At 44.4% G+C, this 130,000-nt stretch overlaps 7 protein-coding genes across 10 annotated transcripts in view; 2 read left to right on the top strand and 5 right to left on the bottom strand.

The window, feature by feature from the left end:
* Positions 1-1,348, bottom strand: part of LOC139424242 (trypsin-3-like) — a 3,736-nt gene extending 2,388 nt beyond the window's left edge. Inside the window, exons 1-3 of the mRNA XM_071175922.1 lie at positions 1,303-1,348; positions 912-1,099; positions 147-369 (exon numbers count right to left, since the gene is read on the bottom strand). Coding sequence (XP_071032023.1) covers positions 147-369; positions 912-1,099; positions 1,303-1,348 — 457 coding nt within the window. The remainder of the gene's footprint in view (positions 1-146; positions 370-911; positions 1,100-1,302) is intronic.
* A 24,498-nt stretch (positions 1,349-25,846) lies between these two features.
* Positions 25,847-26,730, bottom strand: LOC139423754 (kallikrein-8-like). Its single transcript, XM_071175382.1, has one exon. The coding sequence runs from the start codon at positions 26,728-26,730 to the stop codon at positions 25,861-25,863; it is 870 nt and encodes a 289-aa protein (XP_071031483.1). The 3' UTR covers positions 25,847-25,860.
* Positions 26,731-45,379: 18,649 nt separating this feature from the next.
* LOC139424241 (somatostatin receptor type 5-like) lies at positions 45,380-63,429 on the top strand. The gene is made up of 4 exons (XM_071175921.1): positions 45,380-45,479; positions 58,629-59,009; positions 60,530-60,939; positions 62,680-63,429. Exons 1-4 carry the CDS (start codon positions 45,380-45,382, stop codon positions 63,427-63,429), a joined length of 1,641 nt encoding a protein of 546 aa, XP_071032022.1.
* Positions 63,430-68,107: 4,678 nt separating this feature from the next.
* LOC139423753 (protein CutA homolog) lies at positions 68,108-72,380 on the bottom strand. Of its 3 annotated transcripts, XR_011635875.1 has the most exons (8): positions 72,308-72,380; positions 71,839-71,919; positions 71,520-71,668; positions 70,948-71,007; positions 70,663-70,708; positions 70,247-70,296; positions 69,148-70,027; positions 68,108-68,889 (listed from the first exon to the last, which is right to left on the bottom strand). XR_011635875.1 is itself a non-coding variant. In XM_071175381.1 (7 exons), the coding sequence occupies exons 2-7, from the start codon at positions 71,902-71,904 to the stop codon at positions 69,928-69,930; spliced, it is 471 nt and encodes a 156-aa protein (XP_071031482.1). In that variant the 5' UTR covers positions 71,905-71,919; positions 72,308-72,380; the 3' UTR covers positions 68,108-69,927. The 3 variants fall into 3 exon arrangements, 1 of the variants encoding a protein (XP_071031482.1); XR_011635876.1 differs by lacking the exon at positions 70,948-71,007; XM_071175381.1 differs by having other exon boundaries at positions 68,108-70,027.
* A 322-nt stretch (positions 72,381-72,702) lies between these two features.
* LOC139423752 (synaptogyrin-1-like) lies at positions 72,703-90,659 on the bottom strand. 2 transcript variants are annotated; one of them, XM_071175378.1, is made up of 5 exons: positions 90,439-90,659; positions 79,051-79,139; positions 78,710-78,858; positions 77,648-77,793; positions 72,703-73,972 (listed from the first exon to the last, which is right to left on the bottom strand). In XM_071175378.1, exons 1-5 carry the CDS (start codon positions 90,535-90,537, stop codon positions 73,751-73,753), a joined length of 705 nt encoding a protein of 234 aa, XP_071031479.1. In that variant the 5' UTR covers positions 90,538-90,659; the 3' UTR covers positions 72,703-73,750. The 2 variants fall into 2 exon arrangements, with proteins under 2 accessions (XP_071031479.1, XP_071031481.1); XM_071175380.1 differs by lacking the exon at positions 72,703-73,972 and adding an exon at positions 76,228-76,589.
* A 9,870-nt stretch (positions 90,660-100,529) lies between these two features.
* Positions 100,530-114,395, top strand: LOC139423751 (intraflagellar transport 27 homolog (Chlamydomonas)). Its single transcript, XM_071175377.1, has 7 exons — positions 100,530-100,676; positions 101,202-101,281; positions 111,994-112,053; positions 112,210-112,269; positions 112,529-112,646; positions 112,851-112,960; positions 113,120-114,395. Exons 1-7 carry the CDS (start codon positions 100,643-100,645, stop codon positions 113,216-113,218), a joined length of 561 nt encoding a protein of 186 aa, XP_071031478.1. The 5' UTR covers positions 100,530-100,642; the 3' UTR covers positions 113,219-114,395.
* A 9,712-nt stretch (positions 114,396-124,107) lies between these two features.
* LOC139424406 (voltage-dependent calcium channel gamma-2 subunit-like) overlaps positions 124,108-130,000 on the bottom strand; it is a 101,027-nt gene continuing 95,134 nt past the window's right edge. The window contains exon 4 of the mRNA XM_071176182.1: positions 124,108-124,653. Within this exon, the coding sequence (XP_071032283.1) occupies positions 124,109-124,653 (545 nt within the window). The 3' untranslated portion in view covers position 124,108. The remainder of the gene's footprint in view (positions 124,654-130,000) is intronic.

The raw sequence follows: 130,000 nt of genomic DNA, 5'->3' as shown, positions 1-130,000 counted from the left end.
ACATTTTCTAAGTATTTTCTTCTCATCAGTTCACTGTTCATCTGCCACCATATTGAACTTGCTTGGCATCCGGGTCATATTAAATAGCACACACCATAGCAGAAATAGTTTTGCAACAAAAACAAGTAGAGTTATTCCCTACCCACTGTCCTCTGTTTTTCTCTGTTTGGCTTGTGAAGGCCCAGGTGTAGTTAAACAGTCAGGAGGTTTGACCGGATCAATCGTTGTCTTGGCAGATCCAGGTAACTTCAGTAGCATGATGTCATGCTGGTCTGGATGAGCATGTGTATCAGTAACTTTAATTTTTACTGGAGCCTTGACTGGACCTGAGGCTGGATGTTCACCCAGTACTACAGACACAAGAGGATCCTGACAGAGAGCAGTAGTCAATAACAGTTGTATAGCACAGTTAATTTAAAGTAGTTGATAGTTAATAGCAGTAAAACATTTTTAAAATCTCAATGCTCTCTCTCTCTTTCTCTCTCTCACACACCAGGGTTGGGGTCAATTCCTGCCAATTCTGGAAGTACTCTGAAATTCCTGGTCCCATTGTCTTCAATGATTTTCAATAAGGAACATGTGGAATTGGAAGTTGGTTTATTTTTTTTATTTTTATATTTAATTGACTGGAAATGAATTGGAATTGACCCCAACCCTGTCACACACACATTTTTACATTTGAGTCATTTGACGCTCGTATCCAGAGTGATTGCAGTAGTGAGTGAATACATTTTCACACACACACACACACACACACACACACACACACACACACACACACACACACACACACACACACACACACACACACACACACACACATCCAATCTGATGGTGACAGTAAACGCTATTATGAACAGTTATGCTCACAATCCTTCATCCTTTATCTGTTGTGCACCATGTACACTCACCACTCCTTTAACTCCTCCATGCCTGCAGTGAGCAGCAGTTAGAACCCACTGGTCACTGATCAGAGAACCACCACAGTGATAATGGTATTTTCCTTCCTGCCATACTATGCGCACATGGTACAGCCTTTCAGTGTCCTTACAATCCTTCCCCCCGATGATCCTCTTCTGAATGTCGCCCAACGTGGCATCTGAATGAGAGAGAAGAGATGACCAGAGAGTGAGAAATTAAAATAGGCACAATGTATTATATTAGAAAGACAAATAATGGAATAAAGGAAAGAAAACAACTTTTGTAGCAAAATAAACAGGAAAGTAAAGAAAAGTGGAAGGTTCCATGAGGAATAAAGAATGGAGAACAGAGACATACAGAGTAGAGGGTTAGTACACATACCTGCCAACATCAGGGAGAGCAGAAGAACACCACTCAGTGTCTTCATGGTTTTCATGGTCGCTGTACTTTCCAGAGGACACCTCTGTTTTTAAACATATTCTGGTCCCGTATCTCAAAATGTATCCACCAACCAGCATCCAACATGCTAATAACCTCAATTCCATTGGTTGTCTCTTGGCTGTAGCAAGTTTACATAGTATTATAGATGGGTAGATTAAAACAGAGGGCAGTAGGTAAACTAGAGGTTAAAGAGGTATGCCTTCTTTCTCTTCCTCATTCCAAATCAAGCCAATTGCTTCATATTTGCGTAATATCTCCTAGTTGTTACATGAGGAACTGTCATGTGATGGACATTGTATTCATGCCACCAGGTTTGGATAGACTACTTTCTAAATGTAATCCGTTACAGTTACTAGTTACCTGTCCAAAAGGTTACGACAGAGCCTGGGTGCGAACCCAGAGTCTCTGGTGGCACAGCTGGCGCTGCAGTACAGCGCCCTTAACCACTGAGCCACCCGGGAGGCCCTTATGTCTGGAATGTCGACAGACATAATAGGTACTTTTCCCCCGCACTTCAGTTGCAAAGATTCGGAGAGTACTGCAAATATAAATATACGCAGATATAGAGCCAGACAGAGCAGTGTTGCTGAAGGAGGATGAGGATACAGATATAGAGCCAGACGTAGCAGTGTTGCTGAAGGAGGATGAGGATACAGATATAGAGCCAGACATAGCAGTGTTACTGAAGGAGGATGAGGATACAGATATAGAGCCAGACATAGCAGTGTTGCTGAAGGAGGGTGAGGATACAGATATAGAGCCAGACAGAGCAGTGTTGCTGAAGGAGGATGAGGATACAGATATAGAGCCAGACATAGCAGTGTTGCTGAAGGAGGGTGAGGATACAGATATAGAGCCAGACATAGCAGTGTTGCTGAAGGAGGATGAGGATACAGATATAGAGCCAGACAGAGCAGTGTTGCTGAAGGAGAGTGAGGATACAGATATAGAGCCAGACATAGCAGTGTTGCTGAAGGAGGGTGAGGATACAGATATAGAGCCAGACAGAGCAGTGTTGCTGAAGGAGGATGAGGATACAGATATAGAGCCAGACATAGCAGTGTTGCTGAAGGAGGATGAGGATGCAGATATAGAGCCAGACATAGCAGTGTTGCTGAAGGAGGATGAGGATACAGATATAGAGCCAGACATAGCAGTGTTGCTGAAGGAGGATGAGGATACAGATATAGATCCAGACAGAGCAGTGTTGCTGAAGGAGGGTGAGGATACAGATATAGAGCCAGACATAGCAGTGTTGCTGAAGGAGGATGAGGATGCAGATATAGAGCCAGACATAGCAGTGTTGCTGAAGGAGGATGAGGATACAGATATAGAGCCAGACATAGCAGTGTTGCTGAAGGAGGGTGAGGATACAGATATAGAGCCAGACATAGCAGTGTTGCTGAAGGAGGATGAGGATACAGATATAGAGCCAGACATAGCAGTGTTGCTGAAGGAGGATGAGGATACAGATATAGAGCCAGACAGAGCAGTGTTGCTGAAGGAGAGTGAGGATACAGATATAGAGCCAGACATAGCAGTGTTGCTGAAGGAGGGTGAGGATACAGATATAGAGCCAGACAGAGCAGTGTTGCTGAAGGAGGATGAGGATACAGATATAGAGCCAGACATAGCAGTGTTGCTGAAGGAGGATGAGGATGCAGATATAGAGCCAGACATAGCAGTGTTGCTGAAGGAGGATGAGGATACAGATATAGAGCCAGACATAGCAGTGTTGCTGAAGGAGGATGAGGATACAGATATAGAGCCAGACAGAGCAGTGTTGCTGAAGGAGGGTGAGGATACAGATATAGAGCCAGACATAGCAGTGTTGCTGAAGGAGGATGAGGATACAGATATAGAGCCAGACATAGCAGTGTTGCTGAAGGAGGATGAGGATACAGATATAGAGCCAGACATAGCAGTGTTGCTGAAGGAGGATGAGGATACAGATATAGAGCCAGACAGAGCAGTGTTGCTGAAGGAGGGTGAGGATACAGATATAGAGCCAGACATAGCAGTGTTGCTGAAGGAGGATGAGGATGCAGATATAGAGCCAGACATAGCAGTGTTGCTGAAGGAGGATGAGGATACAGATATAGAGCCAGACATAGCAGTGTTGCTGAAGGAGGGTGAGGATACAGATATAGAGCCAGACATAGCAGTGTTGCTGAAGGAGGATGAGGATACAGATATAGAGCCAGACATAGCAGTGTTGCTGAAGGAGGATGAGGATACAGATATAGAGCCAGACAGAGCAGTGTTGCTGAAGGAGGATGCGGATACCGATATAGAGCCAGACACAGCAGTGTTGCTGAAGGATGGTGAGGATACAGATTGAGAGCCAGACAGAGCAGTGTTGCTGAAGGAGGGTGAGGATACAGATATAGAGCCAGACATAGCAGTGTTGCTGAAGGAGGATGAGGATACAGATATAGAGCCAGACAGAGCAGTGTTGCTGAAGGAGGATGAGGATACAGATATAGAGCCAGACATAGCAGTGTTGCTGAAGGAGGATGAGGATACAGATATAGAGCCAGACATAGCAGTGTTGCTGAAGGAGGATGAGGATACAGATATAGAGCCAGACAGAGCAGTGTTGCTGAAGGAGGATGAGGATGCAGATATAGAGCCAGACATAGCAGTGTTGCTGAAGGAGGATGAGGATGCAGATATAGAGCCAGACATAGCAGTGTTGCTGAAGGAGGATGAGGATACAGATATAGAGCCAGACATAGCAGTGTTGCTGAAGGAGGGTGGGATACAGATATAGAGCCAGACATAGCAGTGTTGCTGAAGGAGGATGAGGATACAGATATAGAGCCAGACATAGCAGTGTTGCTGAAGGAGGATGAGGATACAGATATAGAGCCAGACAGAGCAGTGTTGCTGAAGGAGGATGAGGATACCGATATAGAGCCAGACACAGCAGTGTTGCTGAAGGATGGTGAGGATACAGATTGAGAGCCAGACATAGCAGTGTTGCTGAAGGAGGATGAGGATACAGATATAGAGCCAGACATAGCAGTGTTGCTGAAGGAGGATGAGGATACAGATATAGAGCCAGACATAGCAGTGTTGCTGAAGGAGGATGAGGATACAGATATAGAGCCAGACAGAGCAGTGTTGCTGAAGGAGGATGAGGATGCAGATATAGAGCCAGACATAGCAGAGTTGCTGAAGGAGGATGAGGATACAGATATAGAGCCAGACAGAGCAGTGTTGCTGAAGGAGGATGAGGATGCAGATATAGAGCCAGACATAGCAGTGTTGCTGAAGGAGGGTGAGGATACAGATATAGAGCCAGACAGAGCAGTGTTGCTGAAGGAGGGTGAGGATACAGATATAGAGCCAGACAGAGCAGTGTTGCTGAAGGAGGGTGAGGATACAGATATAGAGCCAGACGTAGCAGTGTTGCTGAAGGAGGATGAGGATACAGATATAGAGACAGATGTAGCAGTGTTGCTGAAGGAGGGTGAGGATACAGATATAGAGCCAGACATAGCAGTGTTGCTGAAAGAGGATGAGGATACAGATATAGAGCCAGACATAGCAGTGTTGCTGAAGGAGGATGAGGATACAGATATAGAGCCAGACATAGCAGTGTTGCTGAAGGAGGATGAGGATGCAGATATAGAGCCAGACAGAGCAGTGTTGCTGAAGGAGGATGAGGATGCAGATATAGAGCCAGACATAGCAGTGTTGCTGAAGGAGGATGAGGATACAGATATAGAGCCAGACAGAGCAGTGTTGCTGACGGAGGATGAGGATACAGATATAGAGCCAGACAGAGCAGTGTTGCTGAAGGAGGATGAGGATGCAGATATAGAGCCAGACATAGCAGTGTTGCTGAAGGAGGGTGAGGATACAGATATAGAGCCAGACAGAGCAGTGTTGCTGAAGGAGGGTGAGGATACAGATATAGAGCCAGACAGAGCAGTGTTGCTGAAGGAGGGTGAGGATACAGATATAGAGCCAGACAGAGCAGTGTTGCTGAAGGAGGATGAGGATACAGATATAGAGCCAGATGTAGCAGTGTTGCTGAAGGAGGGTGAGGATACAGATATAGAGCCAGACATAGCAGTGTTGCTGAAGGAGGATGATGATACAGATATAGAGCCAGACATAGCAGTGTTGCTGAAGAAGGATGAGGATACAGATATAGAGCCAGACAGAGCAGTGTTGCTGAAGGAGGATGAGGATACAGATATAGAGCCAGACAGAGCAGTGTTGCTGAAGGAGGATGAGGATGCAGATATAGAGCCAGACATAGCAGTGTTGCTGAAGGAGGATGAGGATACAGATATAGAGCCAGACAGAGAAGTGTTGCTGAAGGAGGATGAGGATGCAGATATAGAGCCAGACATAGCAGTGTTGCTGAAGGAGGATGAGGATACAGATATAGAGCCAATCAGAGCAGTGTTGCTGAAGGAGGATGAGGATACAGATATAGAGCCAGACATAGCAGTGTTGCTGAAGGAGGATGAGGATACAGATATAGAGCCAGACATAGCAGTGTTGCTGAAGGAGGGTGAGGATACAGATATAGAGCCAGACATAGCAGTGTTGCTGAAGGAGGATGAGGATACAGATATAGAGCCAGACATAGCAGTGTTGCTGAAGGAGGATGAGGATACAGATATAGAGCCAGACATAGCAGTGTTGCTGAAGGAGGATGAGGATACAGATATAGAGCCAGACAGAGCAGTGTTGCTGAAGGAGGGTGAGGATACAGATATAGAGCCAGACATAGCAGTGTTGCTGAAAGAGGATGAGGATACAGATATAGAGCCAGACATAGCAGTGTTGCTGAAGGAGGATGAGGATACAGATATAGAGCCAGACATAGCAGTGTTGCTGAAGGAGGATGAGGATGCAGATATAGAGCCAGACAGAGCAGTGTTTCTGAAGGAGGATGAGGATGCAGATATAGAGCCAGACATAGCAGTGTTGCTGAAGGAGGATGAGGATACAGATATAGAGCCAGACAGAGCAGTGTTGCTGAAGGAGGATGAGGATACAGATATAGAGCCAGACAGAGCAGTGTTGCTGAAGGAGGATGAGGATGCAGATATAGAGCCAGACATAGCAGTGTTGCTGAAGGAGGGTGAGGATACAGATAGAGAGCCAGACAGAGCAGTGTTGCTGAAGGAGGGTGAGGATACAGATATAGAGCCAGACAGAGCAGTGTTGCTGAAGGAGGGTGAGGATACAGATATAGAGCCAGACAGAGCAGTGTTGCTGAAGGAGGATGAGGAAACAGATATAGAGCCAGATGTAGCAGTGTTGCTGAAGGAGGGTGAGGATACAGATATAGAGCCAGACATAGCAGTGTTGCTGAAGGAGGATGATGATACAGATATAGAGCCAGACATAGCAGTGTTGCTGAAGGAGGATGAGGATACAGATATAGAGCCAGACATAGCAGTGTTGCTGAAGGAGGATGAGGATACAGATATAGAGCCAGACAGAGCAGTGTTGCTGAAGGAGGATGAGGATGCAGATATAGAGCCAGACATAGCAGTGTTGCTGAAGGAGGATGAGGATACAGATATAGAGCCAGACAGAGCAGTGTTGCTGAAGGAGGATGAGGATGCAGATATAGAGCCAGACATAGCAGTGTTGCTGAAGGAGGATGAGGATACAGATATAGAGCCAATCAGAGCAGTGTTGCTGAAGGAGGATGAGGATACAGATATAGAGCCAGACATAGCAGTGTTGCTGAAGGAGGATGAGGATACAGATATAGAGCCAGACATAGCAGTGTTGCTGAAGGAGGGTGAGGATACAGATATAGAGCCAGACATAGCAGTGTTGCTGAAGGAGGATGAGGATACAGATATAGAGCCAGACATAGCAGTGTTGCTGAAGGAGGATGAGGATACAGATATAGAGCCAGACATAGCAGTGTTGCTGAAGGAGGATGAGGATACAGATATAGAGCCAGACAGAGCAGTGTTGCTGAAGGAGGGTGAAGATACAGATATAGAGCCAGACATAGCAGTGTTGCTGAAAGAGGATGAGGATACAGATATAGAGCCAGACATAGCAGTGTTGCTGAAGGAGGATGAGGATACAGATATAGAGCCAGACATAGCAGTGTTGCTGAAGGAGGATGAGGATGCAGATATAGAGCCAGACATAGCAGTGTTTCTGAAGGAGGATGAGGATGCAGATATAGAGCCAGACATAGCAGTGTTGCTGAAGGAGGATGAGGATACAGATATAGAGCCAGACAGAGCAGTGTTGCTGAAGGAGGATGAGGATACAGATATAGAGCCAGACAGAGCAGTGTTGCTGAAGGAGGATGAGGATGCAGATATAGAGCCAGACATAGCAGTGTTGCTGAAGGAGGGTGAGGATACAGATATAGAGCCAGACAGAGCAGTGTTGCTGAAGGAGGGTGAGGATACAGATATAGAGCCAGACAGAGCAGTGTTGCTGAAGGAGGGTGAGGATACAGATATAGAGCCAGACAGAGCAGTGTTGCTGAAGGAGGATGAGGAAACAGATATAGAGCCAGATGTAGCAGTGTTGCTGAAGGAGGGTGAGGATACAGATATAGAGCCAGACATAGCAGTGTTGCTGAAGGAGGATGATGATACAGATATAGAGCCAGACATAGCAGTGTTGCTGAAGGAGGATGAGGATACAGATATAGAGCCAGACATAGCAGTGTTGCTGAAGGAGGATGAGGATACAGATATAGAGCCAGACAGAGCAGTGTTGCTGAAGGAGGATGAGGATGCAGATATAGAGCCAGACATAGCAGTGTTGCTGAAGGAGGATGAGGATACAGATATAGAGCCAGACAGAGCAGTGTTGCTGAAGGAGGATGAGGATGCAGATATAGAGCCAGACATAGCAGTGTTGCTGAAGGAGGATGAGGATACAGATATAGAGCCAATCAGAGCAGTGTTGCTGAAGGAGGATGAGGATACAGATATAGAGCCAGACATAGCAGTGTTGCTGAAGGAGGATGATGATACAGATATAGAGACAGACATAGCAGTGTTGCTGAAGGAGGGTGAGGATACAGATATAGAGCCAGACATAGCAGTGTTGCTGAAGGAGGATGAGGATACAGATATAGAGCCAGACATAGCAGTGTTGCTGAAGGAGGATGAGGATACAGATATAGAGCCAGACATAGCAGTGTTGCTGAAGGAGGATGAGGATACAGATATAGAGCCAGACATAGCAGTGTTGCTGAAGGAGGATGAGGATACAGATATAGAGCCAGACATAGCAGTGTTGCTGAAGGAGGATGAGGATACAGATATAGAGCCAGACATAGCAGTGTTGCTGAAGGAGGATGAGGATACAGATATAGAGCCAGACAGAGCAGTGTTGCTGAAGGAGGGTGAGGATACAGATATAGAGCCAGACAGAGCAGTGTTGCTGAAGGAGGGTGAGGATACAGATATAGAGCCAGACAGAGCAGTGTTGCTGAAGGAGGATGAGGATACAGATATAGAGCCAGACATAGCAGTGTTGCTGAAGGAGGATGAGGGATACAGATATAGAGCCAGACATAGCAGTGTTGCTGAAGGAGGATGAGGATACAGATATAGAGCCAGACATAGCAGTGTTGCTGAAGGAGGATGAGGATACAGATATAGAGCCAGACAGAGCAGTGTTGCTGAAGGAGGATGAGGATACAGATATAGAGCCAGACATAGCAGTGTTGCTGAAGGAGGATGAGGATACAGATATAGAGCCAGACAGAGCAGTGTTGCTGAAGGAGGATGAGGATACAGATATAGAGCCAGACATAGCAGTGTTAATGAAGGAGGGTGAGGATACAGATATAGAGCCAGACATAGCAGTGTTGCTGAAGGAGGGTGAGGATACAGATAACGAGCCAGACATAACAGTGTTGCTGAAGGAGGATGAGGATGCCATCATAGACATTCATATATCCTTCGATGACACTTGGCATAAGAGAGGATTCACTTCCAACTACGGGATAGGTGTGTTCATTGGTGCTGGTACCAGCAAGTCATAGAAAATGTTGAAGATTCACCCTGTCACAAAACCCTTGGAGGCCATATATGTTTTAGTAGAGGTTGCACAGAAAATGGTACCTGTATATCATGATGTCAAATGTTAACGTCCTCAAAAGAATGTAGCACGGAGGAACCCAGAATGCAAAGGAATGTCTGAACTCTGTAAATATGGTCACGATGCCCCAAAACTGTCTTTGTGGGCAAAAGCCGCATTGACGGAGCAGCCAGTATGGCAGTAGCCACCAATGAGGGAGCCACTGCTCGAACAAATGTGATGAACAAATTGTGGCTTGACGGCACTTTGGTGACACTGGAGCAATCAGAGGGGAGCTGATGCTGCTTCAATGTAGTGTGCCAAGCGTAGGCACAGGTCCCATGACATAGTCAAGAAAGTAAAGCGTCACCAGCAACAAGGGCCTTACGTAGTGGGCAGGCTTAGCTGATTAATGTCCTGCACATTTCAACAGCCATACAACATCCTTGTATGTGACAAATTGAGCAAAGTGATATGAGAATTTGCCCAAAACTGCATATTTGACAACAGACCAGTATTCAAAGCATATGCTCTACTGCTTGAAACAAATGTATTAAACGTGGTAATGTATTTGTAAAAGGTATATTTGATGTCCATGTGTCAGTTTAGAAGTGATATATGAATAAGAGTTAAATTAATGTGACATACATGGTCATATTTATGGTAAGTACATTTGAATTGCATTAGCCTATATCGGCCAATTTCTCAAAATGACATGTTCCCGGTGCATCAATTCATTGTTCTCAGTCTTCATAGAACGCACATTCTCATTATTCCACACACAGGTTCTTAGGTCTTATAGTCAGACTTTTACAGAGGCTTTTTTATATATATTGAGTCGTTTTGATTTGAAGTGTCATTTTATGTGTAAATATATGCAAAATATGCATCTGTCAAAAATGTGAACAGTGTTTTTTAAATTATTCCATGAAATGACAATATTTTGATAAACTGATCTGTAAAATCTGACCATTGAGTGTCTTATCACAATAAAACAAAAACATTCTGCCTTGAAGCAATGTGTTGAAAAACAGATTATCATAACATGCATATTAGCGCATATTTACGGACTGTTTGCCTCATTTGCATATTTTAATTTAAAAATAAATAAAACTTGTAATACAATAGTATCTTGTATTTTAGTATACTTTCAACTGGTAAAGTTTCAGTCTAATGACAGTAAAGAAAAACAAACTATTAGCCTGTGGTGCCTGGCCTTAAGACATTAGAAGAAGACAAAAATGTATGTTGCCAATTGAACAACATCTATTGCCGGATAAATCCATGTTAAAGTTTACGTAGCTGGCCGTACATGTGTCACGGCAGATTTCCTCCTCTTCCTCTGAAGAGGTGAAACAAGGATCGGACCAATACGCAGCGTGGTAGGTGTCCATGGTTTTTAATAAGAAAACCTAAACATGAACACAGACACAAAATAATAAAGTGAACTGGCAACGAAACAGTCCCGTGTGACACAAACACTGACACAGGAAACAATCACCCACAAAATACCCAAAGAATATGGCTGCCTAAATATGGTACCCAATCAGAGACAACGATAAACACCTGCCTCTGATTGAGAACCAATCCAGGCAACCATAGACTTACATAAACACCTAGAATGAACACAACCCCATAAATCTACAAAAAACCCTAGACAAGCCAAACACATAAATCCCCCATGTCACACCCTGACCTAAGGCCAGGGTGTGATAACATGAATGTTAAATGTTACTTTATGGGTTGGTTATGTAGGCTTCTTTTAACCCATCACCTTCTACTACATATAATAGTACGGTGAAATTATATCTCTACATTAATATATATAATTTATTTAAAAAAAAATGGATGTAGCAACTACATACTGCCCCTTTAAGTCAGAAGTGTGCTCTGTCTTTTTGACTACTAAACATAGAAACTCGCTATTTTCACATATGTTGATGCTGGGCTGGTGCTGGAGATTATGCATATGAAGTTCAACAATTCAGTTCAACAAAAAAGCTAAAGTGTGTAATGAGGGAAATACGTGTATCTAATATGGTCATACATTTGGCAGGAAGTTAGGAAGTGCAGCTCAGTTTCCACCTCATTTTGTGGGCAGTGTGCACATAGCCTGTCTTCTCTTGAGAGCCAGGTCTGCCTACGGCGGCCTTTCTCAATAGCAGGGCAATGCTACCTGAAACTGTACATAGTCAAGATTTCCTTATTTTTGGGTCAGTCACATTGGTCAGGTATTCTGCCACTGTGTACTCTCTGTTTAGGGCCAAATAGCATTCTAGTTTACTCTGTTTATTAAAAAATCTTTCCAATGTGTCAAGTAATTATTTTTTTGTTTTCTCATGATTTGGTTGGGTCTAATTGTGTTGCTGCCCTGGGGCTCTGTGGGGTGTGTTTGTGTTTGTGAACAGAGCCCCAGGACTAGCTTGTTTAGGGGACTCTTCTCCAGGTTCATCTCTCTGTGTGGGCGGCAGGGTAGCCTAGTGATTAGAGCGTTGGACTAGTAACCTGAAGGTTGCAAGTTCAAACCCCCGAGCTGACAAGGTACACATCTGTCGTTCTGCCCCTGAACAGGCAGTTAACCCACTGTTCCCAGGCCGTCATTGAAAATAAGAATTTGTCCTTAACTGACTTGCCAAGTTAAATAAAGGTAAAAAAAAGGTGATGGCTTTGTCATGGAAGGTTTGGGAATCACTTCCTTAGGCCAATACCCTCCAATGATCAAAACCCAGAAAAGAGCTGTTCAATTCTACAACCACCTAAAAGGAAGTGATTCCCAAACCTTCCATAACAAAGCCACCTACAGAGAGATGAACCTGGAGAAGAGTCCAGCTGGTCCTGAGGCTCTGTTCACAAATACAAACAGACCCCACAGAGCCCCAGGACAGCAACACAATTAGACCCAACCAAATCATGAGAAAACAAAAAGTTAATTACTTGACACATTGGATTTATTTTTATTTTTTAAATAGCAAACTAGAATGCTATTTGGCCCTAAAGAGAGATTACACAGTGGCAGAACACCAGACCAGAATTCCTGTATACTGTGACTCACCCAAACTTAAATCTTTGACTATGTACAGACTCAGAGAGCATTGCTATTGAGAAAGGCCGCCAAAGGCAGACATGGCTCTCAAGAGAAGACAGGCTATGTGCTCACTGCCCACAAAATGAGGTGGAAACTGACCTGAACTTCATATCCTCCTGCCAAATGTATGACCATACTAGAGAAATTTGTTTTTTTCAGATTACACAAAGAATAACAAAACATACCACATTTTGATAAACTCCCATATCTACTGGGTGAAATGCCAAAGTGTGCCATCATAGCAGCAAGATTTGTGACCTGTTGCCACAAGAAAATGGCAACCAGTGAAGAACAAACACCATTGTAAATACAACCAATATGTGTATATTTATTTTCCCTTTTGTACTTTAACTATTTGCACATAATATAATTCTTGAAATGTGTTTATTCTTTTATAACTTTTGTGATTGTAATGTTTACTATTCATTTTGATTGGTTATTTCACTTTTGTTTATCATCTACGTTACTTGCTTTGATAATGTTAACATATGTTTCCCATGCCAATAAAGCCCTTGAATGGAAATGTAATTGAATAGAGAGAGAGAGAGGAGAGAGAGAGACAGAGAGAGAGAGAGAGAGGAGAGAGAGAGAGAGAGAGAGAGAGAGAGAGAGAAGCTTTGACTTTTCATTTTGTTTACAATTCTTAAGGAAAGCTTTGACTATGTACAGACTTAGTGAGCATAGCCTTGCTATTGAGAAAGGCCGCCGTAAGCAGACCTGGCTCTCAAGAGAAGACTGGCTATGTGCACACTGCCCACAAAATGAGGTGGAAACTGAGCTGCACTTCCTAACCTCCTGCCAAATGTATGACCATATTTCACTCAGATTACACAGATGCACAAAGAATTCGAAAACAAACCCAATTTTTATAAACTCCCATATCTATTGGGTGAAATACCACAGTGTGCCATCACAGCAGCAACATTTGTGACCTGTTGCCGCAAGAAAAGGGCAACCAGTGAAGAACAAACACAAATATAAATACAACCCATATTTATGTTTATTTATTTTTCCCTTTTGTATGTTAACTATTTGCACATAATATGACATTTGTAATGTCTTCATACTTTTGGAACTGAGTGTAGTGTTTACTTTTTATTGCTTATTTCACTTGTTTATTATCTAGTTCACTTGTTTCCCATGCAAATAAAGCCCTTAAATTGAAATTGTGAAAAAGAGAGACAGAGAGAAATACAATTGCTGTTTTAAATGTAAACAACTTTCATTACATGTGATACACTTTCAAATGTTGTCTTGTGTAGTTTCATGGTATCACATGTTGCTTTTACATGTTGTCACTTGTTATCACATTAACTAAACATAAGATCACATGTGAAATTCATGAACAGAACAGGTATCCACTCCAGCACGATGAGCCGAGATTTTGACGGAAATTCTGGCCATAAAGCTGGTTCTTGCTATATTTCACAACATCAAGCTCTGCACACTGCAGGGTTGGGGAATCCTCGACAACTGGAAAGACAATAAGAGGAAGTCAGATGGGAACTAGAATAGCTGAACTATCTTCTACTATAATTTGGTTTACTTTCTGAATTGACTGGAATTGAAATGGTTGGGAGCCCAACACAAGTGTATAGTAAGAAAGACAACCATCAAGTGTGGTAATTAACATCAACTCCTCAGTGTTATACTGTATGGGTGGGATAGTTTCAGGCTTTCCTGTCCTTGGAGAATTGGTTCTAAGTTGTCAAACACATCTTCTCGACTGTTTGCTCTTCCTCTGCCAGCAAAACAACGGAAATGCAACAAAAACCAACAACCTCATCATTAACTTACCCACCAGCATCACAGTCAGGAAGATGGATTGGCTGAATCACAGTCTCAGGTTGTGAGAACTTCAGTAGTATGATGTCATGCTGGTCTGGATAGGCTTGTTTATCAGTCTCTACAATATGCAAGATATGCACTGGATGAGCTCTCACTTGGCCTGCATCTAGAACAGGATGTTCCCGGGCCGACAGGTAGCCTAATGGTTTGAGTGTTTGGCCAGTAACTGAAAGGTTGCTGGATCAAATCCCTGAGCTGGTAATGTAGAAATCTGTCATTCTGCCCTTGAACAAGGCAGTTAACCCGCTGACATTGTAAATAAGAATTTGTTCTTAACTGACTTGCCTGGTTTAATAATAATGGTTATCTAGTTGTATTAACACGAGACCTGACAGAGCGCAGGAGATTTGATAGCACATAAAGAAGATGATAGTTAGTAACATGAACAAATACGATCTCTTTCAAACACACAACATTCATCTAGATGGCAGTAAGTTATATTATGAACAGTTCTGCTCTCACCATACATTATTTTGTGTAAAATGGATCCATGGAAGGTAAGAATAAAGCTGGACACAAAATTGGTAAGAGGTGTCTTTGTTCTGAAAGACAAAGAGCTAAGTTTGCATTCAACTAGCATGACCATGTAACCTACCTATAGTTCATAGCATGACTGACAGTCTGTCTTGCGTGCCACAGTCTTTATATATCTGAAGTATTCTTAGTTTCTACCTCCTTATCTTCCCTCTAACTTCACTTCTTCTTCTACAGTATCGTACTCTGGTATGCATTAGTCAGTGAACCAAGCAGCCCATGGAAATATTCAATGTGGTATCTCTGTAAGAGCAACCTTGTGGGACTGCTTCATTTGAATCACCCTTCGTGGTTTGTTGGAAGAGCACTATGCCACCATGGGCCGGGATCATTACAAGCACTCACTGTCACAAACAGATATTGGGGACGCACACAATTATATTTTTTAGCCGCTGTATTATAGGGATGTTATGGGAGGAGTAAAGAGGGGGCTGATCTGAAGGGGGGTGATGCGAAACTATGTTGATGAAGATGATGATGAGATGCTTCTTGCATTTGGTATCAGATTAACAGACATAAACTCCATGTAAGTATCATGTTTAAAGGTAAGAATCAGGTGCAGACAGTTTCAAAGTAACAAAAGTTTCTTAAATCGAACACTGGCAAGCAAAGGTATAGAATGGCAGGCAGGCTCAGGGTCAGGGCAGGCAGAGGTTGGTAATCCAGAGTAGTGGGGCAAAGGTACAGGACGGCAGACAGGCTCAGGGTCAGAGCAGGCAGAGGTCAGTAATCCAAAGTAGTGGGGCAAAGGTGCAGGAAGGCAGGCAGGCTCAGGTTCAGGGCAGGCAGAAAGGTCAATACCGGGAAAACTAGCAAACAAGACTATAGACAAGACAGGAGCAAGGGGATAAACGCTGGTAGGTTTTATCATCAAAACGAACTGGCAACAGACAAACAGAGAACACAGGTATAAATACACAGGGGATAATGGGGAAGATGGGCGACACATGGAGGGGGGTGGAGACAATCACAAAGACAGGTGAAACAGATCAGGGTGTGACAGAACAACCCCCCCCCCCCCCCCCCCCCGGTGGCGCCACATGGCGTCCTACCTGGGCGCATACCTGGTTGACTGGGGTGCCGGCATTGTGGCCAAATACTCATAGTAGCCGCTGGCCGTGTTGAAGTCGGTCTTCCACTCATCCCCCTCCCGTATCCGCACCAGGTGGTAGGCGTTCTGTACATGGAAAACATGGTAGCCCCCTGGAGCGGCTCGAAGACCGAGGAGATTCATAACATCATGGTTCTTCACCCTTATGTCATTGAGTCCCCAGTAGTCAATGCACAGGCGCAGGGACTTGTCTTTCTTCTCTACAAAGAAGAACACTGTGCTGGCGGGAGAGGAAGAAGGACGGATGAATCTTGCCGCTAGGGAGTCTCCAATGTAGGTCTCCATAGCCTTGGTCTCCAGTCCCGACAGAGAGTACAGACGTTCCCGGGGCAGAGTAGTGCTTGGGAGAAGGTCTATCCCGCAGTCATATGGTCGGTGCGGCAGAAGCGAAGTAGCCGGGCCTTGTTGAACACCTCCTGAAGGTCCTGGTACTCCATGGGAAAGGTAGAGAGGTCCGGGCAACTTCTGTGCCCCCAGGAAGATGTCCCGGGGCAGGTTGTGCTGACCCCAGGAAGATGTCCCGGGGCAGGTTGTGCTGACCCCAGGAAGATGTCCCGGGGCAGGCTGTGCTGACCCCAGGAAGTGGGCATTGCAGAACGGGCTCCAGCCCATGATGTTCACCTGACTTAGAATTCCTCACAATCAAATGCCGACCGCATTATCTACCGAGAGAATTCTCTTCAATCATAATCACAGTCGTGTATATTCCCCCCAAGCAGACTTATCGACGGCCCTGAAATAACTTAATTTGACTCTATGTAAACTGGAAACCACATATCCTGAGGCTGCATTTATTGTAGCTGAAGATTTTAACAAGGCTAATCTGAAAACAAGGCTCCCTAAATTCTATCAGCATATCGATTGAGCAACCCGGGCTGGCAAAACCCTATATCATTGTTATTCTAACTTCCGCGACGCATATAAAGCCCTCCCCTGCCTTCCTTTCGGAAAAGCTGACCACAACTCCATTTTGTTGCTCCCAGCCTATAGACAGAAACTAAAACAGGAAGCACCCGCGCTCCGGTCTGTTCAACGCTGTTCTGACCAATCAGATTCCACTCTATCTATAATCTACAATGTGTTCATCTCACCTCTTTTTGTTCTCAGAATCAGCTTGGGTGGCACCATAACCTGCGATCTGAACTGAAACACCCAGTTTTAGATTAGATGTCTTCCTAGAGCAGATGAATAAAATGACTCAATCAGGCTTTCAGAACATTGAGTTATATTTGCAGAAAAAAAATATGAATTGCAGAACTGGGATGGGTTGAAAAATCTAAGTTCATTGAAATGTAGAGCAATTTTTGTAGGTGAGTAGCCTGATGTTCCCCTGTATTGCTCTGCAACACTACCCATCCCTTCCTCTCTTCATCTAATAGAGCAACACATTTTCTAAGTATTTTCTTCTCATCAGTTCACTGTTCATCTGCCACCATAAAACTTAAACTTGCTTGGCATCCGGGTCATATTAAATAGCGCACACCATAGCAGAAATAGTTTTGCAACAGCAATCGTTTTGCAAAGAAAAGAGTTGTTATTCCCTACCCACTGTCCTCTGTTTTTCTCTGTTTGGCTTGTGAAGGCCCAGGTGACCCAGGTGTAGTTAAACAGTCAGGAGGATTCACAGGCGTAATTGTCTCCTTGGCAGATTCAGGTAACTTCAGTAGCACGATGTCATGCTGGTCTGGATGAGCATGTGTATCAGTAACTTTAATTTTTATTGCAGGCTTGACTTGACCTGAGGCTGGATGTTCACCTAGTACTACATACACATGAGGATCCTGACAGTTACTTTTAGATGACTTTCCCCTTAAGGCCAGGCACCACAGGCAAAAATTGTGATTTTGCTGCCATCTGTCAATTTTCAGATTTTGGGATATTTTGAAACTATAACTTCCATACTTTCATAAAATGCACAACTAAATCGGCAATAATTTATATAAATACTTTATTTGTATTATTTAATCCCAACTCCGTCAACTACATAGACCATAAATGTTGTTATTGATAGCATGTTTCATGTAGAACTTCAACCGCTGTTATTTTTTACTTTCCATGTTGAATCGTTTATCGTTCAGAAGTTTGTTTTCCGGAGCATATCGTTAGATAGTCCATACATGGCTATATCCGTTGTACACGTGATGCTTCGTGCGGAAAGATGAGTAATTTCCTGACATCCGATTGGTTACTGGCATTTAAAGGCCCTTTCCGGCAACCTAATTGGTTAAAATGCCTCACATGCCGCACAGCGCTTTCTTGTTTGAAAATATCTCCCGCGAAGAAGAGAGACAAATGTAAAGAGAGACCAAATGAGAAAATCTCGAAGAATATGCCTACAGTATGTGAATAAAAATAGACGATCTCAGTTAGCCAATAGGAGAAAAGCAGTGAATGAAAGAAAGGATATGCCTGATCCGCCGATCCGAGGCAGTGGCAGTACAGGGTAGAGGAGGAAAAACCGGTAGCCCGCAGCAGCGCGTTGAGACGCAAATTAGTTGAGATGAAGATGACAACTAGCAGCGATCAACCAGACAGCAGCCAGCCAACAGTGGTTTTTATTCTACATCTCAAATAAACCAACGTGTACATGATTTGATTTGCCCTAATTGTCTAAACACTGGACTGAAAATCACCAAGTCCTACGGATTTCTTCCTTGGTTCTCAGCTCATATCAGAGACATGACAGGAGAATGACAGTTAAATAAAAAGGGAGAGTAGCACATTATTGTCAGGTGACTTCCTGTGTGTAAATAATCTGTATTTTCTTCCTCCAGCAAATGAATTCAAAGTTAACAAAACACAGTGATAGTAAAACATAACTTTACAAAGAGACTGTCACACAGGCCTACAGTGTCATTGCTTTACATAAAGTAAATACACGATGATATGCTAATATTTACATAGTGTAACATGCTGATATGCTAATATTTACATAGTGTAACATGCTGATATGCTGATATTTACATAGTGTAACATGCTGATATGCTAATATTTACATAGTGTAACATGCTGATATGCTAATATTTACATAGTGTAACACGCTGATATGCTAATATTTACATAGTGTAACACGCTGAAATGCTAATATTTACATAGTGTAACACGCTGAAATGCTAATATTTACATAGTGTAACATGCTGATATGCTAATATTTACATAGTGTAACATGCTGATATGCTAATATTTACATAGTGTAACACGCTGATATGCTAATATTTACATAGTGTAACACGCTGATATGCTAATATTTACATAGTGTAACATGCTGATATGCTAATATTTACATAGTGTAACATGCTGATATGCTAATATTTACATAGTGTAACATGCTGATATGCTAATATTGACATAGTGTAACACGCTGATATTTAGTCCTGCAGTTATGTCTGGAATGTCGACAGACATAATACGTACTTTCCAAACGCACTTCAGTTGCAAAGATTCGGAGAGTACTGCAAATATAAATATACGCAGATATAGAGCCAGACAGAGCAGTGTTGCTGAAGGAGGATGAGGATACAGATATAGAGCCAGACATAGCAGTGTTACTGAAGGAGGATGAGGATACAGATATAGAGCCAGACAGAGCAGTGTTGCTGAAGGAGGATGAGGATACAGATATAGAGCCAGACAGAGCAGTGTTGCTGAAGGAGGATGAGGATACAGATATAGAGCCAGACGTAGCAGTGTTGCTGAAGGAGGATGAGGATGCCATCATAGACATTCATGTATCCTTCAATGACACTTGGCATAAGAGAGGATTCACTTCCAACTACGGGATAGGTGTGTTCATTGGTGCTGGTACCAGCGAGTCATAGAAAATGTTGAACATTCACCCTGTCACACAACCCTTGGAGGCCATATATGTTTTAGTAGAGGTTGCACAGAAAATGGTACCTGTATATCATAAGATGTCAAATGTTAACGTCCTCAAAAGAATGTAGCACGGAGGAACCCAGAGTGCAAATGAATGTTTGAACTCTGTAATATGGTCGCGATGCCCCAAAACTGTCTTCGTGGGCAAAAGCCGCATTGACGGAGCAGCCAGTATGGCAGTAGCCACGCTCAATGAGGGAGCCACTGCTCGAACAAATGTGATGAACAAATTGTGGCTCTGGCGGCTCCTTGCGGACTGGCGGCTCTGGACAGGCGGGAGACACTAGCAGCTCTGGACAGGCGGGAGACTCTAGCAGCTCTGGACAGGCGGGAGATTCTAGCAGCTCTGGACAGGCGGGAGACTCTAGCAGCTCTGGACAGGTGGGAGACTCTAGCAGCTCTGGACAGGCGAGGCGCACTGTAGGCCTGGTGCGTGGTGCCGGCACTGGTGGTACTGGGCCGAGGACATGCACCTCAGGAGGAGGGTTTCTGTCACGGCAGATTTCCTCCTCTTCCTCTGAAGAGGTGAAACAAGGATCGGACCAATACGCAGCGTGGTAGGTGTCCATGGTTTTTAAGAAGAAAACCTCAACATGAACACAGATACAAAATAATAAAGTGAACTGGCAACGAAACAGTCCCGTGTGGCACAAACACTGGCACAGGAAACAATCACCCACAAAATACCCAAAGAATATGGCTGCCTAAATATGGTACCCAATCAGAGACAACGATAAACACCTGCCTCTGATTGAGAACCAATCCAGGCAACCATAGACTTACATAAACACCTAGAATGAACACAACCCCATAAATCTACAAAAAACCCTAGACAAGACAAAACACATAAATCCCCCATGTCACACCCTGACCTAAGGCCAGGGTGTGATAACATGAATGTTAAATTTTACTTTATGGGTTGGTTATGTAGGCTTCTTTTAACCCATCACATTCTACTACATATAATAGTACGATTCAATTATATCTCTACATTAATATATATAAAAATAAAAAAAATTAATGGATGTAGCAACTACATACTGCCCCTTTAAGTCTATCAGAAGTGTGCGTGTTTGAGCATTATTTTCTTTATCAGCATGAATTAGAATGTGCAATAAAAGCCACACTTCTATTCCATAGGCTGGGATCCCCACTATGCACCTGTTGCAAAAGCGCATCTTTCACTGGCTGTCCACTGCCTTCAAAAACAATGATTGATAGGCAGCTTAAACTTATTGCATTAAACCATCATTGGGTTCAAAAACACATTCCGCAAGGCGCAAATCTTCAAGGCGCAAATAGCTAAATGAGAGAGCAGCAGCGTGATTCACATCAATAATAAGTGATATCCGTATCGCCGTAGACTACACCACTGCTGTCATCCTTACCTCCAAGCGTTTATTCAAGTTGGATAATCTTTGGATGCCGACAGCAGTCGCACCATTGGAAGACATAGCTTGGACTGAAGCCTACAAAAGCCCATTCCTGCTCTTTTCCCACCATCGATCAAACACATTTGGTGTGTCATCATAGTGGTCTCTGACTTGTAGTTAGACTTGCTCAGGTGGAACAAACTTCAATTTGCGCCTTTTTAAAATGATCTGTAATCTAGTTTTTCAAAAGTATCTGCAATCTGATTACAATATTTTTGTAATCAGTGTGCTATTTCTGGTCTGTGGATGAAAATAAAGTACAATTGAATAATTCAACATTTGTAACTTCAGCGAGACAAGTTAATTTAATGTACTTGGCAGTTAGTGCCGTGTCTGGCCCCTTTCTATGCAAATGATCTTTGAGGAATAGAGTTGTGCAGAAGACTCCTAAGGACACTAAATATTTTCGACAGGAGAGGTTTGCCATTATGTAGTAGAGAACCAAACATAATACATTAAAATACTTCAATCATTCAATCAAATGTATTTATAAAGCCCTTTATACATCAGCCTAAAACCCCAGAGAGCAAACAATACAGATGTAGAAGCATGGTGGCTAGGAAGGAAGAAGTCGAGAGAGGAACAGGCTCTAAGTTCTGAATGATATTTTGCTTATATATCGAAACACTGATCTTCCTCTGTCTTTTTGACTACTAAACATAGAAACGCGCTATTTTCACATATGTTAATGTTGGGCTGGTGCTGGAGATTATGCATATGAAGTTCAACAATTCAGTTCAACAAAAAAGCTAAAGTGTGTAATGAGGGAAATACGTGTCTCTAATATGGTCATACATTTGGCAGGAAGTTAGGAAGTGCAGCTCAGTTTCCACCTCATTTTGTGGGCAGTGTGCACATAGCCTGTCTTCTCTTGAGAGCCAGGTCTGCCTACGGCGGCCTTTCCCAATAGTAGGGCAATGCTCACTGAAACTGTACATAGTCAAGATTTCCTTATTTTGGGGTCAGTCACATTGGTCAGGTATTCTGCCACTGTGTACTCTCTGTTTAGGGCCAAATAGCATTCTAGTTTACTCTGTTTTTAAAAAAATCTTTCCAATGTGTCAAGTAATTATCTTTTTTGTTTTCTCATGATTTGGTTGGGTCTAATTGTGTTGCTGCCCTGGGGCTCTGTGGGGTGTGTTTGTGTTTGTGAACAGAGCCCCAGGACCAGCTTGCTTAGAGGACAATTCTGCAGGTTCATCTCTCTGTAGGTGATGGCTTTGTCATGGAAGGTTTGGGAATCGCTTCCTTAGGCCAATACCCTCCAATGATCAAAACCCAGAAAAGAGCTGTTCAATTCTACAAACACCTAAAAGGAAGTGATTCCCAAACCTTCCATAACAAAGCCATCACCTACAGAGAGATGAACTATGTACTCACTGCCCACAAAATGAAGTGGAAACTGAGCTGCACTTCCTAACCTCCTGCCCAATGTATGACCATATAAGAGAGACATATTTCCCTCAGATTACACAGATCCACAAAGAATTCGAAAACAAACCCAATTTTGATAAACTCCCATATCTACTGGATGAAATTCCAGTGTGCCATCATAGCAGCAAGATTTGTGACCTGTTGCCACAAGAAAAGGGCAACCAGTGAAGAACAAACACCATTGTAAATACAACCCATATTTATGCTTATTTATTTTCCCTTGTGTACTTAAACCATTTGTACATCATTACAACACTGTATATATATATATAATATGACATGTGTAATGTCTTTATTGTTTTGAAACGTCTGTATTTGTAATGTTTACTGTTAATTTTTATTGTTTATTTCACTTTTGTATATTATCTACCTCACTTGCTTTGGCAATGTTAACACATGTTTCCCATGCCAATAAAGCCCCTTAAATTGAATTTAATTGAGAGAGAGAGAGAGAGAGAGAGAGAGAGAGAGAGAGAGAGAGAGAGAGAAAGAGAGAGAGAGAGAGAATTACAAATCATGACCCCTCTAAGTGTGGGGAGTAAATGGAAATGTTGGAAGGGCGGGGGAGAGAAGGGGAAGGCAGGGGTAAGAGTGGTAACAGAGAGACAGTAAGGCAGAATAAGTGTAGAACTCTCTTTTCCACCTTGATTTGTCCCATTTAAGAGCTATTTATGTTTGTTTGAGTTCGTCTTGAGGTTGGCTCAAGGATGTTCGACTGAATCAAAGGCTACAGTCCAATCCTCTACGTTTCTCCCGAAGTGTGCACTTGTACACTTCCCTCGTGGATTTAAAAGGAATGGACTGGTGTGAGGAATATGGTGAAAACTCCCTCCAGCCATGGTTGCACCAATCCAATGTTTTTAAATGCATGAGTGGGAGGGAACAAGTGCTCACTTTTGGAAAAGGGTAGAGAATCAGCAAGCTTAGCCTCTTACCTCAGCCAAAGGTTTTGTTTACAATTCTCCCTCTTTATGTTGACTTTTTCATCAGGAACTGATTGTGCCTGTCAGTTACAGCTTGAGTAGCCTCAAACAACCCGACTGATTTCACCTCAGTGCTTATGGGGATTCTCCCTATGTAGGGAGACATGCTTTACTCACAGCTACAGATACATGTCACGGTGCTGTACTATAAGTCTGGCAGAACATGGCAATGTCCCAAATGGCACTCCCTGTATAGTACACTTTTTACCAGACACATATGGGACCTGGTCAAATGTAGTGCAGTAAATAAGAAATAGGGTGCCATTTTGGACAAATCTTTGTATCTCATAGAACAAAAAACAACCAGCTTATTCCAGAACCAATCATTTTAATCGTCAACAGTAAAAGGTTTATTAGTGTTAAATGTATATTTAGTTCATTCATTATTTTACTGAAGTAGTATCCTAGTTAATGTGTTGTTGGTGAATGTCCAGAGACAGTGTGTTGTTGGTGAATGTCCAGAGACAGTGTGTTGTTGGTGAATGTCCAGAGACAGTGTGTTGTTGGTGAATGACCAGAGACAGTGTGTTGTTGGTGAATGTCCAGAGACAGTGTGTTGTTGGTGAATGTCCAGAGACAGTGTGTTGTTGGTGAATGTCCAGAGACAGTGTGTTGTTGGTGAATGTCCAGAGACAGTGTGTTGTTGGTGAATGTCCAGAGACAGTGTGTTGTTGGTGAATGACCAGAGACAGTGTGTTGTTGGTGAATGTCCAGAGACAGTGTGTTGTTGGTGAATGTCCAGAGACAGTGTGTTGTTGGTGAATGTCCAGAGACAGTGTGTTGTTGATGAATGTCCAGAGACAGTGTGTTGTTGGTGAATGTCCAGAGACAGTGTGTTGTTGGTGAATGTCCAGAGACAGTGTGTTGTTGGTGAATGACCAGAGACAGTGTGTTGTTGGTGAATGTCCAGAGACAGTGTGTTGTTGATGAATGTCCAGAGGCAGTGTGTTGTTGGTGAATGTCCAGAGACAGTGTGTTGTTGGTGAATGTCCAGAGACAGTGTGTTGTTGGTGAATGTCCAGAGACAGTGTGTTGTTGGTGAATGTCCAGAGACAGTGTGTTGTTGGTGAATGTCCAGAGACAGTGTGTTGTTGGTGAATGTCCAGAGACAGTGTGTTGTTGGTGAATGTCCAGAGGCAGTGTGTTGTTGGTGAATGTCCAGAGACAGTGTGTTGTTGGTGAATGTCCAGAGACAGTGTGTTGTTGGTGAATGTCCAGAGACAGTGTGTTGTTGGTGAATGTCCAGAGACAGTGTGTTGTTGGTGAATGTCCAGAGACAGTGTGTTGTTGGTGAATGTCCAGAGACAGTGTGTTGTTGATGAATGTCCAGAGGCAGTGTGTTGTTGGTGAATGTCCAGAGACAGTGTGTTGTTGGTGAATGTCCAGAGACAGTGTGTTGTTGGTGAATGTCCAGAGACAGTGTGTTGTTGGTGAATGTCCAGAGACAGTGTGTTGTTGGTGAATGTCCAGAGACAGTGTGTTGTTGGTGAATGTCCAGAGACAGTGTGTTGTTGGTGAATGTCCAGAGACAGTGTGTTGTTGGTGAATGTCTAGAGACAGTGTGTTGTTGGTGAATGTCCAGAGACAGTGTGTTGTTGGTGAATGTCCAGAGACAGTGTGTTGTTGGTGAATGTCCAGAGACAGTGTGTTGTTGGTGAATGTCCAGAGACAGTGTGTTGTTGGTGAATGACCAGAGACAGTGTGTTGTTGGTGAATGTCCAGAGACAGTGTGTTGGTTAAGACAGAGATTCAATCCAAGGTGCATGGAAAACAGTCACGCTGCACATGACTTTTAAAGGTCATTTATGTTTGAGACAAAATTTGCAGCATTTACTGTGAATACAATATCTGCAACCATCTGTGAAATGGCTTTGAATTAAATGGCATATTGTGGATGGTGCAGTGTGATGTCAACGACACACCTTTGATTGAATACCAGCCTTTGTGTGTCCAGGCAGACAGAGTTACAGTGGGATGTACTAAACTATACAGGACCACAATGGGATATACACTATCAACATCCTGGATTAACCCACTACCGTTATAACAAGACCAATGACATTGAGTAAATCTGAGATCTCTTTTGTGGTTTATTAGGATACAATAATCAGCTTTTGATGTTAATCAAATGAAAACGGTCAGTTTTCTTCTTTATTTTCCAGTTACCTTCTTTATCCAATCTTTGTACTTGCAGACATCCATGATGATTGCCGCTGCCGAACATTCTTCACCATTGTCCTCAGCGATGAAGACACCATAGAGCTGGTTCTTATACACCACACCTGCTCCAGAGTCACTTCTACAGGTTTCCACTCCGGCACGTTGTGCACAGAAGATGTCTTGATGGGACTTTGCCACGGAGGCGTCACATTTCATAACATCCACCTCTGCACAATGTAGGACTCTGGTGGTGGCAGCATCAGGTGCCTCAGCAGCAGGGTCCTCAGCATCAGTTACCCCAGCGTCAGGTGCAGCAGGTGTAGTGGCATCATAGCCTGCAATCTGAACTGTTTGGAACTCTTCTGGTTTAGATGTCTTCCCCCGAAGTTTGGCCAAAAATTGTGTACAATCACCAAGAGGGATTGGATCAACCCCAGGACCTGGAATAGCTCCCGGAACAGGAGTTGGTAACTGCAGTAGCATGATGTCATGGGTTTTTCCTTTCTTATCTTTATGTATCATCTTCTGTTTGATTTCTACTTGAGGTTTCACAGGGCCGGGATGTCCACCTACTTCTGCATACATCTTCCATTCTGGTCCAGCAGGCCAACAGCGAGCGGCGGTTAGAAGCCACCTGTTGGTGATCAGAGAGCTGCCACAGAGCTTTTCCAATCCGTTCGTTGTAGTTTTAGCTGTCAAACGGACATGGTATCGCCTTTCAGTGGGACTGCATGTGTTTCCCCCGACCACTCTCTTCTGAATGTCGCCCAACGTGGTCTCGGCCAACATCAGGGAGAGTATCAGAACACCGCTCAGGATCTTCATGGTCTTCATGACCGCTGTACTTTCCAGAGGAAACATCTGTGTTTTTAAACATGTTCTGGCCCCGTATCTCAGAACATATCCACCAACCAGTGTCCAGCATGCTAATCAACTTCATTTGATTGTCTGATTCTTTGGTACCGTGACTTTACATATGTAAAATTGAATTATTTGAATGAATCCATAAAGGGGTGTCCAGGTAGCCCAGAGGTTAGAGAGACATGCCTGTTACCCGGTCGGTGTTCCAAAATCTAACTCTGATAGGGTGCTTGTAAGGTGTGTGTGTGTGTGTGTGTGTGTGTGTGTGTGTGTGTGTGTGTGTGTGTGTGTGTGTGTGTGTGTGTGTGTGTGTGTGTGTGTGTGTGTGTGTGTGTGTGGGGGGTGGGGGGGGGGGGGGGGGGGGGGGGGTTATTTAACCGCTAAACTGCTCCAAGGGGCCACAACTTAGCTGACCCTGCCTTCCAAATCCTTAGTGTGTGTGTTTGTGTGTGTGTGTGTGTGTGTGTGTGTGTGTGTGTGTGTGTGTGTGTGTGTGTGTGTGTGCGTGTGCATGTGCGTGTGTGTGTGTGTGTGTTTCCTGGGGGATTGCAAAATAAACTCAATAATAAGCTACCTGTAAAAGAACATAATTGTAGTTATACTCAACTGCATCCCTAAATCCTAACTCTATCCAATTATGAGAGTGACATGAAAAGGGAAAACATGCCAGTTATAGCCAGTGACGTCCTACTAATTGGGCCCAGAGCTCCCCCCCAGTCAGGACAAATGCTCAGGAAAACCTTGGGGACGTAGTCATGATGCATAACCAGACATATAGTATGTGGAAGAACAAAAAGATGAACAGAATAATGTGTATACGGCCTGAGACTAATCAATTCCCCCCTGGGGAAGTTCAATTCAGTTGGTGTCTTCAGTGCCATAGAAATTTGGCTTGTCACCAAAAGCACTCACAAACTTCAACAGATGCACAATCGAGAGCATCCTGTCGGGCTGTATCACCGCTTGGTACGGCAACTACTCCGACCACAACCGTAAGACTCTCCAGAGGGTAGTGAGGTCTGCACAACGCATCACCGGGGGCAAACTACCTGCCCTCCAGGACACCTACAGCACCCGATGTCACAGGAAGGCCATAAAGATCATCAAGGACAACAACCACCCGAGCCACTGCCTGTTCACCCCTCTATCATCCAGAAGGCGAGGTCAGTACAGGTGCATCAAAGCAGGGACAGAGAGACTGAAAAACAGCTTCTATCTCAAGGCCATCAGACTGTTAAACAGCCACCACTAACATTGAGTGGCTGCTGCCAACACACTGACTCAACTCCAGCCACTTTAATAATGGGAATTGATGGAAATTGATGTAAAATATATCACTAGCCACTTTAAACAATGCTACTTAATATAATGTTTACATACCCTACATTACTCATCTCATATGTATATGTATATACTGTACTCTATATCATCTACTGCATCTTTATGTAATACATGTATCACTAGCCACTTTAAACTATGCCACTTTGTTTACATACTCATCTCATATGTATATACTGTACTCGATACCATCGACTGCATCTTGCCTATGCCGTTCTGTACCATCACTCATTCATATATCTTCATGTACATATTCTTTATCCCTTTACACTTGTGTGTATAAGGTAGTCGTTTTGGAATTGTTAGGTTAGATTACTTGTTGGTTATTACTGCATTGTCGGAACTAGAAGCACAAGCATTTCGCTACACTCACATTAACATCTGCTAACCATGTGTATGTGACAAATACATTTGATTTGATTTAGCCTTCTTGGCTTTTTGTCTGGCTGTTTGTATGCAAATGATCTCTCTGAGGAATAGTTGTGCCGAAGTCTCCAACGCACACTAAATGTTTACGACAGGAGAGGTTTTGCATTGTACCGCAGAGGTGTAACTGAACTATGCTGGTGAATTTGAGCTATTGAGTCTCATCATACTACGTCTATTCAACTCTTTGGACTTTATACCTTCTTATCAAAACCGCCTCAGGGAGCAAACCAGATTAAAAAAACTCCACTCTATGCTATCATTCTATATCACATTTCAGTTGGTATATGAATATTGCTTCAACTTCCACTGAACTTTACATGTGACTATAAAATAATCTGTTTGACTAAAGGGGCATAACGGCATATGGCTCCACTAGGAAAGTGAATCTATGCAAACTTTTGACAGTTGACACCAAACATCAGTATGTGACCATCGATGTTGAAGTCTGTAAATGTAACTGCCAGGATCAAATTGTGGATGTCTCGCATGTCGCGCCAGCATCTTCACCATTAGACCAAGAGCCAGTAGGAGTAAATCCCCTCGGTCTGAAGGGTGACATTTTGGGAAAACAAGTCTCAGGCAGAGCTGTACTCGTCACGAGAGCGTGAATACAAATCGTGTCCACTACATAAAGGTATGAAACATAATACCTGTGGCAGTATGTGAAGAGGTGTGCTGCCATTGACTAGAAATAGGCTCTCAGTTTCTACTACAGAGGCTCATGACACAGGGGTACATTTCAAAACAAAATTTATTTTACTGTCGATAAAGTTACACCCTAAATGATGTGTTTAAGAATTCAGCTTAAATGTTCAGCAAATCAAACTTGCAAACACATCTACATGCACTCTCCGTAGAAAACTCTCTGACCATATGTAACGGATGTGAAACGGCTAGCTTAGTTAGCGGTGCGCGCCCGGGTATGGGCGAGGAGACGGTCTAAAGTTATACTGTTACACATAGTCACCCAGACTCTCAACTCTGCCTGACTCTATTTCCCTGCAAAGAGCTGAGGTACTCTGGGGATGGGCTCACCATTGTTTACCAGTCACTCTGCCCCCCACATGTTCACACCTCTGCTTCTAGAACACTGCCTGGGCAAGTCTCCTGTCCTGACCAGAGTGAACCAACCGTAGTCAGCTAATCAAAGACCCTATCTGGGGTAGGAGAACCCCAACTCCTTCTCAGAACCCTCAGTGGTCTCTAAGAGTGCAGGTTGAGGACATCTCTGTAAACCCCTGCACTCCACGGCAACTTACCAACTGGACGTTTCCTGCATGGTCGGGCATCTTCCTAGACTTTCCCAAACATCACTGTTGTGCTTGGATAACCATGAAAGTGGACTTTGGTTGGTCAGGGGTCTTTACATGTTTCAGTATTCAGCCCAGACACGACAGCCTGGACCCAATGTTAACATATGACTTAAGATGGCCGTCATGTTTGTATATTGCATAACTCCAGATGGCTACCCCCATGACCTTGTTATTGTTGACCTAGCCACATTACATGCTAGCTCTAGGATAGCTGCTACTTGCTATACCAATCCACAGCTTGTGGCCTACTAGCCTAGCGTGCTAACCTACCACCGTTGTCTATTCTAGTTGGCCCTGTGTAGGGTACTACGCTAGACTAGTGTTCTCTTGTCTTCTCTTGTAGACACACTATCGCCATTCACAATGCATCAATACTTATTCTACTACCACGTGTGTTTGTGTCAGTCTGGAGCGTGGCAATAAATGTATGTTCTGTACATCTGTGTTCTACTGGTCATTATCTGTCCTCTTACCGGACTGTTTTACCTACATTTTAACCAGCATCTCTTTTAGAGACCACCGCCAATTGGTGGCACCATTTCTCGCGCTCAGTCCTTGTCCCAGAGTGAGGGGAAAAAAATAGAGGTAGATAGAGGGCCCTTCTTTGCATATGCACCATGATGGCTTCTGTGACAGCACCATTGAGGGATTTCTCCATTTTAAAGTAGTCCATTTCTTCTTTGTCTACTTTTATGGCCACGTGATCTCTCACTCTTTTCCGCTGAGTGAGGGAAAACTACCAGCTGATAAGTGTGGTGGCTGTTTTGGGTGGCTAGAGACATTCTTATCTAGTCTATGGAGGTCAGCTGTGATCACTTGCAAGCCAGCGGGCGCATTCAAATCAAATCAAATTGTATTTGTCCCATGCGCTGAATACAACAGGTGGCTGGAGTCTTTGACAATTTTTAGGCCCTTCCTCTGACACCGCCTAGTATAGAAGTCATGGATGGCAGGAAGCTTGGCCCCAGTGATGTACTGGGCCGTACGCACTATTTATTTTTTATTTATTTACCCGCTATTTTACCAGGTAAGTTGACTGAGAACAAGTTCTCATTTGCAGCAACGACCTGGGGTTGGAGGTTGGAGCCCGAGCAGTTGCCATACCAGGCAGTGATGCAACCAGCTCTCGATGGTGCAGCTGTAGAACCTTTTGAGGATCTGAGGACCCATGCCAAATCTTTTCAGTCTCCCGAGGGGGAATAGGTTTTGTTGTTCCCTCTTCACGACTGACTTGGTGTGCTTGGACCATGTTAGTTTGTTGGTGATGTGGACACTAAGGAACTTGAAGCTCGCAACCTGCTCCACTACAGCCCTGTCGATGAGAATGGGTGCGTGCTCGGTCCTCCTTTTCCTGTAGTCCATAATCATCTCTTTTGTCTTGATAACGTTAAGAGAGAGGTTGTTCTGACAACACACGTTGAATAAATTCCAGGCTGACTACATGGTTTATGGCGCTGGTGAGGGTGTGGATGATTGGTGTCTACCCCTCAGGGCGCCACAATTCTGAATACAACTTTAAACATATCAACTTCCTTATTTGTCCTAGTTATTTTGGAAGTTCTAATGGAGTATGTAGCGTGGTATTACTAATATAAGAATAAATACACGAAGGGGAGGGAATGAATGCACACTTCTGGAGAAACGTAGACTATTTGAATAAGGCCAAAACGTAGCCTCTTAATTATTAGTTGACCTCATTTTTGTTGACTTGTTCATCAGGAATTGACTGTCTCTGTCGGTTACAGAGTGGCCTCATACAACCTGAACCAGTCACAAACTGCCAAACTATTCCAGAACCAATCATTTTCATAGTCAACAGTAATATGCTTATTATAACAGTTGACATACTGTATGTGTTAGTTACTGTAACTATGGTGTTCATCAGAAATGTAGTGGTGTTGTACTAGAGGTCAGCTGTATGTATGACTCCCCCTGGTGGCCCTCAGGGAAATGCACATCCCAACCAACAGTAACGTCAGATCAGTGGTCACCAACCTTTTCTGGGTCAAGATCACTTTCGGAGTCAAAATGCTGAGATCCACCACTCTGATTGTTTATTAACTTGACTTAAGAAATGTACGCCTATGCAACATGAACCAATTAAAAACAGTACTGTAGCAGTGAGGTTGTGCAGTAAGCTAGATGCTCAATACATTATCACTGCATACTGGCTATGCTTGAATTTACTTTGTTGTTCGGGACATTTTTTAAAATTATATTTCAAAATATGAGGTAGGCTATATGATCACACCGGTAATAGATCCATTGTTGTATTACTTGTGAGGCACAGCTGAGAGAGCATACATTTAAATCATTTGCTTTTTATTTTACTGGGTTGATGGAGCCTGCATCTGATGGTCAGTCTCAGCGGAGGGAGAGAGCAGCAGACTGATGGTCAGTCTCAGCGGAGGGAGAGAGCAGCAGACTGAGGGTCAGTCTCAGTGGAGGGAGAGAGCAGCAGACTGAGGGTCAATCTCAGTGGAGGGAGAGAGCAGCAGACTGAGGGTCAGTCTCAGCAGAGGGAGAGAGCAGCAGACTGAGGATCAGTCTCAGTGGAGGGAGAGAGCAGCAGACTGAGGGTCAGTCTCAGTGGAGGGAGAGAGCAGCAGACTGAGGGTCAGTCTCAGCGGAGCGAGAGAGCAGTAGACTGAGGGTCAGTCTCAGCGGAGGGAGAGAGCAGCAGACTGAGGGTCAGTCTCAGCAGAGGGAGAGAGCAACAGACTGAGAGTCAGTCTCAGCGGAGGGAGAGAGCAGCAGACTGAGGGTCAGTCTCAGCAGAGGGAGAGAGCAGCAGACTGAGAGTCAGTCTCAACGGAGGGAGAGAGCAGCAGACTGAGGGTCAGTCTCAACGGTGGGAGAGAGCAGCAGACTGAGGGTCAGTCTCAACGGAGGGAGAGAGCAGCAGACTGAGGGTCCATCTCTCAACAGCCCTCCGCTCTCCCTTTCCTCCACTGACACTGACCAAAAAGGAACACCATCTTCCAGCTGATGGCAAAACTCCAGTCGCACCGTATTATTCTGCCTCATGCACCAATTCATGTTGTTACTCCTATGAACAGAGAAAGTGAAATATTCCTTGATATTAAAAAAGACCCAAGCCGCTAACAATAACAACAACGCAGGCCTATAGATACACTTTCCTACTCAATGATTACTGCTGCAGTGCTTGTTGTAGGGCTGAGTGGAAATATGAAGAACAGTGCTGACAGAAGAACAGTGCTGACAGAAGAACAGTGTTGACAGAAGAACAGTGCTGACAGAAGAACAGTGCTGACAGAAGAACAGTGCTGACAGAAGAACAGTGTTGACAGAAGAACAGTGTTGACAGAAGAACAGTGTTGAAAGAAGAACAGTGCTGACAGAAGAACAGTGCTGACAGAACAACAGTGCTGACAGAAGAACAGTGTTGACAGAAGAACCGTGTTGACAGTGCTGAGTAAGAACTTAAACATGAACTCACTCATAAAAACAGCAGGTCTTTGCTGTATTCGTTGACAGTCTCTCTCTAGTCAAGGTTTTAAACGCTTTGAAATCTCACAGTATCAATTTTGCCATAGCATTATTTTATGCCTGCTACTTTACTGCAGACTCGGTCATCTGAGCAATCTGATTGGCCAGCGGTGTCATAGTTCACTTGATTTCCTCTCCAGGCCCACCGGGAAGACAGAGTTTGTACCTTCAGACACATGAAATGGCAACAGTTTGCCTACCCGGCGCGCAGGGCAGCTGAATTGGCTGCACCTGCCACTAAGGCTTTATCGTTGGGTTTTTTACAGAAATGTTTGGCGATCGACTAGAAATGCCTTGGAGATCGACAAGTCAAAACATTAAGAACACCTGCTCTTTCCATGACGTAGACTGACCAGGTGAATCCAGGTGACAGCTATGATCCCTTATTGATGTTACTTGTTAAAGCCACTTCAATCAGTGTAGATGAAGGGGAGGAGAAATGTTAAAGAAGGATTTAAAAGCCTTGACACAATTGAGACATGGATTGTGTATGTGTGCCATTCAGAGGGTGAATGGGTAAGGCAAGATATGAAGTCCCTTTGAACGTGCTATGGTAGTAGGTGCCAGGTGCACCGGCTTGTGTCAAGAACTGCAACGCTGCTGGGTTTTTCGTGCAGCACAGTTTCCCGTGTGCATCATGAATGGTCCACCCCCCAAAGGACAGTGTCGTGACTTTACTTTCATTAATCTAATGACTGTTATTTATATAATCAACTAACCACGTTTAACTGTTAATCATGTAACAATTATCTCATTAGGAATTTGGGGCACCACGAGAGCGGTTGCTTAAAGAGTTACCATCTCCCGAATGAAACTTTAAAGGTCTTTGCCTATCACATCCATAAAACAGTCAACGTGTTAATCATAAACTTGTATCATATCATCATTCTGAACAGTCGTAAACTCCTACATCTGCAAAAATCACATCCATAAAACAGTCAATGTATTAATCATAACTTTGCATCATATCATCATTCTGAACAGTCGTAACCTCCTGCATCTGCAAAATCCCCAGCCTTACTTATGAATCAGTACGACACAAATTGGTTTAATTACTTATTTACTAGCTAACTAAATGGTAACACAGGATAAACATACACACTTAATATTAGAAACAGAACCCTAGCGGACTGACACAATATTGAGGCTTGTTCCAAAAGTGATGTGGAGGGTGAGCGAGAGAGAGACAGAGACATAATACTTTGGTACATTTAGAAATGACTCTCACAGTAATCAGATACTTTGCACACGAACCGCCACCCGTTTGGAGTAAGAAATCATGACTGTATTTACCTGTAAATGTCCTGGTTCTTGGTGTTTTTCTGTCCGAGCCAGGCCTTCTTGGAAAGGGGGTTGTGCCATTGTGCTGCATGCTTGTCAGGCTCTGATTTTCCAAAAGGAGTCCCCACCCATCTCTTATACTGTTATTCTTCCATTCGCTCTGGGAGATGCTTCTTTGAAGATAGGCTAGCCAGCCGTGTCAATGGTTCCCAGTGGGGGGATGAGAGTAGTAGAATACGATGGTTTGAAAAGAGTAGTAGAATGGTCCCACTTGAATTAGCTTTTCTAGATACTTTACAGCTAATTAGCCGTACCAGTGATTGTCCGGGAGGTGACTTCATCGTCTCTACCTCGTGTTGAGATTTCAGAGTTCAAACCACATCGGACATGAGCTGCAGCTACAAGCCTCTCTGGTCTGACATGTTCATTCTTAATCCCTGAATTTGGAGAGGGAGACTCATGATCTCCCCTCCTTTAATTTACAACAGGGTGTGAATGACAACAGTTCCTCTCTCAATTAAAAAAATGTGTCCAACACTCGCCCTCGATGATCACCAAGCCTCGGTATGAAATAGAACCTTGTCATGCTCTGATCCCATATCTCCACATAGTTTTGCGAGCAGGCGGTGCAGTGGATGTGTTTTGATGTAGTTTTCAGTCAAAGTTACCTGCTGCAGTGTATGTCCGAGATCTGTGCTCAGCTCTTTTAGCGCCTGTTGCTCTCGGTGTATCATAACATGCGTCCGGAGGGAGAAACATTCATAACTAGAGTGCAGAGTCCTGTCCGCCGTCCCGCCTTAGACGGAGCCCATCTGTGAAACACCGCACCATTCGAACCCATATGGAATCTGTTATTCGTCAATATAGCCACACAGTACAGTGAACATTCCCTGTGCACTTTGATGCTCGGGAATCGTGAGACAGAACAATAGATTTGAATAATTTTCATTTAAATTGTTAAGATTAACCACATTATAATGATTTCGAGATACAGAGCCAATATTAAAATACATGTTTTGTATATATATACAAAACATGGCCACACCCCCTAGTTTGGGAACCGCTGGGTTAGCATGTCATCATTATTCACAAAATATTTATGATTATCTGTAATCATGGTAGCATCCACATTCATGTAAAAGTGTTCAGAAAAAGATGATATTCTTATTTACAATTAAAGTTACTCCAACACTACATTATATACCATTCATTTCATTATTGCCAAAGAAAGGCAAAAATATGGTACTCATGAGTACGCTGCATAGGGATGGGAGAAGCTGTGGCCAGGAACATCAAAAACCAGGAATCATAATGATTACAATGCCACAAAAGGAGGGGAGGACAATTTAGACAAGCTGGTGACTGGGTACAACTGCAACAGAAGAACCCTACGCTGGTCACTTGTGATATTCTTCAACATCTTAGACATCTCAACACGTTTGTCATCTGGATGGCGTTGAACCCAGATTGGAACAGAGGGAAGCTCCAGATGAGATGACTCTATCTCGAGGAGCTGGGCAAGGCATTGGTAAGACCTCAAATCCATAGGAGTGTTAGGTTCTAAATGAACCTATTAAAACTCACAGATGCTTAATAAAGCTCAAACCAAGTTTAATCACCCATTGGGTCGATACAGCTGCATAAGACAAAAGACATATTCACAATAGTGGTAATATATATACCCTAATTTGGGTACAGTTTCCTCCGCTCTAAATGTTACATCTCTATTGCTAGGCAAGAAGTTAAGTGATACGGTCAATAAACTGTTCCTTCTCCCTTAATGTGACCTGACCAGACCTCGACCCCTTTTCTCACTAATCCACTGCTCTCCACCCTTATCATTGCCTGCCAACGTGATCGTTTTCCCTGCACTCATTACATTCCATGCGTAATTACATTAACCATATGCATTCCTCCTACAGATAACCATTAACTTCTGGTGTAGACCCTACACTATGTCACCCCTTATGTCTCTAGTATAACTAATGATTAATACTATTTAAAGTTTAGAAATCCAAACCCATCAGTAGGCAACATATCCCAAGGACCCCAGCTTCTGTAGCCACCGCGAGGAAGATTCAGGAAGAGGATGCTGATGTCCCAATCCGCACGACCCACAGAACCAACAACTGCAATATCGGAAGTAAGTGTGAGTGATGTTGTTGCATGTGTGTGTGTCTGACTCTCCTACCTTGGCCTGCTGTTACTATATATGTGAGTGAATGAGTGAGATGTTATTAAAATTCCTGAACTAAGTATTTTCATCATTCTTAATTGCAGCCGGTAGCAACAACTGGCTCCCCTGTGGCACAGTGGTATAAGGCACTGCATGTCAGTGCTAGAGGTGTCAATACAGACCCTGGTTCGATCCCGGGCCGTATCACAACCAGCTGTCATCGGGTGTCCCATAGGGTGGCGCACAGTTGTCCGGGTTAGGGGAGGGTTTGGCCGTGGTAAGCCGTCATTGTTAAACAATTTGTTCTTAATTGAGTAGTTAAATAAAGGTAAAAAAAATATATAAAATAACAAGAAGCCCTGTGATGTGTGTGGACCCAAGAAAGACTGGAAGACACAGTACACATGCATCAAGTGCAACACACACAGTTAAACTCTATCCCTCATGTGATGTGTAGACTGGCCTTAATTGTGTTCAATGGGCCTCATTTAACATTTCCATAAAATACTGTATGTAAAGTTTGTTCAGTTCATAATATGAAGAGAAACTATAGATCTACTGGCAAATCCTTTTTAATCCTTGTCATATTTTTGACTTGATTCATGATGATGACTGCTAGCTTAGATTTTGAAAGTATGACATGAACAGTCCAATCAAAGCTACTGTAGATATAATGTGATTTGACGCCATTCTATCTGTGGCCAATGACCTTGAGCCTTCTTGGATGGGCATTTCTAATGTAACTCAATGGCAGCACTGAAGGGGCTTGAATTTTAGAGCTCTGCCCTTAGACTTGGCTGTGACGTACTGTCCCCATGAGTGACAGAACACTGAGCTAATCATGGAGCAACTAGAGAACATTACCAACACCTACGATCTATATTTTCTGCTGGCTGCCCCACCACCACAGAAGGCACTGAGCTAGGCTGGTAGCCTAGTGGTTAGAGCATTGGACTAGTAACTGAAAGTTTGCAAGATCAAATCCCTGAGCTGACAAGGTGCAAATCTGTTGTTCTGCCCCTGAACAAGGCAGTTAACCCACTGTTCTGAGGCCGTTATTGAAAATAAGAAATAGTTCTTAACTGACTTGCCTAGTTAAATAAATGTTAAATAAATAAATAGGCTGAAACACTTGCATTTTGGAGCTGCCTTACTCAAGAAAGCAAAATGTTTGTATGCAGCTTTATTAAAACCTCTACGGGATCGGTGTCCTCCTGTGGGACGGTTGAGCTAATGTGATTAGCATGAGGTTGTAAGTAACAAGAACATTTCCCTGGACATAGACATGTCTTATACGGGTAGAAAGCTTAAAGTCTTGTTAATCTAACTGCACTGTCCAATTTACAGTAGCTATTACAGTGAAAATATACCATGTTATTGTTTGAGGAGAGTGCACAACAACAACAAAAAATGTATCAAGGCAACTGGTTTGATGCATTCACCTCTGAAGGTAAATAATGTACTTACATTCAGTAATCTTGCTCTGATTTGTCTTCCTGAGGGTCCCAGAGATAAATGTAGCATAGTTTTGTTTGATAAAATCCATTTTTATATTAAAATGCAGGAACTGGGTTCTACAGTTTGAACCCCTGCTGTGTCTGCCACCCCCCATCTAGATGTGTGAAGGTTAGTGTTTTTTCTGTAGGGAAGCTAATTATGCATAATTTATGATGTTCCTGGGAGTGTGTAATCTTAAATGTCTTATCACCATATAATTGTTGTAAGTTCTCTATAGTTATGTACTTGCAAATGTATCAATTGACCAATTGGGCACATTTGAGCAGACTTGATACAACATTGTGAACAGTAAAACAATGGTTCATTGGATCAGTCCAAAACTGCACATACATAGCTGCCATCTAGTGGCCAAAATCTAAATTGCGCCTAGACTCCTAAGTGATATAATGGCCTTTCACTTGCGTTTCAAAGATGATGGAACAAAAAAAATGATAGAAAACGCATGTTTTATTATTTTTATTATATTTACGAGATCTAATGTGTTATATTCTCCTACATTCATTTCACATTTCCACAACATTCAAAGTGTTTCCTTTCAAGTGATATCAACAATATGCATATCCTTGCTTCAGGTCCTGAGCTTTTTTTTGTCATTTTAAGTGAAATTTAAATTGAAAAAAAGGTTCTGATCCATAAGAGGTATTTAGGCTATGTCAGCCATATCAGCAAGGTTTTTTTTAAAGGAAGTAAATGAGGCTGAATGAACTGTTTCACTGCCAGACAAGGCTCTTCTGATGGCCAGGTGTAGCAGTGGTAAGATGTTGGGACTGCTGTTGGGACAGCTTCATGTAGGCTCTAACAGTTTATGGGCACCGTTTGTCACCGTTATAGTGCAATTCATGTATTGTTTAGTATCGTGTTGCGTAGTCGCTTTGCTGGCATGCATAACACCTTTTATTTATTTTTTTGCCCAACCAAGATGAACATGCTAAAATCGCCACTGAGTGTATGTGTGATTTAAAAAAACGACTCTCTCTCTTTCTCTCTCTCTCTCTCTCTCGCTCTTCCTCCCTCTCTGTCGCACACACACACACACACACACACACACACACATACACACACGCCCTGACCCCACTGACCATCCTGTTTTATCTCGGCATCGCAGCAGCCCCGTTAAACCGGAGACTGGTTACTTAGATACCCTACCGGAATAGTGCTAGTGCGCCTTGGGCGCGCTGAAATGTGGCAAATCTCAGTTCAGACAATCAGTTGATATGATCTTTATTCAGTGATATTGAACGTTATTATCTAATTCACTGATAATGATTATTACTGTTACTTTGTTATAGCCAACATTATGTTCATGTTGTTGCTATCGTCCGTCGTTTTGTATCTGGGAAATTCGGGAAAGCCAAACAAGACCAACATTTGAAGAAGCGTAAGTTGATTTTTCGTACAATTATTTGAATTTGTGGACGTAGATCATAAGGAATTCGATACGAAATGGATACATCACAGTAGGCTAGTCATTGATCAATAATATTCTGTCATTTTATATTTAACAGTATAGATAACCTATTGTAGCCTAAAAAGTTTGTAATTGTATGTTTTATTTTCTTTCTCTGATGTTTGTTTATATGCGTGCGCATATAAAGAGCTATACTGCATGGTTCTCATGTTTATAGTTGGTTCCCATACAGTAAATACAAGTGTTCTTGCAGGGCGTTTATGTATGCTTACCTCATAACAAATGCAATAAGCATCTCATCATCATCTTAATCACATCATCATTTTGAATCACCCTCCACGTCTTTAGACGTGTTGGTCCCTGATATAATAGCATACAGAGTTCAGTCAGGCAGACAATGACTGATTGGCCCAAATCATAGCCCTGCAATCTACACAGTCAGCCAGTCCAACAGAGCCAGACAGCCAGCCAATTAGACAGTCAACCAGTAAAACAGTTAGCAAGTCAGGCTGTCAGTCAGCCAGTAAGTTAGCCAGCCAGTCAGCAAGTTAGTCAGTCAGAAACACAACCAAAACAAACAAGTTTGTTGAGTCATATGCTTGATGTAGTCTTTGCGTGCAAGGAATACGGGACCAAATACTCAACTTTTGACTAAATGTAATACACTACAAGTGAATTAGTCCAAATAATTATGACACCTTCAAATGGGGAGACTGTTACATAAAAGTGCTTTCATTTCTAAATGGTAAAACGGACATACCTACTGTATGTATAAAAATACCCTCAAATATAAGGTTACCTACTGTTACCTCAAGAGCAACATTTGAGCTCAAATCCAAAATGCTGGAGAATACCCAAATTAAAAGTTTTAGCTTCACGGTCCAAATAAATACATATAGGGGAGTGCATCTGAGATACATAGTCTACTCTCTCTCTCCCTCTCGCTCTCTCTCTCGCGCGCACACGCGCCGTGACCCCATTGAACATATTGGTTTATCTCGTTATATCTGCAGCCCCGTTAAACCGGGGACTGGTTACTTAGATACCCGACCAAGATGCTGCTCGTGCGCCGTACGCGGGTTGAAATGTAGCAAATCTTAGTTCAGACAATCAGTTAATATGGTCGTTCTTCAGTGACATTGAAAGTCATTATGTAATTCACCAATACTTATTATTATTGCTTCTTTGTTGTAACCTACATTTTGTTGATGTGTTTGATCTCGTCAGTATTTTTGCAACTGGAAAAGTCGGGATAGCCAAACAAGACTATCGTAAGAATTTAAAGAAAGGTGAGTTGTTTTTTCGTTGTGGACTTGTGGACTAATTCGATACGAAATTGATACATCACAGTAGGCTATAGTCATTGATCAATAATATTCGGTCATTTTATATTTAACAATATAGATAGCCTAATGTTGACTAAAAAGTCTGTCATTTTATGTTTCATTTTCTTTCTGTGATGTTTGTCAAAGCATCGAGCTGCTCATGTAAAGAGCTACAGTATACTGCATGGTTCTCATGTTTATAGTTGGTTCCCATACAGTAAATACAAGTGTTCTTGCAGGGCGTTTGTTTATGTCTGCTTACCTCATAACAAATGCAATAAGCATCTCATCATCATCTTAATCACATCATCATTTTGAATCACCCCCTCTTCCTCCTCCTCACCCCTCCCATAACATCTCTAAAGTATAGCGTCTAAAACATCATTGTGTTGGTCCCTGATATAATAACATACAGAGTTCAGCCAGGCAGACAATGACTGATTGGCACAAATCACAGCCCTGCAATCCACACAGTCAGTCAGACAGTCAATCAGTCAACCAGCCAGTCAGTCAGACAGTTAGCCAGTCAGCTAGTCAGACAGACAGACAGTCATTCAGTCATTCAGCCATCCAGCCAGCCAGCCAACCTGTCACTCACTCACTCACTCACTCACTCACTCACTCACTCACTCACTCACTCACTCACTCACTCACTCACTCACTCACTCACTGGGAGAATCTCAACTGCATACTCCTCGCATGGTCTTTCCTCTCTCCTCACCTCCTTCTCAAAACCTATTGGAGGAGAAGGTCAGAGGGGAGGAACTTCTGACTTTCTCATCCAATGGGTTTTGAGAAGGATGTGAGGCGAGAGGAGAGAGGACGTGAGGGAAATGCTATTGAGATTCTCCAACTCATTCAGGGTGCTTTTCCACTGAGACTTACCCCCACAGCAGTGGGCCGCCAGTGTTTTACGTTCATGTAAGCTCTACCCCCAAGCCATAAGCCTGCTGAACAATTAGTCAATTGGCCATCAGACTATTTACATTGACACCCCCTCCCCTTCATTTGTTTTGTACACTGCTGCTACTCACTGTTTGTTATCTATGCATAGTCACTTCACCCCTTCCTACACCCCTACACCCCTACCTACACCCCTACCGACACCCCTACCTATATTGCCTCATTATTGTTATTTTATTGTGCTACTTTTTATAATTATTTACTGTTTATTTATTGTTTCTTTGTGACATGGTGTTAAAGCCCACCGTCAGCCGTTGTTAAAAAATATATATATATTTAACTTTTATTTAACTAGGCAAGTCAGTTAAGAACAAATTCTTATTTACAATGACGGCCTACACTGGCCAAACCCGGACGACCCTGGGCCAATTGTGCGCCACCCTATGGGACTCCCAATCATGTTATGTAAATGAAGCTGAAGAGTACCCAGGGCCTTGGCTCCAAGTTAGAGCAGGTCAGCCGGAGCCGTGGCCCAGTGAGACACGGGTGCCGGCCTGCGTAGATGGAAACAGAAAAGTCTGAGCCTATTTGGTGAAACACCAGGATAAATCCTCAATGGAAACTTGGCATCTAAAATTTGTCACTAAAGCACCTTATACCACCCACCACTGCGACTTGTATGCTCTAGTCGGCTGGCCCTCGCTACATATTCGTCGCCAGACCCACTGGCTCCAGGTCATCTACAAGTCCATGCTAGGTAAAGCTCCGCCTTATCTCAGTTCACTGGTTACGATGGCAACACCCATCCGTAGCACGCGCTCCAGCAGGTGTATCTCACTGATCATCCCTAAAGCCAACACCTCATTTGGCCGCCTTTCGTTCCAGTTCTCTGCTGCCTGTGATTGGAACGAATTGCAAAAATCGCTGAAGTTGGAGACTTTTATCTCCCTCACCAACTTCAAACATCTGCTATCTGAGCAGCTAACCGATCGCTGCAGCTGTACATAGTCTATTGGTAAATAGCCCACCCATTTTCACCTACCTCATCCCCATACTGTTTTTATTTATTTATTTTTCTGCTCTTTTGCACACCAATATCTCTACCTTTACATAACCATCTGATCATTTATCACTCCAGTGTTAATCTGCATGATTGTAATTATTTGCCTACCTTCTCATGCCTTTTGCACACAATGTATATATAGACTCCCCTTTTTTCTACTGTGTTATTGACTTGTTAATTGTTTACTCCATGTGTAACTCTGTGTTGTCTGTTCACACTGCTATGCCTTATCTTGGCCAGGTCGCAGTTGCAAATGAGAACTTGTTCTCAACTAGCCTACCTGGTTAAATAAAGGTGAAATAAAAATAAAATAAAAATAAAAATCAGTCAGCCAACCGCTCACTCACTCAATCACTCTCTCAATCAGCCAGCCAGGCAGTCAGCCAGTCAGTCAGTCAGTGTCCCTCCTCTTCCCATTCATCTACATTAGTACACATCTGTTCCTATACAGACTGAGTGCTCAGAGAGAGATGAGATGTGGTAATACACACGCCGCCGCCACTCTCCTTCACTACAATTAGCAGTTCTGTTCTCTCTTTCTCTCTCTCTCTCCATCATTTATTCTGTCACTATCTCTCTCTTTTACCTCCCACCCCCTCCTCTATATATTTTCTCTCTCTAGCTCCCTCTTGTTCTTTCCCTCCCTCCCTCCCTCCCTCCCTCCCTCCCTCCCTCCCTCCCTCCCTCTTTCTTTCTTTCTTTCTTTCTCTCAATCTCTCAATCTCTCCCTCCTTTCTCCCTGTCTCTCCCCCTTTCTCTCTCTTTCTCTCAATCTCCCTCCTTTCTCCCCATCTCTCCACCCTTTCTTTCTCTCTCTTTCTCTCTCTCTTTCTCTCAATCTCTCCCTCCTTTCTTCCCGTCTCTCCACCCTTTCTCTCTCTCTTTCTCTCAATCTCTTCCTCCTTTCTCCCCATCTCTCCACCCTTTCTCTCTCTCTTTCTCTCAATCTCTCCCTGCTTTCTCCCTGTCTCTCCCCCCTTTCTCTCTCTCTTTCTCCCTCCTCTTTCCCCATTGCTGTATCTCTCCCCTCTCTCACCCTCCTTCCTCCGTTTAGGTTTTTTATTCTATCCATCCATCCAGCAGCCCAATCAAACAATTAGCGGCACTCGTTTCCATCCGCTGCTCGATTGGGCAATCTGGCCCCCATTGAAATGTGTTTATGTTCCGTTTGTTCCGCGTCAACTGAGGTGTTCTGTCATGTGACGTAGGGAGATGTCATGTTAAGTGTAGTTATGTTGGCTACCTGGGATTTCATATAACAGCGTTGTAACAGCCTATCTTGTTAATTGACAGACTTACAATATTTTCAGAAAGTATTCAGACCCCTTGACCTCTTCCATGTTTTGTTACATTACAGCCTTACTCTAAAATGGATTATAGATTTCTTTTCCCACTCATCAATCTACACACAACAGCCCACAATGACAAAGCGAAAACAGGTTTTTAGACATTTTCACAAGTGTATTAAAAATAAAAACAGAAATACCTTATTTACATAAGTATTCAGACACTTTTCTTTTTGACTCTAAATTGAGCTCAGGTGCATCCTGTTTCCATTGATCATCCTTGAGATGTTTCTACAACTTGATTGGAGTTCACCTGTGGTAAATTCAATTGATTGGACATGATTTGGAAAGGCACACACCTGTCTATATAAGGTCCCACAGTTGACAGTGCACGTCAGAGCAAAAACCAAGCCATGTGGTCGAAGGAATTGTCCGTAGAGCTCCGAGACAGGATTGTTTCACGGCACAGATCTGGGGAAGGGAACCAAAACATTTCTGCAGCATTGAAGGCCCCCAAGAGCACAGTGGCTCCATCATTCTTAAATGGAAGAAGTTTGGAACCACCAAGACTCTTCCTAGATCTGGCTGCTCTGAGGAACTGTATTTATTCAGGTAGGGTCCTGTTTGGAATCCCATTGGTCCATTTCGGAACAAGTCCATCTTTTTGGGCCCATGAAGACCTATACTTTTGTCATGTGTGCTCCCTCTCCAGCCTAGAGGTCACCAGGCTGCTTGTTATGGCGCACACCTGTCACCATTGTTATGCGCACCTGTGCGTCATGACACTCAGCTGGACTTCATCACTCCCTGATTACCTTCCCTATACCTGTCACTCCCTTAGGTTCCTTCTCCAGGCGTTATTGTTTCTGTTTCAGTTTCCTGTCTGTGTGTTGTTTGTGTTTCTTGTTTTGTTCATTTGTTTATTAAACTATGCACTCCCTGAACTTGCTTCCTGACTCCCAGCGCACTCGTTACAATTTTCTACACTGTTAAATGGAAGAAGTTTGGAAAGACCAAGAATCTTCCTAGAACTGGCGGCCTGGTCAAACTGAGCGATCGGGGGAGAAGTGCCTTGGTCAGGGAGGTGACCAAGAACCCGATGGTCACTCTGACAGAGCTCCAGAGTTCGTCTGTGAAGATGGGGGAACCTTCCAGAAGGACAACCATCTCTGCAGCACTCTACCAATCAGGCCTTTATGGTAGAGTGGCCAGACGGAAGCCACTCCTCAGTAAAAGGCACAACAGCCAGCTTGGAGTTTGCCAAAAGACACCTAAAGGACTCTCAGAGCAAGAGAAACAAGATTCTCTGGTCTGATGAAACCAATATTGACCTCTTTGGCCTGAATACCAAGCATCATGACTGGAGAAAACTTGGCACCATTCCTACGGTGAAGCATAGTGGTGGCAGCACTATGCTGTTGGGATGTTTTCAGTTGCAGGGACTGGGAGACTAGTCAGGATCGAGGGAAAGACGAATAGAGCAAGTACAGAGAGATCCTCAATATAAACCTGCTCCAGAGTACTCAGGACCTCAGACTGGAGCAAAGGTTCACATTGCAACAAGACGACGACCCAAACCACACAGCCAAGACAACGCAGGAGTGGCTTCGGCACAAGTCTCTGAATGTCCTTGACTGGCCCAGCCAGAGCCCGGACTTGAACCCGATCTAAAATCTCTGGAGAGACCTGAAAATAGTGGTGCAGCGACGCTCCCCATCCAACCTGACAGAGCTTAAGCGGATCAGCAGAGAAGAACGGGAGACACTCCCCAAATACAGGTGTGCCAAGCTTGTAGCATCATACCCAAGAAGACTCAAGGCTGTAATCGCTGTGAAAGGTGCTTCAACAAAGTACTGAGTAAAGGGATAAACACAACAACTGTTTTTGCTTTTGTCATTATGGGGTATTGTGTGGAGATTGTTAAGGGGGAAAAATGATTAAATCCAGAATAAGGCTGTAACGTAACAAAATGTGGAAGGTCTGAACACTTTCTGAATGCACTGTAAGTCTTGAACACTTGATAGTTCATACATGTTTGGTGCCTCATTCAATCAGTAAAGGCAAAGGAAGTAAAATGGTTTATGTTTCCTTTCACCCACACACACACACACACACACACACACACACACACACACACACACACACACACACACACACACACACACACACAGAGCCCTGATTGCCTAATGCCCTTTCTGTCCGATGAATTGTCCTTCTATACCCAGGGCCAATTTATTGGTCACTAGGGAGTGATACTGTGACTGTCTAAATCCTCTGTGCGTGTATGTGTCCAAATACTCTAGTCCCAATCCCCCTATCACCTAGTCAGGCAGGCACATCCCCTCAACCTCTCAAATTACAGGACTAAAGCTTGGTTTCAATGAAATGGTCAGGTGTGGCATAGACAAATGTAAAGTGGTAGCAGGTCGGGAGACACATTCCCATCAATATTCTCCAGGAGAATCATAATAACAGGAGAATCATAATAACAGGAGAATTGTAATAACAGGGGAATCATAGTAACAGGAGAATCATAATAACAGGAGAATTGTAATAACAGGGGAATCATAGTAACAGGAGAATCATAATAACTGGAGAATCATAATAACAGGAGAATCGTAATAACAGGGGAATCATAGTAACAGGAGAATCATAATAACTGGAGAATCATAATAACAGGAGAATCGTAATAATAGGGGAATCATAGTAACAGGAGAATCATAATAACAGGAGAATCATAATATCAGGAGAATCATAATAACAGGAGAATGACAACAACAGGAGGATCATAATAACAGGAGAATCGTAATAACAGGAGAATCATAATAACAGGATAATCGTAATAACAGGAGAATCATAATAACAGGAGAATCATAATAACAGGAGAATTGTAATAACAGGGGAATCATAGTAACAGGAGAATCATAATAACAGGAGAATTGTAATAACAGGGGAATCATAGTAACAGGAGAATCATAATAACTGGAGAATCATAATAACAGGAGAATCGTAATAACAGGGGAATCATAGTAACAGGAGAATCATAATAACTGGAGAATCATAATAACAGGAGAATCGTAATAACAGGGGAATCATAGTAACAGGAGAATCATAATAACAGGAGAATCATAATATCAGGAGAATCATAATAACAGGAGAATGACAACAACAGGAGGATCATAATAACAGGAGAATCGTAATAACAGGAGAATCATAATAACAGGATAATCATAATAACAGGAGAATCATAATAACAGGAGGATCATAATAACAGGAGAATCACAACATCAGGATAATCATAATAACAGGATAATCATATAACAGGAGAATCACAACATCAGGAGAATCATAATAACAGGAGAATCACAACATCAGGAGAATCATAATAACAGGAGAATCATAATATCAGGAGAATCACAACATCAGGAGAATCATAATAACAGGAGAATCACAACATCAGGAGAATCATAATAACAGGAGAATCGTAATAACAGGAGAATCACAACATCAGGAGAATAATGGTGAATCATTTTAACAGGCTTCTAACAAATTAATTCAATTTTTCTTGTCACATGCGCCGAATACAACAGGTGTAAACCTTACCGTGAAATGCTTACTTACAAGCCTTAACCCACAATGCAGAGCAAGAAATAGAGTTAAGATGCTGTGGTATAAGAGATGTTGGTCCTGCATCATAAATCAACCGTAACAAGACCCATCAGATTAACTCTGGACCAATCAATGGTCACACAGACACACACACACACACACACACACACACACACACACACACACACACACACACACACACACACACACACACACACAACACACACACACACAACACACACACACACACTATCAATCCCGTCCACAAGGACCATGTGGCCTTATTCAAATGAACTATTAGACATGGAGGTACAGTGCCTTGCGAAAGTATTCGGCCCTCTTGAACTTTGCGACCTTTTGCCACATTTCAGGCTTCAAACATAAAGATATAAAACTGTATTTTTTTGTGAAGAATCAACAACAAGTGGGACACAATCATGAAGTGGAACGACATTTATTGGATATTTCAAACTTTTTTAACAAATCAAAAACTGAAAAATTGGGCGTGCAAAATTATTCAGCCCCCTTAAGTTAATACTTTGTAGCGCCACCTTTTGCTGCGATTACAGCTGTAAGTCGCTTGGGGTATGTCTCTATCAGTTTTGCACATCGAGAGACTGAAATGTTTTCCCATTCCTCCTTGCAAAACAGCTCGAGCTCAGTGAGGTTGGATGGAGAGCATTTGTGAACAGCAGTTTTCAGTTCTTTCCACAGATTCTCGATTGGATTCAGGTCTGGACTTTGACTTGGCCATTCTAACACCTGGATATGTTTATTTTTGAACCATTCCATTGTAGATTTTGCTTTATGTTTTGGATCATTGTCTTGTTGGAAGACAAATCTCCGTCCCAGTCTCAGGTCTTTTGCAGACTCCATCAGGTTTTCTTCCAGAATGGTCCTGTATTTGGCTCCATCCATCTTCCCATCAATTTTAACCATCTTCCCTGTCCCTGCTGAAGAAAAGCAGGCCCAAACCATGATGCTGCCACCACCATGTTTGACAGTGGGGATGGTGTGTTCAGTGTGATGAGCTGTGTTGCTTTTACGCCAAACATAACGTTTTGCATTGTTGCCAAAAAGTTCAATTTTGGTTTCATCTTACCAGAGCACTTTCTTCCACATGTTTGGTGTGTCTCCCAGGTGGCTTGTGGCAAACTTTAAACAACACTTTTTATGGATATCTTTAAGAAATGGCTTTCTTCTTGCCACTCTTCCATAAAGGCCAGATTTGTGCAATATACGACTGATTGTTGTCCTATGGACAGAGTCTCCCACCTCAGCTGTAGATCTCTGCAGTTCATCCAGAGTGATCATGGGCCTCTTGTGCATCTCTGATCAGTCTTCTCCTTGTATGAGCTGAAAGTTTAGAGGGACGGCCAGGTCTTGGTAGATTTGCAGTGGTCTGATACTCTTTCCATTTCAATATTATCGCTTGCACAGTGCTCCTTGGGATGTTTAAAGCTTGGGAAATCTTTTTGTATCCAAATCCGGCTTTAAACTTCTTCACAACAGTATCTCGGACCTTCCTGGTGTGTTCCTTGTTCTTCATGATGCACTCTGCGCTTTTAACGGACCTCTGAGACTATCACAGTGCAGGTGCATTTATACGGAGACTTGATTACACACAGGTGGATTGTATTTATCATCATTAGTCATTTAGGTCAACATTGGATCATTCAGAGATCCTCACTGAACTTCTGGAGAGAGTTTGCTGCACTGAAAGTAAAGGGGCTGAATAATTTTGCACGCCCAATTTTTCAGTTTTTGATTTGTTAAAAAAGTTTGAAATATCCAATAAATGTCGTTCCACTTCATGATTGTGTCCCACTTGTTGTTGATTCTTCACATAAAAATACAGTTTTATATCTTTATGTTTGAAGCCTGAAATGTGGCAAAAGGTCGCAAAGTTCAAGGGGGCCGAATACTTTCGCAAGGCACTGTAGAGGGTTTGCTAAACTAGGAAGCTAAGACCACAGGATATGGGGATGAGTTTGACAATCAATAAAGTAGAAAGATGGCTGTACCAATCCCACATTTCCCCTTTAAGCCAATTCAAGGATCAGTCAGGGATCAGTCGGGGATCAGTCAAGGATCAGTCAGGGATCAGTCAAGGATCAGTCAGGGATCAGTCAGGGATCAGTCAGGGATCAATCAAGGATCAGTCAAGGATCAGCCAGGGATCAGTCAGGGATCAATCCAGGATCAGTCAGGGATCAGTCAGGGATCAGTCAAGGATCAGTCAGGGATCAATCAAGGATCAGTCTGGGATCAGTCAGCGATCAGGGTAAAATGTTGTTCTATGGTTTGATCTGACCTGTTTATGGAATTAAATGTCCATGTCTGTTTTGATTTAGCAGACCTTGAATCAGGGCTTTGTGAGGCTTTTGTGCTTATTCAATTCTGCTTCTTTGTAGAAAGAATAAATGTTTTATTCAATTAAATGTGCCTGGTCCGGCACTTCCAACCCTGCATTAGAGGAAACAGTCAAATTGGATTCAGTTTGCACACTTAGGGATGTGTGTGTGTGTGTGTGTGTGTGTGTGTGTGTGTATGTGTGTGTGTGTGTATGTGTGTGTGTGTGTGTGTGTGTGTGTGTGTGTGTGTGTGTGTGTGTGTGTGTGTGTGTGTGTGTGTGTGTGTGTGTGTGTGTGTGTGTGGTGACGGGTCTGTAATTTCCAACAACCCTCCACTTTAATGTCCCCTTTAAACCTTTTACTGCTGTGGGATAAATCAGGGTCACACAGATTGTTTCATGGTAGTTTTAAACAGGTCTACTTTGAAACCAACACTTCACACACGTGGTTATGGGCTTAACAAAAATAAGACATCTTTACCATGTCAGATATAGTTGAGTTGAAAGGAATTCAGTTTTGAGTTTGCATCCCAATATTGCACTTTATATACATCACAGAAGACTGAAATATGACATAACCATTTGACATAGAAACACTGTATTTTCGGCAGGTTTTTAAAAATAATATGTATTATTTATCAAATTAAGAAAAATATTCATAACATTCCACCCATGAGGCCACTAGGTGTTTTGACTGCAGTAAACTGTGTAACCCTATCAGTAACCCTGTCTATAGAAGTCTGACCCTCTCTCCCTTGTTCTCTCTTTCGTTCTCTCTCTCGTTCTCTCTCTCTCTCGTTCTCTCTCTCGTTCTCTCTCTTTCTCCTTCTCTCTCTCCTTCTCTCTCTCGTTCTCTCTCTCTCGTTCTCTCTCTCTCTCATTCTCTCTCTCGTTCTCTCTCTCGTTCTCTCTCTCTCTCTCGTTCTCTCTCTCGTTCTCTCTCTCGTTCTCTCTCTCTCGTTCTCTCTCTCTCGTTCTCTCTCTCTCGTTCTCTCTCTCTCGTTCTCTCTCTCTCGTTCTCTCTCTCGTTCTCTCTCTCTCGTTCTCTCTCCAAGCTGTATTAGTCTCATCTACAACAGTAGTACAGATGCCCTTATTCCAGCCTTCCACCTACCTCAACCAAACAGCTGGATAGAATGGGAATAGCAGAATGACAGTGGTCTTGCTTCACGAATGGCGCCCTAATTGCCTATAGTGCACTACTTTCGACCAGTGCCCATAGGGATCCAGTTAAAAGTAGTGCACTATATAGTGAATAGGGTGCCGTTTGGGATTCTTCCAGCTATTGCAATGCCATAGCATGACAAGATGTCCATCCATTAATCTTATCCCTCCCCCTCCAATTAGTTCCAAATGGGTAATGTGGCACCTTATGGCCGTGACCCGTGTTGCCATGGTAATGTAGTTCCAGGAACATGGCTCTGTAGCAATAGATTGGCCTCTGTTTTTATTGTGGCTGGTAGAGATTAGGCTACCAGCTATTGTGCCAGTTGTGCAGTAGATCCCCCTAAAAAACAGATAGGCAGAAGGTGGAGGAGTATGGGGGTGTGACTGTGTGTGTGTGTGTGTGTGTGTGTGTGTGTGTGTGTGTGTGTGTGTGTGTGTGTGTGTGTGTGTGTGTGTGTGTGTGTATGTGCGTGTGTGTGTGCGCGTGTATGTGCATGTGTGTGTGTATGTGTGTGTGTGTGTGTGTGTGTGTGTGTGTGTGTGTGTGTGTGTGTGTGTGTGTGTGTGTGTGTGTGTGTGTGTGTGTGTGTGCGCGTGTATGTGCATGTGTGTGTGTGTGTGTAATATTTGAGTGGAGGTGAAGTTGGAAAAGGCTTTTAGGGAAAATCCTTTCCACCCCATGTTCTATCTGTGTAGTGTGAAGTGGTGTTATATATCCTGAAGTGTGTGTGTGTGGTGTGTGTGTGTGTGGGTTGTGTTGTGTGTGTTGTGTTGTGTGTGTGTGGTATGTTTGTGTGTGTGCGTGTGTGTGTTGTGTTGTGTGTGTGTGTGGTGTATGTGTGTGTGTGTGTGTGTGTGTTGTGTTGTGTGTCTTGTGTTTGTGTGTGTGCGTGTGTGTGTTTGTGTGTGTGTGCATGTGTGTGTGGTGTGTGTGTGTGTGGTGTGTTTGTGTGTGTGTGTGTGCACATGTGTGTGCATGTGTGTGTGTGCGTGTGTGTGGTGTGTTTGTGTGTGTCTACATGTGTGTGTGTGTGTGTGTGCATATGTGCATGTGTGTGTGTACATGTGTGTGTGTGCATATGTGCGTGTGCATATGTGTGTGTGTGTGTGTGTGTGTGTGTGTGTGTGTGTGTGTGTGTATGGATGTAGGTGATTAAACACTTTGGTGATGACATTTCACTTCCTTATGTTATAAAGTACATTTTACCAAGACAAACATGATTCAGTGCTCCATATTGACATTAAAAGCTTGGGGTACGCTCAGTGCTCCTTTGACAATAAAAGCTTGGGGTACGCTCAGTGCTCCATATTGACAATAAAAGCTTGGGGTACGCTCAGTGCTCCATATTGACAATAAAAGCTTGGGGTACGCTCAGTGCTCCTTTGACAATAAAAGCTTGGGGTACGCTCAGTGCTCCATATTGACAATAAAAGCTTGGGGTACGCTCAGTGCTCCATATTGACAATAAAAGCTTGGGGTACGCTCAGTGCTCCATATTGACAATAAAAGCTTGGGGTACGCTCAGTGCTCCATATTGACATTAAAAGCTTGGGGTACGCTCAGTGCTCCATATTGACATTAAAAGCTTGGGGTACGCTCAGTGCTCCATATTGACATTAAAGGCTTGGGGTACGCTCAGTGCTCCATATTGACATTAAAAGCTTGGGGTACGCTCAGTGCTCCATATTGACATTAAAAGCTTGGGGTACGCTTAGTGCTCCATATTGACAATAAAAGCTTGGGGTACGCTCAGTGCTCCATATTGACATTAAAAGCTTGGGGTACGCTCAGTGCTCCATATTGACATTAAAAGCTTGGGGTACGCTCAGTGCTCCATATTGACATTAAAAGCTTGGGGTACGCTTAGTGCTCCATATTGACAATAAAAGCTTGGGGTACGCTCAGTGTTCCATATTGACATTAAAAGCTTGGGGTACGCTCAGTGCTCCATATTGACATTAAAAGCTTGGGGTACGCTTAGTGCTCCATATTGACAATAAAAGCTTGGGGTACGCTCAGTGCTCCTTCGACAATAAAAGCTTGGGGTACGCTCAGTGCTCCATATTGACATTAAAAGCTTGGGGTACGCTCAGTGCTCCATATTGACATTAAAAGCTTGGGGTACGCTTAGTGCTCCATATTGACAATAAAAGCTTGGGGTACGCTCAGTGCTCCATATTGACATTAAAAGCTTGGGGTACGCTCAGTGCTCCATATTGACATTAAAAGCTTGGGGTACGCTCAGTGCTCCATATTGACAATAAAAGCTTGGGGTACGCTCAGTGCTCCATATTGACATTAAAAGCTTGGGGTACGCTCAGTGCTCCATATTGACAATAAAAGCTTGGGGTACGCTCAGTGCTCCTTTGACAATAAAAGCTTGGGGTACGCTCAGTGCTCCATATTGACATTAAAAGCTTGGGGTACGCTCAGTGCTCCATATTGACATTAAAAGCTTGGGGTACGCTTAGTGCTCCATATTGACAATAAAAGCTTGGGGTACGCTCAGTGCTCCATATTGACATTAAAAGCTTGGGGTACGCTCAGTGCTCCATATTGACATTAAAAGCTTGGGGTACGCTCAGTGCTCCATATTGACATTAAAAGCTTGGGGTACGCTCAGTGCTCCATATTGACAATAAAAGCTTGGGGTACGCTCAGTGCTCCTTCGACATAACAAGCTTGGGGTACGCTCAGTGCTCCATATTGACAATAAAAGCTTGGGGTACGCTCAGTGCTCCATATTGACAATAAAAGCTTGGGGTACGCTCAGTGCTCCTTTGACATAACAAGCTTGGGGTACGCTCAGTGCTCCATATTGACATTAAAAGCTTGAGGTACGCTCAGTGCTCCATATTGACATTAAAAGCTTGGGGTACGCTCAGTGCTCCATATTGACGTTAAAAGCTTGGGGTACGCTCAGTGCTCCATATTGACAATAAAAGCTTGGGGTACGCTCAGTGCTCCATATTGACAATAAAAGCTTGGGGTACGCTCAGTGCTCCATATTGACAATAAAAGCTTGGGGTACGCTCAGTGCTCCTTTGACATAACAAGCTTGGGGTACGCTCAGTTCTCCTTTCCTATCTCTATCTCTAAGAGCCTCTCTCTGTGGAGGGTGGAGTGATGTCACATCCTTTATCTCTAAGAGCTTCTCTCTGTGGAGGGTGGAGTGATGTCCCATCCTCTATCTCTAAGAGCTTCTCTCTGTGGAGGGTGGAGTGATGTCACATCCTCTATCTCTAAGAGCTTCTCTCTGTTGTCTAATAGATCTAAGGTCTGTGCTGTATGAGTGGTATAGACTGTGAGGTGCAGTAGAGTGCTGTTGTGCATTAGTGTCAATTTTCTTTCTTTCTGTTTTTCTTCAGAGTGCTGTTGAGCATTAGTGTCCATTTTTCTTTCTTTCTCTCTCTCTAGTTCCTGCTTTCTCTTGGACTCCTGTCTGGTGCCGTGGTCCGAGTGAAATAAGCATCACTGCTATCACCTGGTTCAAATCCAGGTTACACCACATCCAGCCCTGATTGGGAGTCCAATAGGGGAGTCCAGGTTAGGCTGCCTTCGTAAATACAAATTTGTTCTTAACTAGTTAAATAAAGGAAAAAATATACATTACACCTTTTGTTTCATTATTCTTATTTACAAAACCTCCTTTCTTCCATTCTTTCATTCTTTAGTGACCATCTTCACCAATTCAATCTTCTTTTTTTATATCAACTGGTATACATTTTAGGTCTGAAATGGAAACAACTTGATTTATAATAGGCTTTTACTCATCAGCGTGTGTTTGAATGGTTTCTGTATTGGAGCAGCACATAGGAAGCGTGACGTGTCGGTTGTATGCCAGATTATGGGACTTCCTCTGGGAAAGTCTTCTTCAAACACACCCATGTATTTATAAGGCAAACATCTGGGAGGTCGAAACCTCAAACTGTACCAATCCACATCTGAGCTGGCCATCATGTCTCCATCTCTCATGTCATATTAACATCTCTCTCTCTCCCTCTCTCTCTCTCTCTTTGTCTCTCTCTCTCTCTCTCTCTCTCTCTGTCTCTCTCTCTCTCTCTGTCTCTCTCTCTCTCTCTCTCTCTCTCTCTCTGTCTCTCTCAAACTGTACCAATCCACATCTGAGCTGGCCATCATGTCTCCATCTCTCATGTCATATTAACATCTCTCTCTCTCTTTCTCTCTCTCTCTCTTTCTCCATATCTCTCTCTCTCTCTCACTCTCTCTTTCTTCATATCTCTCTCTTTCTTTCTCTCTCTCTCTCTCTCTCTCTCTCTCTCTCTCTCTCTCTCTCTCTCTCTCTCTCTCTCTCTCTCACTCTCTCTTTCTCCATATCTCTCTCTCACTCTCTCTCTCTCTCCATATCTCTCTCTCTCCATATCTCTCTCTTTCTCTCTCTCTCCAAATCTCTATCTCTCTTTCACTCCATATGTCCTTCCCCCTCATTCTATCACTCCTCATCTCTCTCGCCATCTCCTTTTTTCCTCCACCCCCCCATCCCTACCCTTTCTCACTCCCTTGTTCCCTTGTTCAGCATTTAATCACCAACAGTGTTGTAGAAGTCATGCCCTGTTCTCGACATGAGCGTCTGAGTTGCGTCCACTAATAGAGAGCCAATTACCTTCCATTACTGCAGTACAGGAGTGTGTGTGTGTGTGTGTGTGTGTGTGTGTGTGTGTGTGTGTGTGTGTGTGTGTGTGTGTGTGTGTGTGTGTGTGTGTGTGTGTATGTGTGTGTACGTGCACGTGTGCGTACAGCATCCACTTTATTAAGGAGCGATGATGGCGACTACAAAAACAACAAGTTGTGAACATATTAGCCCGGCGCCCACGCCTGTCCAGGTCCTGTATGTGTTGTTGTTGTGTTCTGGTTCTGGCTGATGTTGCTGCTGGGGTCTGTAGTTCAGGTAGTTCACAATTAGAATGGGTAACACTTTACTGTGGTTGTCCTATGCACCAAGCCTTCATAAAGCCTTTATGGCACAACATGTTATAACTTAGTAGGGAATCAACTTAATGTCACGTCCTGACCATAGAAAGCCTTAGTTTAGTCTAGTTTATATTTTCTATGTGGGGTTTTGGTATGGTTCCCAATTAGAGGCAGCTGGCTATCGTTGTCTCTAATTGAGGATCATACGTAAGTAGCAATTTTTCCACCTGTGTGTTATGGGATACTGTTTTGAGTTATTGCACGTAGCATCTCTGTAGTCACGGTTAGTTTATTGTTTATTTGTTTTTGTCTTTGCTAAGTTTCACTTTATTCATTAAAATTATGTGGAACTCAACATACCTTGGTCCGATATTCATTCCAACAAACGTGACACTTAATGTATTGAACTTAGTAGGGAATCAACTAGATGTATTGAACTGAGTAGGGCATCAACTAACTGTACTGAACTTAGTAGGGAATCAACTAAATGTATTGAACTTAGTAGGGAATCAACTAAATGTATTGAACTTAGTAGGGAATCAACTAAATGTATTGAACTTAGTAGGGAATCAACTAAATGTACTGAACTTAGTAGGGAATCAAATAAATGTACTGAACTTAGTAGGGAATCAACTAAATGTATTGAACTTAGTAGGGAATCAACTAAATGTACTGAACTTAGTAGGGAATCAACTAAATGTACTGAACTTAGTAGGGAATCAACTAAATGTACTGAACTTAGTAGGGAATCAACTAAATTTATTGAACTTAGTAGGGAATCAACTAAATGTACTGAACTTAGTAGGGAATCAACTAAATGTATTGAACTTAGTAGGGAATCAACTAGATGTATTGAACTGAGTAGGGCATCAACTAACTGTACTGAACTTAGTAGGGAATCAACTAAATGTATTGAACTTAGTAGGGAATCAACTAAATGTATTGAACTTAGTAGGGAATCAACTAAATGTATTGAACTTAGTAGGGAATCAACTAAATGTACTGAACTTAGTAGGGAATCAAATAAATGTACTGAACTTAGTAGGGAATCAACTAAATGTATTGAACTTAGTAGGGAATCAACTAAATGTACTGAACTTAGTAGGGAATCAACTAAATGTACTGAACTTAGTAGGGAATCAACTAAATGTACTGAACTTAGTAGGGAATCAACTAAATTTATTGAACTTAGTAGGGAATCAACTAAATGTACTGAACTTAGTAGGGAATCAACTAAATGTATTGAACTTAGTAGGGAATCAACTAAATGTATTGAACTTAGTAGGGAATCAACTAAATGTACTGAACTTAGTAGGGAATCAACTAAATGTACTGAACTTAGTAGGGAATCAACTAAATTTATTGAACTTAGTAGGGAATCAACTAAATGTACTGAACTTAGTAGGGAATCAACTAAATGTATTGAACTTAGTAGGGAATCAACTAAATGTATTGCACTTAGTAGGGAATCAACTAAATGTATTGAACTTAGTAGGGAATCAACTAAATGTACTGAACTTAGTAGGGAATCAACTAAATGTACTGAACTTAGTAGGGAATCAACTAAATGTATTGAACTTAGTAGGGAATCAACTAAATGTACTGAAAATGTATTATTGTATTATAAACCATGAACAGAATGCATCAGTGATTCTTATTTCCTGCAACTTTCTGAAGAGGCAACAACAATGCCCTGTCTGTGTGTGTGCGGAGCGCGTCTATCATTTTGTGTAGCCGTTAGCGATGACGCTAGTGAAAAGTCTTCTGGTAGATGGAAAGGCTTTTCCAACAATATTCTTGATTAAATGTTGACTACAAAGTAGCCTATGCTGACCTGGCAGAACTATATCAGGATTCTTTGCATCAATCCAGTGGGTATTTGTTTTGTTTCACACATCTTAATAACAGCCTCTTGCTGGTGCCCTCTGGAATTAAAGGGTAACTACACCCAAAAATGTACAAATATTTACAAAAATCAAGACCTCAAAAGTGGTCTCTTGATGTGGTTTAACCATTGTTGTGGACTTTTCTATATAAAAAAAGGTGTGACTTTGAGAGGGAAAACCTGGGAAACTGGAGAAAAATGGACACCTAGAGAAACAAAATGGAGAAAACTGAATTTGGGAGAAAAAAATGTTTAAAATATTAGTGTGTTATTTTCTTTGATTGTTGCTCATGTCCTGTAGTGTCTTGGATGCTTTAACAGAATAGTGTTGTTGTTTTGAGAATGCATAAAGATATCAGTATTTCTTCTCTCACACACTGACTTCTCTTGCTGTCTCCCAGACAGGTCCAGCACTGAGGTCAACCTCAACCCACCCACCCATTATACCACAACCAACAACATGACCATCTACCTCCCCACAGCCGCCCCCTCAATGCCTGAGCCAAACACCTTCCCCCCCTCCCCTCTCTTCCTCCTCGCCCCCGACCCTTTCTTCAATGGATCCTACCACAACTGGACCAACACTGGCGGCGGAGGCGTGGGGGGTTTCCAACTCACTATAGCAGGGGTCCTTATCCCCCTCATCTATGTAGCAGTCTGTGTGATCGGCCTGGTGGGCAACACATTGGTCATCTACATTGTTTTACACTATGTGAGGACGGAGTCGGTCACTAACATCTATATACTCAACCTGGCCATCGCTGATGAGCTATTCATGCTAGGTCAGTGTTTCTTTTGTGCTTTCATTGTGGTTTTTCAAGGTGTTGTTTATTCAACTCTGTTATTAGCCTTGTTAAACCAGCCTTATTTTGCAAGCTCACATTCTGTTTCGCGTGAAATGTAACTAAATATGACCGTAGTGGTCAGTCTGCTTTTTGATCATGTTACAGTATTTCTTTCATTTGATCATTTTACTGTAAAGTGTGTTGCAGTTTTAAATGCACTTCAAATCCAATGTAAGTGTGCGTTTTTAAAATTGTTTTTAAATCAAATCAAACTGTATTTGCCACATGTGCCAAATACAACAAGTGTAAACTTTACCGTGAAATGCTTTACTTACAAGCCCTTAACCAACAGTGTAAACTTTACCGTGAAATGCTTTACTTACAAGCCCTTATTAACCAACAGTGTAAACTTTACTGTGAAATGCTTTACTTACAAGCCCTTAACCAACAGTGTAAACTTTACCGTGAAATGCTTACTTACAAGCCCTTAACCAACAGTGTAAACTTTACTGTGAAATGCTTTACTTACAAGCCCTTAACCAGCAGTGTAAACTTTACAGTGAAATGCTTTACTTACAAGCCCTTAACCAACAGTGTAAACTTTACAGTGAAATGCTTTACCTACAAGCCCTTAACCAACAGTGTAAACTTTACTGTGAAATGCTTACTTACAAGCCCTTAACCAACAGTGTAAACTTTACTGTGAAATGCTTTACTTACAAGCCCTTAACCAACAGTGTAAACTTTACTGTGAAATGCTTTACTTACAAGCCCTTAACCAACAGTGTAAACTTTACTGTGAAATGCTTTACTTACAAGCCCTTAACCAACAGTGTAAACTTTACTGTGAAATGCTTTACTTACAAGCCCTTAACCAACAGTGTAAACTTTACTGTGAAATGCTTACTTACAAGCCCTTAACCAACAGTGTAGACTTTACTGTGAAATGCTTTACTTACAAGCCCTTAACCAACAGTGTAAACTTTACTGTGAAATGCTTACTTACAAGCCCTTAACCAACAGTGTAAACTTTACTGTGAAATGCTTACTTACAAGCCCTTAACCAACAGTGTAAACTTTACTGTGAAATGCTTTACTTACAAGCCCTTAACCAACAGTGTAAACTTTACTGTGAAATGCTTACTTACAAGCCCTTAACCAACAGTGTAAACTTTACTGTGAAATGCTTTACTTACAAGCCCTTAACCAACAGTGTAAACTTTACAGTGAAATGCTTTACTTACAAGCCCTTAACCAACAGTGTAGACTTTACCGTGAAATGCTTTACTTACAAGCCCTTAACCAACGGTGCAGTTCAAGAAGAAGAACATATTTACCAAGTAGACTAAAATAAAAAGTAATAACAAAAAGTAACACAATAAGAATAACGATGCTATATACAGGGGGCACCGGTACAGTCAGGGGTACAGGCTAGTTGACGTAATCTGTACATGTAGGTGGGGCGAAGTGACTAATTGCACTGTCAATATAGTTAGATTTGATTTGACTTCCTCTAGGCCTCCCCTTCCTGGCGGTCCAGAACGCTCTGCTCTCCTGGCCGTTTGGTTCTCTCATGTGCCGTGTGGTCATGACTGTGGACGCCATCAACCAGTTCACCGCCATCTTCTGTCTCACGGTCATGTCCATCGACCGCTACCTCGCAGTGGTCCATCCCATACGGTCGTCGTGGTGGAGGCGACCGCACGTGGCCAAGGCGGTGAATGCGGCGGTGTGGGCAGTGTCGTTTGTGGTGGTGCTGCCCGTGGTGGTGTTTGCGGACGTACTGGAGGATGATGGGAACTGTAGTATAGTGTGGCCTGAGCCAGCCGAGGTCTGGAAGGCAACGTTCATCGTGTACACGTGCACGGTCGGGTTCTTCGGACCGCTACTCGTCATCTGTCTCTGCTACCTGCTCATTGTGATCAAGGTCAGAATCTATGACGACTTCCGCACTTAAAAGGGAAAAAATAGCTATTTTACACTACTTGGGAGGCCTGTCTGTTATACTTAGACTGAACCAGTGTGTCCTTTGGGAGGAAACATCATTGTTGATAGGTAACATAGACCCAGGTGTTGCTACACCTCCGTTGTTACATGAAATAAATGTGTTCTGATGTTTTTGTCTCATATTACCACTGATTTATTTATACTTCCCTTAAATCAGACAGACATTGTGAGAGGCATTTTGAGTTTTGAGGGGCGGGACCACTTTGCCCTCTTCCAGGGAACCCTTCCTTGTGCGGTTCTCTACTCCGGCCCTGACCTGTTGCATTTGACCTGTTGCATCTGACCTGTTGCATCTGACCTGTTGCATCTGACCTGTTACATCTGACCTGTTACATCTGACCTGTTGCATCTGACCTGTTGCATCTGACCTGTTACATCTGACCTGTTACAGCTGACCTGTTACATCTGACAACAAACATAAATGTTTCAACATCTTTAATGTCTGGGTCAGGAGCCGGAGGGGAGGACACACAGGGAATGGGTCTCTGTCAGTGGAGGCTGCTGAGGGGAGGACACACAGGGAATGGGTCTCTGTCAGTGGAGGCTGCTGAGGGGAGGACACACAGGGAGTGGGTCTCTGTCAGTGGGGGCTGCTGAGGGGAGGACACACAGGGAGTGGATCTCTGTCACTGGAGGCTGCTGAGGGGAGGACACACAGGGAGTGGGTCTCTGTCAGTGGAGGCTGCTGAAGGGAGGACGGTTCATAATAATGCTTGGAATGGAGTCTATGTCTTTGATGTGTTTGATACCATTCAATTGACTCCATTCCAGTCAGTATTCTCTGGCGAAGGGGTGGAGTGTCCTACCCTACAGTGGCCTACCCTACAATGGTCTACCCTACAGTGGTCTACCCTTCCATGGCCTACCCTAAAGTGGCCTACCCTAAAGTGACTTACCCTACATTGGCCTACCCTACAGTGGCCTACCCTACAGTGGTCTACCCTACAGTGGCCTACCCTAAAGTGGCCTACCCTACATTGGCCTACCCTAAAGTGGCCTACCCTACAGGGGCCTACCCTACAGTGGCCTACCCTACAGGGACCTACCCTACAGGGGCCTACCCTAAAGTGGCCTACCCTAAAGTGACTTACCCTACATTGGCCTACCCTACAGTGGCCTACCCTACATTGGTCTACCCTACAGTGGCCTACCCTAAAGTGGCCTACCCTACATTGGCCTACCCTAAAGTGGCCTACCCTACAGGGGCCTACCCTACAGTGGCCTACCCTACAGGGACCTACCCTACAGGGGCCTACTCTATATTGGCCTACCCTACATTGGCCTACCCTACAAGGGCCTACCCTACATTGGCCTACCCTACATTGGCCTACCCTACAGCAGCCTACCCTACAGGGGCCTACCCTACAGGGGCCTACCCTACAGCAGCCTACCCTACAGGGACCTACCCTACAGGGACCTACTCTATATTGGCCTACCCTACAGGGGCCTACCCTATATTGGCCTACCCTACAAGGGCCTACTCTACATTGGCCTACCCTACAGGGGCCTACCCTACAGCAGCCTACCCTACAGCAGCCTACCCTACAGCAGCCTACCCTACATGTGTTATATTGCTGACTTAACTTTTATATTATATTTAATTGTAAAGTGTGCTGAGATGTTTTAACTGCCAATAAAGTTGAATTGTTTTGTTTTGAAGGTGCGCAACGCGGGGAAACGGGCCCGGTCCACCTCCTCCCGACGCAGGAAGTCCGAACGCAAGATCACCCGCATGGTGGTTGTCGTGGTAGCAGTGTTCGTGTTGTGCTGGCTCCCATTCTACATCCTCAACATCGTTAACCTGCTAATCCTGTTACCGGGCGAATTCCGGGGGCTGTACTACTTTGTGGTGGTCCTATCGTACGCTAATAGCTGCGCTAACCCAATAATTTACGGATTCCTGTCCGATAATTTTAAGAGAGGGTTCCGGAAGGCTCTTTGTCGTTCTTCGAGGAGGGTGGAGAACCACGAGAGAGCGGCAGCCACCGAGCTGCAGCGCCCTGCAGAGCTCTGGAGGGGAATTGCGCCCGAGCCGCGAGATGGCCTGGGGGTCACCAAGTCTCATGAAGGAGGGGAGGAAGAAGTGGAGGAGGAAGAGGAGAACGGGATAGAGATGGAGAGAAGAGAAGATGCCACTCAGATGAGAGAGAACTGCAGGATTGCACAGAACGGGAACGGAGGAGGACAAGTTGAGAGCTCCAGGATCTTGTTCACTCCGGGGGGAAATGTGGAGACGGTACCCCTGGGGCAGAGGGCTAAAGCTGGGGAGGAGGCTGGGAAAGGCCCAGGCTTAGAATTGGGGCCTACTGTCGCTTTCTCCACTCTTGCCAATGGATCAAAGAGTGAAAGTAACAGGTCACGTCCAGAGACAGTGGAGAAGAGCCCCAAGCTAGAGATCAGCTACCTGTAACTCATAAATAAGCTTTTTCCCAATGTCCATACTAGTATACCACTGATACGGACACGTCTTGCTGAGACTGAGGCTGTCCTAATATGGACACTGTACAGTGTATAGAATGATGGTGAAGCTGCTCCTAGACACGCTGATATTGGGTCAGTTTTGCATTTTCCCCACTCATGGTTAAGGGTTGGGGGAGGGGAAGCTGATCCTAGATCTGTACCGAGGGGAAACGTTACCCAGGAGCTGGATTGCATGTCCGGTACAGTGACTCATTCTAAGTAGTGAGCTACTGTGTCGATTGGAACAGAGATATATGGATTGAATGTAGCAACATTAACCCAACACCTAGCAACCTTGTTAAGAGGTTTGGAGCTCTTAGGGTAACAATTAAGGTGTTGGCTTGACAGTCACTGGACCTGGGTTCAAACCCCAGTTGGGGCTATCCCCCGAGTTTGCTAATGTGTCATTTAAATTGACACTTTTGAGTATCAACTGTGAACTTACAATGATACCAACTGCCTTGCCTCAAATTCCAAGCTTTTTGGCCAAAAATTGATGATCAGTTATTTTATTGGACTGAGAATTTGCAAATCTTTACAGAACAATTTCAGTTTTACGCTTAGTGCGCAATGTAAAAATGTACAGAAATGTTTGAGAATCAGAATACAGTTTTGAATAGGCTATTCAGAGATGCACACAAGGAGAAAAACACATACTATATTGTCAGTATTTGAATGATGTATCTATGTGACAGTTTCATAGTGCAGTATGTTTTCAACAGTAGCCTTCAGACAGAGTATAAAAGTCTCATGACACCACTAAAATCACAGGGAACGAAGTGTTCCCTTTCATCCAAGAACAGCATCATGTAACAGTTCTTCTAAATGTCATATAAGCTATTTCAATGAGAGTTCCTACTGCCTCTGTCTGAGGCTTTACAATACAAGTGCAAATTAGTGTCCTTCTGTTGAAAGCGAAAGCAAACAGACATCTAGTTCCGTTCTATTGCTATCTCACCTCGTCCCTGGTGGAACGTTCCATCTATCAGAATGAATGGAATCATTACAGTGAATGATGTCACCGAAGCGCACCTGCACGATTAACTCTCATACATATTCATGATGACGGGAGTCGAGTCGATTCAATTACGGCGGATGGTATATCAAAGAGCTGTGCGCACTCTGATATCGACCTTCGGTTCATTTGATTGGCATCCAGCGGAATATCTTCTGAGCGACGTTGTGGTGGACATTGATGTCGAATGCTATTTTGTTTGGGGAGAATGTTAGTGAACCTTTCAGACAGATGCTGTTTATGTGAGTGAAGCAGCTGAACCATTAGAAAGCAGTTGGCCTTTGGAACTAAGGATAGATATTTGCAGAGCCATATTTGTTGATATTTAGATTGAGATGATATGTTTCTGGGTAGTTGCATAGGAACAAAGCTGTTTTTCTACGGAGCAGAGCTATACAGTATTTCTTTGTATGTACTGTATGTAGGCAGTACATAGTGCCATATTCAATAAGAGAATGTATCAAATGTGGCCTTTAAGTTCACTTTGTATCTGAACATAATTGTTTTGAAGCTGTAGCCTGAGTGTTTTGTCATGTTGTTTTCCGAGCCTCAGTTCGTCAGGACATGGACTCTACAAGGTGTCAAAGTGTTCCACAGGGATGCTGGCCCATGTTGACTCCAATGCTTCCCACAGTTGTGTCAAGTTGACTGGATGTCCTTTGGGTGGTGGACCATTCTTGATACACACGGGAAACTGTTAAGCTTGAAAAACCCATCAGTGTTGAAGTTCATGACACACTGGAACCGGAGCACCTGACACCTACTACCATACAGTACCCCGTTCAAAGACACTCCTGTCACCTACTACCATACCCTGTTCAAAGGCACTCCTGACACCTACTACCATACCCTGTTCAAAGGCACTCCTGACACCTACTACCATATCCTGTTCAAAGGCACTCCTGACACCTACTACCATACCCCGTTCAAAGACACTCCTGTCACCTACTACCATACCCCGTTCAAAGACACTCCTGACACCTACTACCATACCCCGTTCAAAGACACTCCTGTCACCTACTACCATACCCCGTTCAAAGACACTCCTGTCACCTACTACCATACCCAGTTCAAAGACACTCCAGACACCTACTACCATACCCAGTTCAAAGACACTCCTGACACCTACTACCATACAGTACCCCGTTCAAAGACACTCCTGACACCTACTACCATACAGTACCCCGTTCAAAGACACTCCTGACACCTACTACCATACCCTGTTCAAAGGCACTCCTGACACCTACTACCATACCCTGTTCAAAGGCACTTCTGACACCTACTACCATACCCCGTTCAAAGACACTCCTGACACCTACTACCATACAGTACCCCGTTCAAAGGCACTCCTGACACCTACTACCATACCCTGTTCAAAGGCATTCAAAGGCACTCCTGACACCTACTACCATACCCTGTTCAAAGGCACTCCTGACACCTACTACCATACAGTACCCCGTTCAAAGACATTCCTGTCACCTACTACCATACCCAGTTCAAAGACACTCCTGACACCTACCACCATACCCCGTTCAAAGACACTCCTGACACCTACTACCATACAGTACCTCGTTCAAAGACACTCCTGACACCTACTACCATACAGTACCTCGTTCAAAGACACTCCTGACACCTACTACCATACCCCGTTCAAAGACACTCCTGACACCTACTACCATACCCCGTTCAAAGACACTCCTGACACCTACTACCATACAGTACCTCGTTCAAAGGCACTCCTGACACCTACTACCATACCCTGTTCAAAGACACTCCTGACACCTACTACCATACAGTACCCCGTTCAAAGACACTCCTGACACCTACTACCATACCCTGTTCAAAGGCACTCCTGACACCTACTACCATACCCTGTTCAAAGGCACTCCTGACACCTACTACCATACCCCGTTCAAAGACACTCCTGACACCTACTACCATACAGTACCCCATTCAAAGGCACTCCTGACACCTACTACCATACAGTACCTCGTTCAAAGGCACTCCTGCCACCTACTACCATACCCTGTTCAAAGGCACTCCTGACACCTACTACCATACCCCGTTCAAAGACACTCCTGACACCTACTACCATACAGTACCCCGTTCAAAGACACTCCTGACACCTACTACCATACCCAGTTCAAAGACACTCCTGACACCTACCACCATACAGTACCTCGTTCAAAGGCACTCCTGACACCTACTACCATACAGTACCCCGTTCAAAGACATTCCTGTCACCTACTACCATACCCAGTTCAAAGACACTCCTGACACCTACCACCATACAGTACCTCGTTCAAAGACACTCCTGACACCTACTACCATACAGTACCCCGTTCAAAGACACTCCTGACACCTACTACCATACAGTACCTCGTTCAAAGACACTCCTGACACCTACTACCATACAGTACCCCGTTCAAAGACACTCCTGTCACCTACTACCATACCCCGTTCAAAGACACTCCTGACACCTACTACCATACCCCGTTCAAAGACACTCCTGACACCTACTACCATACCCCATTCAAAGGCACTCCTGTCTTTTGTCTTGCCCATTCACCCTCTGAATGACACACAGACACAGTCCATGTCTCAATTGTCTCAAGACTTGAAAATCCTTCTTCAATCTGTCTCCTCCCCTTCATCTACACTGACAAGTGACATCAATAAGGGATCATAGCTTTCACCCAGTGGAGGCTGCTGAGGGGAGGACGGCTCATAATAATGGCTGTAATGGAGCGAATGGAAACCATGTTTGATGTATTTGATACCATTCCACTCCAGCCATTTGCATGAGTCCGTTCTCCCCAATTAAGATGCCACCAACCTCCTGTGCTTTCACCTGGATTATGGCATGGAAAGAGCAGGTGTTCCTAATGTTTTGTACACTCAGTTTATGTCTACACACAGCTAGAAGTTAACAAGTTAGAAGATAAGTTATTGGGAAAAGTGCTCGTCATACTTTAAATGAATGATCAAGTTATTTGTTGACAAATTGAATCAGGTGTGCTAGCTTTGGAATATCTCAAATACATGGAACGTCTGGGATTCTCCGAGGTTTGAGAACCACTGCATTAGAAGAGATATATGGAGAGATGTTTGGAAAAGTCACACACCTTAAATGAATGATCAGTTCCTTTCTAACGATCTTATGTCTACGCTTATGTCTCACCCACGGTGGTGCTTTGGTAGCCTGGTTACTAGTCTGTTTGTGCTATCATACCACTCCTTGTCATGCCAAACATGTTGACAACCACAAGGAGATGACTGCACTAACAGATCTGGGACCAGGCCGGTGCTTTGGTCACCCAGAGTGTGTGGATGGAACCCAGCTCCTGCTTTGGTGAAAATCTCAACTTTTTCTGATAGTTTCTGGCCTTAGTGCCAGTGTGTTTGTTCCATCATGCCAACTCCTTGTCACTCCTTGTCATGTCAAACATGTTAGGGTTGACAATAACAGCAATGGAGTTGGCAAGAGCACAAACTGATCTGGGACCAGGCTATGTAAATGGCATTCTTATGTTTAGATAGTGTATGTGTACTGTGTATGCTGATGACTACAAAGCCTCAAATTGAATGTGAAGTTTGAAGAAAAAAATACATGTTTTATAATGTGATTTTTGTATTTATTCCAAGTCACTGGTATACCATTGGTGTCAGTTGACAGCTGACACTACAGTATGGAAGAGATACATGTTCATCAGAGCAATCAGATATTCTGATCACAGCGGGACAACCCTTCTGTCACTTTCCAACAGTATTGATGAGTGTTAAGGGAACGGTTTGTCGGCGCTTTAAATTAACAGCAGTATTGATTGTGGAAAAGCAATCAGATAATGTATGACGTGTCAAACTTAAGGTCCACGAGACGGATCCGGACAAATTGGGTGAAGACCGAATGTGGCCCGCAGGGGAAATGAGTTTGACACTCCTGATCTATGACGAGCCTGAGGCAGTAACGTAGGGAAATAGTCAGGTCTAAAATTATTGACACCCCTGATCTATGACGAGCCTGAGGCAGTAACGCAGGGAAATAGTCAGGTCTAAAATTATTGACACCCCTGATCTATGACGAGCCTGAGGCAGTAACGCAGGGAAATAGTCAGGTCTAAAATTATTGACACCCCTGATCTATGACGAGACTGAGGCAGTAACGTAGGAAAATAGTCAGGTCTAAAATTATTGACACCCCTGATCTATGACGAGCCTGAGGTAGTAACGTAGGGAAATAGTCAGGTCTAAAATTATTGACACCCCTGATCTATGACGAGCCTGAGGCAGTAACGCAGGGAAATAGTCAGGTCTAAAATTATTGACACCCCTGATCTATGACGAGCCTGAGGCAGTAACGCAGGGAAATAGTCAGGTCTAAAATTATTGACACCCCTGATCTATGACGAGCCTGAGGCAGTAACGCAGGGAAATAGTCAGGTCTCAAATTATTGACACCCCTGATCTATGACGAGCCTGAGGCAGTAACGCAGGGAAATAGTCAGGTCTAAAATTATTGACACCCCTGATCTATGACGAGCCTGAGGCAGTAACGCAGGGAAATAGTCAGGTCTAAAATTATTGACACCCCTGATCTATGACGAGCCTGAGGCAGTAACGCAGGGAAATAGTCAGGTCTAAAATTATTGGCACCCTTGATAAAAATGAGCAAAAAAAGTCTGTATAAATTAAATAATTCAAATAATGAGCTGTATTATATGCTCAGTTAGTATATCATGTTATACTAATCCGCTCAGAGAAAGAGATTTTGAGAAGTCATATTTGTCTCGCCTCTTTTTGCTAAAATGATTGGCGCCCCTGTTTTCAACACCTCCCCTTGCGAGGATAAAGCACCAGATCCAGTCCATGTGCCAGTGGTGTTTACATCTGTTGGATGACATAAAAATAGAGCTCTTTGGTCACGCACACCAGTGGTGGGTTTTGAGTTGAAAAAAAGATGCGTAAGCCATAAATAACCACATGGGCAGTCCATAAGAGCAGACAAACGATAGCAAGGATCCTTAAAGACTCTGTATGGAGGAACGGTGCAAGGCCCCTCCAACGTGCTCTCCAATCGTAAAATATTTGACAAAAAGGCTCTGTGCTGTTATCCTCACAGGGTGTGGGTTTGAAAACAATCATTCTGACCCCCATCTTTATTAGCATAAAATATATGATACAATAACACTCAGTACTAGTAGTATTTATTTTTTATACAGCTTTTTTTCTCGTCTTTATCAAGGGTGCCAATCATTTTGGACCTAACTGTAGATAGACCCTTTCACTGCATCCCTCTATTGGTCAAAACCAGGACAACACTGAAACAGTAAAAATACATTTTAGTCACATTTCTGCAGATTTTATTATTCCAAATACATTTCTCACAGCCTCCCTCTGTCCATCCACCTATCCCTTCCTCTCTCCATCCACCCATCATTCTGGTACAGCGTCACCAAGCCACTTGAGGTAGGGTGGGTTGCCCTGCTCTATGGGTAGGCTGATGACCTCTGCTACTTCATACGGGTGGTTGGACCTGTTAGCAAGCAAACACAGCATGAGTCACACACACAGATAGACAAATGCATGAACGCGCGCACACACACGCACACAGTTACTATGAGTCACTGATAAATGTCAATGGTAATTCTGGGAAAGGACTGATTAAACACCCCCACTGCCTGATTTAGTATGAAGACTACATATCATCCCTATAACTGAGGGAAATACAAGAACACACACACACACTGCTTACCTAACATATTCTGCCAGAGATGCAACCTTAGAACTTCTGGTCTTTATCATCTAAAACCAGGAAGAACCTAGTTAGAACTTCTGGTCTTTATCATCTAAAACCAGGAAGAAACTAGTTAGAACTTCTGGTCTGTATCATCTAAAACCAGGAAGAAACTAGTTAGAACTTCTGGTCTTTATCATCTAAAAGCAGGAAGAACCTAGTTAGAAGTTCTGGTCTTTATCATCTAAAACCAGGAAGAACCTAGTTAGAACTTCTGGTCTTTATCATCTAAAACCAGGAAGAACCTAGTTAGAACCTTTAGCTACACCACGCTCAGATAAACCAAGCACATATATATATATATGTCTTCATTCAATGTTTACAGACACTGTAGGTCCATGTCGAACCAGGAATAAAAAGATGTGAATACTCACCAGCAACACTTCACTATCCTCCTGGATCTTCCCCTGCCACTCATATCTGACAAGAAACAGAGACATGTTGCCAATCCCAATCAGTAACCCTTCCATTCCCTTCATATGTGTGGTGGAGTGCCTGGATACAGCACTTAGCCGTGGTGCCGTAATTACAGCAGTACAAATAAATGTTTTGTCATACCCATGGTATACGATCTGATATACCACGGCTGTCAGCCAATCAGCATTCAGGACTTAAACCACCCAGTTTCTAATCTCTGATCCGTCATGGTCCACACTTACACAGATGTGATTTGGGGGACGATGTTGACACAAGCAGCCAGCTTCTTCTCAACGATTCCTCTGTCAGGTGGGGGGGGGGGGGGGGGGGGGGGGGGGGGGGGGAGACAATGACAACAACCAATCAGACTGGATGGATTAACTGCATCCAGCACAGTATGGTGAACAAATCCATGATTCAGACTACAGGGCGTCGGCAAACCATACTGGCTCTGATAGTTTCTTTTGACAGGGTCCTTTCCGGCACGGTTCAATCAGCCCTGGTGGATGTGTAACCGGTTCAGCCCTGGTGGATGTGTAACCGGTTCAGACCTGGTGGATGTGTAACCGGTTCAGCCCTGGTGGATGTGTAACCGGTTCAGCCCTGGTGGATGTGTGTAACCAGTTCAGCCCTGGTGGATGTGTAACCAGTTCAGCCCAACTTGGCTCAGTTTGGCCAATCAACGTTGCATTCCGGAGAGTGCAACTTTCTGAACATTGCCGATAGAAATGTCTTATAGAGGTGACATCTGACTTGATTCCCAATTATACATAGCCGATTAGAATGTTTGTGTACGTCTGTGTCTATCCGTTACCTGGCCAGATCTTTAGCCACCTGTTCGTTGGGGCAGGTGACGAAGGCAGCGGAGTGTGTGCCCGACATGTAGGTCTCGGACGCCATGGAGAACGCTCTCAATCCCACAGTCCTCAGCAGCGTGAGCATCAACACGCTAAGCAACGCAATCTAGGGGTCGCCATGTAAACAGAGGTTAGGAGAAGAATTGACAGACAACATTCTATGGTGGAAATTTTCACGAGAAATACATTAAATTGCAGACGGCTAAGCAACTTCTTGAATGTGTCTATTCTACTTGACTACAGCTTGACTACTTGTGGTTTGGGACACATACTCACCACAAAGAATGCCCTCAGAGGTCCACCAGCCTGCAATCCTTCTGTAGCAGGCAGTCCAAAGCGCATTGCCTATGCAGCACTCTGCAGCAGGGGCAAGTGACATACATGCATTAGCAATCAAACATGGCAGCCCGGGAGAGATGACGTTCAATGAGTTCATAGCATGACAAGTTCTGCCATAGGCAAACGTCCAAATAGTGAAAAGTACAATTCTGCTTATGAACTAGCACTAGATAAAAACAGCATACAATACGAAGCTAGCGGCTAATTGGGTGTGACTTTACTGTGTTTGCTCAACTCGCTGTAACTTGGCACGTATAAATGCAGGACAGGAGTTTTGTAAAATGGTTTGAAACGAAAGAATCCTCCGATACGAAAATGCCCACCATGTCAAGCAAAGGCTCTTCAATATCGGAAAAGCAAATACATTTATATGCTACAGCAACTCAAACTGTCCAGCTAAAATTACCTTTAGACAGTATGTTAGCAGTTTAGATGCAATGTGTACTGTTGCCACTCTAACGTAAAGATTAAGCTCTGCCGTAAAGCAGGATAGGTTGTTTACCAATTGGTCGTAAATGCAAAAGCAGAGCTGGAAGCACGAGATTTATGTCGATATGGTAACATTTTCAAACGTATTATGTGGAAAATGTATTATTAGTAGTAATGCTAGTGGTATACAGACAGTGGTATGGATTTTATTGACGTCGTTTCGCTTATTAATGTAAGCGTATATAAATGCTAAACTGGTTAATGGTTGCAATGTTAGCTTTGGCCAGCAGATGGCAACCTTAATCCATAAAATATATAACGCCACCACGACAAGCAAGACCAGAAATGAATTCACTGAAAAGTTTGTCAGTGTTGTATTTTATTTACTTTTATTGTTTAAAAAGCATCACATCAAGAACAAAAAAAATTTAACACCATATTTTTGTTTTGTTGCAGTTTATTGTAACACCGAGAAAGTTCACACATTCCTAGCTACATCACATCCGGCCGTGATTGGGAGTCCCATAGGGCGGCGCACAATTGGCCCAGCGTCGTCCAGGTTTGGCCAGTGTAGGCGGTCATTGTAAATATGAATTTGTTTTTAACGGACTTGCCTAATTAAATAAAGGTTACATTAAAACAAACATTTTTTCCCCCATAGTTTGGTAAATAACAAAATTTGAGTATTTAAACTGATAATTTTTATTCCAAAATAAAAACGAATTCTCTGGACCCTGAAAGGAAATAGGTCAAGGGAGAAATAGTTCCTCTCCTTGTATCTGAGCACAATAACACAGCATACTGACTGAGTAGCCCAAGTTAAACTTTTTACAGAAAGCACATAGTAATGCCCTTAAATATAGTCATGTTATTTTTGAACACCCCAATATCGGTAGATTAAATTACAGATTTGGTCGGTCGATTAGTTTCAATATACAGTATACTTAGAGGCATGTTTTGTCCAATGATACATGAAAAACATGAACATCTATTAAGCATTCTTATGTACATTGAAACTTGGGATTTGTAATTTTCTAACTATAAAAAATATATATGTGATGAAGAGATCTGTTTTGGTAGTAGCTGTGATGAACTATCTACACCACAATAGCTTTGCCTTCCTGCTACAGCCTAAGAACTATGCTTTGGTCCAACTAATGAATGAAAGTCTGTTATAAGTCAGTTATATGACTGAATGTCCCCCCCCCCCCCCGCCCCCACTTATCCTGACTCCTCCCCCTCCATCATCCATCCCTCCACTTCTCCATTCATCCCGCCAACCACTCCCCCTTCCTCCATCCCCCTGGTCTCCCCCCTCCACGCCTTCATTTTTCACTCCTTCCCGCTCCCTACCCTTCAACCCTCCAATGCCCCACCCCCCTCTACTCCCCCATCCTCCTTTCATCCCCACTTTCCTCCCTCAGTACTCCTGGTACCCCCCACCCCCCTCGCCGTTTATCCCCTGATAGGAGGACCCCCCCACAGGGGCTCCTTGTCCCAGATCGTCCCCCCCGGCCGTGAAGGTGGTGTAGGGGTCCCCGGCCGCCCCAGCATCCAGGCTGGGGTCTATGTAGTCCTGGGAGAAGAGAGCAGAGTCTGCCCCCAGCTGGTACCTCTGATAGCCGAAGAAGGACTGGGCCGCCTTGGGGAGGGAGGGAGGAGGTGGGTGAAGAGAGTGGTGTGGGAGGGCATAGTTGGGGTTGGGGGGTGAGATGAAGTGAAATGGGAGGGAGGTGGGGAGGTAGAGGGGTGTAGGTTGGGGGTGAGATGAAGGGAAATGGGAGGGAGGTGGGGAGGTAGAGGGGTGTAGGTTTGGGGTGAGATGAAGGGAAATGGGAGGGAGGTGGGGAGGTAGAGGGGTGTAGGTTTGGGGTGAGATGAAGGGAAGAGGGAAGGAGGTGGGGAGGTAGAGGGGTGTAGGTTGGGGGTGAGATGAAGGGAAATGAGAGAGAGGTGGGGTGAAAAAGGTGCGGTGGGAGGGTTGAGGAGGTTAGGGTGGGGATGGGGTAGGTGGAGAGAGGTAGAGGTGTGTAGATTACGTGGTGAGGTGGAGGGAAATAGAAGGGAGGAGGGTGAAGAAGGTGGAGGAGGCTAAGGGGTAAGGTAGAGAGGAGTGGGTAGGTTGGGAAGGGATGTTTTGAGGTGTAAGAGATGATAAACAAATGCAGCATTTGTGGATTAGGTTTGAAAGGGAGGGTGAAAGAAAGAAAAAGAAAAATAAAGAAATAAAAGGAAGTGAATTGAATTAGTTGTCTGGAAAGCTAGGTTAAATCTTTATTAGATTGCTTGAATGTGTCCCAAATTGCACCCTTTTCCCTTTATAGCTCTGGTCTAAAGTAGTGCACTACATAGGGAATAGGGCTCTGACCTAAAGTAGTGCACTACATAGGGAATAGGGCTCTGACCTAAAGTAGTGCACTACATAGGGAATAGGGCTCTGACCTAAAGTAGTGCACTACATAGGGAATAGGGCTCTGACCTAAAGTAGTGCACTACATAGGGAATAGGGCTCTGGCCTAAAGTAGTGCACTACATAGGGAATAGGGCTCTGGTCTAAAGTAGTGCACTACATAGGGAATAGGGCTCTGGTCTAAAGTAGTGCACTACATAGGGAATAGGGCTCTGGTCTAAAGTAGTGCACTACATAGGGAATAGGGCTCTGGTCTAAAGTAGTGCACTACATAGGGAATAGGGCTCTGGTCTAAAGTAGTGCACTACATAGGGAATAGGGCTCTGGTCTAAAGTAGTGCACTACATAGGGAAAAGGGCTCTGGTCTAAAGTAGTGCACTACATAGGGAATAGGGCTCTGGTCTAAAGTAGTGCACTACATAGGGAATAGGGCTCTGGTCTAAAGTAGTGCACTACATAGGGAATAGGGCTCTGGTCTAAAGTAGTGCACTACATAGGGAATAGGGCTCTGGTCTAAAGTAGTGCACTACATAGGGAAAAGGGCTCTGGTCTAAAGTAGTGCACTACATAGGGAATAGGGCTCTGGTCTAAAGTAGTGCACTACATAGGGAATAGGGCTCTGGTCTAAAGTAGTGCACTACATAGGGAATAGGGCTCTGGTCTAAAGTAGTGCACTAAATAGGGAATAGGGCACTGGTCTAAAGTAGTGCACTACATAGGGAATAGGGCTCTGGTCTAAAGTAGTGCACTACATAGGGAATAGGGCTCTGGTCTAAAGTAGTGCACTACATAGGGAATAGGGCTCTGGTCTAAAGTAGTGCACTACATAGGGAATAGGGTGCCCTTTGAGACGCGAGCCTTGAGTCACTCAAGTTAGTTAGTTATCAAAGCAGTCGTTTAGCCATTCACATCTCACTCTTTTGGTTTGGTAAAAACAAACAATCATTCACATCTCACTCTTTTGGTTTGGTCAAAACAAACAATCATTCACATCTCACTCTTTTGGTTTGGTAAAAACAAACAATCATTCACATCTCACTCTTTTGGTTTGGTAAAAACAAACAATCATTCACATCTCACTCTATTGGTTTGGTCAAAACAAACAATCATTCACACTCGTCAGATAAAAAAGACAAGAGCACAAGAAGATATGCAGTAAATGTGATAAAAATGTATTTTCACTAAATGTGCATATTTATTGAATAGCTAAAGCATTTGAAAGGCGTTTGAGTTATAAAGACACCAAACTAATTTGCCAGCCTTTCACAAAATGGTGGAGGTAGCCTACCGTAGATGCCTGCCTACGCTGTGTGTGTGTATCTGTGTGTGTCTGCGTGTGTGTGTGTGTATCTGTGTGTGTGTGTGTGTGTGTGTGTGTGTGTGTGTATATCTGTGTGTGTGTGTATCTGTGTGTGTGTATATCTGTGTGTGTGTGTATCTGTGTGTGTGTGTGTGTGTGTGTGTATCTGTGTGTGTGTGTGTGTGTGTATCTGTGTGTGTGTGTGTGTGTATCTGTGTGTGTGTGTGTGTGTGTGTGTGTGTGTGATACAGAGATATCACAGTCACAGCAGCGTCTGACCAGAAGCATTAAGGAGGTTAGCTGCAGAGGGATTGGAGATCTAGGTTTCCTACTAGAACAACACATTATATTATATTAGTGGGATGGGGGGCTGGGGGTGAAAAGTTGTAATTGCAGACTGCAGTTTTAAAAGCAAAGGGAGCTGGAAGGTTATGAGAAGAACACAGATTATATTAGTGGGATGGGGGGCTGAGGGGTGAACAGCTTCTGGTATTCCTCTTGGAAGGACACACTCTTTAGCCTCTCCATGGAGAAGAGAGTCAGCCCACCCTAGAGGAGAGAGAGAGCAGGTAGGACTTAGGGATCAAAGGTCATGGCAGAGGTGCTGGTTGGTCCCGATGGCTCAGGGGGCTTGAACATGGTGTTGGCAACAACAGTTTTGTGGGATCCCTTCCCACATGGATCATGTACTGATAATATGTTTCAGTGTTGACAGTTTAATCAGTTGCTCTGGATAGAAGTGCCTGCTAAATGACGAGGGTCCTATACTTAGATGTCTAGGCCCACTGGTGGCTGTTCTTCTGAACATTTTCACTGAAGATACTGTAAAATGAAGATACTGTAAAATGAAGACAGGGATGAAGTGATAGTGTTATAAAGGAGTAGTGTACCATACCCAGGTGAATATGGAGAAGAAGGTGATAGTGTTATAAAGGAGTAAAGTGTACCATACCCAGGTGAATATGGAGAAGAAGGAGATAGTGTTATAAAGGAGTAAAGTATACCATACCCAGGTGAATATGGAGAAGAAGGAGAAGGTGATAGTGTTATAAAGGAGTAGTGTACCGTACCCAGGTGAATATGGAGAAGAAGGAGAAGGTGATAGTGTTATAAAGGAGTAGTGTACCATACCCAGGTGAATATGGAGAAGAAGGTGATAGTGTTATAAAGGAGTAAAGTATACCATACCCAGGTGAATATGGAGAAGAAGGAGAAGGTGATAGTGTTATAAAGGAGTAGTGTACCATACCCAGGTGAATATGGAGAAGAAGGTGATAGTGTTATAAAGGAGTAAAGTGTACCATACCCAGGTGAATATGGAGAAGAAGGAGAAGGTGATAGTGTTATAAAGGAGTAAAGTGTACCATACCCAGGTGAATATGGAGAAGAAGGAGAAGGTGATAGTGTTATAAAGGAGTAGTGTACCGTACCCAGGTGAATATGGAGAAGAAGGTGATAGTGTTATAAAGGAGTAAAGTGTACCATACCCAGGTGAATATGGAGAAGAAGGTGATAGTGTTATTAAGGAGTAAAGTGTACCATACCCAGGTGAATATGGAGAAGAAGGAGAAGGTGATAGTGTTATAAAGGAGTAAAGTGTACCATACCCAGGTGAATATGGAGAAGAAGGAGAAGGTGATAGCAGCACGAGCGGCATCCCCTCCCTCCCTCAGGGGGTTGTCCTCCTGCTTCGCCACCTGCCATTGGTTGGTCAGGAAACAGAACCCCACGAACCACATGAAGGACCAGAATGCTGCAGGGAGATTATATATATGTGAGTGTGACAGTGAGAGTGAGAGAGAGAGAAAAGAGAGGGAGAGGGATGAAAAGGAGGAGGGAGAGAGGGAGGAAAGGAAGGGAGAGGGGATGAAAGGAGGGAGAGAGAGTACGAGAGAAGGGGAGGAGGATGGAAGGGAGAGAGAGAAGGATGAAAGGGAAAGAGGGAGGTAGAGGGACAGGGTGAGAGGGGAGGGAGGAATGAAAGGAGGATGAGGGAGCAGAAAGGAAGGAAAGGAGGGAGAGAGGGAGAAAACAGAAGTTAGAAAGGTCACATTGAATCTTACATGTTAGCTCACTAGAACTAAAGTAATGGATGTGTCTTTCTCTCCCTCTCCCATGACAGGAAGTGAGCAGCAACAATAGACAACCAGTAGTTGAAAACCACTGAAGATCGACCATTTTGTTTTCTGTTTTCTGTTGTTGTTAAGCTCCTTCTCATTAAATGAGCAGGTGGGGCACAGACATTACCCACCCTCTTCCACATCTCTCTTCTCCCTCCATCCTCTCCCACATCTCTCTTCTCCCTCTACACACATCTCTCCCCTCTCTCCATCTCTCTATACACATCTCTCCATCTCTCTCCATCTCTCTAAACACATCTCTCCATCTCTCTTACACACCTCTCCACTCTCTCCATCCTCTCCCTCTACACACATCTCTCCCCTCTCTCCATCTCTCTACACACATCTCTCCATCTCTACACACCTCTCCCCTCTCTCCATCCTCTCCCTCTACACACATCTCTCTACATACATCTCTCCCCACTCTCTCCACCCTCTCCCTCCACACACATCCATCCCCTCTCTCCATCCAACCTCTCGCTCATTTCCCTTTACTCCCTCTCCATACATCTCCTCCCTCTCTCTTCCTTGCTCCCCATTTCCACTCACCTGAAACCCCTACGTCTGCCAGTACAGCCTTCTTGCGGTCCTTGACGGAGCTGATCTGTGGGAAGTAGACATCCAGGGCCAGGAAGACCAGACAGCAGAGAAAGGCCAAGGTTCCCATGAACAGTCCATAGTTACACGCATTCTGGTTCCTGTCAATCAATCAATCAATATTTGTATTGTTCCAATGGGGAAATGTGTAGGGCAACAACACGAGTAATAACAGCCATAACAGATGAGATGCACATATGGAATATCAAAGAGATCCGATAGAGTCATAAAAGAGGAGCAGTAACTACTACAGTGTGTGTGTGTGTGTGTGTGTGTGTGTGTGTGTGTGTCACCTGTTGAAAATACAGAACTCCTGGGCCTCGTCCGGTCGGTTCACGTAACCCTCGTTGGCTATAGAACCAAAGATCACAATAGAGAAAAACTGTAAAGAGAAAAGGATAGGAGGGAGATAGGGAAGATGGGAGGGAGAGATTAGGAAAGGGGAGGAGGGAAGGATCAGAAAGTAGTGTGTTGAGTGTCAGCCATACACACCAAGATAATAGTCTATTCCTACTATACACACACTAGCCCTAGGACCATGCCTCAGGACTACCTGGCATGATGACTCCTTGCTATCCCCAGTCCACCTGGCCGTGCTGCTGCTCCAGTTGCAACTGTTCTGCCTGCGGCTATGGAACCCTGACCTGTTCACCGGACGTGCTACCTGTCCCAGACCTGCTGTTTTCAACTCTCTAGAGACAGCAGGAGCAGTAGAGATACTCTGAATGATCGGCTATGAAAAGTCAACTGACATTTACTCCTGAGGTGCTGAGCTGTTGCACCCTCTACAACTACTGTGATTATTATTATTTGACCCTGCTGGTCATTTATGAACATTTGAACATCTTGGCCATGTTCTGTTATAATCTCCACCCGGCACAGCCAGAAGAGGACTGGCCACCCCTCATAGCCTGGTTCCTCTCTAGGTTTCTTCCTAGGTTCTGGCCTTTCTAGGGAGTTTTTCCTAGCCACCGTGGTTCTACACCTGCATTGCTTGCTGTTTGGGGTTTTAGGATGGGTTTATGTACAGCACTTTGTGACATCAGCTGATGTAAGAAGGGCTTTAGAAATAAATTTGATTGATATCTCTACTGAAACACACAGAGAATATATCTACAGTACTGCCCTACAGTATAAATACTGGCAGAATATACCTACAGTCCTTCCCTACAGTATAAACACTGGCAGAATATACAGTGCCTTGCGAAAGTATTCGGCCCCCTTGAACTTTGCGACCTTTTGCCACATTTCAGGCTTCAAACATAAAGATATAAAACTGTATTTTTTTGTGAAGAATCAACAACAAGTGGGACACAATCATGAAGTGGAACGACATTTATTGGATATTTCAAACTTTTTTAACAAATCAAAAACTGAAAAATTGGGCGTGCAAAATTATTCAGCCCCTTTACTTTCAGTGCAGCAAACTCTCTCCAGAAGTTCAGTGAGGATCTCTGAATGATCCAATGTTGACCTAAATGACTAATGATGATAAATACAATCCACCTGTGTGTAATCAAGTCTCCGTATAAATGCACCTGCACAGTGATAGTCTCAGAGGTCCGTTAAAAGCGCAGAGAGCATGATGAAGAACAAGGAACACACCAGGCAGGTCCGAGATACTGTTGTGGAGAAGTTTAAAGCCGGATTTGGATACAAAAAGATTTCCCAAGCTTTAAACATCCCAAGGAGCACTGTGCAAGCGATAATATTGAAATGGAAGGAGTATCAGACCACTGCAAATCTACCAAGACCTGGCCGTCCCTCTAAACTTTCAGCTCATACAAGGAGAAGACTGATCAGAGATGCAGCCAAGAGGCCCATGATCACTCTGGATGAACTGCAGAGATCTACAGCTGAGGTGGGAGACTCTGTCCATATGACAACAATCAGTCGTATATTGTACAAATCTGGCCTTTATGGAAGAGTGGCAAGAAGAAAGCCATTTCTTAAAGATATCCATAAAAAGTGTCGTTTAAAGTTTGCCACAAGCCACCTGGGAGACACACCAAACATGTGGAAGAAGGTGCTCTGGTCAGATGAAACCAAAATTGAACTTTTTGGCAACAATGCAAAACGTTATGTTTGGCGTAAAAGCAACACAGCTGAACACACCATCCCCACTGTCAAACATGGTGGTGGCAGCATCATGGTTTGGGCCTGCTTTTCTTTAGCAGGGACAGGGAAGATGGTTAAAATTGATGGGAAGATGGATGGAGCCAAATACAGGACCATTCTGGAAGAAAACAACCTGATGGAGTCTGCAAAAGACCTGAGACTGGGACGGAGATTTGTCTTCCAACAAGACAATCATCCAAAACATAAAGCAAAATCTACAATGGAATGGTTCAAAAATAAACATATCCAGGTGTTAGAATGGCCAAGTCAAAGTCCAGACCTGAATCCAATCGAGAATCTGTGGAAAGAACTGAAAACTGCTGTTCACAAATGCTCTCCATCCAACCTCACTGAGCTCGAGCTGTTTTGCAAGGAAGAATGGGAAAAAATGTCAGTCTCTCGATGTGCAAAACTGATAGAGACATACCCCAAGCGACTTACAGCTGTAATCGCAGCAAAAGGTGGCGCTACAAAGTATTAACTTAAGGGGGCTGAATAATTTTGCACGCCCAATTTTTCAGTTTTTGCTTTGTTAAAAAAGTTTGAAATATCCAATAAATGTCGTTCCACTACATGATTGTGTCCCACTTGTTGTTGATTCTTCACAAAAAAATACAGTTTTATATCTTTATGTTTGAAGCCTGAAATGTGGCAAAAGGTCGCAAAGTTCAAGGGGGTCGAATACTTTCGCAAGGCACTGTACCTGCAGTACTTCACTACAGTATAAACAGTCGTATGAAAACGTTTGGGCACCCCTCTGAGGCTGCATAATAATTTACTCTGTCGTCACAGAAAATGATCACAGTGGCATGCCATTCATTTTCTAATAAAAGCTGAGTACTGGGGTATTGTCCAGACAAAGATTTTTAGTGTTGCAATATTAAGTTGTATGAAATTAAATCAGATGTGAAAAATAGACTATGCAAAAATGTGGGCACCCTCGTCATTCTGTTGATTTGAATACCTGTAACTACTTAGCACTGATTAATTGGAACACACAATTGGTTTGGTGAGCTCATTAAGCCTTGAACTTCTTAGACAAGTGCATCCAATCATGAGAAAAGGTATTTAAGGTGGCCAATTGCAAGTTGTTGTTCTCTTTGACTCTCCTCTGAAGAGTGGCAACATGGGGGGCCTCAAAACAACTCTCAAATGACCTGAAAACAAAGATTGTTCAACATTATGGTTTAGAGGAAGGCTACAAAAAGCTATCGCAGAGATTGAAGCTGTCCGTGTCCACTGTGAGGAACATAGTGAGGAAATGGAAGACCACAGGCACAGTTCTTGTTAAGGCCAGAAGTGGCAGGCCAAGTAAAATATCGGAGAGGCGAAGGATGGTGAGAACGGTCAAAAACAGCCCACAGACCACCTCCAAAGACCTACAACATCATCTTGCTGCAGATGGTGTCACTGCATCGTTCAACAATTCAGAGCACTTTGCACAAGGAGAAGCTGTATGGGAGAGTGATGCGGAAGAAGCCTTTTCTGCACACACGCCACAAACAGAGTCGCTTGAGGTATGCAAACGCACATTTGGACAAGCCAGCTTCATTTTGGAATAAGATGCTGTGGACTGATGAAACAAAGACGGAGTTATCTGGTCATAACAAGGGATGTTATGCACGGCGGCGCAAGTACACAGCGTTCCAAGAAAAACACTTGCTACCCACAGTCAAATTTGGTGGGGGTTCCATCATGCTGTGGGGCTGTGTGGCCAGTGCCGGTACTGGGAATCTTGTTAAAGTTGAGGGTCGCATGGATTCCACTCAATATCAGCAGATTCTAGAATCAGTCACAAAGTTGAAGTTATGCCGGGGCTGGATATTTCAACAAGACAACGACCCAAAACACTGCTCAAAATCTACCCGGGCATTTATGCAGAGGAACAAGTACAATGTTCTGGAATGGCCATTCCAGTCCCCAGACCTGAATATCATTGAGAATCTGTGGGATGATTTGAAGCGGGCTGTCCATGCTCGGCAACCATCAAACCTAACTGAACTGGAGATGTTTTGTAAGGAGGAATGGTCCAAAATACCTTCGTCCAGAATCCAGACACTCATTAGAGGCTATGGGATGCGTCTAGAGGCTGTTATTTTAGCAAAAGGAGGCTCTACTAAATATTGATGTGATTTTTCTATTGGAGTGCCCAAATGTATCCACCTGTCTAATTTTGTTTTGATGCATATTTCACATTTTCTGTTAATCCAATAAACCTAATTTCACTACTGAAATATTACTGTGTCCATCAGTTATTTGATAGATCAAAATGAAATTGCTGATCCAAACACCCAATTATTTATTCATGGAAATCATGGAAACTGTCAGGGGTGCCCAAACCTTTTCATACGACTGTGCCTACAGTACTTCACTACAGTAGAAACACTGGCAGAATATACCTACAGTACTTCACTACAGTATAAACACTGGCAGAATATACCTACAGTACTACACTACATTATAAACACTGGCAGAATTTACCTACAGTACTACAGTATAAACACTGCCAGAATATACCTACAGTACTACACTACAGTATAAATACTGACAGAATATACTTACAGTACTTCACTAAACACTGGCAGAATATACTTACAGTACTTCACTACAGTATAAACACTGGCAGAATATACCTACAGTACTACACTACAGTATAAACACTGGCAGAATATACCTACAGTACTTCACTACAGTATAAACACTGGCAGAATATACCTACAGTACTACACTACAGTAGAAACACTGACAGAATATACCTACAGTACTACACTACAGTATAAACACTGGCAGAATATACCTACAGTACTTCACTACAGTATAAACACTGGCAGAATATACCTACAGTACTACAGTATAAACACTGGCAGAATATACCTACAGTACTACACTACAGTATAAACACTGGCAGAATATACCTACAGTACTACAGTATAAACACTGTCAGAATATACCTACAGTACTACACTACAGTATAAATACTGACAGAATATACTTACAGTACTTCACTAAACACTGGCAGAATATACTTACAGTACTTCACTACAGTATAAACACTGGCAGAATATACCTACAGTACTACACTACAGTATAAACACTGGCAGAATATACCTACAGTACTTCACTACAGTATAAACACTGGCAGAATATACCTACAGTACTACACTACAGTATAAACACTGGCAGAATATACCTACAGTACTTCACTACAGTATAAACACTGGCAGAATATACCTACAGTACTACACTACAGTAGAAACACTGACAGAATATACTTACAGTACTTCCCTAAACACTGGCAGAATATACTTACAGTACTTCACTACAGTATAAACACTGGCAGAATATACCTACAGTACTACACTACAGTATAAACACTGGCAGAATATACCTACAGTACTTCACTACAGTATAAACACTGGCAGAATATACCTACAGTACTACACTACAGTAGAAACACTGACAGAATATACCTACAGTACTACACTACAGTATAAACACTGGCAGAATATACCTACAGTACTACACTACAGTATAAACACTGGCAGAATATACCTACAGTACTACAGTATAAACACTGGCAGAATATACCTACAGTACTACAGTATAAACACTGGCAGAATATACCTACATTACTACACTACAGTATAAACACTGGCAGAATATACCTACAGTACTACAGTATAAACACTGGCAGAATATACCTACAGTACTACAGTATAAACACTGGCAGAATATACCTACAGTACTACACTACAGTATAAATACTGACAGAATATACTTACAGTACTTCACTAAACACTGGCAGAATATACTTACAGTACTACACTACAGTATTAACACTGGCAGAATATACTTACAGTACTTCACTACAGTATTAGCACTGGCAGAATATACTTACAGTACTTCACTAAACACAGGCAGAATATAGGGCTCATGCTATTTCTACTAAGGGGCAAATCCTATATTTCACTCAAGTCAAATGTTCACTTAGTTTTTATTATTTATTTATGTATTTTTATTTAGAAAATGTCCTATCTATCTAACTAAACCACTGAGAGAAAAGGTCCTATCCAACTAAAACACTGAGAGAAAATGTCCTATCCAACTAAACCACTGAGAGAAAATGTCCTATCTATCTATCTAAACCACTGAGAGAAAAGGTCCTATCCAACTAAACCACTGAGAGAAAATGTCCTATCTATCTATCTAAACCACTGAGAGAAAATGTCCTATCCAACTAAACCACTGAGAGAAAAGGTCCTATCCAACTAAACCACTGAGAGAAAAGGTCCTATCCAACTAAACCACTGAGAGAAAATGTCCTATCTATCTATCTAAACCACTGAGAGAAAAGGTCCTATCCAACTAAACCACTGAGAGAAAATGTCCTATCTATCTAACTAAACCACTGAGAGAAAAGGTCCTCACTATCTAACTAAACCACTGAGAGAAAAGGTCCTATCCAACTAAACCACTGAGAGAAAATGTCCTATCTATCTATCTAAACCACTGAGAGAAAATGTCCTATCTATCTATCTAAACCACTGAGAGAAAAGGTCCCATCTATCTCAACTAAACCACTGAGAGAAAAGGTCCTATCTATCTCAACTAAACCACTGAGAGAAAATGTCCTATCTATCTAAACCACTGGGAGAAAAGGTCCTGTCTCACCATACCACTGAGAGAAAAGGTCCTATCTATCTCAACCACTGAGAGAAAAGGTCCTATCTATCTAAACCACTGAGAGAAAAGGTCCTGTCTCACCATACCACTGAGAGAAAAGGTCCTATCTATCTCAACCACTGAGAGAAAAGGTCCTATCTATCTAAACCACTGAGTGACACTTTTTCTATCTCCCCCTTTCCTGTTCTGGGTGCCTTTATTCTCTCTCACACACACACACACACACATCATTCCAATCCTTGTCTATCATTCTAATGTCAAAATAGACCAAACATACACACACGAAAGGCGTTCATGCATACCTTTTTGGTATTATTTTTGGTAGAATGGTTTCTGATGCCTTATTTGAATATTACACCTGCCATTGGAGCTGAAAGGTTGCATATGTTCCACATGAAGACTCAAATCAGAGTGTGTGTGTGTGAGTATATACACTGCTCAAAAAAATAAAGGGAACACTTAAACAACACAATGTAACTCCAAGTCAATCACACTTCTGTGAAATCAAACTGTCCACTTAGGAAGCAACACTGATTGACATTAAATTTCACATGCTGTTGTGCAAAAGGAATAGACAACAGGTGGAAATGATAGGCAATTAGCAAGACACCCCCAATAAAGGAGTGGTTCTGCAGGTGGTGACCACAGACCACTTCTCAGTTCCTATGCTTCCTGGCTGATGTTTTGGTCACTTTTGAATGCTGGCGGTGCTTTCACTCTACTGGTAGCATGAGACGGAGTCTACAACCCACACAAGTGGCTCAGGTAGTGCAGCTCATCCAGGATGGCACATCAATGCGAGCTGTGGCAAGAAGGTTTGCTGTGTTTGTCAGCATAGTGTCCAGAGCATGGAGGCGCTACCAGGAGACAAGCCAGTACATCAGGAGATGTGGAGGAGGCCGTAGGAGGGCAACAAACCAGCAGCAGGACCGCTACCTCCGCCTTTGTACAAGGAGGAACAGGAGGAGCACTGCCAGAGCCCTGCAAAATGACCTCCAGCAGGCCACAAATGTTTATGGGTCTGCTCAAAAGGTCAGAAACAGACTCCATGAGGGTGGTATGAGGGCCCGACGTCCACAGGTGGGGGTTGTGCTTACAGCCCAACACCGTGCAGGACGTTTGGCATTTGCCAGAGAACACCAAGATTGGCAAATTCGCCACTGGCGCCCTGTGCTCTTCACAGATGAAAGCAGGTTCACACTGAGCACATGTGACAGACGTGACAGTCTGGAGACGCCGTGGAGAACGTTCTGCTGCCTGCAACATCCTCCAGCATAACCGGTTTGGGGGTGGGTCAGTCATGGTGTGGGGTGGCATTTCTTTAGGGGGGCCGCAAAGCCCTCCATGTGCTCGCCAGAGGTAGCCTGACTGCCATTAGGTACCGAGATAAGCTCCTCAGACCCCTTGTGAGACCATATGCTGGTGCGGTTGGCCCTGGGTTCCTCCTAATGCAAGACAATGCTAGACCTCATGTGGCTGGAGTGTGTCAGCAGTTCCTGCAAGAGGAAGGCATTGATGCTATGGACTGGCCCGCCCGTTCCCCAGACCTGAATCCAATTGAGCACATCTGGGACATCATGTCTCGCTCCATCCACCAAGGCCACGTTGCACCACAGACTGTCCAGGAGTTGGCGCATGCTTTAGTCCAGGTCTGGGAGGAGATCCCTCAGGAGACCATCCGCCACCTCATCAGGAGCATGCCCAGGCGTTGTAGGGAGGTCATACAGGCACGTGGAGGCCACACACACTACTGAGCCTCATTTTGACTTGTTTTAAGGACATTACATCAAAGTTGGATCAGCCTGTAGTGTGGTTTTCCACTTTAATTTTGAGTGTGACTCCAAATCCAGACCTCCATGGGTTGATACATTTGATTTGCATTGATCATTTGTGTGATTTTGTTATCAGCACATTCAACTATGTAAAGAAAAAAATATTTAATAAGAATATTTCATTCATTCAGATCTAGGATGTGTTATTTTAGTGTTCCCTTTATTTTTTAGAGCAGTGTATATAGGGGAGTTCCCTTCATATTAATTGGACCTTTTACTCTCTATATTAAAACCCCCTGGTGTTTCCCCCAGTAAAACCCCCACAATGCTTTGGGAATCAACATCCCCCTTGGGACTTAGTGATCTCTTACACACACCACTGCATTTCAGATCAACAGACAAATTAAATGGCATCCTATTCCCTATTTAGTACACTACTTTTGATCATTGCCCTATGCTATTTAGGGAATAGGGTGCCATTTGGGACTCACACTTAGTAGCTGATTGGGTTAGAAAAGGTCTTGGGTCAGAATTGTATTTGGCATCACATGGAATGTTCTCTCTCCCTCCCTCCCTTTCTCTTTCCCTCCCTCCGTTCTCCTCTCGCTCTCTACCCCCTCTCTCGCTCTCTCTTTCTCTCTCCCTCTAGTAGGTAAATGTGTTTTCTCCAAGGCCCTGTCCTGTAGCCTTCTCATCTCAAGGCCCCAGGCCCAAATCAAAGCAGGCATTGTGCAGGTCACCACGTGGGGTCCTGATCTTGTGACAATCCGATGGGACATTTTGAAAGTAGGCATTAGATTTGCCAGAATAATTTATATTTGTGTGTGAGCCTGTGTGCGTATGTGTCTGCATTAGCATGCCTGCCTGTGTGTGTGACAGTGTATGAGTGAGTGTACAGTACTCTGACCTCTAGTCATTAAGCCTAATGTGTTTAGCAGTATGGTGTCAGAATGTGGGGCACATTGGTACTGACAGGCCCCCGAACATAGAATCCTGATTCCTGCCCATTCAAGAGGTTCCAAGCCCCTTCTAGAGATTATATTTCTACACTGTTGCCCCTCCACTACCAAAGCCTCCACTACTGAACATATAGGTACTATACTGCTAATATACATGGGCAGTCCATATGACTTTACAGAAGGAGGAGAGAGAAAGAAAACAAGAGAGAACGAGAAAGAAATGTTAGATGAGAGCTGTCCCTTTCTCTCTCTCCCTCCCTCCCTTTCTCTCTCTCTCTCTCTCTCTCTCTGCTACCTATGTGTGATTCTGCAACATTATTGCTACTTAACCTGTATATACTGTAACTCAACACCAGCCAGAGAGATGGAGAGGGAGAGGGAGAGAGAGAGAGGTAGAGACAGACAGAATAAGGAGAGAGAGAGAGAGCGCGATAGATAGAGAATAAGGAGAAAGAGAATAAAGGAAGAGAGAGATTCAAGAGAAAGAATAAGAAAGAGGGAAAACATGAAAACAACTGACACCTTTATATGTTTAGTCCTAATTGCTGCTGTTACCATAGGTACAGTAACCAAGGTGTTTCTCTGAGGTCACGCCTGGAGGCGGAGCTGCAGATGTCTACACAGGAAATTATTATCATCCACGAAGTGAAAACAGGAAGTGACACAGTTGTACTAATGGTGAATGTGAAAAATGTGTGCGTGTACACGTAAACACACACACACACACACACACTTCCCTTCCCACAACATGCCATCTCTAATCAGAGTCTATTCATTGAGCTGCGACCTCAACACTGTTATCCCATAGAAATACAATCTACCACCCATTATACCATAATTGCCTTGAATGGTAAGGTCCCTTCTATAGATTACATTTCTATGGTTATCCATCACATAAACTACAGGGAGTGGATGAGTTATGTTATTTCTGTTCTGTAGCATTGGTACGAAATGGATGAGTAGACTACATGGCATTGAGTCTCTCTCGGTCTGTCTGTCGATCTGTCTTTCTGCCGATCTGTCTCTGTCTGTCCTTCTGTCTGTCGCTCTCCTCGTTTGTCTCTCCGTCTGTCTGTCAGTCTGTTTGTCTCTCCGTCTGTCTGTCTCTCCGTCTGTCTGTCTCTCCGTCTGTCTCTCCGTCTGTCTGTTCCTAAAGGGGTATTTCTTATCAGTGAAACTTCTTATTCTGTCATTGTTGTGGTCTATAGGTGACCATTCAATGGTATGTATAACCCTCTGAAAACACACCCACACCCCCCTGTGAAGGCTGCTACTCCAGACAGTTTATTGCTTGTACTATAGGCCCACTGGATCACTATAAATAAAAAATATGTAGACTATATGTGGACTAGTTGCAAGTTAATTTAGTAAGGAATAGAAAGGCATGAATCTTTGTATATTTTTGGTACTTTTTTACCCCAATTGGTAGTTACAGTCTTGTCCCATCGCTGCAACTCCCGTATGGACCCAGGAGAGCTATGTGTCCCCCGAAACACGACCCTTACAAGCCACATTGCTAACTTAACCCGCAACAATGTGTCAGAGGAAACATCGTACAGCTGGTGACCGAAGTCAGCTTGCAGGCACCAAGCCTGCCACAAGGAGTCGCTAGAGCACGATCTGACAAGGAAATCCTGGCCGGCCAAACCCTCCCCTAACCCAGAGGACGCTCTGCCAATTGTGCGCCGCCTCATGGGTCTCCCGGTCACGGCCGGCTGTGACAAAGCCTGGGATCGAACCCGGGGCTGTAGTGATGTCTCAAGCACTGGGATGCAGTGCCTTAGACTGCTGAGCCACTGGAGAGGCCCAGGCATGTATTCTTTATGCATAGCCAAAATAGTTAAATTTTTCTCAAATTCTTATGAATAACAAAAAACTAATTGTAGTTGATTTAAAGTTCCAACTAGACTACAACATATTTGGACAGTGTTGCTAACACGACAGGTCTGTTATGCTTAAAGTACACATGCACGCACTGGTGGGAAAGTGAGAATTGAGAAACGGGGAGGCAGCCAGCGAGAGGCGCACATTTTGAGTCAAACACACATAACAAACGACCGTCGTTCGGGACCGCCGCCGTTATTAGCCTGAAATGAGCAGCGCGTAGCTACTGTAACGGTATAGGCGATATAACTGTAACGGTACTCACCCAAGAGAGGATCCGGAGGATGGTGTGTGGCTGCTGGAATAACGTTATAGGGTTGAAAGCACCTCCAGCCTTCCCAGCTCCATATGCCATGCCCTCCATTTTCGGACTCCGGACGGTGTGTGTGCGTGCGTGTGTTATCTCTCTTCCCGTCACTCAGGGAACACAGAGAGTTATTCTAACCGATTTTGACGCAATATTCCTCAAATCAATATGTCCCCGTATTGACCCTATCTCTCTCACTTTCTCAATCGCCAACTCCCTCTTCAGTCTATTTGGTCCTATCTCAAATCCCCGCTTCGTGTCTGTTGCTGTCTATCTGCCTGTGTTGTGATTTTTTCTCTCTCTCAATTCAATTCAAGGGCTTTATTGGAATGGAAAACATATGTTAACATTGCCAAAGCGAGCGAAGTAGATAATAAACTAAAGTGAAATAAAAACACAATAAAAATGAACAGTAAACATTACACTCACAGAAGATCCAAAAGAATAAAGACATTTCTAATATAATTTTATGTGTATATACAGTGTTGTAATGATGTGCTAATAGTTAAAGTACAAAAAAGGGGAAATAAATCAACATAAATATGGGTTGTATTTACAATGGTGTTTGTTCTTCATTTGTTGTCCTTTTCTCGTGGCAACAGGTCACAAATCTAGAAGTTCCAAAATAATAAACACATTTCAAATGTTATATTATGTGTACAGTTATATATACAGTGTTGCTATCTTAGAGACTTTGTCGCTATATTTAGCGAGTGTTCAGACCCCTCTAGCACACATTTTCTAAAAATAGACTAGCGACAAATCTAGCGACTTTTTCTGGTGTTATTGGAGACTGACGTGGAAGCACATATCGTTCTTACTCGTCTCAGCAGCCCCCTCCCAGCTGCAGTCAGAGCAGGAGATGTTCACCTCTTCGTGTCCAGACTGCAAATGAATCACGCATGCGGGAAGCCGCCGCTGGCGCTCCTATTGGCCGGGGACTTTAATGCAGGGAAACTTAAATCAGTTCAACCAAATCTCTATCAACATGTTAAATGTGCAACCAGAGGGGAAAAAATTCTAGATCACCTGTACTCCACACACAGAGACGCACACGTACAAAGCTCTCCCTCGCCCTCCATTTGGTAAATCTGACCACAACTCTATCCTCCTGATTCCTGCTTACAAGCAAAAATTAAAGCAGGACTCGGTCTATAAACAAATGGTCAGATGAAGCAGATGCTAAACTACAGGACTGCTTTGCTTGCACAGACTGGAACATGTTCCAGGATTCATCCGATGACACTGAGGAATACACCACATCAGTCACTGGCTTTATCAATAAGTGCATTGAGGATATCATCCCCACAGTGACTGTATGCACATACCCCAACCAGAACCCATGGAATACAGGCAACATTCGCACTGAGCTAAAGGGTAGAGCTGCCACTTTCAAGGTGCGGGACTCTAACCCGGAAGCTTACAAGAAATCCCGCTATGCCCTGCGACGAACAATCAAACAGGCAAAGCGTCAATACAGGGCAAAGATTTAATCTTACTACACCGGCTCCGAACGCTCGTCAGATGTGGCAGGGCTTGCAAACTATTACAGACTACAAAGGGAAGCACAGCCGCGAGCTGCCCAGTGACACGAGCCTACCAGACGAGCTAAATCACTTCTATGCTCGCTTCGAGGCAAGCAACACTGAGGCATGCATGAGAGCATCAGCTGTTCCGGACGACTGTGTGATCACGCTCTCCGTAGCCGACGTGAGTAAGACCTTTAAACAGGTCAACATACACAAGGCTGCGGGGCCAGACGGATTACCAGGAGATGTGCTCCGGTCATCTGCTGACCAACTGGCAGGAGTCTTCACTGACATTTTCAACATGTCCCTAAATGAGTCTAATACCAACAAGCTTCAAGCAGACCACCATAGTCCCTGTGCCCAAGAACACAAAGGCAACTTGCCTAAATGACTACAGTCCCGTAGCACTCATGTCCGTAGCCATGAAGTGCTTTGAAAGGCTGGTAAGGGCTCACATCAACACCATTATCCCAGAAACCCTAGACCCACTCCAACTTGCATACCGCCCAAACAGATCCACAGATGATGCAATCTCTATTGCACTCCACACTGCCCTTTCCCACCTGGACAAAAGGAACACCTATGTGAGAATGCTGTTCATTGACTACAGCTCAGCGTTCAACACCATAGTACCCTCAAAGCTCATCACCAAGCTAAGGATCCGGGGACTAAACACCTCCCTATGCAACTGGATCCTGGACTTCCTGACAGGCCGCCACCAGGAGGTGAGGATAGGTAGCAACACATCTGCCACGCTGATCCTCAACACTGGAGCTCCACAGGGGTGCATGCTCAGTCCCCTCCTGTACTCCCGGTTCACCCACGACTGCATGGCCAGGCACGACTCCAACACCATCATTAAGTTTGCTGACGACACAACAGTGGTAGGCCTGATCACCGACAACAATGAGACAGCCTATAGGGAGGAGGTCAGAGACCTGGCCGGGTGGTGCCAGAATAACAACCTATCCCTCAACGTAACCAAGACTAAAGGAGATGATTGTGTACTACAGGAAAAGGAGCACCGAGCACATCCCCATTCTCATCGACAGGGCTGTAGTGGAGCAGGTTGAGAGCTTCAAAATCCTTGGTGTCCACATCAACAACAAACTAGATTTGTCCAAACACACCAAGACAGTCGTGAAGAGGGCACGACAAAGCCTATTCCCCCTCAGGAAACTAAAGAGATTTGTCATGGGTCCTGAGATCCTCAAAAGGTTCTACAGCTGCAACATCGAGAGCGGTTGCATCACTGCCTCCGCAAGGTACTTCAGAGGGTAGTGCGTACAGCCCAGTACATCACTGGGGCAAAGCTGCCTGCCATCCAGGACTTCTACACCAGGCAGTGTCAGAGGAAGGCCCTAAGAATTGTCAAAGACTCCATTCACCCCAGTCATACACTGTTCTCTCTACTACCGCATGGCAAGCGGTACCGGAGTGCCAAGTCTAGTACAAAAAGGCTTCTCAACAGTTTTTACCTCCAAGCCATAAGACTCCTGAACAGGTAAGCAAATGGTTACCCGGACTATTTGCATTGTGTGCCTCCCCAAACCCCACTTTTTACGCTGCTGCTACTCTCTGTTTATCTTATTCGCATAGTCACTTTAACTATACATTCATGTACATACTACCTAAATTGGCCCGACCAACCAGTGCTCCCGCACATTGGCTAACCGGGCTATCTGCATTGTGTCCCACCACCCGCCAACCCCTCTTTTTACGCTTCTGCTACTCTCTGTTCATCATATATGCATAGTCACTTTAACAATACCTACATGTACATACTACCTTCATAAGCCTGACTAACAGGTGTCTGTATAGAGCCTTGCTACTCTTTTTCCAAATGTCTTTCTACTGTTGTTTTATTTCTTTCCTTACCTACACACACACACACACACACACACACACACACACACACACACACACACACACACACACACACACACACACACACCTTTTTTTTCTTTTTTTCCCGCACCATTGGTTAGAACCTGTAAGTAAGGTAATCGGCGCACATGACAAATAAACTTTGATTTGATTTGATTTGTATGGAATGGCTGATTTCTACCCCGACCATTCAAAGCTTAAGTTCCACCCAAAACAATCTGCCATTTATGGTTAAAAAAAAATTACTCTGCAATAAAGCTGAGGCTACCATGGCATTCGCTATCGCTGAACACTGTTCCATGCTGGCATGTGATAACATTGGAGAAGCATGTAGAGCTGCTTTCTCAGACTCCACTGTTACCCACTTCAAAATGCACAGGACAAAGTGCACAGAAATGATTCATGTGTTCTAGCACCATACTTTCTGAACAAGTTGGTCGCAGATGTGGGTGACCAGATGTGGGTGACCAGATGTGGGTGACCAGATGTTGGTGACCAGATGTGGGTGACCATCGTTTCAGCCTCCTTGATGAGTCCACAGATGTAAGTGTTTCTAACTACCTGGGAGTTGTGATAAGGTACTTTAGTGACACCAAGCAGACAATTGTATCAACATTTCTTGGGCTTGTTGAGTTGGAGGGAGGAGATGCCAAATCTATGGCCCGTGCTGTTGCGGCTTTCCTCAGTGTTATCTTAAAGATAAACTCCTGGGGATAGGGACTGACAATGCCTCTGTTATGACAGGGATTAACAATGGGGTCCATAAAGTGCTGAAGGAGGAGTATGGCCTCAAATATCTGGTTCTTATTCGCTGTGTGTGCCACTCTCTGCAGCTTGCTGTAATTCAGGCTTCCAATGACACCATCCCCCGTAGTGTGGAGTACTTGGTACGAAATACTTATAACTGGTTATCAGTATCTCCAAAGCACAGGGAGGCCTACAAGGCCATATATGAGACCATCAGCTGTGGGGAAAGACAGTACTGTGCAGTACCGAAGAGCCCTTACTGCTGCTCGATCATCCTATTTTTCTAACTTAATTGAGGAAAATAAGAACAATCCGAAATTCCTTTTTGATACTGTCGCAAAGCTAACTAAAAAGCAGCATTCCCCAAGAGAGGATGACTTTCACTTTAGCAGTGATAAATTCATGAACTTCTTTGAGGAAAATATTATGATTATTAGAAAGCAAATTACGGACTCCTCCTTAAATCTGCGTATTCCTTCAAAGCTCAGTTGTCCTGAGTCTGCACAACTCTGCCAGGACCTAGGATCAAGAGAGACGCTCAAGTGTTTTAGTACTATATCTCTTGACACAATGATGAAAATAATCATGGCCTCTAAACCTTCAAGCTGCATACTGGACCCTATTCCAACTAAACTACTGAAAGAGCTGCTTCCTGTGCTTGGCCCTCCTATGTTGAACATAATAAACGGCTCTCTATCCACCGGATGTGTACCAAACTCACTAAAAGTGGCAGTAATAAAGCCTCTCTTGAAAAAGCCAAACCTTGACCCAGAAAATATAAAAAACTATCGGCCTATATCGAATCTTCCATTCCTCTCAAAAATTTTAGAAAAGGCTGTTGCGCAACAACTCACTGCCTTCCTGAAGACAAACAATGTATACGAAATGCTTCAGTCTGGTTTTAGACCCCATCATAGCACTGAGACGGCACTTGTGAAGGTGGTAAATTACATTTTAATGGCATCTGACCGAGGCTCTGCATCTGTCCTCGTGCTCCTAGACCTTAGTGCTGCTTTTGATACCATCGATCACCACATTCTTTTGGAGAGATTGGAAACCCAAATTGGTCTACACGGACAAGTTCTGGCCTGGTTTAGATCTTATCTGTCGGAAAGATATCAGTTTGTCTCTGTGAATGGTTTGTCCTCTGACAAATCAACTGTAAATTTCGGTGTTCCTCAAGGTTCCGTTTTAGGACCACTATTGTTTTCACTATATATTTTACCTCTTGGGGATGTTATTCGAAAACATAATGTTAACTTTCACTGCTATGCGGATGACACACAGCTGTACATTTCAATTAAACATGGTGAAGCCCCAAAATTGCCCTTGCTAGAAGAATGTGTTTCAGACATAAGGAAGTGGATGGCTGCAAACTTTCTACTTTTAAACTCGGACAAAACAGAGATGCTTGTTCTAGGTCCCAAGAAACAAAGAGATCTTCTGTTGAATCTGACAATTAATCTTAATGGTTGTACAGTCGTCTCAAATAAAACTGTGAAGGACCTCGGCGTTACTCTGGACCCTGATCTCTCTTTTGAAGAACATATCAAGACCATTTCAAGGACAGCTTTTTTCCATCTACGTAACATTGCAAAAATCAGAAACTTTCTGTCCAAAAATGATGCAGAAAAATTAATCCATGCTTTTGTCACTTCTAGGTTAGACTACTGCAATGCTCTACTTTCCGACTACCCGGATAAAGCACTAAATACACTTCAGTTAGTGCTAAATACGGCTGCTAGAATCCTGACTAGAACCAAAAAATTTGATCATATTACTCCAGTGCTAGCCTCTCTACACTGGCTTCCTGTCAAAGGGCTGATTTCAAGGTTTTACTGCTAACCTACAAAGCATTACATGGGCTTGCTCCTACCTATCTCTCTGATTTGGTCCTGCCGTACATACCTACACGTACGCTACGGTCACAAGACGCAGGCCTCCTAATTGTCCCTAGAATTTTTAAGCAAACAGCTGGAGGCAGGGCTTTCTCCTATAGAGCTCCATTTTTATGGAACGGTCTGCCTACCCATGTCAGAGACGCAAACAGTAGTCCTGTCTCAACCTTTAAGTCTCTACTGAAGACTCATCTCTTCAGTGGGTCATATGATTGAGTGTAGTCTGGCCCAGGAGTGGGAGGGTGAACGGAAAGGCTCTGGAGCAACGAACAGCCCTTGCTGTCTCTGCCTGGCCGGTTCCCCTCTTTCCACTGGGATTCTCTGCCTCTAACCCTATTACAGGGGCTGAGTCACTGGCTTTACTGGGGCTCTCTCATGCCGTCCCTGGAGGGGGTGCGTCACCTGAGTGGGTTGAGTCACTGATGTGGTCATCCTGTCTGGGTTGCCCCCCCCCCCCCCCCCCCCTACGGGCTACTCAGCCTTGTCTCAGGATGGTAAGTTGGTGGTTGAAGATATCCCTCTAGTGGTGTGGGGGCTGTGCTTTGGCAAAGTGGGTGGGGTTATATCCTTCCTGTTTGGCCCTGTCCGGGGGTGTCCTCGGAATGGGCCACAGTGTCTCCTGACCCCTCCTGTCTCAGCCTCCAGTATTTATGCTGCAGTAGTTTATGTGTCGGGGGGCTAGGGTCAGTTTGTTATATCTGGAGTACTTCTCCTGTCCTATTCGGTGTCCTGTGTGAATCTAAGTGTGCGTTCTCTAATTCTCTCCTTCTCTCTTTCTCTCTCTCGGAGGACCTGAGCCCTAGGACCATGCCCCAGGACTACCTGACATGATGACTCCTTGCTGTCCCCAGTCCACCTGGCTGTGCTGCTGCTCCAGTTTCAACTGTTCTGCCTTATTATTATTCGACCATGCTGGTCATTTATGAACATTTGAACATCTTGGCCATGTTCTGTTATAATCTCCACCCGGCACAGCCAAAAGAGGACTGGCCATCCCACATATGCTCTCTCTAATTCTCTCTTTCTTTCTCTCTCTCGGAGGACCTGAGCCCTAGGACCATGCCCCAGGAATACCTGACATGATGACTCCTTGCTGTCCCCAGTCCACCTGACTGTGCTGCTGCTCCAGTTTCAACTATTCTGCCTTATTATTATTCGACCATGCTGGTCATTTATGAACATTTGAACATCTTGACCATGTTTTGTTATAATCTCCACCCGGCACAGCCAGAAGAGGACTGGCCACCCCACATAGCCTGGTTCCTCTCTAGGTTTCTTCCTAGGTTTGGCCTTTCTAGGGAGTTTTTCCTAGCCACCGTGCTTCTACACCTGCATTGCTTGCTGTTTGGGGTTTTAGGCTGGGTTTCTATACAGCACTTTGAGATATCAGCTGATGTACGAAGGGCTATATAAATAAATTTGATTTGATTTGATTTGGGGAGAAACCTTTACAGATAACCCAGGTGTGGGCCACACGTTGGCTCTCCATTGAACCCGCTGTTTCATGCATTTTGGACCGGTGGGAGGAGCTTAGGCTGCATTTCGCAGTCACCAAGTCCAGTGAACACTGCTACATGGCTGAGGGTTTATACTCCATGTACAGTGATCCTCAAAACATATTATATCTGACTTTTTTGAAGTCAGTGCTGGGTGAGGTACAGTAGTGCTGGGTGAGGTACAGTAGTGCTGGGTGAGGTACAGTAGTCCTGGGTGAGGTACAGTAGTACTGGGTGAGGTACAGTAGTCCTGGGTGAGGTACAGTAGTGCTGGGTGAGGTACAGTAGTGCTGGGTGAGGTACAGTAGTCCTGGGTGAGGTACAGTAGTGCTGGGTGAGGTACAGTAGTACTGGGTGAGGTACAGTAGTGCTGGGTGAGGTACAGTAGTGCTGGGTGAGGTACAGTAGTCCTGGGTGAGGTACAGTAGTACTGGGTGAGGTACAGTAGTCCTGGGTGAGGTACAGTAGTACTGGGTGAGGTACAGTAGTACTGGGTGAGGTACAGTAGTGCTGGGTGAGGTACAGTAGTACTGGGTGAGGTACAGTAGTGCTGGGTGAGGTACAGTAGTGCTGGGTGAGAGCAAGTAGATCCTCTTAAGCTACTTGACAGCTTGGTTAGCCTGATCAAGTCTGTGACCAGCAGGGTGCTGAATCCACTGGCAAATGTTGATGTACTCAAAGGGCCAATAGATGGATACATCAGTCCCAAACCGTACCTTGGTTACCTGTAGCCTTCACCATCTCCCTCACTAATAAGTTGTCCGGCAGTCTCACCCTCAACATTGAAGCATTGCAGTACATGTCAGTTTTCAATGTGGAGGAAACTCTAAAGCACAATAAGGAGAAATAGAAAACATAGCCAAGCTTCTTGGCTACTCCCCTGCAGAGATAGACAAGATTGTCCAGCAATGGCGTGCCATCCATCTTAGTAAATGGAATGAGACAAAAAACAAACAGAGCGTCTGGAGTGAGATTTGGACGTTCAGGGATGCAGCTGATATCAACCCGTTTCAAGAACTTGCTATGGCCTCTGTGTCTGTGTTGTCCTTGCCACAGTCGAATGCTGAAGTCGAGAGAGTATTCAGCCAGATGAGTGTGGTAAAAAGCAAACTTAGAAATCGGATGTCCTTGCAGACCCTTAACTCCATCCTGTACATTCGATATGGACTGAAGCTGTCTGGTGAGGCTTGCTATGAGCACCAGCTGCCTGATAATGTTTTGCATCTTTTTGGCTCATCAGCTGCTTACTCATTTAAGTCAGCTCCCTCAGTTGCTGAACCTGCCATAGGGAGCCTTGACCAAAAAGACGATGACCCACTCTTTCTGTGAGCCAGCACAGCCTGTGTGTGTGGAGGGGGGTCTGGAAAAAACAACCATTAACCTGAATTAGGGCCAGACTAGTTACCATCATTTTCTCACATTGACAGTTTTTTCTGTTGTCTCTTTTTGGTCTAATTAGATTGTTAATGTAAATTGTATACAAAAAAAATGTAATAAATGTTACGGTTAAAAATGTTCATGTTTTACTGTGACCTGTTGTAGGCTCCTAAGGTTAAAAACAAAACCAAATTAAGAAAACTAAACTAAAAAAAATAAATAAATAAAAAAATAAGAAACTCCGCCAGAGTGTCTCTTTTGGGTCACTTTTGTTGGTCCCAAGCCCGGATAAAGGAGGAGGGTTGTAGTTGTGACGTAAAAAAACAAGAATCGACAGACGAAAGTTCATTTGTAGTTCTAAACATATTTAGGGTATTTTTTACTGACTTTTTATCTCTCCCACAACGTTATTCCTCTCTTCTGCAGCATCCATCACAATTACATGCACATGGCCAATTATGCAAATTAGGTGATGATGTCATTTAGCGACTTCTAGCGACTTTTAGGACAGCCAATAGCTACTTTCCTTACTGAGGAGTTGGCAACACTGAATTCGCTATGGCCCATTGGAGAGTCATGTGCAGGTCGTTTGTCATAGCCGGGAAAGAGAGAGAAGAGGGAAAACTGAGTTGAGGGGGAAGACTTACATAGACTTTGGCAGTCTAATTTTCGCTTCTAATAATCTTAGGACACAACAGGGATGGCATTTAGGAGATAGAATTTAGGCCTACCTACTATAGAAAATTATGATAGAAATTATGGCCTGTCAAGCATTGAATATTTTATAGATATGAATCTACCTGTGTGTATTCAAATTATGTTGATTAGCTATTCTAAAAGATGGGATGCATGTTCTATTGAAAATATCACTACATAAAACCATTCTTAATACCTTACTGGCTCTAACAAGGGAATAAAATTCAGTAGGCTAATTGCTAGAATAATGGTCTACAGTCAATGAACGCTTCCATCTAGCGGTAATTAAGGGAACAGTCACGTTGGGCTCAAGTTGACGTCAACTCTCTTACGTTAACACAGCTGGCCAATGACAGCGCAGATATCGATACGTGCTTGTTGGTTGGATCAGTGAGAGCGTTTCTGCTCAGGTTGCTAGGAAACGCGTCGTGTCCATGTTGCCGAGGCGGAAGGAAGATTCTGTAGCTTAAAATTAAAAACACAAAGCAGTTTTGAAGATTCTGCTAATATATTTATTTGTTTGTACGCTGCCATGGTGAAATTAAGAGCAAGGTGCCTTCTTGTAGGTAAGATTTAGAAATGTATTCGTTGCTAAGAAGTTGATTTGGGAATGACAACGTCTGTACTGTAAAGATGTAACTGAGAGTTAGGCTAGCTTGCAAAACTTTGGATAGGACAGAGTAGCTAACTAGCTAAGTTAGAAAAGGCCCTAGATAGCTAACAGTTTTACAAGCATTTGCAAGTTACATAACTCTAGGATTACACGTTTGAGTAGAGTAAACATGGAAGAGACGTATGTAATTCTATCAATTCAATTTCAATTCAAGGGGCTTTATTGTCATGGGAAACATGTTTACATTGCCCAAGCAAGTGAAATAGATCATAAACAAAAGTTAAATAAACAATAAAACATTTACAGTAAACATTACACAAATGTCAAATGTCATATTATGCAGTGTTGAAATGATGTGCAAATAGTTCAAGTACAAAAGGGAAAATAAATAAACATAAATATAGATTGTATTTACAATGGTGTTTGTTCATCTCTCTGTCTCTCTGACTCTCTCTCTCGCCACCCTTCCCCTCTTCAGGAGATCCAGCAGTGGGGAAAAGTGCTCTCTCTCAGATGTTCCGGAGTGATGGCACACACTTCCAGAAGAACTACAGTATGGTGAGAAAATAACTTTGAGACACACACACACACACACACACTGGCCTCTCTCTAGCCTGGTCTCCCAGAACTGTTTGTTTGTGCTCTTGCCAACTCAGATTCTTCACTTAAAATGTATGCCAAACAAAAACCATTGATTTCAAAGTTTAACAAATCATACAACTCTATGCACAAGGACTACTTTTAACAATATGTACTGAACATTTTACCAAAACACATTTACTGGAAGAACTGTGTTGATATTCCAAAAATGGTTAAATATCTGCTCAGAATTATGATTCAATGATGTCTGCAGAAATTATGGGTTGTCAGCTATGACATGACTCATTGACCACACACACTGCATAACAACAACGCACTGGTGTGAGTGTGTGCGTTGTGACACACCGGTCTAAGTGAACAGAGACAAATCAAATCACATTTTATTTGTCACATGCGCCGAATACAACTTTTGTAGACTTTACTGTGAAATGCTCTTCTCAACGATGCAGAGTAAAAAAAAAGAAGTGAAATACAATGTAATAATAATAGTAACATAAGGAGTTAAATCCACTAGAATGGAGTTCTATACAGGGAGTATTAGTACCAGATCAATGTGCACAGGTACCAGGTATTTGAGGTAGATACAGCTGAAGTCGGTTTACATACACCTTAGCCAAATACATTTAAACTCAGTTTTTCACAATTCCTAAAATGTAATCCTTGTAAAAATTCCCTGTTTTAGGTCAGTTAGGATCACCACTTTATTAAAACAATGTGAAATGTCAGAATAATAGTAGAGAGAATGATTTATTTCAGCTTTTATTTCTTTCATCAAATTCCCAGTGGGTCAGAAGTTTACATGCACTATATTAGTATTTGGTAGCATTGCCTTTAAATTGTTTAACTTGGGTCAAACGTTTCGGGGAGCCTTCCACAAGCTTCCCACACTAGGTTGGGTGAATTTTGGCCCATTTCTCCTGACAGAGCTGGTGTAACTGAGTCAGGTTTGTAGGCCTCCTTGCTCGCACACACTTTTTCAGTTCTGTCCACACATTTTCTATAGGATTTGAGGTCAGGGCTTTGTGATGGCCACTCCAATACCTTGACTTTGTTGTCCTTAAGCCATTTTGCCACAACTTTGGAAGTATGCTTGGGGTCATTGTCCATTTGGAAGACCCATTTGCGACCAAGCTTTAACTTCCTGACTGATGTCTTGAGATGTTGCTTCAATATATCCACATAATTTTCCTACCTCATGATGCCATCTATTTTGTGATGTGCACCAGTCCCTCCTGCAGCAAAGCACCCCCAAAACATGATGCTGCCACCCCCATGCTTCACAGTTGGGATGGTGTTCTTCGGCTTGCAAGCCTCCCCCTTTTTCCTCCAATGGTCATTATGGCCAAACAGTTCTATTTTTGTTTCATAAGACCAGAGGACATTTCTCCAAAAAGTACGATCTTTGTACCCGTGTGCAGTTGCAAACCGTAGTCTGGCTTTTTTTCTGGCGTTTTTTTGAGCAGTGGCTACTTCCTTTCTGAGCGGCCTTTCAGGTTATGATGATATAAGACTCGTTTTACTGTGAATATAGATACTTTTGTACCTGTTTCCTTCAGCATCTTCACAAGGTCCTTTGCTGCTGTTTTGGGATTGATTTGCACTTTTTGCACCAAAGTACGTTCATGTCTAGGATACAGAACGCGTCTCTTTCCTGAGTGGTATGATGGCTGCGTGGTTGATTCAAATGATGTCAATTAGCCTATCAGAAGCTTCTAAAGCCATGACATCCTTTTCTGGACTTTTCCAAGCTGTTTGAAGGCACAGTCAACTTAGTGTATGTAAACTTCTCACACACTGGAATTGTGATACATTGAATTATAAGTGAAATAATCTGTCTGTAAACAATTGTTGGAAAAATGACTTATGTCATGCACAAAGTAGATGTCCCAACCGACTTGCCAAAACTATAGTTTGTTAACAAGAAATTTGTGGAGTGGTTGAAAAACAAGTTTTAATGACTTCAACCTAAAGTGTATGTAAACTTCTGACTTCAACTGTATGTACATGGGTAAAGTGACTAGGCATGAGGATAGATAATAATAAGAGTAAAATAAATAACAGAGTAGCTGCAACAATTTAGTGTAAAAGTGTGTGTGTGTCTTTGTGTGTGTGTGTGGGCGGGGGCACCAGTGTAAACTAGGGCACCAGTGAGGAGTTCCTACATTGGACAAGTTGTTACAGCTGTTGATAAGTCATTGTAATAATCTGACAATGTTTGTCATGTCATTACATTAAGATATAAGGGGGGATCATAGCTATACAATTCACCAGTTGATTTAAAACCTATGTTTAACCCTTTCTCATGGTTGTCGTCTTGATGGATTTGTCCTAAATGGTGTGACATAAAACATGACTTTTCTGTCCTTGCGTTTATGTCAGTCTAAGTTGTTATATCATGTATTAACCATTAATCAGTTCAATCAGACATCGAACTTGAACCCTGTAAGAGTCCTGGATATAGCTGTCAAACTGTTTTTTGTATAGTGATCTCAGAAATGCACTGCAACTACATCACATTGTGTGTCTCCTTATGTTACAGGGTGAAAACAGTTTTCATGGGCTCAACAAATCCCAAATAGAATGCTTCTAACTGAAAGAATGATCATACCTTGATGCGTCAAACCTAAATTGAGGCTGTTATTAACATGGTTCTTCAATAGTTATGTATAATACTTGTTGGATGCGAATTCGGTGTCGAGCTGTTTAAATACGCCGTGATCAGTTCACACATCATCATCTGATCCAGGAAGGAATATTCCGAATGACAGTCAAGTGATGAACAGCTGTTGTGATAGCCTATGTCATGCTACAACAGCCCAGGTGACGAACAGCTGAGGTGATAACATATGCCATGCTACAACAGCCCAGGTGACGAACAGCTGTTGTGATAGCCTATGCCATGCTACAACAGCCCAGGTGATGAACAGCTGTTGTGATAGCCTATGCCATGCTACAACAGCCCAGGTGACGAACAGCTGTTGTGATAGCCTATGCCATGCTACAACAGCCCAGGTGACGAACAGCTGTTGTGATAGCCTATGCCATGCTACAACAGCCCAGGTGATGAACAGCTGTTGTGATAGCCTATGCCATGCTACAACAGCCCAGGTGATGAACAGCTGTTGTGATAGCCTATTCCATGCTACAACAGCCCAGGTGACGAACAGCTGTTGTGATAGCCTATGTCATGCTACAACAGCCCAGGTGACGAACAGCTGTTGTGATAGCCTATGCCATGCTACAACAGCCCAGGTGACGAACAGCTGTTGTGATAGTCTATGCCATGCTACAACAGCCCAGGTGATGAACAGCTGTTGTGATAGCCTATGCCATGCTACAACAGCCCAGGTAACGAACAGCTGTTGTGATAGCCTATGCCATGCTACAACAGCCCAGGTGACGAACAGCTGTTGTGATAGTCTATGCCATGCTACAACAGCCCAGGTGATGAACAGCTGTTGTGATTGCCTATGCCATGCTACAACAGCCCAGGTGATGAACAGCTGTTGTGATAGCCTATGCCATGCTACAACAGCCCAGGTGATGAACAGCTGTTGTGATAGCCTATGCCGTGCTACAACAGCCCAGGTGATGAACAGCTGTTGTGATAGCCTATGCCGTGCTACAACAGCCCAGGTGATGAACAGCTGTTGTGATAGCCTATGCCATGCTACAACAGCCCAGGTGATGAACAGCTGTTCTGATAGCCTATGCCGTGCTACAACAGCCCAGGTGCTGAAAAAAAGGTGTTCCTGAGGAATGTCCAGAATGTTTTGGTGTCTCATTCCTTACTCCGGTGAAGACAGTTGTGTCTGGATTCACATTGGATCTATTATCCCTATAGCGAATCAATGTTGCTCGTCTGTTGTAGTTTTGTAGTCTGCTTGATTTACAGCAGGATGTCGTTAGATTTAACAGAGAAAGCATCAAGGTAATGAGTTTGTGTTTTCGTGTCTCAAACTGGACCCTTACTGTGCCTAATTGTGTAGGATAGGCGAGTGCGCAACACCCAACTCTATTCCTATGAATTACTCTGGATATAATGACAACAAATTACATAGCCTAGTGGGCTCATTTACAATATTTATTTTATTTCACCTTTATTTAACCAGGTAGGCAAGTTGAGAACAAGTTCTCATTTACAACTGCGACCTGGCCAAGATAAAGCAAAGCAGTTCGACACATATAACAACACAGAGTTACACATGGAGTAAAACAAACATACAGTCAATAATACAGTAGAAAAATAAGTCTATATACAATGTGAGCAAGTGAGGTGAGATAAGGGAGGTTAAGGCAAAAAAAGGGGGAAGATGCACTGTCGTGCCCTCTTCACGACTGTGTGGAACATGATAATTCATTAGTGATGTGGACACTAAGAAACTTGAAGCTCTCGACCCACTCCACTACAGCTCCGTCAAAGTGGAGAGATCACTTTGAGGAACATTATTATGATACAACACACACGTACGCACTCACGCACAGCATGTGAATGTTACCCAGACTCCAACTAACTGGGTTCAATATTTGCAGTCTGTTGGACTAAAGGTTATAGGCAGACAGACAGACAGACAGGAAGCAGCATCCGGTCCGCAGCCATTCCATTCTCCTCACGTTCTCTTCCTCTCAAATGTCAGACGGCCTGTTAGGTTACCTACCGACCAATCTGATCCGCAATTTATTCCGGACAGTCTCTCTCTCTCTCTCTCATTCACTCACTCACTCACTCACTCACTCACTCACTCACTCACTCACACACACACACACACACACACATACACACACACACACACACACACACACAATTCACAACACACCCAACCAAGCTTTATGTATTCTGTACAGGCTCTCATTGACATTCCACTGAGAGAGAGCCTTCCCAATTCCCATGATGCATCACATCAGCTCATTACTCCGTCTCCGTATTAGCTGGTTGGAATATCGCTGAGGAAGAGTGTGTGGGCGTGCGTGCGCAGTTGGATGCAGTCTTTTGTGTGTGTGTGTGTGTGGAGGTGGGCTGCAGTCTTGCACACAAATCAAATTGTATTGGTAACATACACATATGTAGCAGATGTTATTGCGGATATAGCGAAATGCTTATGTTCCTAGCTCCAACAGTGAAGTAATATCTGGCATTATAAAACAATACACACAATCTAAAGTAAAATAATGTAATTAAGAAATATAGAAATATTAGGATGAGCAATGCCAGAGTCCGGAATATAAATATAGATGTATATGATGGGATGTATAGACATGGACAGTATCTCAATAGAATGTGTTGTATATATGTAGAATATGTAGGATAGAATATGTCGTATACACACTCATGGCCAAAAGTTTTGAGAATGACACAAATATTAATTTCCACAAAGTTTGCTGCTTCAGTGTCTTTAGATATTTTTGTCAGATGTTACTATGGAACACTGAAGTATAATTACAAGCATTTCATAAGTGTCAAAGGCTTTTATTGACAATTACATAAAGTTGATGCAAAGACTCAATATTTGCAGTGTTGACCCTTCTTTTTCAAGAACTCTGCAATCCGCCCTGGCATGCTGTCAATTAACTTCTGGGTCACATCCGGACTGATGACAGCCCATTCTGCCATAAGCAATGCTTGGAGTTTGTGGGTTTTTGTTTGTCCACCAGCCTCTTGAGGATTGACCACAAGTTCTCAATGGGATTAAGGTCTGGGGGGTTTCCTGGCCATGGACCCAAAATATCGATGTTTTGTACCCCAAGCCACTTAGTTATCACTTTTGCCTTATGGCAAGGTGCTCCATCGTGCTGGAAAGGCATTGTTTGTCACCAAACTGTTCCTGGATGGTTTGGAGAAGTTGCTCTCGGAGGATATGTTGGTACCATTCTTTATTCATGGGTGTGTTCTTAGGCAAAATTGTGAGTCAGCCCACTCTCTTGGCTGAGAAGCAACCCCACACATGAATGGTCTCAGGATGCTTTACTGTTGGCATGACACAGGACTGATGGTAGCGCTCACCTTGTCTTCTCCGGACAAGCTTTTTTCCGGATGCCCCAAACAATCGGAATGACTTTACCCCAGAAAATGACTTTACCCCAGTCCTCAGCAGTCCAATCCCTGTACCTTTTGTAGAATATCAGTCTGTCCCTGATGTTTTTCCTGGTGAGAAGTGGCTTCTTTGCTGCCCTTCTTGACACCAGGCCATCCTCCAAAAGTCTTCGCCTCACTGTGCGTGCTGATGCACTCACACCTGCCTGCTGCCATTCCTGAGCAAGCTCTGTACTGGTGGTGCCCCGATTCCGCAGCTGAATCAACTTCAAGAGACGGTCCTGACGCTTGCTGGACATTCTTGGGCGCCCGGAAGCCTTCTTCACAACAATTGAATCCCTCTCCTTGAAATTCTTGATGATCCGATAAATGGTTGATTTAGGTGAACTCTTACTGTCAGCAATACCCTTGCCTGTGAAGCCCTTTTTGTGCAAAGCAATGATGATGGAATGTGTTTCCTTGCAGATAACCATGGTTGACAGAGGAAGAACAATGATTCCAAGCACCACCCTCCTTTTGAAGCTTCCAGTCTGATATTTGAACTCAATCAGTATGACAGAGTGATCTCCATCCTTGTCCTCATCAACACTCACACCTGTGTTAACGAGATAATCACTGACATGATGTCAGCTTGTCCTTTTGTGGCAGGGCTGAAATGCAGTGGAAATGTTTTTTTGGGGGATTCAGCTCATTTGCATGGCAAAGAGGGACTTTGCAATTAATTGCAATTTGTCTGATCACTCTTCATAACATTCTGGAGTATATGCAAATTGCCATCATTCAAAATGAGGCAGCAGACTTTGAAAATTAATATTTGTGTCATTCTGGAAACTTTTGGCCACGACTGTACAGTTGAAGTCGGAAGTGTACATACATGTTAGCCAAATACATTTAAACTCAGTTTTTCACAATTCTTGAAATTGAATCTGAGTAAAAATTCCCTCTTAGGTCAGTTAGGATCAACACTTTATTTTAAAAATGTGAAATGTCAGAATAATAGTTGAGAGAATGCTTTTATTTATTTCATCACTTTCCCAGAGGGTCAGAAGTTTACATACATTAGCCCATTCCTCCTGACAGAGCTGGTGTAACTGAGTCAGGTTTGTAGGCCTCCTTGCTCGCGCACACTTTTTCACTTCTGCCTGCCATCCAGGACCTCTACACCAGGCGGTGTCAGAGGAAGGCCCTAAAAATTGTCAAAGACCCCAGCCACCCCAGTCATAGACTGTTCTCTCTACTACCGCATGGCAAGCGGTACCGGAGTGCCAAGTCTAGGACAAAAAGGCTTCTCAACAGTTTTTACCCCCAAGCCATAAGAATCCTGAACAGGTAATCAAATGGTTACCTGGACTATTTGCATTGTGTGCCTCCCCAAACCCTCTTTTTATTTTTACACTGCTGCTACAATATTTGCATTGTCACTTTAACTATACATTCATGTACATACTAACCCAATTGGGCCAACCAACCAGTGCTCCCGCACATTGGCTAACCGGGCTATCTGCATTGTGTCCCGCCACCCGCCTCCCACCAACCCCTCTTTTACACTACTGCTACTCTCTGTTCATCATATATGCATAGTCACTTTTACCATATCTACATGGACATACTACCTCAATCAGCCTGACTAACCGGTGTCTGTATGTAGCCTCGACTTCAGTGTTATGTGTGTAAGTTAGTCATGCTCCAAGGCTTGGGATCAAATGAGTTGAGCAGTGCAGTGTTTGACAGTGGTGGAAAAAGTACCAAAGTCATACTTCTGTAAAAGTATAGATTCCTTAATAGAAAGTTACTCAAGTAAAAGTGAAAGTCACCCAGTAAAATACTACTTGAGTAAAAGTCTAAAAATATTTGGTTTTAAATATACTTAAGTATCATAAGTAAATGTAATTGGTAAAATATACGTATACGTTTCAAAAGTAGAAGTAAAAGTATGAATGATTTAAACGCAAAGCAGACGACACCATTTTCTTGTTTTTTAAATGTACGGATAGCCAGGGGCACACTCCAACACACCATAAGCAGTAGGGATGACCACGTGTTCTCTTGATAAGTGCGTGAATTTCACAATTATCCGGTCCTGCTAAGCATTCAAAATGTAACAATACCTTTTGGTTGTCAGGGAAAATGTATGGAGTTCAAAGTACAATGTTTTCTATATGAATGTAGTGAAGTAAAAGTTGTCAAAAATATAAATAGTAAAGTACGTATACCCAAATAACTACTTAAGTAGTATTTTTACTTACGTACTTTAAACCACTGGTGCTTGGTCCAAATGGCACCCTATTCCCTATCTACCCCATAAGGCTTTGGACAAAAATAGTGCACTATATAGGGAATAGGGTGCCATTTGGAAAGGAACTTCAGTGATTATAATATAGATCAATATATGCCATTTAGTTGACACTTTTATCCAAAGCCACTTACAGTCATGCGGGCATATATTTTAGGTATGAGTGGTCTCGGGAATCGAACCCACTACCCTGCTGTTGCAAGTGCCATGCTAGTACCAACTGAGCTACAAAGGACCAAATTAAAATACTACCTTCCTTTTTTTCTTCAAGGTTATCACAGATCTAGAACTGGATAGGTGTCGTGTGTCAAAGTACACACACACACCAGGGCTGCACTATATGGGAAAAAAAATATTATCTTTATTTTCTTTACTAAGTATTACGATTAGGATTTGACGTGCAATACAGTGCCTCGCAAAAGTATTCATCCCCCTTGGCGTTTTTCCTATTTTGTTGCATTACAACCTGAAATTTTAATGGATTTTTATTTGGATTTCATGTAATGGACATACACACATTAGTGCAAATTGGTGAAGTGAAATAAAAAAAATACTTGTTTAAAAATATAAATGTATATTTTTTTAAATGGAAAAGTGGTGTGTGCATCTGTATTCACCCCCTTGGCTATGAAGCCCCTAAATAAGATCAGGTGCAACCGATTACCTTCATAAGTCACATAATTAGTTAAATAAAGTCCCCGTTTGTGCAATCTTAGTGTCACTTGATCTGTCACATGAGCTCAGTATATATACACCTGTTCTGAAAGGCCCCAGAGTCTGCAAGACCACCAAGCAAGCGGCACCATGAAGACCAAGAAGCTCTCCAAACAGGTCAGGGACAGAGTTGTGGAGAAGTACAGATCAGGGTTGGGTTATATGAAAATATCAGAAACTTTGAACATCCCACGGAGCACCATTAAATCCATTATTAAAAAATGGAAAGAATATGGGACCACAACAAACCTGACGAGAGGGCCGCCCACCAAAACCCACGGACCAGGCAAGGAAGGCATTAATCAGAGAGGCAACAAAGAGACCAAAGATAACCCTGATAATCCACAGCGGAGATTGGAGTATCTGTCCATAGGACCACTTTAAGCTGTACACCCCACAGAGCTGGACTTTACGGAAGAGTGGCCAGAAAAAAAGCCATTGCTTAAAGAAAAAAATAAGCAAACACGTTTGGTGTTCACCAAAAGGCATGTGGGAGACTCCCCAAACATATGGAAGAAGGTACTCTGGTCAGATGAGACTAAAATTAAGCTTTTTGGCCATTAAGGAAAATGCAAACCCAACACCTCTCATCACCCCGAGAACAACATCCCCACAGTGACGCATGTTGGTGGCAGCATCATGCTGTGGGGATGTTTTTCATTGGCAGGGACTGGGAAACTGGTAAGAATTGAAGGAATGATAGATGGCGCTAAATACAGAGAAATCCTTGAGGGAAACCTGTTTCAGTCTTCCAGAGGTTTGAGACTGGGACAGAGTTTCACCTTCCAGCAGGACAATGACCCTAAGCATACTGATAAAGCAACACGAGTGGTTTAAGGGGAAACATTTAAATGTCTTGGAATAGCCGAGTCAAAGCCCAGACCTCAATCCAATTGAGAATCTGTGGTATGACATAAAGATTGCTGTACACCAGTGGAACTCATCCAACTTGAAGGAGCTGGAGCAGTTTTGCCTTGAAGAATGGGCATAAATCCCAGTGGCTCGATGTGCCAAGCTTATAGAGACATACCCCAACAGTCTTGCAGATGTAATTGCTGGATGGGTGGTTGGGTGGGGGGAGGTGAACACTGTCGCAATCCACTGTCTAAATCAAAACACTTGGGTGGAGCGTTGGGATCCTAGAAATAGAATGATTCATATTAAGAAGAAAAGTGGAAAGCAGCATCGTTCTTGTTTGGAACAATCTGTTGACTGGATTTGACCCAACAGAACAGAATGTATAGTGAATCTAACAGCGAGGGGGAGGAGCGGTGCTGCTTGAGTGACAAGGCTAGTTGTGTGTCGGAGGCAAGCGGAGAAAAAACACCAAAACTATAAGAATTAGGGCGGTGTGCAGCCTTAAAACACACCCACCCACTCTTCCTCCGCTTCCTGTGTCAAAGTACGTTTACGTTGTTGTGTGGTTGTTTTGTGATGATTGGGTTTACTTTGTTGTGTGGTTGTTTTGTGATGATTGGGTTTACGTTGTTGTGTGGTTATTTTACGATGGTTGCGTTGTGGTTGTGTGATGATGGCTGGTTGTAGGTTGTTGCGTGATGATGGTTGGATTTAGGTTGTGTTGTGCCTGTTGTGTGATGGTTGGGCTTAGGTTGTTGTGTGGTTGTTTTCTAGACGGCTGGAGTGGAACTGGTTGTGAAGTCAGTGAACATCCCAGAGACCAGCGACAGTGTGGTGAGTACACACTCCCTAGACTGACTCCCACACTCCCTCTATATTGGCTAGAAGCTAGGCTGTTTACAGAAGCCACCAATCTGGAGTTGTTTCATACTGAAAATAACTTTGTGATGATTGACAGTATTTCTCTGTCTCTTTCTCTCTCCCTCTCAGGAACTGTACATCTTTGACTCTGCCGGGAGGGAAACCTTTGTTGAAGCATGTGAGAAGTTGGTGAGGCCCACTACTTATCTACTCTTCAAAGTTACAAAGGATTCACGACTTTCTCTCTTCCCTCTCTCATTCCTCTCTCTTCACATCTCTCTTCTCTCTCTCATCCCTCTCTCTTCACATCTCTCTTCCCTCTCTCATACCTCTCTCTTCCTCTCTCTTTTGCTGAATGTTAAATGGATGCAGTATTCAATGTTTCCACCCCCCTCTTTCGCCCTCTCTCACCCCCTCTCTCCCCATCCCTCCCTCTATCCCTCTACAGTGGGGCCAGCCGTCTGTGTTGTGTCTGGTGTTTGACGTGAGCAGTGAGCTGTCATTCAGTAACTGTGGTCGCTGGCTGGAGAGGGTCAGGGCCCACTGCCAGGGTCTGCACATCCCAGGTACCACACACCTCAGCTCTGACCCCCTGTATCTGGAGGTACTTGATCTTAGTGTGTGTGTGTGTGTGTGTGTGTGGTGTGTGTGTGGTGTGTGTGTGTGTGTGTGTGTGTGTGTGTGTGTGTGTGTGTGTGTGTGTGTGTGTGTGTGTGTGTGTGTGTGTGTGTGTGTGTGTGTGTGTGTGTGTGTGTTGTTGTGACGTTCAGGTGTGTTGGTGGGTAACAAGTCGGACCTGTCCTCGCGGAAGGAGGTGGAGACCTCGGTGGCCCAGGAGTGGGCCCAAAGCCAGGGGCTGCAGTACCACGAGACGTCCGCTGTGAGTGCACCCACACCTGGACACAACAGACAAGCTCATAGGCTTCTGGAGCCAAAGTGCCAACACCAAGTCCAAAAACAGTATACCCTCTAACAAAGCGATGATTAAAATGTTTCTCATTCTGTGTGTATGTGTGTGTGCATGGCATCTGTATTGCAGAAGGAGATGGAGAACTGTGAAGCTCCCTTTCTGAGTCTAGCCCAGCTGTTCCATGCTCTCTACCAAGACAGACTACAGACCATACAGAATCTGGCCTAACATTGTAGAACCTGGCCTAACATTCTAGAACCTGGCCTAACATTCTAGAATATGGCCTGACAATCTTGAACCTGAACATTCTAGAACCTGGCCTAACATTGTAGAACCTGCAGAATATTATCTGGCCTAACACATATAAATATCTATTACATTGTATATGTTCTGTTTCTATGGCCTCTAGAAAGGATATATGGATTATATTTCTATGGATTCTAGGACCTGGCCCAACATTCCCTAAGTGAAAAATACTGCCTCTGACAGTGAGACATCCACCTTACATTGGGGTGGAGATTAAGATGAAACTGTATGCAGGAGAACATGATAACTAGTATTAAAGTTTGTGATTTCTGTACAGTATTCTGATTGCTAGAGTTTTGCATATGGGGGACCTTTCCATCCCTCTCTCCCTCCATCACCCACTCTCTCTCCTTTACTCTCTCCTCTCCATCCCTCTCTCCCTCCATCACCCACTCTCTCTCTCCTTTACTCTCTCCTCTCCATCCCTCTCTCCCTCCATCACCCACTCTCTCTCTCCTTTACTCTCTCCTCTCCATCCCCTCTCTCCCTCCATCACCCACTCTCTCTCTCCTTTACTCTCTCCTCTCCATCCCTCTCTCCCTCCATCACCCACTCTCTCTCTCCTTTACTCTCTCCTCTCCATCCCTCTCTCCCTCCATCACCCACTCTCTCTCTCCTTTACTCTCTCCTCCATCCCTCTCTCCCTCCATCACCCACTCTCTCTCCATCACCCACTCTCTCTCTCCTTTACTCTCTCCTCCATCCCTCTCTCCTCTCCATCCCTCTCTCCTCTCCATCCCTCTCTCCCTCCATCACCCACTCTCTCTCCTTTACTCTCTCCTCTCCATCCCCTCTCTCCCTCCATCACCCACTCTCTCTCTCCTTTACTCTCTCCTCTCCATCCCCTCTCTCCCTCCATCACCCACTCTCTCTCTCCTTTACTCTCTCCCCCATCCCTCTCTCCTCTCCATCCCCTCTCCATCCATCACCCACTCTCTCTCTCCTTTACTCTCTCCTCTCCATCCCTCTCTCCCTCCATCACCCACTCTCTCTCCTTTACTCTCTCCTCTCCTCTCCATCCCCTCTCTCCCTCCATCACCCACTCTCTCTCTCCTTTACCCTCTCCTCTCCATCCCTCTCTCCCTCCATCACCCACTCTCCTTTACTCTCTCCTCTCCATCCCCTCTCTCCCTCCATCACCCACTCTCTCTCTCCTTTACTCTCTCCTTCATCCCTCTCTCCCTCCATCACCCACTCTCTCTCTCCTTTACTCTCTCCTCTCCATCCCTCTCTCCCTCCATCACCCACTCTCCTTTACTCTCTCCCTCCATCACCCACTCTCTCTCTCCTTTACTCTCTCCTCTCCATCCCCTCTCTCCCTCCATCACCCACTCTCTCTCTCCTTTACTCTCTCCTCTCCATCTCCTCTCTCCCTCCATCACCCACTCTCTCTCTCCTTTACTCTCTCCTCTCCATCCCCTCTCTCCCTCCATCACCCACTCTCTCTCTCCTTTACTCTTTCCTTCATCCCTCTCTCCCTCCATCACCCACTCTCTCCCTCCTTTACTCTCTCCTCTCCATCCCCTCTCTCCCTCCATCACCCACTCTCTCTCTCCTTTACTCTCTCCTCTCCATCTCCTCTCTCCCTCCATCACCCACTCTCTCTCTCCTTTACTCTCTCCTCTCCATCCCCTCTCTCCCTCCATCACCCACTCTCTCTCTCCTTTACTCTTTCCTTCATCCCTCTCTCCCTCCATCACCCACTCTCTCTCTCCTTTACTCTCTCCTCTCCATCCCCTCTCTCCCTCCATCACCCACTCTCTCTCTCCTTTACTCTCTCCTCTCCATCCCCTCTCTCCCTCCATCACCCACTCTCTCTCTCCTTTACTCTCTCCTCTCCATCCCCTCTCTCCCTCCATCACCCACTCTCTCTCTCCTTTACTCTCTCCCCCATCCCTCTCTCCTCTCCATCCCCTCTCTCCCTCCATCACCCACTCTCTCTCTCCTTTACTCTCTCCTCTCCTCTCCATCCCCTCTCTCCCTCCTTTACTCTCTCCTCTCCATCCCCTCTCTCCCTCCATCACCCACTCTCTCTCTCCTTTACTCTCTCCTTCATCCCTCTCTCCCTCCATCACCCACTCTCTCTCTCCTTTACTCTCTCCTCTCCATCCCCTCTCTCCCTCCATCACCCACTCTCTCTCTCCTTTACTCTCTCCTCTCCATCCCCTCTCTCCCTCCATCACCCACTCTCTCTCTCCTTTACTCTCTCCTCTCCATCCCCTCTCTCCCTCCATCACCCACTCTCTCTCTCCTTTACTCTCTCCCCCATCCCTCTCTCCTCTCCATCCCCTCTCTCCCTCCATCACCCACTCTCTCTCTCCTTTACTCTCTCCTCTCCTCTCCATCCCCTCTCTCCCTCCTTTACTCTCTCCTCTCCATCCCCTCTCTCCCTCCATCACCCACTCTCTCTCTCCTTTACTCTCTCCTCTCCATCCCCTCTCTCCCTCCATCACCCACTCTCCTTTACTCTCTCCTCTCCATCCCCTCTCTCCCTCCATCACCCACTCTCTCTCTCCTTTACTCTCTCCTCTCCATCCCCTCTCTCCCTCCATCACCCACTCTCTCTCTCCTTTATTCTCTCCTTCATCCCTCTCTCCCTCCATCACCCACTCGCTCTCTCCTTTACTCTCTCCTCTCCATCCCTCTCTCCCTCCATCACCCACTCTCTCTCTCCTCTCCATCCCCTCTCTCCCTCCATCACCCACTCTCTCTCTCCTTTACTCTCTCCCCCATCCCTCTCTCTTCTCCATCCCCTCTCTCCCTCCATCACCCACTCTCTCTCTCCTTTACTCTCTCCTCTCCATCCCCTCTCTCCCTCCATCACCCACTCTCTCTCTCCTTTACTCTCTCCTCCATCCCTCTCTCCCTCCATCACCCACTCTCTCTCTCCTTTACTCTCTCCTCTCCATCCCTCTCTCCCTCCATCACCCACTCTCTCTCTCCTTTACTCTCTCCTCTCCATCCCTCTCTCCCTCCATCACCCACTCTCTCTGTCTCTCTCTACCCCCCGCCCCCTCCTCTCTCCATCTGTCTCTCTTTCTGCATTTGCAGCTGGAGACCTTCACATAATTTCCATCATTTCCAAACCCGTTTGTTGTTTATTCGTTAACAACCCTGTAATTACTGTTTTAATGACCCTCCTCTCATTGTAACGGGGTCAGACCCACTGCCTATTATAGCCTCTCATGTCTAACACACACACACACACACACACACTATGCTACGAGGCCTCTATTGAACTAGGCTGACAGTCCGCCTCAAAGCCACTCATTCATGGTGATTGAATCTCATATTATGACCCGCATTAAAATAGACTGCTGCCTTGGAATTCTGTTCCCATAACTACTGAGGGTATAATGACATGTTGAGGGTTATTAGTTATGCCACTGTTATGGTAACTGTTGTTTTAATACAGTATGTGGGTTTATGGTTTACTCTTTAATGTTAAATATATGGTTAATCTGTAGCGAACTATGCCATCTTAAATAAAATTACATTTAATAGATGCAATCTTAAATATATTATAAATATTGATTGGTTTTCTAGTGTAAAATAGAGAGCCATGATGAGTTGGGGGGAGGATTTAAGTAGTCCACACATTGACAGACAGTTGTTGAAATTGGGGTCAAACCAATGTCCTTGCTTTGTAAATGTGTGTGAGAGAGAGAGATTGGATATTGGTTCTGGCATGGCATGGGGTAGAGTTTGGCTGCGTTGTGCCCAGTCTGGCTTGGTGTGTGTGTGTGTGTGTTGGCATGATGTGTGCGTAAACCAGGGTGCCTGACTGAGACAGACTGGCCTAGCAGGGTGGAGGGGGACCCCTCACCACAGAAGTCTGGCATGGAGAGACAGGGGGAGCCATGAATACACACACACACACACAGGTTTAGTGGAAGGGCACCGTCTGGGACAGGGAATTTCCTGACAGACACACACACAGTCTCCATCCATCTGTCATCAGCAGGACACAGCCACGGAGGTGTGTGTACCACACTCACGAGGACAAAGGACACCTGTTACTGCTGTGTGAGTGACTCCATGACACTCACAACATAAACATCAGAATCAATAGAAAAAGCACTTGACTAAAATACTGCAGCAAAAGCATCATCACTTTCCCCAGCGTCCTTCCAAAGCTCTTGTGTCAGCCCCTGAAGATGGAATCCGCAGGAGGGGGAAACAGCGCCCCCTGGCCGCCACAACACCGTTGTTATGGTTTTTTGTTGCAAATTGAGGTGCATCACGCAGTATGTTACAACTAATTCCAGCACATATTGTGCTCTATCGCACGTGCAATTATGTCAGAGGGGATAAAACCGTTTTCATTGTCTGAAGTAACTTCTTTGTTGTTGTAATACCCAAACAGACATGGCAGCGTCAACATGAAGGATTCCAGCTTTAAAAGCTGCTTCAAATAAAACTTTAATGAACGTTTGCCTGTGTATTTGGTTGCGTGCGTAGCGGTGTGTGTGTGAAGCCTATTAGACTAACACCCGTGTGCTACGCTAACCTAGCTCCGACACAGACTGCTATTTATTCTGCACCTGTCCTCCTCAGCCAAAGAGTGTGGGTGTGTGCGTGCGTGCATGTGTGTGTGCGTGCCCAGCCACAAACCCACAGCACCCCTTTTGACCGGCCACAAGAGGGGGCCAGAGATAGAAGACATTCTGGGAGATGTCAAACGTATTCGTAAAGTTTCTCGGAGAAGGAGTGATCAGGTTCCACCTGTTCATATAATTATATTCATTATGATCTAAAAAGTCAACCTGGTCCTAAATCAGCACTCCTACTCTGAGACGCTTGATAAAATACTCACATAGGAGTGCTGATTTGAGATCAGTTTTGCCTTTATGTCAGCTCAACCGGAAATTTAAATGGCACATTGCCATGTTGAAATCAGAGATCGGACTGAATCCTTGAAGCCAAGGTGATGTTGTTCTGTGGGATAAGGGAGAGACATGGCCTGTGTCCCAAATGCCACCGTATTCCCAGCACACTACATTTGACCAGAGACTTATGGGGGAATGGCCCTAAATAGTGAATGGGGTGTCATTTGGTACTGCAGAAGTGATAGGACACAGCAGCTTGCTTGGTCATGGTTGGACAGCAGTGGAGTGGATAGCCCTGGGCTAGATAACATGGCAGTACAGGGAACTATGTCTGCCTGCCTGTTTGTGTGCATGTCTGTCTTTCTGCCTGTCTAAAGTACCTCCTTCTCTCACCTTTCACCTTCTCTCTTTGTTTCTCATCTCTTTAACTCCTTTCCTGCCTCTCTCCCTCCCTCTTTTCTCTTCCCATCCCCCTCAATTTCTCCCTTCCGTTCCTCCCTCCCCCTTCCTTTCTCTCTCTCCCCATCCCTCTCTCCTCCTCCTTCCCTCCATCTCTCTCGCCCTACCTCCCTTCCCTCTTTCCCCCTCCTTCCTTCTCTCTGTAGGTGGAGGTACGGACTGTTCTATCGCCCCAAACTCTTTGTGACCCTCGAAGCTCATTAAGAGGAGCAGGTGAGAGAGGACAGAGCATCTGTTCTAGCAGGCAGCACAGTATACTGGTAACACACAATCAGTCACCGCACCTCAACCCACCCAACCAGTACATTCAGCTATCACACCATGTATCAAGCAAACAAATCAATCACAAGACCTCCACACAGTCTACTCAAACAATACAGCATTTGGTGTTGGTTTCTTGGCATATAATTCATGCTTGGAGTTATGAGTTGAGTTATGAGTGACGACTCATTACCTTCATCAATGAGGTCACAGAAAAGAACAAGATGTACACGAGGACAGTGGTATAACGTGATTAAATGATTCCACCTCCGAGCCAGAGGAGGGCAGTGTGTGGCTGGCCCATTCTGACTAATATGACGGACCCTCCACTCTCTCTCTCTGTCGATCTCTGTGTCCCTTCTCTCCTTCTCTGTCGATATCCCTGTCCCCTCCACCTCGCTCTCTCCCTCCCTCTCTCTTTCTCACTTTCCCTCCCCCTTCACTCTCTTGCTCTCTCTCTCTCCTCTTCAGTGATCACACAGCAGCACTGTAGAGAGACATGCCAGACCCTTTGATCACACCACACCAGGGGAGAGAGAGAGAGAGAGTGGGGGGTAGAGTGTGTCACATGCACTAGTGTTCTCCATTCCACTAGAACTTTGACATAATTATCACCACCGATGGAATGGCACAGACAGGAGCAAAGGATGGGATGGATGGATGATGGATGGGATGGATGATGGATGGGATGGATGATGGATGGGATGGATGGGATGGATGATGGATGGATGATGGATGGGATGGATGATGGATGGATGATAGATGGATGGATGATGGATGGGATGGATGGATGATAGATGGATGGATGATGGATGGGAGGGATGGATGATGGATGGGATGGATGGGACGGATGGGATGATGGATGGATGGCTGCATAGAGGAGAAAAGGAGGACAAGCTTGCAAAGAGGATCTGTTGTTAAAGATAGACAGATCATTTCAACACCCAGAACCAAATCAGCTACACACACACACACACATACACACACACACACACCAAATCAGCTATACACACACACACACACACACACACACACACACACACACACACACACACACACACACACACACACACACACACACACACACACACACACACACACACACACACACACACACACAGCAAATCAGCAACTCGGTTTCAAGTCAGTCACAGGACTAATAGAGAGGACAAGGAAGAGGAGAGGAAGAGGAAGAGATGAATTGACATCATCCACAGTGAAAAAAGACGACAGTCAGGACACTAGTTAGAGATCAATATGAACATAGCAGTGACCTACAAGCACACATACTGTACAGCACACAACACACCATACTGTTTTATTGCATTGATGAAGTGAAGGAGCTGTATATGTGTATTCATAGCCACAGGAAGTAGTTTGGGGACCTGCACTACAGATGTCTATATTGGTCCAATAACACAGGACTTGTCAAGGCCCAGTTCACTATTTTTGTGTTTCTTAAAAAATATATGTATTTAATTATTTATTTATGTTGTTTAAAAAAATTAGGGGGGTGCCAGTACCCTTACTTCCCGCGGCTATGTGTGTGTTTTAGAATGATGACATAAAATACATTGATCAATCAATAAAGACTTTTGGTTTAGACAAGACAACAACAGAGATTCCAATCAATCAATCAACAAGCGGTCATATAGTTCCCTAAGGGGTTCCAATTTTATTCATCATTGGGACTTGATGCATCCAAGATAAGGATCGTTTGATTCATTTTGGCACCTTGAAAAGACGTTAAGCTTTTTTATTTTCATTGAAACAACACAACGCAAAGAAAGAAAGAAATAAAGACCATAAGGCTGTGTGAGATTTCAAAATGAAGATGACATAAGTATTAGTTCCAAAGAAATCCGTTGTTTTTTCTCTTATTTAAAAAAAGGCTTTACGTTCGTCAAAGTTTGTTTCTTTGATTAGTTACGCCCCTTGAAAGCATTGTTAAATGAAGCCCCGCCCCTTCTCCCTGCCTGTCGTCCACAAAAGAGAAATACACACATTACATGAACATTTTAACTGCCAACTTGGTTTCCACAACAACCCCCCACTGCATTGTGTTCAACATGTAGGTTGGATGATTTGATTAGCATGCATGTAGAGTTCTTAACATGGGAGTCACTCAGGCTTAGCTTCGTCTAGTTGATCATCTTCTCTCACGGTTTCCTCTTGGTTTTTTTTATAGCAGTGTCCTTCGCAAAGTGTCCATTTGTCTTAGAGTAAGTAGTTCACTGTCCGATTACCCAGAACTCATGTGGCTCCTCGTGTGACTCCCCTCTGGACTCTACCTCTTTTTTTTGTAGCGTCGTCCGTCCGAAGAGGAAGTGATGTCGACGTTTGACATTTCACCTATCACCCCCTATTGACCTTTGGCCACAAAACAAATATGGTCTCGGTCCAGGGACCTGAGTCAGCAGAAAGGTAACAGAAGGAATCACTTAAAAACAATAGAATCTATCTATATATTATTAACTAAACTGCTTGTTGGCTAGTTGCCATGGTTCCCTGTAAGCTATGTTTACGTCACTTCCTGTTGTTGTTTTTCAGTCCCAATGAATCAACTCGTTCCTCCTCCTCCGCTGTAGTTTCCATGACGACTTGATTTCGTTTCACCTTGTTTGTCGTTATGTCATTTGAGTTATTTTCACGTTTTGCGTCAGGGAAGTCTCTCTGTGATTCAGTAACATATATATTCATATATTCATATATAATTGATACATATATTAACTTAGACCATTACTTTTTTTTGCGGTCTGGATTCCCTCCCTGCGTTAAAGTCCCAACCCACAATGGTTCACAGTATTCATGTGAAAAATGTTTTTAAAAAATGATGAAATCAAACAGAGCAACTAAAGAGAAGAGTGTTGGAGTGTTGGGAAGGAGGGGGAGAAGGGGTGTAGGGAAGGAGGGGGAGAAGGGGTGTAGGGAAGGAGGGGAGAAGGGGTGTAGGGAAGGAGGGGAGAAGGGGTGTAGGGAAGGAGGGGAGAAGGGGTGTAGGGAAGGAGGGGGAGGAGGGGTGTAGGGAAGGAGGGGAGAAGGGGTGTAGGGAAGGAGGGGGAGAAGGGGTGTAGGGAAGGAGGGGAGAAGGGGTGTAGGGAAGGAGGGGGAGAAGGGGTGTAGGGAAGGAGGGGGAGGAGGGGTGTAGGGAAGGAGGGGAGAAGGGGTGTAGGGAAGGAGGGGGAGAAGGGGTGTAGGGAAGGAGGGGAGAAGGGGTGTAGGGAAGGAGGGGAGAAGGGGTGTAAGGAGGGTTGGGAAGGAGGGGGAGAAGGGGTGTAGGGAAGGAGGGGAGAAGGGGTGTATGGGGTGTTGGGAAGGAGGGGGAGAAGGGGTGTAGGGAAGGAGGGGGAGAAGGGGTGTAGGGAAGGAGGGGAGAAGGGGTGTAGGGAAGGAGGGGAGAAGGGGTGTATGGAGGGTTGGGAAGGAGGGGGAGAAGGGGTGTAGGGAAGGAGGGGAGAAGGGGTGTAGGGAAGGAGGGGAGAAGGGGTGTATGGGGTGTTGGGAAGGAGGGGGAGAAGGGGTGTAGGGAAGGAGGGGGAGAAGGGGTGTATGGAAGGAGGGGAGAAGGGGTGTAGGGAAGGAGGGGAGAAGGGGTGTAGGGAAGGAGGGGAGAAGAGGTGTATGGGGTGTAGGGAAGGAGGGGGAGAAGGGGTGTAGGGAAGGAGGGGGAGAAGGGGTGTATGGGGTGTAGGGAAGGAGGGGGAGAAGGGGTGTATGGGGTGTAGGGAAGGAGGGGAGAAGGGGTGTAGGGAAGGAGGGGAGAAGAGGTGTATGGGGTGTAGGGAAGGAGGGGGAGAAGGGGTGTATGGGGTGTAGGGAAGGAGGGGAGAAGGGGTGTAGGGAAGGAGGGGAGAAGGGGTGTATGGGGTGTAGGGAAGGAGGAGAGAAGGGGTGTAGGGAAGGAGGGGAGAAGGGGTGTATGGGGTGTAGGGAAGGAGGGGGAGAAAGAGTGTATGGGTGTAGCGAAGGTGGGGGGAGAAGGGGTGTAGGGAAGGAGGGGAGAAGAGGTGTAGGGAAGGAGGTGGAGAAGGGGTGTATGGGGTGTAGGGAAGGAGGGGGAGAAGGGGTGTAGGGGTGTAGGGAAGGAGGGGGAGAAGGAGAAGGGGTGTATGGGGTGTAGGGAACTAAGAAGAGAGTCATAAAAAATTGAACTCCGTTTTAAACTCGTAGTCTAGCCCTAGTCTCCCCACTCCTCCGTGGTTCCCCAACCCCACTACCTCACCCCTTCTCTGGGTACAGAGAGAGAGTGACACCCCCTCCCTTGCCTCCTTTCTTCCTGCTCCTCTCGTTTCCCATCCTCCCTGTCATAACTTTACAAACATGTTTAAAACTCCTTAAACAACGGTAGAAGGGAAAGTCATGCATTTTCTTTTTTCACTTTTTTCCCACTTTTTTTCAACATGGAAACTCATATGAAGATCACCATCATCATCATCATCATCGCTGTAGTAGAAGTATCCATAACGGAAGCAGAGCTCATCTGTTTTGTTCTGTTACGCTCTGTTCATCCCTCCTTCTTACTCACTCTCTTCCTCCCTCAGAGTCCTCTCTCTCTCTCTCCCCCTCCCTCTCTCCCTCTCTCCATCCCTCCATTTCTCTCCACCCCTCTCTACACACCTCTCTCCGCCCCTCTCTCCGCCTCTCTCTCCGCCCCACTTTCCACCCATATCTCCCTCTCTCCGCCCCTCTCTCCACCCCTCTCTCCGCCCCTCTTTCCACCCCATCTCCCTCTCTCCGCCCCGCTCTCCACCCCTCTCTCTGCCCCTCTCTCCGCCCCTCTTTCCACCCCTATCTCCCTCTCTCCGCCCCTCTCTCCACCCCTCTCTCCGCCCCTCTCTCCACCCCTCTCTCCTCCCCTCTCTCCACCCCTATCTCCCTCTCTCCATCCCTCCATTTCTCTCCGCCCCTGTCTCCACCCCTCTCTCCGCCCCTCTCTCCGCCCCTCTCTCCATCCCTCCGTTTCTCTCCGCCCCTCTCTCCACCCCTCTCTCCGCCCCTCTCTCCACCCCTATCTCCCTCTCTCCATCCCTCCATTTCTCTCCGCCCCTGTCTCCGCCCCTCTCTCCGCCCCTCTCTACGCCCCTCTCTCCACCCCTCTCTCCGCCCCTCTCTCCGCCCCTCTCTCGACCCCTCTCTCCGCCCCTCTCTCCGCCCCTCTCTCCACCCCTCTCTCCGCCCCTCTCTCCGCCCCTCTCTCCCTCCCTCTCTCCGCCCCACTCTCCGCCCCTCTCTCCGCCCCCCTCTCCCTCCCTCTCTCTGTCTCTCATACAGGTGTGGTGCGGCGGTTAGCTGCGTTGCTCGTGTCCGTCAGGTCTTTCTGAATACTGTTGTGGACCTGGAGGAAGCTGTGGTCTCGTTCCAACGTGGTTGAGTTATAGGCGGCTGTCGGCGTGCCTGTCTGGTTCTTCAGCGTATCCCGCGGCAACGTGTACATGGACAGCTCCGTCGACGGCAGCGCCCCGAATGCCTTCAGCCCCACCGGTGACGTGTCCCGGGATGCGTCCCCGGTGGAACGGGAGCTGGAGCGCGAGCGTCCCCGGTAACGGTAGCGGTAGGAGGGGATGCGCGTGATGGCGGCGCCCTGGAGGTAGTCGGCGGCGCTGATGGCGGCCCCCACGCGGAGCTGCCGGTGGCGGTCGATGAACATGTGCACGGCGAGCACGCCCACCATCTCGGCCATGATGAAGGAGAGGGCGCCGAAGTAGAACGACCAGCCATAGGAATAACTGTTCTTCTTGGAGTCCGACTTGGACGGGTCGCCCGCGTTGGCTGATATGTAGACGATGATGCCGATGATGTTACTCAGTCCTGGAGGAGGGAGATAGACGGGGGGAGAGGGGGTCATCATCCTCATCATCATAATCAGACTCATCTATCTCTCTCTCTAACCACCATCCTCCCTTCATGGAATTTTGCGGCATTTCCAACATTTCCACTAACCTTGACTTTTACTGTTGCTCTGGTCTTTTGTTCTTATAGTTTTAGGTCTCTAACCATCTCCCACTCTCTGTCTGCATCCCTCTCTCTGTCTCTGTCTGTATCCCTCTCTCTGTCTCTCTCTGTATCCCTCTCTCTGTCTCTGTCTGTATCCCTCTCTCTGTCTCTGTCTGCATCCCTCTCTCTGTCTCTGTCTGTATCCCTCTCTCTGTCTTTCTCTGTATCCCTCTCTCTGTCTCTGTCTGTATCCCTCTCTCTGTCTCTGTCTGTATCCCTCTCTCTGTCTCTGTCTGTATCCCCCTCTCTGTATCTGTCTGTATCCCTCTCTCTGTCTCTGTCTGTATCCCTCTCTCTGTCTCTGTCTGTATCCCTCTCTCTGTCTCTGTCTGTATCCCACTCTCTGTCTGTATCCCTCTCTCTGTCTCTGTCTGTATCCCTCTCTCTGTCTCTCTCTGTATCCCTCTCTCTGTCTCTGTCTGTATCCCTCTCTCTGTCTCTGTCTGTATCCCTCTCTCTGTCTCTGTCTGTATCCCTCTCTCTGTCTCTGCCTGTATCCCTCTCTCTGTCTCTGTCTGTATCCCTCTCTCTGTCTCTGTCTGTATCCCTCTCTCTGTCTCTGTCTGTATCCCTCTCTCTGTCTCTGTCTGTATCCCTCTCTCTGTCTCTGTCTGTATCCCTCTCTCTGTCTCTGTCTGTATCCCTCTCTCTGTCTCTGTCTGTATCCCTCTCTCTGTCTCTGTCTGTATCCCTCTCTCTGTCTCTGTCTGTATCCCTCTCTCTGTCTCTGTCTGTATCCCTCTCTCTGTCTCTGTCTGTATCCCTCTCTCTGTCTCTGTCTGTATCCCTCTCTCTGTCTCCCTCTGTATCCCTCTCTCTTTCTCTGTCTCTTTCTCTGTCTCTGTCTGTATCCCTCTCTCTGTCTCCCTCTGTATCCCTCTCTCTTTCTCTGTCTCTTTCTCTGTCTCTGTCTGTATCCCTCTCTCTGTCTCTCTCTGTATCCCTCTCTCTGTCTCTGTCTGTATCCCTCTCTCTGTCTCTGTCTGTATCCCTCTCTCTGTCTCTGTCTGTATCCCTCTCTCTGTCTCTGTCTGTATCCCTCTCTCTGTCTCTGTCTGTATCCCTCTCTCTGTCTCTGTCTGTATCCCTCTCTCTGTCTCTGTCTGTATCCCTCTCTCTGTCTCTGTCTGTATCCCTCTCTCTGTCTCTGTCTGTATCCCTCTCTCTGTCTCCCTCTGTATCCCTCTCTCTTTCTCTGTCTCTTTCTCTGTCTCTGTCTGTATCCCTCTCTCTGTCTCCCTCTGTATCCCTCTCTCTTTCTCTGTCTCTTTCTCTGTCTCTGTCTGTATCCCTCTCTCTGTCTCTCTCTGTATCCCTCTCTCTGTCTCTGTCTGTATCCCTCTCTCTGTCTCTGTCTGTATCCCTCTCTCTGTCTCTGTCTGTATCCCTCTCTCTGTCTCTGTCTGTATCCCTCTCTCTGTTTATCTCTGTATCCCTCTCTCTGTCTCTGTCTGTATCCCTCTCTCTGTTTCTCTCTGTATCCCTCTCTCTGTCTCTGTCTGTATCCCTCTCTCTGTCTCTGTCTGTATCCCTCTCTCTGTCTCTGTCTGTATCCCTCTCTCTGTCTCTGTCTGTATCCCACTCTCTGTCTCTGTCTGTATCCCTCTCTCTGTCTCTGTCTGTATCCCTCTCTCTGTCTCTGTCTGTATCCCTCTCTCTGTCTCTGTCTGTATCCCTCTCTCTGTCTCTGTCTGTATCCCTCTCTCTGTCTCTGTCTGTATCCCTCTCTCTGTCTCTGTCTGTATCCCTCTCTCTGTCTCTGTATGTATCCCTCGCTCTGTCTCCCTCTGTATCCCTCTCTCTTTCTCTGTCTCTTTCTCTGTCTCTGTCTGTATCCCTCTCTCTGTCTCTCTCTGTATCCCTCTCTCTGTCTCTGTCTGTATCCCTCTCTCTGTCTCTGTCTGTATCCCTCTCTCTGTCTCTGTCTGTATCCCTCTCTCTGTCTCTGTCTGTATCCCTCTCTCTGTCTCTGTCTGTATCCCTCTCTCTGTCTCTGTCTGTATCCCTCTCTCTGTCTCTGTCTGTATCCCTCTCTCTGTTTCTCTCTGTATCCCTCTCTCTGTCTCTGTCTGTATCCCTCTCTCTGTTTCTCTCTGTATCCCTCTCTCTGTCTCTGTCTGTATCCCTCTCTCTGTCTCTGTCTGTATCCCTCTCTCTGTCTCTGTCTGTATCCCTCTCTCTGTCTCTGTCTGTATCCCACTCTCTGTCTCTGTCTGTATCCCTCTCTCTGTCTCTGTCTGTATCCCTCTCTCTGTCTCTGTCTGTATCCCTCTCTCTGTCTCTGTCTGTATCCCTCTCTCTGTATCTGTCTGTATCCATCTCCCACTCTCTGTCTGTATCCCTCTCTCTGTCTCTGTCTGTATCCCACTCTCTGTCTCTGTCTGTATCCCTCTCTCTGTATCCCTCTCTCTGTCTCTCTCTGTATCCCTCTCTCTGTCTCTGTCTGTATCCCTCTCTCTGTCTCTGTCTGTATCCCTCTCTCTGTCTCTGTCTGTATCCCTCTCTCTGTCTCTGTCTGTATCCCTGTCTCTGTCTGTATCCCTCTCTCTGTCTCTGTCTGTATCCCTCTCCCACTCTCTGTCTGTATCCCTCTCTCTGTCTCTGTCTGTATCCCTCTCCCTGTCTCTGTCTGTATCCCTCTCTCTGTCTCTGTCTGTATCCATCTCCCACTCTCTGTCTGTATCCCTCTCTCTGTCTCTGTCTGTATCCCTCTCTCTGTCTCTCTCTGTATCCCTCTCTCTGTCTCTCTCTGTATCCCTCTCTCTGTCTCTGTCTGTATCCCTCTCTCTGTTTCTGTCTGTATCCCTCTCTCTGTCTCTGTCTGTATCCCTCTCTCTGTCTCTGTCTGTATCCCTCTCTCTGTCTCTGTCTGTATCCCTCTCTCTGTCTCTGTCTGTATCCCTCTCTCTGTCTCTGTCTGTATCCCTCTCTCTGTCTCTGTCTGTATCCCTCTCTCTGTCTCTGTCTGTATCCCTCTCTCTGTCTCTGTCTGTATCCCTCTCTCTGTCTCTGTCTGTATCCCTCTCTCTGTCTCTGTCTGTATCCCTCTCTCTGTCTCTGTCTGTATCCCTCTCTCTGTCTCTGTCTGTACCCCTCTCTCTGTCTCTGTCTGTATCCCTCACTCTGTTTCTCTCTGTATCCCTCTCTCTGTCTCTCTCTGTATCCCTCTCTCTGTCTCTGTCTGTATCCCTCTCTCTGTCTCTCTCTGTATCCCTCTCTCTGTCTCTGTCTGTATCCCTCTCTCTGTTTCTCTCTGTATCCCTCTCTCTGTCTTTGTCTGTATCCCTCTCTCTGTCTCTGTCTGTATCCCTCTCTCTGTCTCTGTCTGTATCCCTCTCTCTGTCTCTGTCTGTATCCCTCTCTCTGTCTCTCTCTGTATCCCTCTCTCTGTCTCTGTCTGTATCCCTCTCTCTGTTTCTCTCTGTATCCCTCTCTCTGTCTCTGTCTGTATCCCTCTCTCTGTCTCTCTCTGTATCCCTCTCTCTGTCTCTGTCTGTATCCCTCTCTCTGTCTCTGTCTGTATCCCTCTCTCTGTATCTGTCTGTATCCCTCTCTCTGTCTCTGTCTGTATCCCTCTCTCTGTCTCTGTCTGTATCCCTCTCTCTGTCTCTGTCTGTATCCCTCTCTCTGTCTTTCTCTGTATCCCTCTCTCTGTCTCTCTCTGTATCCCTCTCTCTGTCTCTGTCTGTATCCCTCTCTCTGTCTCTGTCTGTATCCCTCTCTCTGTCTCCCTCTGTATCCCTCTCTCTTTCTCTGTCTCTTTCTCTGTCTCTGTCTGTATCCCTCTCTCTGTCTCCCTCTGTATCCCTCTCTCTTTCTCTGTCTCTTTCTCTGTCTGTATCCCTCTCTCTGTCTCTCTCTGTATCCCTCTCTCTGTCTCTGTCTGTATCCCTCTCTCTGTCTCTGTCTGTATCCCTCTCTCTGTCTCTGTCTGTATCCCTCTCTCTGTCTCTGTCTGTATCCCTCTCTCTGTCTCTGTCTGTATCCCTCTCTCTGTCTCTGTCTGTATCCCTCTCTCTGTCTCTGTCTGTATCCCTCTCTCTGTCTCTGTCTGTATCCCTCTCTCTGTCTCCCTCTGTATCCCTCTCTCTTTCTCTGTCTCTTTCTCTGTCTCTGTCTGTATCCCTCTCTCTGTCTCCCTCTGTATCCCTCTCTCTTTCTCTGTCTCTTTCTCTGTCTCTGTCTGTATCCCTCTCTCTGTCTCTCTCTGTATCCCTCTCTCTGTCTCTGTCTGTATCCCTCTCTCTGTCTCTGTCTGTATCCCTCTCTCTGTCTCTGTCTGTATCCCTCTCTCTGTCTCTGTCTGTATCCCTCTCTCTGTTTATCTCTGTATCCCTCTCTCTGTCTCTGTCTGTATCCCTCTCTCTGTTTCTCTCTGTATCCCTCTCTCTGTCTCTGTCTGTATCCCTCTCTCTGTCTCTGTCTGTATCCCTCTCTCTGTCTCTGTCTGTATCCCTCTCTCTGTCTCTGTCTGTATCCCACTCTCTGTCTCTGTCTGTATCCCACTCTCTGTCTCTGTCTGTATCCCTCTCTCTGTATCCCTCTCTCTGTCTCTCTCTGTATCCCTCTCTCTGTCTCTGTCTGTATCCCTCTCTCTGTCTCTGTCTGTATCCCTCTCTCTGTCTCTGTCTGTATCCCTCTCTCTGTCTCTGTCTGTATCCCTCTCTCTGTCTCTGTCTGTATCCCTCTCTCTGTCTCTGTCTGTATCCCTCTCCCACTCTCTGTCTGTATCCCTCTCTCTGTCTCTGTCTGTATCCCTCTCTCTGTCTCTGTCTGTATCCCTCTCTCTGTCTCTGTCTGTATCCCTCTCTCTGTCTCTGTCTGTATCCATCTCCCACTCTCTGTCTGTATCCCTCTCTCTGTCTCTGTCTGTATCCCTCTCTCTGTCTCTCTCTGTATCCCTCTCTCTGTCTCTCTCTGTATCCCTCTCTCTGTCTCTGTCTGTATCCCTCTCTCTGTTTCTCTCTGTATCCCTCTCTCTGTCTCTGTCTGTATCCCTCTCTCTGTCTCTGTCTGTATCCCTCTCTCTGTCTCTGTCTGTATCCCTCTCTCTGTCTCTGTCTGTATCCCTCTCTCTGTCTCTCTCTGTATCCCTCTCTCTGTCTCTGTCTGTATCCCTCTCTCTGTTTCTCTCTGTATCCCTCTCTCTGTCTCTGTCTGT

This window comes from Oncorhynchus clarkii, chromosome 13 (genome assembly GCF_045791955.1).
Source record: "Oncorhynchus clarkii lewisi isolate Uvic-CL-2024 chromosome 13, UVic_Ocla_1.0, whole genome shotgun sequence".
Classification (NCBI taxonomy): Eukaryota; Metazoa; Chordata; class Actinopteri; order Salmoniformes; family Salmonidae; genus Oncorhynchus; species Oncorhynchus clarkii.
The sequence above is the reverse complement of the archived record's forward strand: the minus strand, read 5'-3'. Positions and strand labels throughout refer to the sequence as shown.

Excerpts from the sequence above, each read along its gene's own strand:
- LOC139423754 (XM_071175382.1), bottom strand. The coding sequence starts at position 26,730 with ATGTTTCCTCTGGAAAGTACAGCGGTCATGAAGACCATGAAGATCCTG.
- LOC139424241 (XM_071175921.1), top strand. The coding sequence starts at position 45,380 with ATGGTCACTCTGACAGAGCTCCAGAGTTCGTCTGTGAAGATGGGGGAA. Across the intron at positions 59,010-60,529 it reads TGATGAGCTATTCATGCTAG|GCCTCCCCTTCCTGGCGGTC; the intron begins GTCAGTGTTTCT and ends GACTTCCTCTAG. Across the intron at positions 60,940-62,679 it reads ACCTGCTCATTGTGATCAAG|GTGCGCAACGCGGGGAAACG; the intron begins GTCAGAATCTAT and ends TTTGTTTTGAAG.
- LOC139423753 (XM_071175381.1), bottom strand. The coding sequence starts at position 71,904 with ATGCGCTTTGGACTGCCTGCTACAGAAGGATTGCAGGCTGGTGGACCT. Across the intron at positions 71,008-71,519 it reads GTGGCTAAAGATCTGGCCAG|AGGAATCGTTGAGAAGAAGC; the intron begins GTAACGGATAGA and ends CCCACCTGACAG. Across the intron at positions 70,028-70,246 it reads TCTCTGGCAGAATATGTTAG|GTCCAACCACCCGTATGAAG; the intron begins GTAAGCAGTGTG and ends GCTTGCTAACAG.
- LOC139423752 (XM_071175378.1), bottom strand. The coding sequence starts at position 90,537 with ATGGAGGGCATGGCATATGGAGCTGGGAAGGCTGGAGGTGCTTTCAAC. Across the intron at positions 79,140-90,438 it reads TCCTCCGGATCCTCTCTTGG|TTTTTCTCTATTGTGATCTT; the intron begins GTGAGTACCGTT and ends TTCTCTTTACAG. Across the intron at positions 73,973-77,647 it reads TCTTCTCCATATTCACCTGG|GCGGCCCAGTCCTTCTTCGG; the intron begins GTATGGTACACT and ends TCCCTCCCCAAG.
- LOC139423751 (XM_071175377.1), top strand. The coding sequence starts at position 100,643 with ATGGTGAAATTAAGAGCAAGGTGCCTTCTTGTAG. Across the intron at positions 112,054-112,209 it reads CAGAGACCAGCGACAGTGTG|GAACTGTACATCTTTGACTC; the intron begins GTGAGTACACAC and ends TCTCCCTCTCAG. Across the intron at positions 112,647-112,850 it reads CCAGGGTCTGCACATCCCAG|GTGTGTTGGTGGGTAACAAG; the intron begins GTACCACACACC and ends TGTGACGTTCAG.